Below are 144,179 nucleotides of genomic sequence, written 5' to 3' on the forward strand. Positions count from 1 at the left end.
CCTTGTATGTCTGTACTCTCCAACATTAGACACGGGAGGCCACTGAGACCCTGCATGGCATGAGTGTAGTCGTCCTGAAGTCTTCATCAACTCCATGTTCACATGACAGTCGCGGTACATTGGCCAAGTGAGTGGTAGTATAGCAGAAAGATATACTTCATCTTGATATGCTACGATTTTACTGCTGCAACATTTACGCCTCTCCTTCTCACACTAAATCTAAAACGATCTGGTGTCACAGATATATGTGGCTCAGCGATTAGCACTAAGAACTTGTAATCTGGAGGTCGCTGTTCAAATCCGCGTCTAGTCATCCACATTTCCTTCTTTACCTTTACCTAAATCGCTCCTCACGAATGCCTGGACTCTTCTTTCGAAAGAATTCTGCCGAGTTCCTTCCCTCGTCCCCGACACCTTCCGAGCCTGTACTCAGTGTCTGACTTTCACGTCGATTGGACTTTAAACGCGTATCTTTGTTGTTTCTGGCCAGTTTTCTCATAACAACCAACTTTCAGTAGCGGGTGAGGGAGTCGTTGCATAATATTTTCTTCTAAGCAGAATGCACAGTGGTTGAAAAAAAATTTAAATAACGCAGATACAACGCTTTACCGTGACTACAATAGTGCGGAGAAACAGATGTGATAAAACGTTTTCAGTCGTTTCAGAATGAATAAATACAGACCCTGTGTGGTTCTCAAGAATATCTTATACCGCTCTTCCTGGGTTGGTTCAAATGGCTCTGAGCACTATGGGACTTAACTTCTGAGGTCATCAGTCCCCTAGAACTTAGAACTACTTAAACCTAACTAACCTAAGGACATCATACACATCCATGCCCGAGGCAGTATTCGAACCTGCGACCGTAGCGGTCGCGCGGTTCCAGACTGTAGCGCCTAGAACAGCTCGGCCACTCCGGCCGGCTGCTCTTCCTGTAAAATAACCACAAGTCCAGGTGACAGTAATGAAGGTCGACGGCCCACTTCTCTCAAAAACAGATTAATGCTGCCTGTTTTGGGCAAGGGAAACACAATAATTCATCCTCGTGGTCAAGAATCAGTTATCTGCATCAACAGTGACCCTGTCGTCTTGGAACATAGGACCGGGGAACAACAATTGCACCTTCGAATGGTCATAAAAAATGGGGGGCTAGCAATAGATTCCGCTTACCTTCATTTTGGGCATGATTCACAGCCTTTACTATTGTCAGCGAGAATCGATTATAGCTGGTCGCTGATTATCTCTGGCACAGTGACTCCTAATGTAGGCCTTGAACAGCGTTGGTTGGAGAGTAAGAATGAAGCAGCTAGTGACAGCGTACTACAGGGCATCGTAGAGTGAGTTCCCGGCATACTGGGTCAGTCAGCTGTTAGCTCTGTTTATGACAAGACTTGGTGGAGCTGGTGAAGTCAGATTTACGACACAGAGCTTCTGCCAGCGTCCACTGACCTGGTCGACTTTGAAATTCCATACTGTGTGGGCCTGGGTACTGGGAGCTCCACTGGATATCAATATCAGGATTCTCAAATATATGCCGAGTCGTTCCTTTATGGTTACTATTTCTCAAACTACAATATACCCACCTCTATTGATAGTGCTTGGGAGCTTCCTGAAACATTCGTTCAGGAGTAATCACCTGAGTTAAGACTCTGTTGCTTCGGATTATTTATATTTCGGATCAGTCAAGTTTTTGGCTCTACATGTAACTGTGCCTGTTTTGAGGATTTCTGTGTGCCACTAAGAGCTTCACTGTATTATATTTGTGTTGGCTATAAGCAGTGTGAAAGACCAAATTCAGTAGGTAATATTAACGTTAGGATTTTCCGTTGATATGCCCATCGCTTTCTTCTGCCATTCTGGGAAATTATATAGGTAACAAGCCGTTGTAAAAATTTTGCATGTTAAATTGTGATTTTAAGTAATTTAAGGATACTGCACTTAATCTTTTGTTTATATTGTTTGCTTTATTTGAAATTCCTGTATTTAATTTATTCAAATTAATAAATGTCTCATCCCTCTGAATGATGAGTACGTTGGGGATATCTTTCTTCGTATAAGTATATATCTCTTACAGAATTTCGTTGGCATTCTCCGTACATGAGAAGCATATCGACTTGTTCTTCGAAGGAATACATCATTCACATTCACTTGATTCCACGATACTAGTCTTACCGTTCCTATTAGTGTTCTATTGCGAAACGGTCGAATGGTGTTTACATGTCAATGGCACGTTCGATGGATACGTCGTATTCGACGAATATTTACTATTTGGACGATATAAGAGAAAGAACTGTCAGAGCATGAGCTTCTTTTTAAAAAAAGTGTTTTAACTGTTTCACATTTATTGTGGCACTGTGTTTTGTGGCTTGTTGAGTTATAATAATTGGTTAATGCCGTTTATTTTCTCTAAGCAACTAATTAGCCTTACCCAGTCAGTAATAACTTGTGACTATTTTATTTATTTAATCATGTTGTTATGTGTTGGTTAAATAACGTAACTATTCAAGCGACAAATGACTCTGCTATTCTGGGTTCGCCCTTCCATCCTTTACTTTTCCTACTCCATCCTGTGTTTAAGGATTTCAGTATTAGACAGAGTTTGGTTGCTATCTGTTCATGCGAAAGGGGGAGGGAAATTAGAGTTGTCTACCGCTATAGCGTCATTCCTCTTTTGGAAGTCGAGAATTCCATTTTGAAATTTTTGTGCCCTATCAGGATGCCACTTATTGTCATGGAGGCCAGAGTCTGTCTGAGCATACCATACCTCAAGCGTGACCACCTTGAACATGAATTAAAGGTAACGCGCATTTCTGTGGAAGATAGCGTCCCATAACTGGCAGCAAGGTCCAGCACAGCAATGGGTAACCGTCTTCACATTTCCCCTGACGCCGTTGGAGCGGTAGGTGCCGCTATCTCTAATGTTTCCGTAACTTTGGAAGACGTATCATTGAATTTGGCTGTCGACCCACATACAGGGAGGTCCAATAAAATGTGTCCACTGTTTAAAAGTCCATAACTTGTAAATGAATTAACCGACTTGTCCCATTATTAGTGAAAGTGTAACTTAAAGCCCATCTTAAAGATATCACATTAGGTGTTCGAAATGGTCACCATTAACATCCACACACAAACGATGCCGCCAAACTGCAGCACGAAGTACTGACTGACGTGTTCAGTTGGATATTTGCACATGAATGTACGATGGATTCTCGAAGTTCATCCAATGTACGTGGCTTTTGTCGATTAATGACATCCTGTAGAGTTCCCCACAGGTAAAAGTCCAGAGGAGTTAGGTCTGGGGAACGTGGTGAATACTCCACAGCACCTCTACGGCCTATCCCTCTTCGTGGTAGGTTTTCGTCGAGATACGCCCTAGCTCGATTTTGGCAGTGGCGTGGGGCACCATCTTGTTGAAAGTAAACTCTTCAGTCTCCATACAAGTCTCGGATGGCAGGTAAAATGGATGTCTGAAGGTACACCTCACCGGTAACTGTGCCGTCAAAGAAGAATGGCCCAATCAAGCCCCAATAAGACAGCCCACACCACACATTTACTCCTGGCAAATTCACGGCTTTGTCTACATGGACTTTCGGATTTTCGGCGGACCAGTAGATGCAATTGTGGCGATTTACTATACCATTGAGTTTGAACTGTGCCTCATCAGACCACACGATCATCTATGCAAACTCTTCATCGTTGCACACCATGTTAGTAAACCATCCTCAGTACTCCATTCTGCGATCTGGGTCGTCCTCGTTCATTGTGTGTATCAATCGTGGGATGTAGCACTTCCACTTTCCTGTCTTCAAAATTCGCCGAACACTTGAGCGACTCACTCCAGTTTCACGGGCACACTGTCTCACAGACTTATGTGGTGAGCGAGTGAATTCTTGTAACACACAACGGGAGTTAGATGGAGTTGTTACTGTTACAGGTCGTCCATATCGTTGTTTGTGTACATCTATAACACAGCCTTCGGCTTCAAATTTGTCTCGATTGCGACGAATCGTTAAACGTGTCGGTGGCTCAGTTTGATACTCATTTCGCCATTTGCCGTTGAACCTCATTAATGTTTTCATACTTAAAACACCACTTCAAAACTAAATTCCTTTCATCGAATGTAAGCCTTGCGCCAGCCATGTTTAGTCGAGTAACTAGGTGCAACTAAGAACAAAACACTGACTACTTGGCGACTGTCATCTGACAAAACAAAACAACGCAATACAACGGCTGTGTGGCGATTGCTTGGACTACAAACTATTACATTACCAAAGATGAGACAACTCCGTTAACTAGTTTGCCAGTTATGGACTTCTAAACAGTGGATCATGTTTTTGACCCCCTCTGTATAAGCAATTGTGTAGAGATCAAGCCCATTTGGCTCACTGTAGTAACCGTCTTACTGGTTTAAATTGTCTTGACCTTAGTTACTAGCAAAGAGAGACTGTTAAGCCGTTGATCGATCAAGTGAAAATTACAAGTTAGTACTGGTTACTTGAGTTTGGATAGTGAAGTGGATAGTTTGGAACAGGATAGTTCGGCGAACAGACATTTACTGGATTTGAAACTGATTGGTGATCCAGAACTCGGTTGTTTGGGCTGTGCTGTCTTAGCTAAATTACCTAACCCGATCTTGTGTTTGTTTAGTGGTATTTCCGAGTTATCTGTTGATCACTTACGTCAAGATCGACAGGTGTCGTGGTTACTTGTCCAACTTGAATATCCTGGTGATGCCGTGCAAATATCGCATTTTGTGAAACTTTCCTTGATGTATCCTGCTATACTGTTGCACCGTTAAGTATATTGTTGTCTGAGGTAGTTAGAAAACAAGGCATCCTAAGTCAGATCAGGACTAGTGTGATAGACAGTTATCACCACTTATGCGTATGGGACACTACTGGCAGGTACAAGTGTCTGCTGAGGTCTTGAGTCAATATATTGAGCGTGTTCGCATTGCTTTCTCGCCTTTGAACATAAACGTTACCAAACAGAATTTTACAGCGAACATTTTAGAAGGCATGAAGCCGGGAGATCGGTCGCGTTTTGTATTTGATTGCAAACCTACAACTTTTTCTGAGTTAAATGAGTTTCTTCGTTCCCCATTTCATCAAATGATTAAAACACAATTGTAGGTTGACTAACATTCTTAGGGAAAAACTTCCAGTGTCATCTCGCCGATGAAAATGTTTAATACTTTTTTTTTTAGTAAACAAAGATATTTGTGTGACACAGGCTCTGAGATTTTGAGACGAGTAACAAGGTCGGGGTAAGGGTTTCAGACTGAACCTCCTATCAGAAGTGGTAATCATCAACAGTTGCCTTTTGATTAATTATCCAGTAAACGCTGTTTTCCGTGTGGTGCCAGTTGTCATTTCGTGCGCGAGTGGACGGTTAGACGTGGTCCTAGGCCTAACATGTGACGCAGCAGTGTACGAGGTAAAACTCTCCGCGTAAACTTCCCGTTCATTGCACGCTTATTCGTGTTCTTAATAAGTGTGCTCTTCGATATGTTTGTACTCGGCTTAATGGGGAATCTGTCTGTGCTCCTCCGGATTTTGGGAGTTTCTTTTCCTTACTCGACTATAGTTGGTATCTCGAATTTCGTAATTTGTGCAGGATGCCTCCTATACACCCCTCTTGCCAGAGAAGTAGTACGACCAATGGGCAAACGTTGCATATGATAGGTAAGGTGCGATGGAGTTCATCTATTTGTGATTTTTTTGGCCTGTTAGATGTGTCTGTGACCTTGTTGCTTTGATGTAATTTCATTCAACGAACAGGCTTGGTTCTCGACTTCGCTAGTTACATCTTTTTCTTTAGATTCCATCCATCTCAAAAATTAGCTGTCTGCCGTTGTCATTTTATAAATAAAATTAATTCTTTGAGGTCAGAGCCCTCCGAATTCAAAGTTATTCACTTCTGTCATAGCCAGTATAAACAGTTAACGGCTCTTCTAGAAGAGTTTTTCTATGTATTGACAAATACGTTGGGCGTAGCCGATATAATTTAATACACAAGTGTGTGTGAAATCTTATGTGACTCAACTGCTAAGGTCATCAGTCCCTAAGCTTACACACTACTTAACCTAAATTATCCTAGGGGCAAACACAAACACCCATGCACGAGGGAGGACTCAAACCTCCGCCGGGACCAGCCGCACAGTCCATGACTGCAGCGCCTTAGATCGCTCGGCTAATCCCTCGCGGAAATTTAATTTAATACACAGTCCGTCTGGCCAACGACATCTTAGTACAGCATACTCCGTATCGTCTCTCAACCCCAAGATGAGAATATTAAGACAAAAAATTAATGATGTGCTGCGGGATGGAGTTATAATACCAAAGACCATCAGCTTCCCCATATACTTCCCTACATTTCTCATTTCTAAAAGGCAGGGTAATCGATCATAAAGACCTTAATGACAAGGTTATGTTGCAGTTAGCTCCTCTTCCTGATCTCCATAACAGTTTCACATGTTCGACTGGTGGTTGTTATTTTAGCGTATTTCCAGGGATGGTATTAGTGTTGATCGAGAACGGATTTCCGACTTCAGAAAATTCCCAGCTCCAAAGAATAAAAGAGGGGTGGCCAGATTCGTTGGTGTGGCCAATTGCTTTCTGAATTTCGCCCCTAATTTCACACAACTTGGTGTAAAACAGGAGGAAACTTTGTTTGGAATGAGAGTCAGTAACCCATCTTTGAAACAACTAAGACAACGTTCAGTAATTCTCTTGAATTGGCTATCCTGGACTTTGGAAGGAGATTTATAGTGCAGATTGATGCTTCCAACTCCCTAGATGCCGCTGTACTTTTACAACAATATTGAGGTAAAAGGATCCCTTCAGCTCTTGTCTTGAGGAGATTAGCAGATCCTGAACCTAAGTACTCGGTGTATGAGTGTGAGGCATTGGCTGTCCTATCTGCTTTTGAGAAATTTATATTCTATCTCGAGCATATAGAATTTGACTTACAGACCAAGAACCAAGCCTTGAGTTGGTTTTCGTCACGTCCTCGGAAGACAAGCAGAATTGGAAGGTGGGTTCTTCGTATATCTCCCTACTGTTTCAGAGTCTATCATGGCAGAAGTTCCTATAATCACATTGCTGATGCACTTACCCTCATGTTTAGTGATGGCACTCAGAAACCAAATATGACGTCTGAACCGCAAATTTAATTTTTTTAAAGAATTTACTTTATTTACTAGCAATTTGTCAAGAACATTAACACATTTAATCACACTATGTGAGTATGGAAGTAGTTGCTAGTGGGTAACTGATGAAAACAAATCAAATTTCTTTCAACAAATGGAAATTTCATTCCTGTAATCCCTTTTTTTCAGAAACAGATTTAAAATTATAATCAGAAAGCACCCTCTAAATATCAAGTTACAATTTATTCAGAGGCAGAAATAACAAATTTTTGACAGTATGAGCTTTCAGGCTGAGAACCTGGCCGCTCCCTTTTGACACGGCCGTGGTCACGAACGCTAACAACAACCTCTGAAAGACTACACTGGTGCAAATCTGCAACATACAAGATTACTTTATACTAAAAATTTTAACAACTCACACAAGCACATAAACTATGCACCACGTAAGAGGGATGGATATGGTACAAAACACTAACATTAAAAGATTAACTTGCCACCGAAGGTGCAACTTGATTTTTAAAAAAAATCTTACGTTGGAAGGGTGGCGACTTTATATACTAAAATGACCATTTAAATAAAATCCCAAAAAAGCAGTCTTACATAAATATACAAGGTTGGCCAAACATGCTCTACATTACACATATACCGCCTCCCAAGATGAATGTCAATTCATCCAAAAGTTGCACGAAATTATTTCCGCATAGCGCTCCATAGTATAGGTTTTTTGGCTTTGGCACCACCATTTCCTGCTACAGGAATTTGCATCGCTCGTGAGTTGTTACGGAATAGCGGCTCGGCCTGAAATTCTCACTTGATAGAACTCTCTTCGTGTTTCTGCCGATGGTGTCACTGCTTAAAAAAAAAAAAAAAAAATAAAATCAAATGGCTCTGAGCACTATGGGACTCAACTTCTACCTCAACTTCTACGGTCATCAGTCCCCTAGAACTTAGAATTAATTAAACCTAACTAACCTAAGGGGTCACACACACAATCATACCCCAGGCAGGATTCGAACCTGCGACCGTTCCAGACTGTAGCGCCTAGAACCGCTCGGCCACAGTGGCCGGCTATCACTGCTACATGTCTGGTGCCTTTGAATGCCGCGCGCAACATGTGTGCAGCGTCTGCAAGTGTGACAATAAGTGACTTTTGTGTCAACTGTCCTGTTATTTTTTGTCATATTCCTCTTCAGTGACCGTCTGTCGCTACCACGCAACATACTTTCGTCCACTTTCCTTGTATGCTGTAAAATTCTTCGATACAGTGCCTCTTAAAACACCAAATAAATTGAATTTTGCAACTGAATAACAGGAGGCCTAAGGGCAAAGATAGGACACAGTGATGGAAGAACACGGTTTCTCTACCTTTCACCAAAAAAGTAACCGATCAAATCGGCAAAATTTTAAGAAACCATGACATTCGACCGATTTTCAGACCAATTCAGAAAACAGGGCAAGTATTTCGTTCCGTTAAGGATAGACGTCCCCCTCTGTCTGCAAATGGTGAATACAAGAGTCCTACATTGGAACTACAAAGAGAAGTGTGACTACACGGTTGAAGGGAGATAAAAGTCTTTGCCGACTAGGGAAAATAGAAAAATCAGCCGTGGCGGAAGATGCTCCTCAGTCAGGTGATTACGAAGTGAAATTTTCGGACACTGAAGTTTTATGTAGTATGATGAACTATTATCCACGGCTATATAGAGAAGCCATCGAAATATACAAACATGGAGACAATTTTAACAGAAATGAAGAAGACATGAAACTCAACGATATATGGACAGTGGCGCTACAGAATCGTTGAGAAGTTATTATCTTTGACGTACTATGATCGATAGTTATATTTTATCTTTGACAGGATTTATAACTCACGTGAAATCCAGACCATGCCCACTTTCCACGGTATTCAGGCCGCTCTTCGATGTGCGACTCGTCAGTCTGCAAACCTCAGCACAAGCAGCAGTGCCTCCGAAGATGTCCAACGCAGCCTTGGACGAAATGTCAGAGATGGAAGAGTTCCACGGACCACGGCCATACAACCCGGAAGACTTCTCAACAGATGACTCAAAACACTGTTTCGATCACGTGTTGATTGGGCAGGTGCCGTTCGTTATCAAATACCAAAATTGAACCTGCAGGCTGGGCTAACATCTCCATTTATGTACAAATATGCGTTTCTGGCGGTATTTCCGTATTTTTGTGAACCCCTGTAGGTAGCGTGGCTGTTGCGTAGACACGCCAATTTGACGATTGTTATATGCTGCTCTCAAGCTGTTGTAATTTTAATGGCTAGCACTGTACGTTGCGAGCCAGAGTTACTAGAGACTCATACCGCTTCCTGACACAGTGCCCGAGGTAATGTTCTGCAAGCAGATGAAATTCAGACAGTTTTAGAAAGGCACCCAAGCCAGAGTTATGGTGGCCAGGTAGGTAGTTTGGATAGACATCTGTCTGGTGGCCGTCCTCTGCAGTGCGGTCTTTTGGTGGGCTGTTCCTCAAAGGGCTGCACAGTAGTCGGAGCCCTGTTACAGGCACAATGAGATAGCAGACGTCGGGCAGAATACGGACCTCCTGCGGTTTATGGCTCACAAGAGCGGCAGACGTTTCCAGCTTACAGGACGGACAGTAGCTGGCCTCCGGCTATTCCGTGGCGTAATAACTTGCTGCTGCGTAAAACTTATTACCCCAAACAAGGGCAGCACACACACTGGCTACTCCTGTTCCTCTCCTCTCTTTCTCTCACTACATCGTCCTCTGTTCTTTGTGTTTATGCGCGTGTGTGGCTCCCTTCCAGTTTAACTGCTTTAGCTAACCGTATTAATGACTCGGCCTTTGCGGAATTTAGGGGGATTCACTCTGACTCTGTATCCACACATGCTACAAAACTGAGTACTGGTTTGCAGCAGAAAGTCTCTGAGACGTCCAGTGAAACACTCGCCCTTCTAAATATTTAATCCGTATATTTTTCGACACAGTCGCATTTTGAGGTCCTCCAGTGTTCCAAATGAGTAGATCGCAGAAGGGAAGGGCGGTCTTTGAAGTATGAAAATTTATACACGGTGTAACACAATTAACAATGAAATCTGACACGACTCAGCATACACGATAATAGAAGAAAAGGGGTGCGTTTACAGTAACACACATCCCCAAACAAGCTATTAGCCAGATACTTCTTAATCTGTGATTACGAGTCGCCACTTTAGTACCAAATATTTTTCCATTCAACTATAATTGCATAAAAAAACTCAAAACTTCACCAGTTAATTTCACCAGTTAATTGAACCCAGTTTCACCCGTAACCCACATTAACAGGAAGTCACATGTTATATTGTAGCGTATTATTGTAGTAGTAAAAAGAAGTGTTCCACGACTCAAACTCGCAGTTGGAGGCAATACAGCACTACACAGCTGGTCAATAATTTTTCAAAAAAAAAAAAAATCGTTCAAATGGCTCTGAGCACTATGAGACTTACCATCTATGGTCATCAGTCCCCTAGAACTTAGAACTACTTAAACTTAACTAACCTAAGGACATCACACACATCCATGCCCGAGGCAGGATTCGAACCTGCGACTGTAGCAGTCGCGCGGTTCCTGACTGAGCGCCTAGAACCACTAGACCACAATGGCCGGCTACTAATTTTTCCATACACCCTCGGATCATCCCACTATTTCACTTCTTCGATGGCAACACCGGAAGTGTTGTACACCACATTTTGATAACACGAGGCCGAAAAGTTCAAATGGTTCAAATGGCTCTGAGCACTATGGGACTTAACGTCTATGGTCATCAGTCACCTAGAACTTAGAACTACTTAAACCTGACTAACCTAAGGACAGCACACAACACCCGAGGCCGAGAAGTCAAAAAGACTGAAGTCTAGTGCTCTTTTGGACCAATGTACAGGTCCTGCTCGCGTTCTTCACCTTGAGAGTTGCGACATAGTCGCAGCAAAATTAACTGTGGTCCTTGAGAACTTCTTTTTATATTTATTCTAGCTAATGAACGCTATATTTGGTCAATGATGATTATCTTCAAGACTTGAGGTGGGACATAGGAATCTTGCCATGCAAAATGCGCACTACCACCTAGTATGATACTTGGGAATCAATTTATACTTGACTGAGACATTTACTTATCTACGTATAAACTGTATTTCAATCACATCGAGCCAACATACGTAAATATGAGACACTTATAAAATAACAAGCCAAGGAAATTTCGTAGTTCCATGTAAACATGTAGGTACCAAATCTACAGGGTGGACCATGTTAACCCATAATAGGAAATAACTAAAGATAGAGATGAAGTAAGGTAAAATGTTTCAGTTAAAAGTAGTAGGTGTTAAAGACGATCACCAACTATTACTAATTGACGTGAATGTGAACTTGATTTTCAAGGTGATTTGCAGCTTAAGTAAGAACCCCAATATTTCATTAAAGATTTGAAAAGAGCTGAAAATCTTACAAATAAAATGATGCATTATTGAAGGTCATGGGAAAGTTCAATGAAGGTCAAATAAGTCAATATGTTTTCAGTTCTAGTAGGGGTCAGCTCAGAGCAGAGGAGACATACAGCAAACTATGGTGTTAGATACAAATTGGAAGAAGCAGCCCGAGGAATGAGACGTGAAGGGACTCACTGAGCGACTTGTAAATCAATGATCTGCGTTTTATGAATGTTTGTTCTACCTTGATAATGTTAAAATAACATTTATACATTGTGCTGTATTTAGTTTTGCTAATAAACGAGTTAATGTAAACTAAAAGTAAAAATCTCTTCACTCTTTCCAAATCCGACTTTACAAATTAGGGTTTCCCTGACACAATACTCAACCTTCAAACGATCTTTGATAATTAAATTTAACATCGTGGGTTATCGGTAATTGTGTGTGACCTTTTTGCCCCTCCCAGCTTGTACCTAACGTTTTATTTATCGTTCCTCTATTCAGATTTAACCACGACGAGACCTAAAAACGTACTAATATTTGCTTATTTCACCTTCATTAAACCACGCTAAGGCTTTCAATAAAGCTAAATTTTCTACTTAATATTTGCAGCTCTTTTCAGATCTTAAATAAAATGTTAGAGTTTCCATTTAAAAGTATCAGTGTAACCTTCTAATCACCCTGAAAATCACGTTTAAACTCACGACCATTAGTAGCAGTACATGACCCTCAGTCTTACCTACAAGTTTTACCTACGACATTTTTCTATATCTCATCTCCGTCTAGTGCTGTTCCCCGCTGTGGAGTAAATTGGTCTATCCTGTATATTACTAAATGGTAAGAAACCGACATAGATTTCAGTTGCGAGATTTATATATAACGGTTCTAGTCAACGAAAATTTGAGGCATGCTGGAGTGGTCGAGCGGTTCTAGGCGCTACATTCTAGAATCGCGCGACCACTGCGGTCGCAGGTTCGAATCCAGGCTCGGGCATGGATGTGTGTGACGTTCTTAGGTTAGTTAGGTGTAAGCAGTTCTACGTTCTAGGGGACTGATGACCTCAGCAATTAAGTCCTTTAGTGCTCAGAGCGATTTGAACCATTTTTGAAAATTTGAGTTTCAGAACCTCATACGACCGTGGACAGAATTTAATAATTTAAAATTCTGCGATAATCTACACGCTAAGCGGTGGTGCAACTGAAGTAGTAAAGTCACAAGCTGCTTATATGTTTCGAGACGGCGTAACTCATGGGGCACTTCTTATCAATTCTACGTTCATCTAGTAGCTGAGAGTGGAAGCACTTGGTGACTTCCAGCTAACTTCACATATAATTTTAAACCTTTCCGAAACTTTTTCTCTTTGATACTTCGGACATAAAAGTGAAAGGAAAAAAAGTTCATCGATTTCTAAATTATCGCTGTTCATGCAGTGAAACTTAACCATCAGGAATAACGTTTGAATATCTACTTCTTCAGTACTAACTAGTAAAACATTTTGTAGATAGAATTCACGTATACCACTTAACGTTACTACAAAATTATACATGGTCCGGTCACAAGACCTGTGTCTCACGTTACCGTGTAATAACCACTTACAGACGGCAAGTAGCAGCAGTAGCAGTGGTGGGTAAATGAAGTGTGTAGAGAGGACGTGGACAATGGTGCTGTTGTTGCAATAATGAGGAAATGGAGCTATTTATCTGATGTCCAGAAGGACATGATCGTTAGGTTTCGGTACACGGGTGGTAGTATTTCAGAAATGACTCACTCCTTCTTCAGGCCATGCGTGGCCTAGCGGTACCATCCGACTACAGTGTCATCCTCAGTGGAGGATGCGGATAGAAGGAGAGTGGGGACCGCACACCGCTCTCCCGATCATTATGCTGGTATTATTGCCCGAAGCCGCTACTATTCGGTCGAGTACCTCCTCAATTGGCATTACGAGGCTGAGTGCACCACAAAAAATGGCAACAGCGCATGGAGGCCTGGATGGTCATCCATCCAAGTGCTGACCACGCCCGACAGCGCTTACCTTCGGTGATGTCATGGGAACCCCAGTGCGGCAAGGCAGTAGCCCATTTCAGAAATGACTAAATGACTACGTTTGTAAACTGTTCTGGTGCCGCTGTGGTTAAGGTTTTCCGTCGATCGCAAAATGGCGCTACACAAAACCGGTGCCAAGGCAACGGTGGTGCATCGTGAGCTGTAGATGGCAGGGGTTAAGGACGACTGCGGGGATGTGTAAGGGCGCTGAGCAACTGACCGCTCTGATGAACTAAGGAGCTACCAACAGTGCCTCTTCTACCTCTGTCCAGCCAACACTCTTGTCTATGGACCACCGCACCAGGCGCCTGATGCATGCCCCCATGGCGAATGCTCCTCATCGGCAACTAGCGTTGGAGTTCGCACCCCAGCAGTGCAACTGGACGTCCACCGAGCAGCGACAGGTGGCCTTTCACAGTGATCACATTTTATGTTCAATAACTCAGACGTATACTGCCCTGCAGCAATCGTCGGAAGAGTCTAGACAGGAGAAGACAGACGCACACGGGTGGTGATAACTAAGAAAAGCAGAATTTTGACAGAATGGCAACGAGTGCGACTTACGGTAACCAAGGAGCTTCTAAATCGGACGAAGCATGAGAATAAGAGCACCTCTATGAGGACTTTTAATCTTCGTTGATCCATTATGGATCGTGGGACGACCGCTGGCATGAACTTCTTGATGCAATGATTTACCAACAGCCGTATGTATTGTAGAAATTTATTTTATTTTATGAACTTCTATGTGCTACCAGTTTTGACATTACATTGATGTCATATTCAGGCCCCACTCGCCATAGTCGTATAATCGCTATACAAGGAAGGAGCCATATAATTGGATCCGTGAAACAAATCGTCCTGCAACAGCTGTTGGTGGCCAAGCGACAAAGACTATGAGGGCTGGTAGAGCCGCCTGGCGATTCAACGTATCAGCGATGGGTCGACATGGAGGGTGTTTGGGGCACAAACACCTTTCGGCAGAATATACAGCATATCATCACTGCGATTCGTCCACGAGGTTCTGCAAAAACAGCAAAAGCCAGGGCTCTTGTAGACATCTCTGCAGTCAATTGTTCTCAAATAGAAGACCATGTAGACCCACACCACGTCTCTCTCTTCGAGCAACAAACTGCGTTTTTCCAGTAACCAATACAGATGCGGTGCAGCAGTTAGAACAATTCAAAATAGATGTCGCTCAACAACTCTCCTGCTACAACATTTGCAAAGTCGGAGGCCCCGACCTGATTACTTCCGTGTCAATTGCCACCTGCAAACGGAAACAATCTAGGGCAGGCTTCCAATAGCGTGCTCTGTACTCCGAGGTACCAGCGGGTTGTATGACAGCCGACTTTTTGGTCATCCCTAAAACTGGGAAGAATCGACAATCATCGAACAGCTACCAGCCACGTGATAGCAAGCTGTTCGAATCGGTGTAATGATCATTTCCTCCAATTGCTATGAGACGACTGTTTTGAATTTCGTCGGCAACATGCGACGACCGACCACCTGCTACGGCTTGTGGAGGAGGCGTTTGACGCTCTTGGCAGGAGTAAGTACTTTGAAGCAGTACTCCTCGATGTTTAGAGTGTCTTAAAATCGTCGCTTTGCGAGGATCAGCTCTTCTAGGCCATCCACATGGAGATGCCTGTGCCAAACGTTTGCTTCATCATGTCTTACCTTAGTCCGCTCTGAAGGCGCATCCACAGAGCATCACATCCTCGCTCGCGTCTTAATTGTGTCCGTCTTCGGCCAACTCCTCTACATTTTGCAAACAGAGGATATTCCAGGTATCCCCACCCCGTCATTCGGACCATCACCACCACAAGTTCAGCTTGCCCCCACGCAGAAGCCACAGAGATTTACTCCAGCAGCATGAACGCCAGACATTCGTACGAACTCTTGACACATTGGGCAATGCTTTGGTGGCTGAGATTCTACGGGTCAAATATACAAACACTTATAATAACCAAAAAAACCATTCCTACTAGTCAGATGTAGGCTGCTGCAATTATATCCTTTTATCGACCCGCATTCTTCATCAAAAGTTGGAGTTCCCATGATAGAGATATTTGTCCACCCATCATCGAGTACACGGATATAATTTGGAGCAGCTCTGCGGAGACGCACATAAAGTGACACAAGCACTCGAGAACAGCATCGTCTTGTCGTTATCTCCACGAGATCAGAAGGTGTCTCCCTCTACAGGTCTTCTACCAAAAGATGGTGTAGTGTGTCATGTATTATGTTCGTAAGTTCCGTTATGTTATCTCCATTAATTATAAAGAAATAATATTGTGGTGATGGAAGTGATATCTGAAATTTGACATGTAAGTACATTGCTCTGAGTTCTGTAGGGCAAGTGCATTTAACTTCATCCTCGAGTATGAGTGTAGTCGAATCATGTCACAAAGTGCCCAGTACCGATGCTGAAACTTCAATAAAGTAGGTTTAACTTTAGTCCCTATGTCTTTCGGTCAATTTTGCATGTTATATTCGCAGTTGTAATAAAATAACAAGTGATCTTACGTCGCTTCAGCGTAGTTATTGTTGCGGCGAATCTGAAATGAGGTGATAACATTTCATTAGTTTTGGGCACCTTCAATTAAAACAGTCTATTTGCGTAATTATGAGCAGAGGTGAGTCTGCACGTGCGCTAGTGTGACTGACAGCGTGTAGGTTGAATGCGTAGCTGCCGGTTGCGCTAATAATTGCAACTAGAGTTAAATAATGATATCCTGAAGACGACAATGACCGTGGTGCAAGTTCGATTAATCGTGTCACCCTGAACACATCTCCATGACTTTAAAAGACATTGTTCGCATTACATTAAATAGTGAGGATTGGATTATCAAACTAAGCAGTGGAAACATACCTTAACAAAATTCCAAGTACATTCTTCACGAATTAGTATTAGTAATCCCTGCCATCTGCAGCAGGAACCGTTTTCTGGATCTTTCACAGGAGGACATAATTCAGTTATTCACAAATTAATACATTGGCAGAAGCAGCAATGAATGATTGTGGCTGATTAAGCAGGCAATGCACCTTTACAGATTCACTCAGTGTGTCATAAGGGTTTTTTCTCTATCCAATTTTTCATAGTTGAAGTAAAACGTTCCACTCTCACAGAGCGCATAGCCCTGTTCCATTCGATTAAGTGTTGTATCACAGCTGGTGCTACGTTCGCGCGTAGCGTAGCATAACATATTTGAAACTGTTTTGAAATTAACGGCACCTGAAAGAGAGTGAAACTGGTCGAGTCGTTCAATATCCTGATTCGTGAGGCGTTCTGATGTGACTGTTGCCATACGTCGGACTAGATGAAACGTGAAGTTTTGCAAACTCATTGTCAAGGTTCCGGTGGTTAACGTGTGACTACCACAAGGCATTGTGCATCTTCCAAGCAGATGATAACCCTTTTAGATCTGCACCTACAATGGCACAATACCCGGACTAGGGAAAACCGTACCATGTGTAGGCTGCCGTTATCACCACAACAGAAACAGCTGGCCAGAAGATCCTGCGCCGAAATATCGTACCAGCAAGATGCAGACATCCGTCACCTCTTGCGAAATATCGGCTGTGTTTGGAGAGGTACGAGGACTCCCGATGAATGACGTTGCATTGTGTTTACCAATGAGTCCCAGTTGTGCACTACCCAACATGACTGGCGTCGGCGAGTATGGCGAGCAGCTGAGAAAAGGTCTCATTGTTCCTGTCTTATGGAGAGTAACAGCGGCGTCGTGATGTTGGAAGCCATCAGGAATGATTTCAGGTCACAGCTAGTACACAGCTATGACGGCAATAGTGCGTCCGCACGTATTGCCTCTCGTACTACAGTACTGTGGCATAATTTTCAACAGCACAATGCTCGTCCACAGATGACGCGTGTCTCTATGAACTGTCTGCGTGATTCTGAGGTACTTTTGTGGCCAGCAAGACCTCAGATCTATCCCGACTGAACGTGTGTGAGATTCGTTAGGATATCAACACCCTCCCGGAACTAGTATTCATTATATCAAGGATCTGTCACAAGATTTCTGGGCCTGTTTGCCTCAGGAGACGATACATTGGATTCATGAGAGCATACGAAACCAAATCAGTATTCTACGCGCAGAGGATACAGCGTCACACTAGACAACGGGCTCTTACTGGTGTGGTCTTTGTAAATCTGACTCAAGACTTACTGAAATAACATCACATACTTTCTCAGTCGGCGACGATTCATTGCTTTTCCGCCTCCCATTCTGGTTCAAATGGTTCATATGGCTCTAAACACTATGGGACTTAACATTTGACGTCATCAGTCCCCTAGACTTAGAACTACCTAAACCTTACTAACCTAATGACATCACTCACACACATCTATGCCGAGGCAGGGTTCGAACCTGCGAGCGTAGCAGCAGTGCGATTCCGGACTGAAGCGCCCAGAACCGCTGGCCTCACGGGCCGGCTAACATTCTGGGTGACTTGATTTTTCTGTCAGTCGGTGTGCTCAGAAAGGAAAATCACTTCAGATGGCAAAAGTTCAGCCGATATAAGCAGCATAGCTTTAGATTAGAATTTTACAAAAAACTGCTACATGCATCAATGATCCTAAATATGGAGAGGAGAAAATGATTTACAAAGAACACTAACGGGCCTGTGGCCATTTATGGATGCGAAATGTGGACTATTGATGCATGCAAGAGCAGTCTGCAGAGATATAAAATATGGTGTTCAAGCATGATGGAAATGACATCATGGGCAGCAAACCTCACAAAGAGGCAGTGTTTGAAAGACAGGAGAGAAAAAATACATACGCTGTGGTGGCAGGTCATGGGGTAGCGATATGCACATATACAGACGGAGGTGGTGTCGCATTCGCAAGGCATAAGAGGGCAGTGAATTCGTGGAGCTGTCACTTTAATTCAGGGGATTCATGTGAAAAGGATTGGGTCGTGGACCCGGCGTTGGTTTGAATCCTCCCTCGGGCATCGTTGTGTTGTTGGTCCTTAGGATAATTCAGGTAATGTAGTGTGTAAGCTTACGAACTGATGACCTTATCAGTTAAGTCCCATAAGATATCACACAGATTTGCACATTTTTTTTATTGGTTCGTTATTATGGCTACACGACGGCAACCAGTTTTTTGAAACCCGTATGACAGTTGGAGCCACACGTATGGAGCGTCGCAGACGACATTCACTTAACAACCGACAGCAGTGGAGCATTGTTTCTGAAGACATCAGGGAATGAACCCAGTGGCGGACGACCTTCACCTAACAACCGACAGCAGTGGCGGACGGACTTCACTCAACAACCGACAGCAGCGGCGTTTGCGTAGTTACCAGTACTAAGAGACAAGCAACGTAGCATGAAATAATCGCTGACACCAACGTGGAATGTACGGTGAACATATCCGGTAGAACAATGCAGTGAAATTTGGCGTTAATGGGCTATGGCAGTAGGCGAACGAGGCGAGTCCCTTTGCAAACTGCACGACATCGCCGGCAGCATCTCTCCTGCGCGCGTGGCCAAATCGGTTAGACCCTAGAAGACTAGAAAACCGTGTTATGGTCGAATGACTCCCTATTTCAGTTGTTAAAGGCTGATGGTAGAGTTATACTGTGTCGCAGACTTCAGAGAGCCGTGGATACAGGTTGTACAGACGGCACTGTGCAAGATTGTGGGGGCTCTTTAATGCTGTGGGCTTGTGTTTCCTAGAAATGGAATTCATCCTCTGGTCAAAATGAAGCGGTCACTGACTAGAAATGCTTCAACTCGGCTATGTGGAGATCATTGTAGCCATTCATGGACTTCAGGTTCCAAAACAATGATGGATTTTTAATGGATGGCAATGCGCAATATCACAGGCCACAGTTGTTCTCGAGTGGTTTGAAGAATATTGTGGACAGTTCGAGCGAATGAATGGGCCACCCATATCGCCCGACATGAATCCTGTCGAAAATTTGTGGGACGTAATCCAGAGTTCAGTTCGTGCACAAAATCTTGCAGCGATAACACTTTCGCAATTATGGGTGGCTCTCCGCCAGTACCTTGCCTAGTCGGCGGTGCGGGTCTCCCGCATAATCCCCTACTCCTCCCGAGCATGTGACCTCATACTCATAGTACGAACACCACTCGGTATTTCTGCTGGGGCCCTCTAACGACCTGTTGAGTCATGCCACGTGTAGCTGCTGCAGTTTGTCATCTCTGTGTACAGCCAATAATACGGGAGGGAAGTTGTTAATTAATTGTCCATCCCTAATCACAAAATAGCTTGCTGACCAACTTTGATCAGAAGCTCTCTAAAAAGGAAACCCATTATCAAGCTGTGCAACGTGCCGATGGTGCAGGTATATGTTGAGGACAGTCGTTGGCGGTCACGCCTTGAGGCCATTGTAGGACCTCAGTTGTACTCCGCTTCACAAGAAATGAAGGGCTGCGCGCGAATCGACTGTAATTGGCTTGCTTCGAGTTCGACTTCTACCCAGAGCAATATTTCCAATATAAGTCTGGTGAGGTATTCCACCGGGCCATTGTAAAGCTCTTACGCCAAATCTAACAACCGACCTCATCTCTCTTAAGTAAGGCAAACAGCAGCTACAGAACTCACATTGATTCACAGCAAGTGTTTCAGCCTGGAACGTAGGAGACAGTACGTTAGAACTACCACGCTAATACATATGAAATTCGTTATTAAAGCAGACAGAAATCTTGATGAGTACCAAGTCTTGAGAGAATTGTACAGCACGCTTAATTTCAACAAATATGTTGTGGCAGAATTTAATGGCCTTAGACATCTTTGAATTAAAGGACGCTGAGAGTTTGAATGACTTACCCAGTATAGTGACCTGCTCGTTTACTTTCTTCGTTTTTTTTTCACCCTGGCATTAAGTCTCCGTACTGAATGCGTTTAAGATTTTTTAATTCCAGTACTTTGGAAACAATAGCTCAGAAGGTAAAGGTCAGGCCACCTGTGTTATGAGAAAAAGTCTCCCTTGCACTGCGCACTTGATTTCAATTGATGCTTTCAAATGTTCGTTGAGTACAGTTTGTTCCTTCCTTCTCACGGGAAGCATTGAGATGTCCTTGTAATTATAAATGCGCTGCCTAGATAAGCCACGGGAAGAGTATCAGTGAACTAACGGCCATTAGTTGCCTGGTCTGGATACTTGCCTCTGATTGCTCCAGCGCTTCTTAAGCAGTACGTCCAGTCGGTATGAGTCCACTGTTGACTACATGAGGCTTTCAAAGTTAAGCCCGTCTTATACGGAGCAAGGTTCGCCGCAAGTTTTCTAGATGGCGTGCATGCCTGCCGACTTGCGGGGAAAGGAGCCGGCTATCTTCCATGCCGAAGCTCTCCCACGGTGCGAGATCGATAGCTAGTTTTGTTGTGATCGGCCTCAAGTTGTATCGAACGAAGATGGCTGCTTCGGGTACAGATGTTCAGAGCAAACTGTCGTTATTAGCTGTTTTGGTGCTAAACGATGCAAAAAAGCATGCCAATGAGAGAAGAATAAAGAAAGAAAGAATGGACGAAAAACTGGATTAAGAGGAGAAACGCTGCAAAAGGTGTGCTCTCCATGCTCCACAAAGAGTTGAGGTTAGGTCCCACAAACCTACATTTGTTTGAAAAGTATCACCATTTCATTACTGTTTGACTTAATAAATATACCAACAATGACTGTTATATACGACTTTATTTTATAGGATAAAAGACTGTACATCCTTAGCAAATTTTATACGAATGGATGAATTGGTAATTGAAGAATGCTTTGTATGGCTTCGACTCTGATTCAGAAGAAAGCTACGTCGTAATCCATTACCATTCAAAATTATGTGGTTTCAAAAATCGTGTGAATATTCAATGTGATATTTCTAGGAAATAGTCTTAAATGTGTCCGATTTTTGCAAGTAGTAGATTTCTACATTGAACACAAAATTCTTAGCTTTGTACCTACGTCGTTCCTCCCAGCGCCACTGCTTTTCGATGATTTTACTTTGGCATAATCGACTTTCAACTGAGTACGTAAATTGTGCATTTTGCTATAGCACTCTTTGCTCGTCGTATATGGTCGAACAAGACACGGCACTTGCAACTCTTTCGAGTGCCTCTCCACGCAAGTGTTTATTATATTAGTTTGCGCTTTTCAAGGCGTACAGACACTGTTCTTCCCTATAAGTACATATCAATGCTTCAATCGCTTCCTTGGACCACTGCGGTGCCATTATTTATTAATTATAAGAACTTCCTATCGAACCTCACAACAGCAGAACAGCGAATACCAACAAAGGCTTCCCGCTCTAGCTTTCCGCGTCTGACGTCAAAAACGAAACGTCTCATGATTGGAAAATGCAGTTAGCACGCAGGGAACCTTACAAGAAAAATAGCACCGGACTTATCCTGGATATCTTAAAAGGTTCCCAGCAAAGTAGCCCGCTAGCAGACGACGGAGCCCGCAAGGTAGCCGTCACGCAAGCGAGCAAGGAAACTTACAGCGAATTTTGCTCCGTGTGAAACGGGCTTGAGGTGTACAAGGGATTTCTCAGTTTATACGACAATTAAAAGCTAACGTTTTCTAGCACTCTGTGATATTTATACACCTTCCATAAGTATTGCCCTGTACTTATTGAATAGTTTCTAAAGTCGTATCTGCCCAGATTTCAAGAGGAGAATCTTGTCCCTGAATGGTTACTAGTTTTACCATCTTTGCGATTATCATAAATTTGTGGTCACAGTTTCTATATGATTGCAGTGCTTCATTTAAAATCTCCAAGACGAACTCGGAATTTACAAATGGAAGTAGGAGATTAGCTCTAAAAACGCGTTCTAAATTATATTCTGAAAAGCGTGTGATGTTTATAAGTTAATTCTGAGAATTAAATTTCAGTTCATTTAGTTTTTTATGGTTACATTACACATGGAACTTGTAAACAATGTCCCTGAACGCAATGAACAATTTAAGGTGCTCTAGCTATAGATATTAAATCCTGTGGTATAATTCAACCCTTCAATACATACTATCTGATCTTTCTACCGCTAAACTGTCATGTTGCGGTCAGGATGTATGAACAGTAAGGCGTACCAACGACAGACAACTATTAGGCAAAGTTGCACCTCTTTTCGGCCGTTAAAATGGGAAAAAATAGTCTCATTTGTTTAAGAACACCACACATATAAATAATTCATGATTTAGTGTTCTAGAGAAAGAACCGTCATACTGATTTTAATTTGAATTAAGAAGAAGGAGGCTACATTGCGTGCCCTTTCTAATTTAATAAGACAGTGTGATAAATGTCACAGAACTTCTAAAATTGTGTAAAATGACCGACCTGCTTCTAGAGTCTTCGCCCCAATCAATAGCGACAGCATTTTTAATTCCATGTAGGACTGTGAGCTTCTCCAAATTTCTCCAGCAATCTGTCAGCATCTACACGCATCCATCCAATTCACTGTCTTACTGTTGATCTGGAAACCAGCTGAGTTGGTCCTCTAGTCATTGTTGAATTGTAGCGGCGGTGTGCACAGCAACTTGTAATATAAATTGAGTGTAGCATCCTGTAACATCAGTAAGTGTCGTTCCATAAAGTTCATGCTGCTAACCAAGGAAATATAGCGTTCCACAAAAATATTTGAGGAAGTAGTATCTCTATAAACAGTATTAATCCACGTTTTAATTACCAACAATGCTGTTCACATGTCTTAAAGGTAATGTAGCTCTTCTTCTATTTCCGATTTAATTTTTCAATATTTAGTAAAAAGACTGTAGTCTTTAAGGCTACTTTCACATTGATACCTGTTCTTTTTATCCTGTACAGTTCAATTAATCAAAATCGTGAGAAGGCAGACATGGTATGAAATCATATTTCAATCTCGAAGACACTCTGTGTATTATACGTAATTGTCTGAAAATAATGGTAGCTCACGATCGAAGCTATTAACAAACAAACTTTTGAGAACTGCCTCGAGACGCATTCAGACACTTCATGCTTAACTTCCTAGCCATTGTTCCTTTATTGTGAAGTGAGATTCTCTAGAAACATTCAGCTCGGTATTATCACTCCTGACCACACCTAGTGATTTGCATAATGGACTGTCGTGTTATCTTAATGGAATTGATCGACCAATAACAGGACTCCCAATTACCATAACCTGGTACGAAGACATCACAGAAACACTATTCGAAAAAGGCATCGTATACAATGTTCTATTCGTTTCTTACCTTGGGTGCTAAAGAAGATAAAACTCTTTACGAAACCTCTGTAAGTGTGGTTTATACTCTGTGGTGTACAGGTATGACTTTGTTAGAATTAGTCATATGTGATGACGTGAAATAAGTACTTCCATTTGTTTTGGTTTCAGTTCATTGCCCCTTGTTTAGTAATGTGGAAGTAGTTCTCTCATGACACGAGGCGATGAAATTTAATGTGCAGATGATTACTCATTTCGTATCAGAAAAATCGAATCTATTAGCTGTAATACATACTGAAAACATAACATCGAATTCTCTGCATTGAAATGTTGTATTTCTTACATTCAAACATGGTATAATTTCTCTTCAATTTCCACTCAATGGGAGTACTTATCCTGACACTGGTACTATTAGGCATAAAGGACATATTTCTCTATCAAGAGATCTGTCAGCTGTGTAGTCAGCATTTCCAACATAGTGAACATCACATTTGTTTTGGTCACTTTCAAAAGTATTCTTAATTATTCATTAAGATACCGGAGATAAGAACAAATTTCAGTCACATGTAGTTTACTATTGGATGTCAGTATAATCAGTCACATACTACCTATTACTTCACGCTAATCGTAGTAGTGAGGAGTCGCAGTGCTTATGACTCTGGGCTCACAATTTGTCAACAATTCCTCGAAATTATTAAAGGGAAATTCTGATATTTCTTTTCCGCCCTTGAAAGGCGCAGTACGAAGTTTTCCTGATACTTCTCGAGCTCATTAAGTGTAGCTCACCCCCGTCAAAATTTAATCATTTGTTTTGTTTCCATATTATTACTAATGGCATAGAGTTTTAGTTAAAATTCATAATGTAATAATACATTATTATTACAGTATTATGTCCTCTGCATAGTCCCGATAGTTCACTATCGCTTAGATTTTCGTGTATTTATAAATTAAATGCAACGCGATTACATCATATTAACTCTTGATTAATTGCGCTTGCGCATTATCATTCTTACAAAAAAAAAAATGCCGTTTCATTATTTGAATTTGAATTTTTGAAGGAAGACACACCGGTTGAGTATTTAATTGGGGAAGGGGGAGGGAGGGGGGAGGCGCCTGTTACAGTGCTTGATTAGTCATCCTTGGTGGTCTTGTGCTATTACACTTACTACAATTCGTCTGTCAGTGAAGAAATTAGGTATGGAATATTCGATTTAATAACTGGTTTACGGAAACAAGTAATATCAATGGAAGTCCCGTTTAAGGAGCTCTATTTTCTACTGAAGAAAAAGATGGTACTTTAAATATGTCTAGAATAACAGCATAGCCATAACCGTATTGTACTAAGGAAAAGGACAGTGCTTCGTTTGCCATGTCGGTAGAAAGATATGAATAGCTAAGAATGCTACTGGATACTAGATCATTCTTGCAGTTAGTTTCTTGCCAATTTTAAATCGTTATCTCAATTTTTTTCATAATTGTGCTTCTAATATGAAGCGTGTCTGCGTTATGTCGCTCACGATGTGCAACGATCCAGAAAACAAAATAAATTTCCTCTCGCTTGAGGTGCGTATTCGTGAGTGGCATTTCCAATCATGATACCGATTTCAAGGGATGCTCATAAACCCAAATTTAACCAACTAAAAATCTGTGGACTTTCCTGTGTCGGAGGCCTGTTCGTCCAACTACCGATGCAGCTGATTTTTGGGATAGGATGAAATCCGTCTGCAGTTCCATCGTACATTTTGTTATTCGATAGGGCAGAAGAGCCATGCATTAGAAATGTATAAGAGTTGAATTTGCGTTCTATTGTATATATCATATTATTCGGACAATTACAAATTTTATTATGAGATAAAAATCAGAAAATGTGAATTTTTTCCGTTCTAACTCCACTTAAATGGTTCTGCAATCGGTTTTGCAATTGGTTTGGATCGTCTGATGACTTGACAGCGTCAACTGCAAATAATATAAGAGGGCTGCTCAGATTGTCTCTTAAATATTTAATGAAAATTAGGAAGAACAGAGGAGTTGTAACTGTTCCTTTTGGAGCCCTGTGTACTACGTCTGTTTTTCTCGATGACTTCCCATCAGTTATTATGAACTGTGACCGTCGTGACGGAAAATAGAGGGTACAGTCGTATGACTATATTTCATAAGCAACCAATTTTTTGGGAAGTCGTTTGGCAGGAACGGTGTCAAGGCCCCTAGAAATCTAAAAATGTAGAATTCATCTGTCATACCCTGTACATAGAATCAATTACTTCGTGAGAATAAAGAGCTAGTTGATTTTCACAAGAACGATGTTTTCTGGAGCCATGTTGGTTCTTTGTCAATAAATCGTTATCCTCGTGGCAACCCACAATGTTCGAGCAGAGAATACGTTCCGAAATTCTACTGGAAACCGACGTTAGGGATGTTGGTCCGTTACTTATCGGATTACTCCTATTCCCTTCCTTCGGTATTTGTGTGGTATGTACAGCTTTCAGTCTTTAGGTACTGATTCTTCGACGAGCGAGCCGTGTTGTAGGAATCATAAGTATCGAGCTACGGTATCATCACACTCTTATGGGACGCTACCTGTATATAATCTGGACCGAAGGTCTTGCCTTAGTAAGTGATTTGAACTAATTCACTACACTGAGGCTATCTACTTCCCAGCTACCGATGTTGGTAGTTGTTCTTGGTTCGAATTCACAAATATTTAATTCATCTTCTTTCGTGAAGGGGTTTTGGAAAACTATTTTTCGTTACTCTGTGTTTAGTTATTCAGCTTCATCCGTAACATCACCATTGCTATTGCGCAGTGAAGGTACTGATCGCGTCTTTACGCTGGTGGACTTCGCATACTACCAAAATCTCTTTGGATTTTCTGTCAGATTTCGAGACAGTTTCATGGTGGAAACTGTTAGAAACATCTAACATTGATGTTCGTGTTAAGTTTCAAGTGTCTATAAAATGCTTCCAGTGCTGATGGTTTTACAGACTTTTAAATGTGGTATGCTTTCTTCGTTGCTTCTCCAACAGTGTTCTGACCTGTTTCGTGTTCCATCGCGGATCGCCAGTATCTCTTATTAGTTTATTTAGTAAATATCTCTTAATTGCTGTCGATACCGTTTCTTTGAGCTCTAACCATATATGTCCTTCACTTACATAGCCAAATTGGAAGGAGTAGACGGCTCAAGTGATTTTTTATCTGCTTTTTTAGACAGATGTATTTTTAGTTTATTTTTGTTGTTTAGTTTCCCCCCCCCCCCCCCATGAACCATGGACCTTGCCGTTGGTGGGGAGGCTTGCGTGCCTCAGCGATACAGATGGCCGTACCGTAGGTGCAACCACAACGGAGGGGTATCTGTTGAGAGGCCAGACAAACGTGTGGTTCCTGAAGAGGGGCAGCAGCCTTTTCAGTAGTTGCAGGGGCAACAGTCTGGATGATTGACTGATCTGGCCTTGCAACATTAACCAAAACGGCCTTGCTGTGCTGGTACTGCGAACGGCTGAAAGCAAGGGGAAACTACAGCCGTAATTTATCCCGAGGACATGCAGCTTTACTGTATGATTAAATGATGATGGCATCCTCTTGGGTAAAATATTCCGGAGGTAAAATAGTCCCCCATTCGGATCTCCGGGCGGGGACTACTCAGGAGGATGTCGTTATCAGGAGAAAGAAAACTGGCGTTCTACGGATCGGAGCGTGGAATGTCAGATCCCTTAATCGGGCAGGTAGGTTAGAAAATTTAAAAAGGGAAATGGATAGGTTAAAGTTAGATATAGTGGGAATTAGTGAAGTTCGGTGCAGGAGGAACAAGACTTCTGGTCCGGTGACTACAGGGTTATAAACACAAAATCAAATAGGGGTAATGCAGGAGTAGGTTTAATAATGAATAGGAAAATAGGAATGCGGGTAAGCTACTACAAACAGCATAGTGAACGCATTATTGTGGCCAAGATAGATACGTAGCCCACACCTACTACAATAGTACAAGTTTATATGCCAACTAGCTCTGCAGATGATGAAGAAATTGAAGAAATGTACGATGAAATAAAAGAAATTATTCAGATAGTGAAGGGAGACGAAAATTGAATAGTAATGGGTGATTGGAATTCGAGTGTAGGAAAAGGGAGAGAAGGAAACATAGTAGGTGAATATGGATTGGGGCTAAGAAATGAAAGAGGAAGACGCCTAGTAGAATTTTGCACAGAGCACAACTTAATCATAGCTAATACTTGGTTTAAGAATCGTGAAAGAAGGTTGTATACGTGGAAGAACCCTGGAGATACTAAAAGGTATCAGATAGATTATATAATGGTAAGACAGAGATTTAGGAACCAGGTTTTAAGTTGTAAGAAATTTCCAGGGGCAGATGTGGACTCTGACCACAATCTATTGGTTATGACCTGTAGATTAAAACTGAAGAAACTGCAAGAATGTGGGAAATTAAGGAGATGGGACCTGGATAAACTGAAAGAACTAGAGGTTGTACAGAGTTTCAGGGAGAGCATAAGGGAACAATTGACAGGAATAGGGGAAAAAAATACAGTAGAAGAAGAATGGGTAGCTCTGAGGGATGTAGTAGTGAAGGCAGCAGAGGATAAAGTAGGTACAAAGACGAGGGCTGCTAGAAATCCTTGGGTATCAGAAGAAATATTGAATTTAATTGATGAAAGGAGAAAATATAAAAATGCAGTAAATGAAGCAGGAAAAAAAGGAATACAAACGTCTCAAAAATGAGATCGACAGGAAGTGCAAAATGGCTAAACAGGGATGGCTAGAGGACAAATGTAAGGATGTAGAAGCTTATCTCACTAGGGGTAAGATAGATACTGCCTACCGGAATATTAAAGAGACCTTTGGAGAGAAGAGAACCACGTGTATGAATATCAAGAGCTCAGATGGCAACCCAGTTCTAAGCAAAGAAGGGAAGGCAGAAAGGTGGAAGGAGTATATAGAAGGTTTAAACAAGGGCGAAGTACTTGAGGACAATATTATGGAAATGGAAGAGGATGTAGATGAAGACGAAATGGGAGATACTATACTGCGTGAAGAGTTTGACAGAGCACTGAAAGACCTGAGTCGAAACAAGGCCCCCGGAGTAGACATCATTCCATTAGAACTACTGACGGCCTTGGGCCAACCAGTCCTGACAAAACTCTACCAGCTGGTGAGCAAGATGTATGAGACAGGCGAAATACCCTCAGACTTCAAGAAGAAAATAATAATTCCAATCCCAAAGAAGGCAGGTGCTGACAGATGTGAAAATGACCGAACTATCAGTTTAATAAGCCACGGCTGCAAAATACTAACGCGAATTCTTTACAGACGAATGGAAAAACTGGTAGATGCAGACCTCGGGGAGGATCAGTTTGGATTCCGTCGAAATGTTGGAACACGTGAGACAATACTGACCTTACGACTTATCTTAGAAGAAAGATTAAGAAAAGGCAAACCTACGTTTCTAGCATTTGTAGACTTAGAGAAAGCTTTTGACAATGTTGACTGGAATACTCTTTTTCAAATTCTAAAGGTGGCAGGGGTAAAATACAGGGAGCGAAAGGCTATTTATAGTTTGTACAGAAACCAGATGGCAGTCATAAGAGTCGAGGGGCATGAAAGGGAAGCAGTGGTTGGGAAAGGAGTGAGACAGGGTTGTAGCCTCTCCCCGATGTTATTCAATCTGTATACTGAGCAAGCAGTGAAGGAAACAAAAGAAAAATTTGGAGTAGGTATTAAAATTCATGGAGACGAAGTAAAAACTTTGAGGTTCGCCGATGACATTGTAATTCTGTCAGAGACGGCAAAGGACTTGGCAGAGCAGTTGAACGGAATGGACAGTGTCTTGAGAGGAGGATATAAGATGAACATTAACAAAAGCAAAACGAGAATAATGGAATGTAGTCAAATTAAATCGGGTGATGCTGAGGGAATTAGATTAGGAAATGAGACACTTAAAGTAGTAAAGGAGTTTTGCTATTTAGGAAGTAAAATAACTGATGATGGTCGAAGTAGAGAGGATATAAAATGTAGACTGGCAATGGCAAGGAAAGCGTTTCTGAAGAAGAGAAATTTGTTAACATCGAATATAGATTTATGTATCAGGAAGTCGTTTCTGAAAGTATTTGTTTGGAGTGTAGCCATGTATGGAAGTGAAACATGGACGATAACTAGTTTGGACAAGAAGAGAATAGAAGCTTTCGAAATGTGGTGCTACAGAAGAATACTGAAGATAAGATGGATAGAGCACATAACTAATGAGGAGGTATTGAATAGAATTGGGGAGAAGAGGAGTTTGTGGCACAACTTGACTAGAAGAAGGGATCGGTTGGTAGGACATGTTTTGAGGCATCAAGGGATCACAAATTTAGCATTGGAGGGCAGCGTGGAAAAAAATCGTAGAGGGAGACCGAGAGTTGAGTACACTAAGCAGATTCAGAAGGATGTAGGTTGCAGTAGGTACTGGGAGATGAAGCAGCTTGCACAGGATAGAGTAGCATGGAGAGCTGCATCAAACCAGTCTCAGGACTGAAGACAACAACAACAACAGTTTATTTTTGTTGGATTTTGATGTCACGATATTTAGTCTCACAACAACAACCTTGTGGCCACTAATCCCTGTATTTGGCATGGTGCTCCCTATTTGCTCAGGATTATTAGTTGCTAAGAGTTCAAGTATGTTTTCGCAACCATTTGCACCTATAATGCGCTCCTGAACTACTTGTTCAAAACAGTTTTCTGAGAAAGTAATCAGAACGATTTTTGAAGACGTTTTATGTGTACCACCAACTTTAAACATGTGTTTTCGCCAACATATCGAGGGTAGATTGAAGCCAACGCCAACTATGATTGTATGAGTCGGGTACATTTTAGAAACGAGACTAGTTTTCTTTGAACTGTTCAGCAACGGTATCATCTGCATCGGGAAGACGGTAAAAGAATAGAACTATTAATTTATTCTCGTTGTCAAGTATAGCGTCGGACCATATCCACAAGAAGCAACTTCTTCAATTTTACTGCAAGGTAAACTACTTCTGACAGCAACTGTATTTAATGTAACCTTTCTGAAAACTGTTTGATTCTTTTTAAATTTTTCGGATGAAGTTACAGCTATAGCCAGATTTCCGTAATTATAAGGGTTTGACCTTGAGTGATTTCTAGTGGCGCTATCAGCTCTGACTCTTTTCCAACACGGGCACGACAATTTACTACTACAATACCGATTGTTTCTAGGTAAACCTTCTTGTGTTTGTTCTGCACTCTTGTAGACTGACTTCCTCTCTGTAGTTTTCCGGTCCGCGCTAACCGTCAGTTTTGCAGACGATGCAACAGAATAAGGAATATGATCGTTTTGTTGTGGTGGGGGGAGGGCCAATATTCTAGCTCTTTGAACGCAGTAGACTCACCGATCAACATTAATGTGGTACTATGCTCCTTTTCCATCTGCGTCTTTTTTGGGGTGCATTAAGCCCTGACTTCATTTTAATGGACGACAATGTGCGACCCTACCAAGTGGGTAGGTGGAAGAGCTCTTGAAACGAGGTGATATTCAGCGAATGGTTTGGCTCGTTTGTCCCCCGACTTTAATTTCATCGAGCAAGCGTGTTATGCGTTACGGAGACGTGTCACAGGACGTCCATGCGCACAAACAACTATCAAGCTGTTGGTAAATGCTTTGGTTGAGGAATGGAACGCCATACAATAAGAATTATTACCAACTTTCGGCAACAACGGGGGCACGTTGTAAAGCAAGAATTTCCATCCGTTGTGATCACATATCCCGTTAAGAAGCATGTCCCGGTATTTATAATGATAAGAGCCCATCACAAACTTGGTGATTTCGGTGTAATTCTTGTCTCTGAATAAGTGTGATTTCTCTTCGTTTCATTGCGTATTTGTTTCAGTTACTTTGTGTACTATACTCTGACTGTTCTTTCTGTTGTATGGTCCAAGTTTCAAGCTGTTACTTAACACAGACTCATAACGCTATAGTTACTTCCTTCCTTAAGTTTTACACACCAGTGTATGCTTGAAAACAGCTATAATTAAAAGTGCACTGCTGTGAAAGCGATAATAAACACTTCGCAAAATCACTAACAGGAATATGACCTATACAGAAAACTATCCAATGAAATTGGAATTTGGAGCGTATTTTTGAAATGGCTAACGTCTACAGGGTGAACATTAATACAACCGACAGACCGCAGGAACGGATTCCTTACCGGAAATGGAGGAAAATATGTCCTACGAACCTGTGTCCGAGTATAGACGATGTACCTGCAAAGGTAACAAATGATCCCGGACACCACTACAGAGCTGCATCACATACACGTCACAACACATGTTCAAAGTGGCCTTCGTGGGATTGCAGATGACAGGGATAGTAGCAGTTGTCATGAAGGATACGGATACTCGGAGTTTCACTTACATAATGTTGGTGGCCACTTACCTGGGGCATGTCTTCTTCGGTCTTCCAAATCTGGTGTACGAACAGTCCGCAACCTCCCTGCACGTTCGTCTGTCTGAATGGCCACATGACTACACAAACGCCCAAAAAGGATTTAAAATATTGTGTGATGTGGTTGGCGTCTGTAAGGGTACTCGTTTTTGTATAGACGTGCTGCATTTTATCCGTTTCCATCTGCTTGCCCGACAAAAACCCCATCTCGACTCGTTCCCGACATGAATACCGGACCAATCTGCTGCTTACTGTAACTCTGTAACTACGTCAGTCACACAGCCTGTAACACACTAGTTAGGCACGGTACGTGGTCAGAGGAAATATCATTCGTCTGGGCCATCTGCTGTGGCAACGATGCATTTCCAGACAACGACCTTTTTTCCTCCATTTCTAATCAGAAGCCATCCCTGCAGTTCGTCGGTTTTACTAATCTTCACCCTCTACTCATGCTGGGACACGGTAAAAAACAAGCCATGCAATTATACTTGTTCAACGAAATCATATTGTGGATCTACGGGATGTTTTTCATCGTAGTGTAGATCTGACGACGGATTAGGTAAAAGCTGTGTGTCAATATTGGTATCGTACAGGTGCGGATACACTTGCAAGCAACAAGGCCGCGGGTGACGCAAAAGCCGTTCAGAGTAAAACCTCTCGCGGCGGGCCTCACCGAACGTTCTATTAGCCAAATTGGTATCGAGCGCCTAGATACCTGTAAGCGTGGAACAGTTTGATGAACACTCAGCTAGCGGGCCCTTTGTGTTCGCCATCTGGGTTTTTACGTGGAGCATGTAAGGAGAAAAATACTCGCGAGCGATACACAAGCCGCTTTGGTCGTTCATGTAGCCGTAGCTTAAGGAAAGGTGCAACGATCGTCATCCTGTTCCATCACGGCAGCAACATAAACATTTAATCGCAGACCACGCCTGATTTACTTTTCGTCCAGATTAACAACTAAGAGCCTATTTCTGGAAACTGGGCTCCTAGCTGGGACGTAAATTTCACACTTGTTCTCACACTTCACCGTTCAGTCGAAACCTGATTACGCAATGGGACATGTAACTGGAAGGTTGATTCTTACAACAATCTGTTAATTGGTAGGAACAGATCCTACTTTGGCACCTGCAGCGTCAATTTACAAATGAGCCATTGAGCAAAAGAACGTTGAGACATCAGAGTAAGGGACATCACAGCCTGCAATACTTTTTGGATTTGTCTGTACCTACAATCTCCAGGATTATGCGGATTATGTGCTTTCAGAAGTTGGATGGTACGCCTCTAGTTCATAGATTTCACAAGGTAACATGGAAAATCCTTTGGTTGCTGCTTTAGTCATTGTTTTTATAATTCTGACGTAGTGTTCTCTATAATTTCTATCTTGTATGATCGGAAGAATTCTAAAGCTCCGTTAAATTGTCTCTAATGCTGTATCCCATAAGTCTACCAAGTCAATATCATTTGTACTTCTATCATCGCTTATAGCGGCAATAGACCAGCCCCCCCCCCCCCTGCCCCCCAATCATGTATTTCAGAAGACCATGTTTAGTACACCAGTCAATTGACAATATTTGGCATTTTCTTCTGTTGATGGAACGGAACGATTTTCGTGCGGCACCATAAATATAAAAACGGAAATCAAATCAGCTCATGGAGAAACTTGAACAGAGGTAGATACAGCCTAAATATCTTTTAGCATATCATTCTGCGATTACTTTATACAAAGGTACAATAAAGATACTGCAGTGATGTTACGGGGCTGTTAGATATGTGACATTCTAGGAGGCTAGGAGGGACTCCATTGATGAATGCACACCGTGTAAATATTACGTCAAATGTCTGTTAGCATTCACCGCGAATGGGCTTCAGAACGTATGTTACTATCCACTAACATCTGAAGCAAGCATTCGTTGTTAATTCGCGTCACCTTAAGTTTTCGCTACCTGTACCATGTTCTGCAACGTCAGCTGTTGCAATTCAGCTGGTCTAACAACTAGTCCAGTTTTTATTAGAATTGCATTGGATATAGTTTTAATGTGGGCAGTAGAGAACTAGTTACTACAAAATTCAAGTTATGATAGTATGTTCTTCCCAGATGAGGTGTTTTCGTTACAGGTTAGATACCTTTAATGTTTTCTTGATAGGGTAACGGGGTACTATACAAGAGTACAAAAGTTAAGGAAGAAAGCAACATCCGCATCATGTTGCACTGCCAAATGACGTAGCTCGATGAATCTTGCAACATACATAGGGAGGACTACTACAGTGTTGTACAGAAGAAAACAGATAGAAATAAGCATTGAGACTAATATAAGCGACACTTTCGTTCAAAGACAATAACTGACGTTATAAACTCCACGTCTTTTCTTAAAAGGGTGTGTGATCACCACTCACGGTGGTGCATGCTCTGTCATGTGCTCTCATTCTCACTACGAGGTTGGCAACGATTTCTTGCAGTGGGGCTATCAGTTCCTTCACCACCTCGGATGACAATTGTTGTATGGTCGGTGGTGCACGTGGATGTTGTGCAATATGCATCAACTATGCATCACACACGTGATCGAAGACGGGAACGGACAGCACAGTCCTCTCAATCCAGGAGCTCCTCCACCTGTTCTGTTCGATGCGGTCACGTATTGTCGTCTATAAAATTGGAGTCAATGCCAAATACACCCTTGAAAAGATGCACATGGTGAAGGCAGACAGTTCCACATCAACGTTGACCCGAAAGTGTACCATAGTCGAACCTTTGAAGGTCCCTATGCCTTTGAAACAGTATGTCTTCCCACAGTGTAACACGTTATCCGCACAAACGAACGTATTTGAAGTTTCTGAATTCGTTACGTGTTCTCACCTTTCGCCATACGAGGTTACGTCGAGTATCACTACTGAGATTCGATCTGCTCCCATGCGAGAAGATCTCACGGCCTCTCTCCTCCACAAACCGGGTCCTATGTTCGTGTCGCCATTACAAAACCGTGCCGCTAATGTTCGAATATCGACGGAACACGTAGTACGACTGTCGGACAAAGAGATAACCCCCGTGTAGTCACCGTGACTCCGTGCAGCGTGATATTGTGTACGTCATAATCCTTTTAAATGTGGTTACGGAGTCACCTGCCAAAATCCCACATCACGTATTGTGCTTTTTCCATGCTAGAAACGTTTTCTCTTGTGCATTTTTATCAATAAATTCCGTTGTGTCGTTAACAAAACATTCTGCATCACGAAGGAATTATTCGAATTGGACGGAAATCAGTACATGTGATGCACGTGTAGAGGCAATCAAATTATCAGCATTTCGCAGAAATTTGATGATACATTCAGAAGGAAGAGTTTCAGAAAGAGCAAGTTCACAATGCGTTGGTCAAGATCCGCCCCTTATGCAAGCAGTTATTCGGCTTAGCACCGATCAAGAAAATGTTGGATGTCCTCCTGAGTGATCTCGTGTTAAATTCTATCTAACAAGGGGAGGCCGCCAATTGTGATATTCAGATTCAATTCATACTGCCCATAATAAAAGCTCATGGTCAGAGGTGTAATGTGGCAAAGCACGAAGATGCACTTCTCAGCCGTAGTCGAGAAAATCGACAGTTAAAAGAAACCGTTGCTCTGAAATACTCTCTACGATTAATAACCTTCTACAGCGTCGTGGCGCAGAGGTAAGCACTCGGGTTCGTAATCCTAAGGTCTGTTAACCACGAACAGTTAACGGAAGACGTAGAAACGATATTCCGAAGCGAATACGTATAGCGTAAGTCAAATGTTCGAATTAGAATAGAAACCCCCACGAACACTGAAACGTCCCCTTTGAATAATTATTACAAGACTGTGCTTAAACTGACACACAATATTTTTAGGGCAACGCAATCTGACTTTCAAAAATCCCTACAAAAGAATGCCCCTGACTAACATTACCCTTTAGGTTTCACAAATCACTTACCTCACAAAAATCTTCGTTACTCAAGCTACTGCAATACAGCGAGCACCACTACTGCCAGCTAAATAACAGATTCAAACTACTGAAGGCACTAACTACTGATAGGCACAGTTAGCAATTGGAAGATTTTAATACAGAACAAACAATGTATTTACCTTAATAGTCATAATATATATATCAGTTCGTGACACCAATTCTTACAAATTTCAAAACTCCGCCATCACTCTCCCCACATCCACCACTGCTGGCGGCTCACGTCCAACTGTGCAACGCTACGCGCTGTTAGCATCCAGCTGCCGCTGCTCAACACTAGAATGGCAGACAACAATGCAAACTAAACACAGACTGCACACGACATAGCTAGTGATTTTTATACAGAGCGCTACGTGGCGGCGGCGTTACCAATAAAAAAACCTAAAGAGCTTACTTACAACACAAATTTGCTGTGGCAGGTATGAAATACAAACCGCGTTACTCGCTCGTTACACTTGAAGGACAGATGTTGATTGGGCCGAAACGAGGCGCCGCATAACAGCGTAGTTGCCTGCTAACTTCGAATGAAGGTAGATGAGGTCCCTAGCGCAACTTACAACATCGTCGAAAATCAGTGCGGACGTTAGAGATTTGGTACACCCTGTTAAACAAACGGAAAAATGGAGGCGGTACAATTGGAGAGCGATCCGCCTTCGACAACATGCATAAGCAATTCATTACAAAAACTAATCATTAGAAAAATGTTGCATGGCGCGAGATTCGATCCGGCGACCTTCGGATTACGAACCGCAGCGCTTACCGCTGCGCCACGACGCTGTAGAATGTTCTGTAATCGTAGAGAGTATTTCACCGCAACGGTATCTTTTAACTGTAGATTTTCTCGACAACGGCTGAGAAGTGTATCTTGGTGCTTTGCCACAAATTACACCTCTGGCCATGATCTTTTAATATGCGCAGTATGAATCGAATCTGAATTTCACAATTGGCAGCCTCCCCTTCTAAGTGTCGTTAGATTATCAACTTCTCGAGATGGTATGAGGCCCCTGATGATAATACATCGTCAAGACAACCGACGAACCTGCTGGCCAAGGCAGGATTTGGCAAGCACGAAGACAAGCAGTAGAAACATTCGCCGTGTTCGCTGGCGGGCGTTATCCCACTGAAATGTAACCCCAGGATAGCTCTCCATGAAACGCAACAAAACGGGGCGCAGTAAATAATCGATGAATCACTGTTCTGTGTGGGTGCATGGATGTCAACGAAAGGAGTCTTTCCTTAAGAAGAAATGACACTCCACACTATCACATCTGGTCATCGCGCTATATGGTTGGCATCAGTCAGTCATCGCAACGCTGTCCGGGGCGTCTTGAGACACGTCTTCGGCCTGGAACGTCATTGACTACAGTACAATTGTATGCAGTGGTAAGCCCTGCTTCGAACTGATTTCCGATGACCACTACAGACGTGTCTGTAGATTAGGCGGGGAGTGATGGGATACCAACGTGAATGTCGCCTGCCATACTTACAGGAATGACGATTTGGTGTGCCGCTTGTTTTCATAGCGGGACCCCGTTGGTTGATCGAGGCATTCCTACAGTGCAACGGTACATTGAGGATACCCTAGGGGCCCATTTGTTGCTCTTCATGGCAAGCCATCCCAGACTCACAGTTCAGTAAATTAATACCGGGCCACACACTGCAAGAGTTTGTATTGCTTACCTTCGTGCGTAAAAAGGACTATCTTATCTAGCAAGATTGCCGGACGTCTCCCCAACTGAGAACGTTTAAAACATTATGGGCTGGGATCTCCAACCACTTCGGGATGTTGATATTCGAACGCACCAATCTGACAGAATGTCTGCGACGGACATACAATTAGTATATATTTTGTATCCCTCCTGGATAGGCGGCGCGTGCGTCTGCTCCTGTAAGCTGAAGGGTAGGCCGTATGTAGGAAGCGAATAGGAGTAGGATAAGGTGAAGTACTGCGGTACTGAGTATAAGTTAAACCACTTTTACTGGTGTATGAGCATGTACAAATCATAATATTACTTTGGCTGAGATGAGACGTAATTGCGAAGCCGTACAGGTATCAGCCCCCACAGCTACTAATAGTGTGACAAACTATCATTGAAGTAACAAAGTCTGTAATGGCTAGCCCCCTATTAAGTAGAAACAATGTTGCTAGGTTGTCTCCTAGGAGTCAAATGGTCAGAATCAGGTAGAGCTGCACAGCGCCGGATAGCCGGATAGAGGGCGCTGCCGTCGGTGTCGGTGTCGTAATGCCAATCTACGAACTTGCACCTACGCCGTGGCATCGTATCTGTCGACACCACAGTATCAGTCAATGCCAAGCTCAGATAGAGTGTGCATTGTGATCAATGTGGATCTCCGCCATACTAACTCAATGTGTGAAGCTTATTCTCTTGTATATTTAATCCAACAATTGTGAATTTTGTAATTATGTCTTTGTCTGTACATGTGCATCCCATCTTCCGATTTCCGTTCCATCTGTATAATTCATTTGAGGTGTGAAGTTTTGGTTTTATATATTACTTCTCTTTCATAGAGTGTATTTAATGGCTGTAGCATCAGATAGGAGTCTTAGACTCATACGGCCTGAAAAATAGACAAAAATAAATAACTAAATGGTGGTTTCTTCAAAGGGTTCTACGATATTGTTGCATCATACTAAGAGTGGCCAAATTGGAATTTCGCGATCACTCTAGCAGAATGTGAGTGGAATATCGTAATGCAGTAGCTACAAGCATATTTGTTCACAGGATATGGAAGGTGAAAATAAACAAAATGGATCGCCTTCGACGAGATGAATCACGTTGCAAAATCTTCTGGAAGTGCCTCGCTAGAAAACACTCTAGGCGGGTTATATCGTAGTGCGAAGGAAAAGTCAGACTTCATGTCTTCGCCTTTTTAAGAGCCCAATGTTTAATGTATGAGCAGAATAAATTGCTCTTAAGAAGGTCCTCAGGGCAGCGTGTTTCATTAAGACGCACTAACATGGCCGTGGTTCAGAAATCTCGTACGGTTCATTAATCACGAAGTTAGCGGCAGCTACCGCAGCGATAAGCTGCCGAGACAAGGCGGCCGGCGCCATGCCTCATCTGTTCGCCAACTTAAGTCGCCCCTCGATTGTCCATTAGCCTGGTCGGCTTACAAGTAAGGCGGCTAGCAGCTGCTGCAGATGATCTGCAAGTCGCTCGCCGTCCCGAGTACTCTCTCTGTCCCTGATCCCGTCCTCCGTCTTGCCGGAGCAGCTGCTGCCAGTAGCTGCTGAGGGCCTTACAGCTTTGGCTGTACGTTGCTCACTTAGCGCATTTGTATCATCAGTCAAGTGTAATTCTTTTGCAGCTGTACTGAGCGGCATGAAATAGTAATTTATTAACGAAAGTGAATGTATTCAGTATGCCATTATTCTGTATGTCTTTACAATGAAAGTGTCCAGAAGCGTCTCTTTACTTTTTGAAGATGACATCGGAAAGATGTGTTCCCATTCGGCGTTCACACTCTAACAGTCTGTTATGAAAACTATGGAATGCGCGATGTAGCATATCTTGGGAAATGGCAGTGATTTCGTTTTCAATGTTCTCCTTGAGTTCATGGATTATTGCAGGACGTGTACGGTATACCTTGCCTTTAAGATATCCCCACAGAAAGGAGTCGCACACACTGAGGTTTGGGGATCTCGCAGCCATTGCAATGTCACCGTTACGTGAAATAATGCGTCTTCCAAACAATTGACGAACTGCTGCCATCGATTGTCGAGCAGTGTGTGATGTGGCTCCGTCCTGCTGAAGCCACATGTTTTCGACGTTAAGATTAAGCTCGTTCAGTCTCGGTGTAAAGAATGTTTGAAGCATTTCAACATATCGAGCGGATGTTACTGTCACTGCACTACCATCCTCACGTTAAAAAAAATAAGGGCCGATAACACCATGACACGATACAGCACACCATATTGTGACCCTGGCGCTTTGTAGTGGTCGCTGGTGAAACTCACAAGGATTGTCCTGTGCTCAATAACGAAAATTCTGTTTGTTCATGAATCCGTTTAAGTGGAAATGGGCTTCGTCTGATATTCATAAGTTACCAAGGCAATTCGCGTCCTCGTTGATTTTAGCCAATATCTGGCTACTAAACTCCATACGTGACGCTGGGTCTCGTTCATGTAAGTGTTTGCACAATCTTAAAGGGATGGAAGTCTAATTCGTGCAGTATTCTTTGTAAGCTTCGTCGTTTAATCCCTAGCGAAGATGCATGCAGTCGAACGGAGCGGCGAGGACTTCTCTCGATTGCAACTCTAGCAGCTGCAATGTTCTCTGGGGTACGTACCTTTGGAATGCCACCTGGAGGTTTCTTTTTCAAGGCAGATCCTGTTTCTTCAAAATTACGCAACCACGTTGTAATCGCATTCGTAGATGGGACACGTCCATGACGTCCAAGCTGGTAATGCTGTCGAAATGTTCTCTGCGCGGCAGAAGCACTATCACCATTTTTGTAAAACGCTCTCACAGCTACTGCACGTTCCACACCAGTCCGATTCTCCATGATTACTAAATGGCAATGCGTTCACATCAATTGTGCAAAGTTTCGAACATCTACCGGTGCTACAGTGCTGCCAAATGTAACGTTCAAAATTTCCCGTTCTCCTGCGCCACCCTGTACTTGTCGTCCACTGCTGGGTAAAGGCTTCCTCCATGAACTTCAGTCATGAGATAGTTGCCCTCGCGCTCTTCAAATATGTCTTTAATACTATTTACTAAACTTCCGTACCTACTATTAGACCTCTTCGATTCTTCAGAAATTCGGCTAGAAACTTCTTTGATTCATTGACAATCCCGTGGCTTGAATTTCCTCATGCTAGGAAATGAAGAGGCGAGCCATTTTTCACTTTGGAAAATCTTTCTAAAGCCTAGATAACGTTACCAGATGTGCTATTGTGTATGAACTTGAATATGATTTTTATGATGTAACAATAATCTGTGAGCAAAACGTGCCCATGGCCATGTTCACAACGTGCTTCCTGATTTTAGATCTTTTACTCGTGACAAACCTTTATCTTATGTACTACATTTCACTGACATGGCAACTTGGCATGAGGTCCAACTCGGAATGAACACATTTTATAACAAAAAGATGACAGCGAACTCTGTCGAACCTGGTTGTTTGGAAACAAATTTCTATGTGACCTTGTCTTTAGAAAGTTTTTACCAATCCATTTGCATCAAAACCTGACCCATCCATCTCCCTTTCATCTGTCAGTATCATGCTCTCTCCAGTAAACGACAACCCTTCAGACGAGTCAGTCATTGACAAATTGTAAACATTCGTTTATTTTAGACAAGTAATATTCTATGAGACAGTCCTAACCGGTCCGTCTGTCTGTGATGGACCACGTTACGACTATCGCATGTAATGAACATTTGGTCTCCTAATACACCCATAACCAATAGCATTTGTGGATGACCGTTCAAAACTGAAACAGGTCATAAACGTGTCACAGCATCTGATTGGTTCCGAAATAAAAGGAAGCTCTTCATTATATCTTCAAATTCTAATTGCTCCTATTTCTGCCTCTTTGATTTCATGTCTCTTACACTAATGTCCAACATGCATTTTTCAGTGATCAGCTATCACTTTTCGAATAGTTTTCGAGCTGAATATCCAGGTTCCATTGCTATAACTCAAAATTCGTAACGTCGACAGACTATTAAATTTCGTTTCGGAACTATAGGAAGCTTCGTTGGGAACCTCAGTTGAGTTTACCGACAGCAATTCTTTCACTTCATGTAATGTCATTCCCTTTGTATCTATTACTAATTTTCTTCCTAGTTTTTATCGATTTTCTTTTATCTATGTATATAAAATCTATGTATATAAAATGAAATGTCTTAACTCATCATCGCCCAGCCAAAACCACTAAGGATTGAAACATGAAATTTGGAGAGGGTATTGATTCTAAACTACAGACGTCGTTTAAGAAGGGCTTTTTAGGGATTTCACAAGTAATGATTTGAATTTTGAAATTATGTCGCTACTATGACAATTTTGAAGCTAGAACTACGAAATTTAGTATTTGGTTTTAATCAGAAATAAAAAAATGCTTCACCAGTTTTGGAAATCAAACCACGAAAGAAAAGTATTGCATGAGAGTTTATTTTGAAAATAAGTAATTATTAATTTAGTAATAAAGCATTTTCATAGTTACATCTGTGAAGATAGGTACTTTTCTTCTCCGTTAGAAATAAAAAGATACATGTTTAAGAGATTTTGTAAATTTAGTCCCTAAGAGAATGAAACAGGGTTTGAAAATTTTTATGGAATTATTTCGCTATGAAAGATAATTCCAAGTCAATTTGTATTTGGCTTTTCGTTTGGAAATAAAAAGAATTACGTTTCCCATATTTCAAAAATTTAACCGCCAATGGGCTGAAATGTGGGATGAAAATTTTAATAGATATATTTCACAGTGACACTATCTTGGAAACTAAATCCTTGAAAATGTATATGTGACTATTCGGCTATAAATAAAGATATGTGTTTCATTATTTTTTTGGAAAATTATCTCCTAAAGTGGTGAAATACAGCATGAAAATGTTCATTAAAGTATTTCGTTGCATGTATTGATTTCTAAATAAGTTTATGTTAAGGCATGAAAGTCTGTACAAAAAAAGTCACCGTAAGGATTCAGAAGTAAAGATTCACAAAGACTCCGACTCCAGCTACCAGAACCGCTTTTTCGTCACTAGTACATTCGGTAATGACCATGCTCCTACAACCTTAATGACTGAGAACTTCAGAATATAACTCAGTTTGTAAAATTCATAAACATTCGATCAACAGAAACAAAAAAATCTCTGCAGGAAAAACAAAAATATCATGGCAGACCATCCTATCAACTCGAGAAAAGCTGTTGGCGCTAATGTAGTCCTACTCCAAATACAATAATCAGAGATTCCCTAACTCCACTCTTTACTATAAGCGTTAGAAATCTCTTCTGACAATATTTGTCTAATGTTTTGTCTTGTATGGAAGCTCAACGCAGACGGTAATCAATTCAGAAGAGAAAAAAGGAGTAGATTAGGAAAATAATGAAATTTGTACCACATGGTATTGGGGAGGAAAGAAATTTATGACACAATTTGAAAGAAGGAATCTGTTGGAATGAAGTGTACTTGTGCACCAAGGAATCGTTAATTTCGTAATTTAAGTGTGTGTGTATGTGTGTGTGTGTGTGTGTGTGTGTGTGTGTGTAAAAGTTGCAGAGGAAGACCAAAGCTTACCAATGGTAACAAGTTTCAAATGAAAGTATGCTGCAGCAGATATACATAAATCTCTCTGTAATAATGTAGTAGTTATACACTTTTTCTATTGTAACTTACCTCAATGCCTTTTTGCAAACTTCTATTTATTGTAATTTTTCTTGCACTAGAGACACACAAACAACGCTATCAGAAAAGTTAAGTTGATTCGGATGTGATTTTTCTCATAGAAATGATCCGAATATTTGATCTCTAGCTCGTGAGACTATACTTTTTCACTCTTATTTCCACTGTACTTTCATACTATCTAGATCCTACCTTAGAAAAGTTGTACAATTAACACATATATTCGTCCGCATTGTAACAAACAAATCAATGTTTTGCTTCTGAAGGCGTTATAATAGATTTTATAGAAAACTTTCCGGAAAGTGAATGATCCCACACAGGTAATTTATAATCAGTTCTAAGCTGTGTTCCACAATCGCTATGAATGACGTTATGTATAACCACAATACAGCTTGCGAAATTCTTATTGCTCCGCAACAGTTTTCATACTGCACACATTTAAATTTTAAAATGGGGGTTACTTCACGCCCATAACTACAAACCTTACTATCGAGTAAAAACCATTCTGACGCCCCTATGTAATGCGGCACTGACCATCAGATATCTGAGAGATGTACCCGACAATATTAAGGACAGCAGAGAGCATTGTGTTGTTAGTAGAGAGGCAGTCAGACTATAATGGATCGGTCAGGATAGATCCACTAGTTTCAATGCAGTCTAGTTATTGTATTTCACTTGAGGAAGGATTCCATCAGGGAGATTTCAACTCTTTCCCACAGCTAAACCAGGGACATAGAGGCTTCGTGCACAGACGGACAGTGCCCATCGGCCATTGTGGAGGGTGGTAAAACAATTAAATGAAATTAGCGAAAGAAATTAGAGTTAAAAAGCGTCAGCAGCAATCCAGCAATGGCTGTGCGTAGGGAGGCATAAAGGATAAAATATAACTATCGAATAGCTCGTCAAAAACCACACATTTCTGTAGGCAATGCTAAACGACGCTTGAGATGTATATAGCAACTCCAATGGACAGTGAAGCTAGTGATTTGGAGTGATGAATAACGTTATACCTTTTGACAATCCGATGCAAGAGTTACCTACAATTCCGTCTGATGGCAACAGTGAAGTACGACGGAAGTTGTGTTACGTTACGGAGGTGATTTTCGCGGTTACGTTGTAGTCCTCTTAACGCACGTAAGAAAACTTAAAGTGAAGAAGGGTATGGACTCTTCCGCGGAACGCTGAGCTGCACACGGTTCAGTGACGATGGTTGTACCAGCGTAATTATGTAACTCGACATAAAGCAAAACATGCGAATCTAATGTAGATACTCAACAACTCTCTTAAAATGGACTGACTTGCGCCAAGACCCGACCTGAGTCTAGTGGAACATCTTTGAAAAAAGTTGCTTTTAGTTTACAGTCTATTTCTTTGTATTTTGCCATCTATTTAACAATTTCGGTACACAGTACAACTGTACGCCAGAAGACAGTGTCACTTGAGAAGCGAATGTGTAGACTGCTTGCCAGTGGATAGTCTGAGGATACTGGTATTTGTCACGCCTCCATTGAAAGCGAGAATCACTACTGCATGCCAGGTTAGGGTTTATTATTGTTTATTTAGTTGCAACGTGATTTTTCAATATTTGTAACGTTGTACCAACGAGACCACATTGTTTATCGTCTACATCCGATGGACGGATATACAAATTTTCCCTTTTCAGAGTGTCTAGAGATTAATAAGAAAATCTTAATTGCATCATATAACTTCAGTTTAATAGAAACGGTCGAGCCAGTAGGATTGTTACAATTGTCTTTAACTTACAATTATTCTGAAATCAATAGTAACATTTACTTTCAGGTGGATAGTTTAGCAGTGATCTATAGTTTCCAGGTACACTAGGCAGATTTTTCGTCAGTGACGTGGAAAATAAATGTTTCCTAAAACATAATGACATAAAAGCCAAAACGTAGAAGAACTGCTAGTCAAGTTAAGTGGTAGCGAAAGAGATATCCAAAACTACGTTTTATCACTAAATGACGTGTATCTCAAAACTAAATTTACGTTAGGACCGGAAGAAAATAACCCAGTTAGTTTCCTAGACCTTACCATTACAAACAAGAAAGGTAAACACATTGTCTGGATTCACGGGAAGCCAGCCAGAACTGATATTGTTACCTCCCAGTACAGTATAAAACAATATTCTGTCACACAATGATACAATGACCTATTAAATTATCTACTGAACAGAGAAGTGTTGAAAAAGAACTAGCAGCCCTCGTACTAATAGCTGTCACGCGCTGCTACGGTACAAATGTAGGATGAGAAACCAAAAGACGATCGGTACAAGATATACTTAGGACTCAATGGTATCTAAAACTAAATTTATTACAAAAGCGTACCAAGGAACTGTTTCAGATAAGACTGTGGGTTTAGCAAATCTATCTTGAAATTTTTTACACATAATCACCTAACTTTTTTTGAAAGACTATGTTCTGATAAATGAATGAAATGTATTCTTAAAAATTATCGTTTATGTTTGTTAAAAACCGCGGTTAAATTTTATCAGGCCGATATCGTCAGAAATATCATACGTATTACAACGTATTACTCACGATGGATTAAGAAAAATCTTTGTTTAATGTTACTTGACAAACCAATTAAACACAATGCTTCATTATTTTTTCTGTGATGCCTGATGCTCCAGGATAGCTGCCTACGTGTAGGGGCAGGGTATTCTTAATAAAACTGTACCTCTGGCCAAAAATCAATACGAATGTATTAGAAGACACCGTTTTATATTTGAGATTTTTTAAAAATACTTTTAACATTAAATGACTATTAAAATATCATTTATCATTTTTATTATTAATGGCGTCGCTACAACAATGAGCCTATACAAAATGGCCAGGGCAACATTTAATTATTACGTAACTAAATCATGGGCAAGAAAGGTACTTGCTACTGACAAAAACACAATTTTGAATGACTATTTTTATATAATTTCAAAATAATACTACATTACTAGAGATAATTGTGTTAGTTACAGACCGTGAACAATAAGCGTCCGTCAGCTAGAGCATCAGAACCAAGAAGACAATGAAACAAAAATCGTTCATCTCTTTTGTAGCAAATGACAAAGTTACTGCACATTACTATTCCGAGAGCGCACATAGCGCTTCCATTGTTGTGTATCGATTATTTAATTATAGTCTTTTTTGTTCTCCAGAGGCTTTTCTACAAAAGCCCCCTGGAATGCCGTTTTCATAATTACATACAGTCTTGTAAATGGCTTTCCCCGAAGGCATTTTTCCATTTATAATGTCTACGTCCAAACAGGTAATGGTAGTCGCATTTGATTTAATCGTGGTATTCATAGATTTTAATTTTGCTTGCATCCAAACAGGTGACGACAGATTTATAAGATTTATTTTTATTATTATTATTGGTTGAATTCGTCTGCGTCCAAACAGGTGACGAGAGATTGATCATTGCATTAATAAGTTTGAAGTATGCCCGCGTCCAAACAGGTGACTACAGACACTTGTGATTTCTATAGCTGTGATAATACAGGTACTTTCTTGCAGCTCTTGCACATGGATGATTTTATTGTGAAGTTGCATGCAGTTTTTTTACCATCTTTCCTCGGAATAATTTGTTTTAAGCTCCCCCATTTGGATAAAAGCCACTAGGAAATCGAGAGAAAAATAGAGCAGACCTATAAGACTATTCTTATTCAACATTTAAAGACATAAATACAGGTATAAATGATTTCAGTTCAGTGAATCGTTAAGGTTTTCTTACAATATTTAGAATCTTCATTTTTAATCTTCGTCCGCGGCAGCTCGTGAAGAGTTCTACCCTCCTTTCAGCTCTGCCACCGCTCCACTTCAAAATTTCATAAAATGCAAGAACAAGAGCAGCATCAGTTCATTATAGGTAAATAGATGATTATTCCTACGGATGGGGAAAACACATGATTATTCGTCCTGTTTTATTGCTTCATCCAGCACCAGTTTAAATCGGCTTACGTATGAACTAATCGTTCACTTGTTTATACATACGAAGTCCACTGTATGACACTGTTCAAGTACAATTCGTCACACTTCTGATGCAGTTTATATATCCGTCTCGTAATGCTGTATCACACCGTTCAAATGCACAGTTTGTCATACGTTAACTTTAACTTCACACACTTCTTGTGCCCTAGAGTAGGCTGTTCACACAGTCACACGATTTCTGTCACACTCCACACTGTTTATAATGGCCGGCCGGTGTGGCCGAACGGTTCTAAGTGCTTCAGTCTGGAACCGCGCGGCCGCTACGGTCGCAGGTTCGAATCCTACCTCGGGTATGGATGTGTGTGATATTCTTAGTTAGGTTTAAATGACCAATTGATAAATTCTTTAGTCCATTTCAAAATTCTAGATATATAATTGCATTTGTCATTCGACATTTCTAACAAATTGTATTATGAGATTAAGTGCATAAAACTTCTACTACACACTACGAAAAAAAGTTTCATCTTGACTACCAATAAAGCGAAAATTCATTAATGAAAAGAAATACTTATGAAGCTTAAACTATCTATTGCATACACACATATTATTTATAAATTTTTTTCAAGTCCTTATACGGGTATAAACCCACTGGTTTCTTATTCTCAGGATCAGTTGGAAATTAACTACACCCATGCTGTATCCTTTCAGTGACACACGGTCCACTACACATTAATTGTGACTTCTTATTTCTTATATTTACAAGAGAGGCCTTCGGGTAGTTCCTTAGCAGTACCATCTCTCCTACTTCAAACTCTTGTATTTTTCTTAACTGTTTATCGTACTTCAGTTCCCTATTTTCAGCAAATTTTATTTAAGACAGCTCAAAGCCATGCTGATCTTCTCTTCTCTAGTCGGATGTCGACAGTTTAACTTTGGCAATGAAGTCACCCACTCATCATTTTAATCCTCAGACATCATCCATTCTGCTGGCGTCTATAGGGTGGCAGACTGTGGTAAATACACTCCTGGAAATGGAAAAAAAAACACATTGACACCGGTGTGTCAGACCCACCATACTTGCTCCGGACACTGCGAGAGGGCTGTACAAGCAATGATCACACGTACGGCGCAGCGGACACACCAGGAACCGCGGTGTTGGCCGTCGAATGGCGCTAGCTGCGCAGCATTTGTGCACCGCCGCCGTCAGTGTCAGCCAGTTTGCCGTGGCATACGGAGCTCCATCGCAGTCTTTAACACTGGTAGCATGCCGCGACAGCGTGGACGTGAACCGTATGTGCAGTTGACGGACTTTGAGCGAGGGCGTATAGTGGGCATGCTGGAGGCCGGGTGGACGTACCGCCGAATTGCTCAACATGTGGGGCTTGAGGTCTCCACAGTACATCGATGTTGTCGCCAGTGGTCGGCGGAAGGTGCACATGCCCGTCGACCTGGGACCAGACCTCAGCGACGCACGGATGCACGCCAAGACCATAGGATCCTACGCAGTGCCGTAGGGGACCGCACCGCCACTTCCCAGCAAATTAGGGACACTGTTGCTCCTGGTGTATCAGCGAGGACCATTCGCTACCGTCTCCATGAAGCTGGGCTACGGTCCCGCACAACGTTAGGCCGTCTTCCGCTCACGCCCCAACATCGTGCAGCCCGCCTCCAGTGGTGTCGCGACAGGCGTGAATGGAGGGACGAATGGAGACGTGTCGTCTTCAGCGATGAAAGTCGCTTTTGCCTTGGTGCCAATAATGGTCGTATGCGTGTTCGGCGCCGTGCTGGTGAGCGCCACAATGAGGACTGCATACGACCGAGGCACACAGGGCCAACACCCGGCATCATGGTGTGGGGAGCGATCTCCTACACTGGCCGTACACCTCTGGTGATCGTCGAGGGGACACTGAATAGTACACGGTACATCCAAACCGTCATCGAACCCATCGTTCTACCATTCCTAGACTGGCAAGGGAACTTGCTGTTCCAACAGGACAATGCACGTCCGCATGTATCCCGTGCCACCCAACGTGCTCTAGAAGCTGTAAGTCAATTACCCTGGCCAGCAAGGTCTCTGGATCTGTCCCGCATTGAGCATGTTTGGGACTGGATGAAGCGTCGTCTCACGCGGTCTGCACGTCCAGCACGAACGCTGGTCCAACTGAGGCACCAGGTGGAAATGGCAAGGCAAGCCGTTCCACAGGACTACATCCAGCATCTCTACGATCGTCTCCATGGGAGAATAGCAGCCTGCATTGCTGCGAAAGGAGGATATACACTGTACTAGTGCCGACATTGTGCATGCTCTGTTGCCTGTGTCTATGTGCCTGTGGTTCTGTCAGTGTGATCATGTGATGTATCTGACCCCAGGAATGTGTCAATAAAGTTTCCCCTTCCTGGGACAATGAATTCACGGTGTTCTTATTTCAATTTCCAGGAGTGTAGTTAAATATGTTCTCAGATACGTTTACACATTCAATCTATTTTGTATGCTTATTCGGCGCGTATCTCCGCATGAATCTGTTAAACCGTTTGAATATGGGTTCCACTTGACTTGCTATGGTTTCTCAGAAAATTTTTCCCTGTGGAACCTGGACAAGGATTCAGCCATGATGTTACCCTTCCCGTTAATATATACTATTTGGAAGCGATACTCCTGCAACGCTAAAGCCCACCTTGCTAAGCGTGTCTGTATTCTGGGTTGGGAGTTTTTGAGAGAAACAAATGCCTATATGGACCTCTCTCAAGGTATTTTCAGTTACGAGAATGGGGTAGTAAGAGTGAAACTGGAATTGCTGCGCACAAAAGCTGTACTTTGCAAATACTGTCAGAAAGTTAAAGTCAAATGGAACCTGAAAAAAATATTGCATATGCAACAATGTTCTTGAGGGCAAGATTATATCTGTAATAGTGTAGAAAATTTTTGTATCTTAGAGTCCTGTCAAGCAATAAAGATAAAGTAACAAGAATCTTGACGATTGCTGGTCACAGTATACCTTTACCTTTTTACCATAAACGTAAAAATGAAATCTCTTGAAAGGCCAAACCCGAGGTAAGACTTCAAGTTCCGTCACTGTCAATGAGTATGATCGTTCACATTGTGTTGAGACATGACTCGTCAAGCTAATCACATTAATCTGTTGTTCGCCGTCTGTTACATCCACTTGAAACAGAGAAGCTCCTAGTCCTGTAAAAGACGAATCAGCAGCAATGCAAATATCTTTCACCATGTCGGGGTGGTACAGAATACCAGAGTTGAATAACGCTTGCTTGATTCGATTTAACTGTCTCTCGCAGGCGGAATTCCACTGCTAAACTACATTTTTCTTGAGCAGATTAGTTATTATATCGCCGTGAAGTGATTTATCGCCTAGTTAACGCCGTAAACGCTTGTAATTGCTTTGAATATCTAGGCTATGGAAAACTACCTCTCTTCGAATTTGCTCAATATTTTATTTATTTTTACAAACTGCGTTTAGTTATAACTTTTGTTAGTGAATAAACGTTCGAGAGACGGCAGGACAAAGGCCCTTCATTTTGCATCTGCAATGCGGGTTGCCTATGATCCAGTCATCTGCTTCGCTTCAAGGGGCATGCTCTGAATATCTAGGCTATGGAAAATTACCTCTCTTCGAATTTGCTCAGTATTTTATTTATTTTTCCAAATTGCATTTAGTTATAACTTTTGTTAGTGAATAAACGCTCGAGAGACGGCAGGACAAAGGCCCTTCATCTTGCATCTGCAGTGCGGGTTGCCTATGATCCAGTCATCTGCTTCGCTTCAAGGGGCATGGGTTGAGCAAACCTGACAACCTTCCACACTGCGTTCCCAGAGTTCATCAACAAATCTATAATACAGTAAAGCTTTTCAATATTCCGGTAGAAACAAAAGTCCAATGGTTTCAAGATCGAGGACCTAACACTAGCTAGCCCGACAGATACAACCTATGTCGAAAATTTGTGTTACATATTCCTGAACAGCTGTCATAAGTGTACGGCCAATGATAGCGTCGGTTTTGGCTTTACGGGATTTGTGCTTTCGTCATACTTGGGAAAACATTCGTTTTAGGAGTTATGTTTATTACGACTATTTTCTTGTCATATTAATGTGTAATGCATTCACATAACTGATTCGCGTCGATGGGCCATGAATCCACTACCATTAGTGCGGGTGCATAATTGCAATCGACCTCCAGTGGGAATTTCCAAGCAGCAAGCATGAAGCATAAGAATGAGAACTGCGGATGGATGGCACTCGGTGGGAATGTGAGTAAATCGAGAGAGGTACCGAAATAGTCCGCACAAATGCGAAAAGTACTGTCTCTGGATGATGCAGTGGTCAGTCAACGCAACTGCCTTGTACGCTGGAGATCCTTGGTTCGAGTTCCGGTCATGCACACATTTTCACTCACTGACGTTGATTCTGGATAAAATCTTGATGCAGCTGACGTCTATAATCCCTTCCTTCCATTTACTTTTATTTCTCCATCCTCTATCTTCAATTAACATTAGATTCTTTGCTTGTTTCAGTGTCCTCTACTAGCAACTTTTGTTTGTATTCTAAATTCAGTCAACATCCACTGGACACCTACTGTGCACTTTCACACACTGATATCATCATGTAAGTTCTTTACATAATAGCAGCACCAGAGGATCTAAATAATAAGGGATATAGAGCCTCAAATACTTGACATCGATAGTTTCCTACGTTACGTTATGAAACTCAATTTGTTCAACAAGTATGTTAACGACTAATAGGTAGTTTCATCTCATCCTTCATTTATTGACTCGCCTAGTGTATGTGACACTGCTAGCGATATAAAGTGTATCACATTGTGCAAGGTGTAGCATTCTCAATGTCTAATGGCCAGAAATCTTCGTATTCTACTTCAAGAAGATAAATGAAAATTTTCCCAAACGGAGCTCACTCTGAAGTGTAGGTTCTAGTCGCTGATCCACTTTCCAATGACGCCTCCAACCCGCAAACTGCTTATGCCTTTCAACATCCTCAAGATAATTGTAATGAGTACACGTTGAAATAAGGACCTCACGGTGAAGTTTATTTTGGAGAAAATACTATAATGCCACTCCTTCGCCTAGTACTATTTGGAATAATACTATTATTGTCTAGAATCTGGACAGTTTAAATGATTACAACTCCCTACATAAGAGAATATTACTTATCGTCTGTATCACACGATGGCTAACAATCGAGAGAGCGGAATCTCTTCTTTCATCCCAAGAGGCATGGCACAATGGAATGGGTGTAGATCTCGAAACCACATACCCCGCAAGCAGAGGATGTGAATTGTTTTCTTTGGCGCTCAATGTGCACGTACGGGACAAAATATAACAAGATATACTACATTGGCATAGTAAATTAAACAGCAAAACGAAAGTGTGGACTGGTGAAAATCGTGTAGCGTCCACTGAGATTAGGCATCACGATCGCTACACAATGAATGCATGGGCAGGCATTGTCAGTGACAGAGAGTAGGCCACACACTTAGGAGCTCTATATCTCTCAGTTCTGCACTATGAGTTAGCCCTGCAGAAGGGCGACGACTGTAGAATATCAACGGAAGGGCATCGGCTCATTTTCCGCGATTCATGTGACATATTACACCACAACGTTTGCTGCGCGACATGTTGGTAGCATGGCCTCACCGTTCACTAAATATGAATCCATTAGATTTCTGTCTACGGGACATTCAAAGCCAAATGTACAGACTCAAGAGAGCGGCTGACCAATGCGCGAGATGCAGTCCGAATGGAGCCAGCTGTTTTAAGAGTCATGTAACGTAAAGAAGGGCTGAACACTGTATCAGGTTAACCAGATACAATACTACTGCATGTGGTGTCTACACCTACGTAACAGATGGGAATGAGTGTTTCGCCCATGTCTCAAAACAAATTGGTTTTCGACATTTTGGTTATGGAAACCTTCCTTATAGTTTTGACCTGTACTACCTCCCGCAGGAATATGACACCTTTTCAAATAACCAATGTAATATTCCAAACAGGGAGCGACTGGAATTTAAATGTGAAATGAAGACTAAAATACTATTACGTATTGTATATTTGTTCATGTTTATCACTGTTGGTCCCAGAATATTTAGAAGTAAAGCTTTTATGTTTTATCCGTATATCTAAGGCTATATCAGTTCCATTGTATTGCCACACAAACTACATGTATCGAAATTCTTGGTCATAAAAATGATTTAATTTTGTAGTGTAATAAATCTTAACAAACATCACCTCTATAGGGATTGACAAAGTAGTAGGCATTATACATGAACAGTTCCGGATTTTAATTTCTCCAGAGTAAGAAGAACATATCTAATTGTATGCCAAACCAGTAGGTGTTAAACTACAATCCTTAGAGCATTTGAAAATTGCTACAGTGATTATGTGCCAAGCGTTGAAATTACGGAGGAAGGTATTTTTCTCAGATAAAAGATACAGCGAAACCATTTACTCCGTTCTTCTGAAGTTTGATTTACTTACTCCATTCTGAACTGTAATGCTGTTCATGATTACAGAGGATGGGAGCTGGGATAGAAATGTAGCATTAACGACGACAGAAAGAGTACCTGTGGAAGTTGAAAAGCAGACCAGGCTTCTGCATATTTCCACGGACTTTCTTGAGGCCAAGGGATACGAATACAGGAGTTTTGTTGAGATAGGAGGTGGTCCAACGTTAGCGCTTGCAACTTCCATTGCTACAGCCGGTTAATGCCGGACAAGAACTAGCAAACGCAACTATACTGGGGCTCGTTAACAACAATGCGCAATGAAATGCCAGTCGATATCAGTTCACTGCTATCTAATCTCTAGAGTAGCGGTACACGACGTTAGACTTGAATATGGCTCAGCTGATTAAACTATAACGAAATTTTAAGGTTCAACTGTTGAGTATATATTTTTTTTTTTTCAGTAACAAATTATTCACCCAGTCTGGGCCCGACTATGAGTTTATGTCCACAAGCACATAAAGTTCCAAAATATTTCTAAATCCCGAACTGATGGACATCGAAATATTAATAAGTACCGAATAACTCTCTGGCCCAAGTGGGTGTTCGGCCACACTGAACTTTACCAAAACCAAACTCACCAACCAAAAATGAAGAGAGGGTCTCTATCCAGTTCTGCCTCCTTCTTAAGAACTTGGTCGTTTGACCGACTGCCTTGTCCTGTTCAGCAACTTACAACTTGTCCACCACTCCGGAGATTACGAAAATTATAGTGATACATCTAAAATAGATATACACCATCAATAGCCTGGATATCAATCTTTTGGAGGTGGACATGTGCGCGACGTGCAGGAAGAAATCAGAGATTCTAGAAGAGACCGACAGGTATATGGTGACATGGCGACTCAAGTGCTGTTGCCAGATTCACAAGGACTCTCGGTTTAGGATCGATGGAACGTACAGTGAGATCGAGGTGGTCTCACGAATTTTCGATTGAGTTTAAATCTGGGGATTCTGGTGTCCAAGGGAGTACGTGGTCTTCGAACTACGTACGAATGCTGCTAGCTGTGTGACGCGTTGCGTTGTCCAGCCAATACATCCCACCATGTCGAGGAAAAGCAAATTGCGTGGAAGGGTGCATAATGTCGCTAAGGATAGATTCACACTTGCGCTGATCCACGTGCCTTCCAGACGTGCCTTCCACGGACTGCCAAGAAACATGAATACTACCATAACTCTCCATCCACCGGTGAAGACCCTTCCGAAGAATGTTGGAAGATGGATAATTTTAGACGCTTCACGTCATCCACGCCAACCGACATTCACCTGGAACGGTCACCTCTCGCCACGCAGTGGCTTGCAAATTCCGGCCTTCATGGTAGATCAAGAGCAGTCAGCAGTTGCTGCTACGGGGGCTGTACGCAGTGAACGGTCGTTGAGGGGCCACTGTTGGTAGCTTCTTGGTTATCTGGGTGATCACTGCTCAATGGTTCCCCATCTGTTCTCCTGTCCACATTTCTGCACGCGTTGTTCACCCCTTTCATCTATGGCCCAGGATGCACCAGAGTTGCCTCAGCGTCAGTTAGGGCAGCGCCATTTTTCCATATACGGTGTACTTTACCCATGGAGGCAAACTTAACCATTTCGGATGTGTTCCACTCTTGACGAGAAATCCAGTGACCGTACCCTTTTGGGAATCAGGAATATCTTTCAGCTTCCCCAATACGACAAATACTGCATTGCTCTCCACATCACCCAAGATGCGTTATGTATCCTCCACTGCTACTGATTCCACCTGCCTTCTGTGAGTGGCTATTGCACGTTGTCGCTGAACGTAAGCGCTGATCACATTAATGTGAATGACCATGTATAACACATATTCTTGGCTAATAACCACTCTCGTATCACGTTTTACAATTTCAGACACGAGAATAGGTACTGCAGAAAATCTGGTCAACTTCACAACATTCTTCACGTTGGCACTGCTTCCTATGTTATTGAGATGACAACCATACACGTTGCAAAAATCTCTCTGGATAATTATATGAATTGACAGGATAAAGGAATCGTTACTTTCTTGGCGTTCTAACATGCATTAATCAATGAATAAATTATGTTTGCCTGTTTGTTCAATTTTAACACAAATACGATCATTCTCCAGCTAATATCAATATTTAAATAACAGTGCATCACATGCAAACGTTGTATGTCTGAGTCATTTGTTATTTATTGTATAAACAATTTGCAGCGTAAATGTTAACATTAATGTTATACTCATAGTAATAATTTTCATGAGATACCACCCTTGACGAGAGAGCCAATGACCGTAGCCTTTTGGGGTTCACGAATAGAGTTTGGTTTCAGCCATATGACAGATACTGCATTGCCATCCACATCACCCAAGATGTGTTTATTTTGTAGATTAGGATTCTACAGAAATATATAACTTTTGTATGTAGCACTTTTGTCGTGGCGTGACGAATGACGTTGTAATCGACAGCTAACAGTTGAGTTCCAAATCGGCATTATCTCGATAAAAAATTACCAGATCCAACACACAGAACCAGACGTGAGTATCAAACGACACACTATACGAAAAATTCATATATAGCCACAATCAGGCACTAAAATAAATCCAATGGCGACAACTAATAAGTTGTCCCGGCCAGGGAAGCGAAACTGGATTTCACGCTTTACACGAGCGGTCGTCTTAACCACTTAAGTTTCCGTTCAATCGAACGTATTGCACACTACACGTGCATCCACCATTGCCCATTATCTTCCTTGCTCGCTGCTTCACTTGATTCCCACAAGGGTTCAGACAGAGTATTCATTCGCTTTTAAGACGTGTATATATTATTTGTATGTGTTGCGTCTGTTCTTTTGGACATGTCCGAAAGAACAGGTGTCACATATATACGAGGGCTATCCACAAAGTACATTACGTTTTGGAATTAAAAGTAAATAAAGTATTGGAAATTTTTATTATATTCAGATGAAAGCCACACTTCAATACTACTTTTCTACATAGTTGCCATTTAAATTAAGGCATTTATCGTAGCGATGGACGAGATTGGAAATTCCTTCTTCGTAAAATTCGGCCGCCTCCGTCTTCAACCACGTGGTTACCTCTTCTTGAAGCTGTGCGTCGTCATCAAAACGCTGCATAGCCAACCACTTCTTCATTGCTGGGAATAAGTGGAAGTCGCTCGGTTCCAGGTCGCGAATGCACGGCGGAGGAAACAACTCCCACTTAAAAGATTCGAGAACTTCACGAGTGGCATTTGCCGTGTAGGCCCGGGCGTTGTCGTGAATCAGCAAGATCTTTGAGTCCAACTTTCCCCTGCGCTTGTTTTGTATTGCTCTTCTGAGGTTGTGCAGAGTTTGGTAATACCTTTGAGAGTTTATTGTAGTGCCTCTTTGCAGGAAATCCACAAAAATCACACCTTTTCTGTCCCAAAAGACAGTCGCCATCACATTCCTTGCTTACATTGTCTGCATGCATTTCTTGGGACCGAGCGAGGTGGCGCAGTGGTTACCACACTGGACTCGCATTCGGGAGGACGACGGTTCAATCCCACGTCCGGCCATCCAGATTTAGGTTTTCCGTGATTTCCCTAAATCGCTCCAGGCAAATGTCGGGATGGTTCCTCTGAAAGGGCACGGCCGACTTCCTTCCCTAATCCGATGAGACCGATGACCTCGCTGTTTGGTCTCTTCCCCCAAAACCAACCATCCATTTCTTGGGTTTTGAGGGGGAATTTGTGTGCCCCCACCACATTGACTGCAATTTTGTCTCGCAATCCACATGCTTAACCCCTGTTTCGTCACCAGTAACGATGGAATCGAGTAATGAGTCGCCATCATTCTCGTAAGCGTCCAAAAATGTTAACGCTGCAGCTATTAGCTGATTTTTGCGAATCTCTGTCAAGATTTTTGTTATTAATCTTGCACAAAACTTGTGGTAACCAAGCTTTTCGGTAATGATTTCGTGCAACAAACTTTGTGAAATTTGTGGAAAACTCATAGAGAGTTCCGGTATTGTGAAATTACGGTTTTCACGGACCGCGGCATCGACTTTTTCGACAAGTTCGGCAGTCACTATGCTGGGTCTTCCACTTCGCTCTTCGTCGTGAACGTTAGTTCGGCATTTTTAAATTTATGACCCATTGACGCACTCCACGTTCAGTGATTCTGTTGTCCCCATACATTTCACAAAGCTGCCGATAGATTTCTATCGGTGTACAGTTTTTGCAGTCAGAAACCTTATTACAGCACGCACTTCACACTTCTTGGCATTTTCAATTAACACTGACATTTCAAACTGTCACAGGAACTCAACGGAGTACAACACGAACCTCTCACTGGCACGGCAAGATGCAGACTGAGCGGCGGAATGCCATGACACCAAGATGGCCGCGCTAGCCCCGCCCCTAAAGGACACAAACGAAAACGTAATGTACTTTGTGGATAGCCCTCGTAAATAACACATACGCGCCTATGGCCTAGGAGTTCGAACCCGGGACCGAGAACGTCTTGATCAGTGAAGACGTTCTTGCTCCCTGGCTCGAACATACCACCGTTCAAATTTTGAGTAAACGTTATCAACAATGGAGGCGGAAGGCTTCAGCCATAAGAAGTCAACCTAATTCTGCTAACGGCATTTTCAAAGAAGATTTGGGAGCGGACAGAGGTTGAGGACACTGTAGCCCTTGGGATGGGAAATTGTATATAAAGGCGAAAGAATCAGCAATGATCAACGACTTGAAGGCGTAGAAGGCAAAGAAAACGTCGTATCTCAGAGGTCTGAAGGTGGTGCATGAACTAGAATGTCTAAAAAAGGAAGTGCTGAGACTCAATCTAGATAATATGAAGTCACCGAAGTGAATTAGAAAGAAAACAAAGATTTCTGGTCAGATGAGTATAGGATAATATCAACAGTAGCAGAAAATCGTGTACCGAGGGTAAGATTATGAACACGAAGGGGGGGCAGCGAGAGAGTTACTGTGAACATTTCACGAATACGGACAGCAAACCAACACCAACAAGGATAGTTCAGGCATACACGCCGAGTTTGTATGCCACAGATGAAGAGATAGAGGGAAGATATGAGGGTCTTCAACGGGTAATTCACTACGCGAAGGGAGACGAAAGTCTATTAGTGATGGGGGATTGGAATGCGGTTGTAGGAGGAGGAGATGAAGAAAATATTACGCGAAAATATGGGCCTCCTACGACGAATGAGAGAAGAGAAAGACAAATTTTCTGCTATATATTTCAGCTAGTAATAGCTATGCTTCTGTTCAAGAATCACGCAAGGAGGTATATATGAAAAAGGGCCTGGTGATACGAGAAGATTTGAGTTAGATTACTTCATGGTCAGATACCGATTCCGAAATCAGGTGCTAGATTGTAAGGCGTACCCATGGACAGACATGTAGACAGATCTCAGTTTAGTAGTGACGAAGAATAGGCTGAAGTTTGAGACTAGTCAGGGAGAATAAATGTGCAAAGAAGTGAAACACAGGGATACTAAGAAATGAAGAAATGCGCTTGAGGATCTCTCAGGTTGCAGACATGGCCATAAGGTTCAGCTTATTAGGAAGTTCAGTTGAAGAGAAATTGACATATCTAAAAATGCCAATTACAGAAGTTGGACGAAAAAACGTAGGTGTAGAGAATGTAAATACACGGAACTACGAGTAACAAAAGAAATACTTCTCTTAATTGACCAAAGAAAGAAGCACAAAAATGTTCCGAGAAATTAGGAATACAGAAATACAATTGACTTAGGAATTAAATAAACAGCAAACTAAGGCCAAACCGCTGCATGAAAAATGTGAAGAATTCGGGAAAGGAAGGAGTGTCTGAAGGAAAAGTCAAAACAACATTCGGTTAAATTAAATGGAAGAGTGGTAGCAACAAGAGCGCAATCGAAATTCCACATATAATCGCAGAGGAGAGAACGGAAAGCTGGAAATAGCACATTGAAGGCCTTTATGAGGGCGATCACTGGTGTGATGACGTGACGCAAGAAGTAACAGGGGTCGATATAGGAGAGGTAGGCAATCCAGTATTTGAATCAGAAATTAAAACAGCTCTGATAGTCTTAAGATCAAATACTGTGGTAGGGATGTATAACATTCCACAAATATTTGTGAAATCATTGGGGGAAGGCTCAACAAAACTATTATTCACGTTAGTGTGTAGGATGTATGTGTCTGGCGATATACCATCAGACTTCAACCACACATTTACGGAGATTAGAAGAGCAGACAAGTGCGAGATTTGTTACACGATCAGATTAAAAGCTCGTTCATCCAAGTTACTCAAAAGAATAGTATACTAAAGAATGGAAGAGAAAACTGAGGTTGTGTTAGATGATGACCAGTTTGGCTTTAGAAAAGAGGAAGGCACCAGGGAGGCATTTCTGATGTTGCGATTGATAATACAAGCAAAACTGAAGAAAAATCAAGATAGGTTCATAGGATTTTTCCGCCAGGAAAAAGCGTTCGATAATGTAAAATGCTTCATTATGTCCGAAATTCCGAGAAAAATATGGGTAAGCTATTAGGAAAGACGGCTAATATGCGATACGTACAGAAACGAAGCGGGAACAATGTGACTGGAAGACCACGAAAAGTGCTCGGACTAGAAAGTGTGTAAGACGGGGATGTAGTCTTCGGTCCTTACTATTCTATCTATGCAGCGAAGAAGCAACGACGTAAATAAAAAAATTTAAAGTCGGGGCGAAATGATATAAATGATAACGTTCCCTGATGACATTGCTGTTCTCAGTGGAAGGATTTGTCGAAGGGAATGAACTGTCTAATTAGTACAGAATATGGGCTGAAAATAAATCAAAGGAAGACGAAAGTAATGAGAAGTAGCAGAAATGGAAACAGCAAGATACTTAACATCAGGATTGTGAGCACGAAGTAGATGAAGTTACGGAATTCTGCTGCCTACGCAGTAAAATAACCCATGATGAACGGAGCAGAGAGGACATAGAAAGCAGACTGGCACAGGATAAAAGGAATTTTCCTGCCAAGAGAAGTCTGCTTACATCAAGGAAAGGCTTTAAATTGAGGAAGAAATTTCTAAGGATGTACATTTGGAGCATAACATTCTAATAGTGAAACAAGTTCTGTTTGAAAAACGGAACAGAATCGAAGTATTTAATATATGGTGTTACAGAACGATGTGAAATTTTGGTGAACTGGTAAAGTAAGCAATGAGAAATCGGAGAGGAAAGGAATGTATGGAAAATACTGACAAGATGGTACAGGATGGTAGGCTATGTGTCATGACTATAGGAAGTGGCTTCCATCGTACTAGAGAGAACTGAAGAGTGATTTGAACATATCCAGCAAAAAATTGATGACATAGGTAGCGAGTGAAATGAAGAGGTTGGCACTGGAGAAAATTTGGTGACGGGCCGTATCAAACCAATCAGAAGACTTACGACTTCATAAAAAAAAGCGTTGAGGGCGAAATGATACCTTCAGTGCGTGAATGCACACAGCGTCCAACCTCTTGCGGGAAGCAGGTGAAACACGGGCGATCAGGGTAATGGAAGGAAGACGCAACATATGTAATGTGTGTCAAGATGAGATTTTTGCTTAGACGGAAAGCGTGTTTGGATATCAGAAGTAATTCCAGCACGGTAGCTCAGTGATCGGTCAGAGATCTGTTATCTTGCTATTTTTTTTAAAAAAAAGGAACCGAGTGAAGGATTCGGCGATGAATTAGAAAGGGTGCCATGTCTCGTCCACCAAGATCAAATGCCACGAACAATAGTGAACACATTTGAGAAGAAGAAAGAAAAGAAATGTGTAAGGAAACCGCTCTCTTAAAGCACTATATCCGGTTTCGTGTCCGGATCCGGTACAAATTTTAGCTTGTCTCCATTGCCTTTATTACAATGCCCTATTGCCGCTGAGGTCTGAGTTTCTCTTACGTTATGCATATATATGACTGCTGAATGAAAAATGGTGTCTGTGCTATCAGGGATATTCGAAATAACAGGCATCAAACTTCGACCTGAAGGCATTACTAGTTACGATACAGGCTATTATGCTAGAACAGAAAACTGAAATGATTTACGCTTGTGAAGCAGGCCCACCATGAAAAACTAACAGTCGAAGAACAGTTGCTCGAGGCAATACTGAAACAGCGATATTAGCTACAGCGAATCATAGCACCCACATTAGCACTCCACAATTAAGTAGTGAATCAGGAATTAGACTACTGTTTCCCGAGCTCTGAGGCGTAGAAAAAATGGTCTGGCTGATATTTCCTTCCATCGGAAACTTCATGGCAATGATTTCCAGAACGGAGTGACACTTTGTCAGTGACAGCTTCAACAGATACTGAGATACCCTAACTTCTTTGCTCGGTCATTGTTCACTGACAAATCGACTTTCAAGAACTACTTGGTTACGCCAAGCTTAACATCATTGTCCGCGGAAAGGGAATGTTCCATGAGACATAATTGGTGACAATCTCATTGGTCCATCACTTAAGCACCTTCAATGGTGACAAACATCGACCATTCTTGAAGGACAGTTGCCCTGTACAACTTGCAGACCTTTCCCGGGACTTGAGAGAGCCAATGTGGATTTAACAAGACGTTGGTCCGAAACATTATTCTGTCGCAACACTGGAAGTATTAGATCGCGAGTACAATCGTCGTTAGATCGAAAGAGGTGGTCCAATTTCTTTATCTGCAAGGTTGACAGATCTTACTTCCCCTGACTTTTGATTCTGGAGCTACTAGAAGAGCGAAGTTTATAACGAAATACCAACAACGCAAATTATGTAGGGGATCACCAGTGCATATTATCAGTTTATATAGAAAACCCTTCTCAGTTGTGTCGAATCATTCCGTCGAAATGAATGGCGACATTTTCGAGCACTTAATTCTTTTTTTCTTTACTGTTATATCATCCACCGTGCCCCTTATGCGCGGGGAATTTGCTGCCAGTGGTACAATATCCCGTTCTTCACCCTACATCACTTACAAAAATTGATAAAATAATATAACATATTTATAGATGAAAAGGTTTAAAATACAAGTTTGAGATAACGTATATGTAGAGCTTTTTCTTCGGTGGGAGTTTAAAAAGGAAATAAAAAATCCAACATTTCAAACGTTAAAATGAAAATTAAAAGCCGACGTTCGTTAAAATAAAGTACCGCACTTTTACTAAAGAGCTGAAGGACTTGCGCTGGATGAAGAAGCTAATGCACCGCGTTCGGGGATTTGGACGGACTTGTAGAGATTTGGTGGGGTGGACAGCACTTACTGTGAAACAGTTTTAACAAACAAGCAGCCTTGGTAAGAGACGAAAGGACACCCCTAAAACGAGCACTCTGTTGGTTAGTGGTAAGAAGGTAAAACTGAAACTTTTCTCACAGGTACTAGACAAGTCAGTCTTTTGCTTTTCTCTTTTTTAACCAATGAATTGTTCTCGAAATGAAACCCTTTCGGAACTCAATTGTTACTTGTCGAATGCGGCGCCATCTATCGTGAAATAACAAAAATTACAAACATTTTCCAGTGGAATCCAGTAAAAATAGGAAGTTCCTAAGATTTAAAAGTTGTCCCCTGCCTCAACAGCTAAGAATGCATTAGGGTGGCAGGTCAACATTGTCATCGGCAGAAAGGATTTTTAAAAATATTGAACACGGATTATTCCGGTTCTTTTAACCCGAAGCGTAGTTTTTTAGGTGTTTTTTGACACAAAATAAAGAAAAAACCAGGCTGTATAATGCTTAGAGAACCTGCTGCTCATAATACCACGAGTACCACAATTTATTTGCAGTTGGTCTGAGGGTGATCGTGCGGTCAGTGTAAGGGGCCATTCACAAAGATGTACTACACATAATCGGCACTAGCGCTAGTGTTAGTGAGAAATGACGACCGCTAAGAATTATCGACAGTATGAGTGGTGTTCACTTTATACTTGTGCTATTTCACTAGTGAAAAAGCAGGAAGCAACGAACGGTGGGATTTGTAGAACGAGCGGTCGAGTCTTTAATGTGTACTGCTGTGTAATCTCTAGCTAGCTGCTGTTTAATCTCTGCGAATTCTCTTTGCCCAGAAAAGTTTTACATGCGCATATAGTTTTGTTGTAAAGAAAGCAGCATTACATATAACATATGCCAGTAAACACACATTCCACTAGCAGCAAAAAAAGCACATAAATATAGTACGTCACTGGCTGAAAGAAGCGTATGGGAAGCTTATCTTCAGTACTACTTCATACTTGTCGCAAGTGAAAAAGAAAGAATAGTCTGTCAGTTGAAATGACCCAACGATATTTCTTTTTTCCTTTGCAAATAAAGGTGGAATTAATACTGTTATCACGAACAAGAGACTCTGATGCTATTTGGACTTGCGTCGTAACACCGACTTACTATCTTCATGAATAAGAAAAGAGACTCTCTCTCGTTTTAATATCACTGGTTTCTTGGCCTCACTTGTGACTGATTCATATCTTTACTTCTGGATTGTAATTGAACGGACATATAGTCCACGTAAGCTATGTAAAATAATAATTTACGATGAAAACAGTGAAGTGTGCTGTGGTACATCACTTTAATAATATGTTTCAATAGCGCTTCTCAAGGAAGAAGTGCTGAGTTTTTGCTGAACGAAATTAGTCGGCTTGGTCGTGATCGGCTTAGCCGTCATTGTGTTCATCTTAATGACACAATAAGTACTTTATTTTAACAAAGTCGAACAGAATCTGCCATACTCATAATTTTATGAGGATAGAATTCTTTTTGCCAAGCCTGTTAAATCAAAAGGAAATAGTTCGTGTTCAGTCTACTGATAACCAGCTTGGGAGAAAGTTACTTTATTCTAAGGCAACGTGAAGGCAGTTTAAAGGTAATCCTCTCTCTCACCAATCGCGAATCGTTAATTAATCAGCCCGACAGTGGACATTACTTGTTCAGAACGATTTTTAGTAAATTTAGCCCAGCTGAGACCGTATATGATGGGCGTCACACACTGGAGCCGTACTGTTAACGAAACATTCGCCTTTCAAATGTGCTGCCACAGTCCCAAACGTGGATGTTGGCAATTATGCTTTAGAGTTTTCGCGGATGTTCAGCGCAGGACTTGTAAATGAGTCCTTAGTTTGGCACATAAGGGAAGGACGTACAGTCGAGTAGATTCTCGTCTGTCACACGCAGTTCCAGTCGGCGGTAACAGGCAGCAATTTGTAGCAAATCTCCGCTAACGCGAGACAGCCGCTGCTGCCGGCCGCTCAGTGCTTTTACGACACTCATTCTATTAAGCTGATTCGATGCTACGGCTAACGCAGTTACAGAATACTTCCTCACAAAGCCGACGTTAACAGCAGTAAACTGTCGGTGGCTTTCAATTAAGCCTCCAATTTATTAGTATGAGCGTCGCGATATTTCGGGGTCACTAGTGCTGAGATGGGCTTCCACGAATGCTGCTCTCAACAAAATTACGCACTGTTCATAACTGCCTACCCTCATTCGATTTAAAAGCGGTATTTTCGGGCTTAATACGAGTAAGAACCTTAACAAGATTGCAGATTTCGAGGCAGAGTGTGTTAAATAAATCCATCCAATACAGAAGGCAGGATACGTTCACCAAATCTCTGTGGATGGGGGTAGCTTTTCAGTTGGTTATCCAATCTCACAGATTGCAACCTTTCGTTCCCATTGTCCGTGACAGCTGAAAATGAATAACACTCTGTTCCTGTCTGATTTCACAGAGACGAGTTCGTGAATATGTTAAAAAATTAGAGAAATAACGTTTCTGAATACAAGTAAAGCATGAAACGGGAAGAGTAAGCCACGGGGTCAAAAGTAAAAAGGATATATTCTATTTATTGACTCCTTCTGCAGTTTACCATTAACAAAGTGAAATGTAAACGCAGCCACCAGACAATACAAGACGGAAGTCAGCGATCAGTCGCACCTCAATCTCAAATTCATTGCAGATCAACATTTTCAGCTACAGAATAGCTAACATCAATACTAAAAACATAAAAAATACAAAGGATTCAGATACTGGATGGCGCAAAACGAGACAAGTATTACAGTTGTACAGAACTGGAGACTGATTAGTAAAGGCATCCAACCTGACGAAACATAAGGCATGTAACAGACGTTGCATCGGGGAAAGAAAGATACGGTTATTTAACATTTAAAGAGTATTTTAACGTTTGACACGAATAGTTTTTTTAGTAGGAAAAGGAATGAGAGAATAACCCTTACAAAATATTATACATTGAAGAGAATCGAGCACGTTAACCATAATTGATCAAACTGAAACCTGTGAATCTGATTATTAATTATGTGATGTTAGAAGGTGACCAGCTTAATCTAAGCCATACTTCACTAAATCTGAAATATACAAAGGGTGTGATTTAAACAAATGACAACAAGTGAACTGAATACAAGGCTCTCTTAGGTATTGGCTTTAACTGACAAATAATGGTATTTTACACTGAGGTGAGAAGTCGTGGGTATGAAATGCATGTATACATGTGGTGGTAGCATCGATGACACAGGGTACTAAAGAAAAGAGCTTTGACCAAACTGCCATTTGTATTCAGGTGTTTAATGTCAAAAGACTTCCGACTTAATTATGGCCACAAGATTAGATTAAAACTCTTAACTCGGAATGGTTGTTAGACCTAGACGATGGGATATTACATTTCGTACGATCCACAGTGTCAAGAGTGTGCCGGGAATACCAAATTTCAAGCAATATCTATCATCACGGACAATGCAGTGGTCGACGGTCTTCGTTTAACGAGCGAGAGCAGCAACTTTCGGGTAAAGTTGTCAGTACCAACAGACAAGCAACAGTGAGTGAAATAACAGCAGAAAGTGTGATGCGTACGACGAATACACCTGTTAGGACGTGCGACGAAATTTGGTATTAATGGGCTATGGCAGCGGACGACCGACGTGAGTGCCTTTGCTAACAACGTGGCACCGCCTACAGCACCTACCACATTGGTTAGACGCTAGATGATTGGAAGACCGTGTCCCGGTCAGATGAGTCCAGATTTCAGTTGGTAAGAGATAATGACTGGGTTTGAGCTTAGTGCAGACCCCTGAAACCATGGATCCATGTTGTGCACAAGGCACTTTGCAAGCTCGTGGCTCCATGATGACTTGGGTTGGTTTAAATAGAATGGACTTGATCCTTTGATTCAGCCGAACCGATAATTGACTACAAATCGTTATGTTAGCATACTGGGAGACCATTTTCTGTCATTCACAGACTTCATGTTCCTAAACAACTATGGAATTTTTATGGATGGCAGTGCATCCTGTCGGAACATGCTGGAGAATTCGAGCTAATAATCTCGTCACTCCCATGGCTCGACAGGAATTCCATCGAACATTTATGGGGCATAATCAAGAGGTTAGTTCATTTACAGAATCCTACACCGGCAACACTTTCGCAGTTATAGACGGCTATACAGGGTGTTTCTGTAAAAGCGTCCAAAAATGTAACAAGACATAGAGAACGCGTCACTGAACAATTTGAGATAGGGAATCTGTGGTCGGAGAACCCAGCTTAAGGAGATATGGAAGTACACTAGTCTACCGCTTTGTCTAGCATTACTGTTGTCTAGCTTATCTAAAACTAACAGGCGTATAAGTTTACACGTACTGTGCAGTTTATCTGCACGTACGTTCTTTATTTCGTACAAGGGAACTAGGACGAAGGGCCTGATTACCAGGAAGTCACGATGTAGGTTTCGTTTACTTCCCTTGAACATAAGGTAGCTCTATTGCATCGTATTTGCATCGTCCCATGACAGAACGTGCTCTGAATCAACGACAGACCATTTTGTTACTCAAGCTATTCAGAGACGTGCAGTACAATACTATGGAGCAGCACCGGTACAGTATTTCCTGCTCGCTAGATAGGAAGGGGAGGTCCTATTCACTGCCTGGGAGGCCACCTGACCTGAATCCACTTGTTTATATCCTATGGGGACATCTAATGTGTATGAGACCACAGTGGATACGGAGATGTAATCAGTTGGCAGAATTGCAGCTGCCTGTGATGCGATTCGAAACACACCACGGATATCAGTCAGGGTCCGTCAGATTCCTGTTCGCGGATGTCACGCTTGCATTGAGGTTGATAGGCGTCAGTTTCATCACACTTTGTAGGATATATTACAAATCGTTCGTTCATTGTGTCAATAATGGTATTCGCAGTTATCTGTAACTAATGTAAATAAAAAGGAAGACAGTAATGTGATCTTATTCCTGTTATCTCCTTAACGAGGCTTCTACGACGTCAGGTTCTCCACATCAAATTTTTTAGTGGAGCGAAGTTTACATACTGTTAAATTTTTTAACGCTCTTACGGAAACACCATGTAGAAGCAGCAGTATTGCTGCACGAAGCTTCCAGCGACTAGTTGATTCCATGATACGTCGAGCTGGTCCATTACGCCTGATAGAAGAGGTCGGGCGCGATATTGGGAGGTATCGTATGACTTGTCAGCTCAGTATAAATGTAAGTACTGACAAGAGACTAACACAAAGGTTAACTTCGTTTAAAGTTTTAGCACACGAGCAATACCGAGCAATACCAAGGAATATTCATAATGAGGGCAGCATTATTGGCAAAAAAAGTTATTAAATGTAGCTGAAGTGTAAGAACAACAATTTTTAAAGAGTTGCTCGAGCGTACGGTGCAGAAGCTGTAAACAGCTGAATCAATTCACCTGCAATAAAATGAGCTACCGACTTCACTACCGCCAAAAACATTTAAAGGTTACAAATTTCATTCTTGTTGATTTCCACTCACAATATGATTTTTAAAGAGATACTGTTTTGTAAGTAAAGTCCTGATATGGTAATAGTAAATACGACATTCACTGGGAAAGTGAATCCTAGCTCTGAGACTTTAATTTGTGGGTTATGTTTACCTAAAAAGTTTAACATATAATCGAATCTGATAGAAAAATTCGTTAAAGAAAATGATACTCTTCTCCCGAAATTTTGAAATATAAAGTAAGTAACTAAACTGAAATATTTTCAAAGTTGGGCATGAAGACCACCGCCCGTCCCCCTTGGGGGAATTAAAAATATTTGCTATTAGTAAACAAATACAGAAACCAGATTTCCGTAAATACATCAATTTTAAATTTAATTCGGTTTACCCTTTCAGAATCTACCTTAATATAAATGGGGGCTGTTGTGGCAAACCAGAATGTAGGTACATAATATGGGGACTACAACCACACAACAGTTTCACTCAAAGCGAAATAGTGGTACACGAGAGAACTCGAATGATCCTTCACAACAGAGCATCGCTCAAAGAACAATAGTTTTCCTGAACGATGAGCGACAAAATGTCTTCAGCATCTCTCTTTATACTCTGTTTATTGGCTATACAGTAAATACTGGCATATGAACATCCACATCTGAAGACGTGGACTGTGGCGACGAGGACAGAGGGAAGCAGTAGTTTTCAAATATGGTAGATACACTTTGCACGGCTCTCCAAGGCTGGACGGACCAGAACTTCGTCCTCAGTAATCAGCTCTGTTACTACGTAGCACAGCAGCCAATATCGACGTTAGGAGGTTGCATATGCTCAACTCCGCGTGTGACTAACTGTCTCTCTTGCGAGAGGCCGGTGAACCCGTTGCTCGCTACACTATTCTTTCCATTCAACAATGCTCCAGTTCCTCCTCAGATACAATGAGGGTGAGAAATTCATCACTGAATGTCCGCATTGATATTTTTTAGTCATAACTCTGAATGTTTCGATTATTGCTTCTTCCATGTACAGTTTGAACTGTAGCGAAGAAAGCCTGATTCCCTATATACAGGGTGTCCCATTTACCTTTACCATCCTAAATAACTGTTTGTCCAGATGAAAATTACAAAATGTTTCAAGCAAACGTTCTTCAGCATGCAGGGGGACACCAATCAACAGCTTGATTGCCTTCGTTGTAGCTTTGTTTTCTTTTTACAAAGATATGAACTTTTGTAAATTGCACTCTGTAATTTTTATTCAGCAATTCATCTCAACACCTATTCAAAAATGTATCTGTGTACCCTGCACTGAAAAACAACGTTATTAATTGCATAACAATACATTGACGTTGTCTCTCCTAGCGCTTAGTCCAGGTAATGGAACACATCCACGTGCTGACGTTGACAGAGGACAAATGAAAACATCAGTAGAATACATATCCGTCCTTCCGTCACCATCGTCATTAAAGTGTTGTGTGATTAGAATGTACACCAACGAAGAGAAGGTAGAAATGTTACTCAACTATGGGGAATAAGTTAACACAACATGTATACTTATGTAGGGGTACATTTAATACAAGAGTTTAGTCCTTTTAAATACTGTTGTGTAGAGTAGGCATACAGTAAAGGCCATCCTTACTACAAATAGCATCGACAAAACGTTTCTTTCATTGTTGTTGTTGCTGAATGTAGGCGAAATGCTACGCAGGCAGAGGAACTGTGCTGAGAGCTATATGCTGACGAGACCCACTTTACCTACTGATGTTTCCTCGTCTTGTTGCGACGCTTCAGGAAAAGAGAAGTTTCAACGCATGACAACGCAATCGTCGTAGTACTCGCACAAACGAAGCTGCCAAAGTTACTGTTCTCGCCTCCGTTGGAATGAATCCACATGTCATAACACGACAACTTGAACACGAGACTGGCATTCCTAAAACCAGTATACATCGTATTCTTACAATTCACCGGTTCCATCCCTACCATGTACACATACATCAAAAATTGCTTGGGAATGATTTCCAGGATCGTGTACAGGACTGTCACTGGACGCAGCAGGAAATCCTCGCCAACCCGAACATCTTCTTCAATGTTCTACTTACCGACGAATGTCATGAACATGCATTATTGGTCCAGCGACAACCCTCGGTGGCCTAGGTGGAACATCAGCGGCGACAACCCACGGTGGCTTAGACAGGTGGAACATCAGCGTCCGCGGAGAGTTAACGTCTCGTGTGGGATGCTTGGTACTACAACTATTGGCCCTTATTTGATCAATGGTAGTCTAAACTCCAAAGCGTATGTCAACTTCCTCAGACGAATTCTTCCTCCTCTTCTGGATAAAGTGCCACTAAGAACCAGAATGCTTACATTGTATCAACACGATGGATGTCCATTACATAATGCCTTCGGTGCACGTGATGTTCTGCACCGAAGGTATCCTGCCAGATGGACTGGCCGAGGAGGAACAGCTACTTGGCCTGATTGGTCTCCTGATTTAAATTCTCCTGACTTTTTCTTTGTGAATGCATTAAAGACGTTGTCGATCGCGATGTTCCAACAACTCCAGACGACATGCAGGAACGTATCGTGCTTGCTTGTAATTCTCTTCAGCAGGCGACTCCGGAAGCAGTAAATAATTCTTTCATTCAACGAGTGCACCAGTGTATCGGTGTCCAAGATAACCACTTTGAGCACCTTTGAATGCTCTACTCCTGGGCAGTGGTACAGGAGAGTCAAAGTCAATTTTGTATTATGGTTTCACTTGGTTTTCATTTGTTTCCTGATACCTCCAGCAACTGGAACAGTTCGTGATCCCAGGCTCAAAGTCAAAGTTGTGTTATGTGATTAATAACGTTGTGTTTCAGTGAATGGTACACTGCGATTTTTTTTTTGTCATCAGTCTACTGACTGGTTTGATGCGTCCCGCCACGAATTCCTTTCCTGTGCTAACCTCTTCATCTCAGAGTAGCACTTGCAACCTACGTCCTCAATTATTTGCTTGACGTATTCCAATCTCTGTCTTCCTCTACATTTTTTGCTCTCTACAGCTCCCTCTAGTACCACGGAAGTCATTCCCTCATGTCTTAGCCGATGTCCTATCATCCTGTCCCTTCTCCTCATCAGTGTTTTCCACATATTCCCTTCCTCTCCGATTCTGCGTAGAACCTCCTCATTCCTTACCTTATCAGACCCCCTAATTTTCAACATTCGTCTATAGCACCACATCTCAAATGCTTCGATTCTCTTCTGTTCCGGTTTTCTCACAGTCCATGTTTCACTACCATACAATGCTCTACTCCAGACGTACATCCTCAGAAATTTCTTCCTCAAATTAAGCAGAATTCCTTAACATCATTGACTTCGTGACCATCAATCCTGATGTTAAGTTTCTCGCTGTTCTCATTTCTACTACTTCTCATTCCCTTCGTCTTCCTCCGATTTACTCTCAAACCATACTGTGTACTCATTAGACTGTTCATTCCGTTCAGCAGATCATTTAATTCTTCTTCACTTTCACTCAGGTTAGCAATGTCATCAGCGAATCATATCATTGATATCCTTTCACCTTGTATTTTAATTTCACTCCTGAACCTTTCTTTTATTTCCATCATTGCTTCCTCGATGTACAGATTGAAGAGTAGGGGCGAAAGGCTACAGCCTTGTCTTACTCCCTTCTCAATAGGAGCACTTCGTTCTTGATCGTCCACTCTTGTTATTCCCTCTTGGTTGTTGTACATATTGTATATGACCCGTCTCTCCCTATAGCTTACCCCTACTTTTTTCAGAATCTTGAACAACTTGCACCATTTTATACTGTCGAACGCTTTTTCCAGGTCGACAAATCCTATGAACGTGTCTTGATTTTTCTTTAGCCTTGCTTCCATTATTAGCCGTAACGTCAGAATTGCCTCTCTCGTGCCTTAACTTTTCCTAAAGCCAAACTGGTCGTCACCTAGCGCATTCTCAATTTTCTTTTCCATTCTTCTGTATATTATTCTTGTAAACAGCTTCGATGCATGAGCTGTCAAGCTGATTGTGCGATAATTCTCGCACTTGTCAGCTCTTGCCGTCTTCGGAACTGTGTGGATGATGCTTTTCAGAAAGTCAGATGATATGTCGCCAGACTCAAATATTCTACACACCAACGTGAATAGTCGTTTTGTTGCCACTTCCCCTAATGATTTTAGAAATTATGATGTGATATTATCTATCCCTTCTGCCTTATTTGACCGTAAGTCATCCAAAGCTCTTTTAAATTCTGATTCTAATACTGGATCCCCTATCTCTTCTAAATCGACTCCTGTTTCTTCTTCTGTTACATCGGACAAATCTTCACCCTCATAGAGGCTTTCAATGTATTCTTTCCACCTATCTGCTCTCTCCTCTGCATTTAACAGTGGAATTCCCGTTGCACTCTTAATGTTACCATCGTTGCTTTTAATGTCACCAAAGGGTTGTTTTGACTTTCCTGTATGCTGAATCTGTCCTTCCGACAATTATATCTTTTTCGATGCCTTCACATTTTTCCTGGAACCATTTAGTCTTAGCTTCCTTGGACTTCCTATTTATTTCATTTCTCAGCGACTTGTATTTCTGTATTCCTGATTTTCCCGGAACATGTTTGTACTTCCTCCTTTCATCAATCAACTGAAGTATTTCTTCTGTTACCCATGGTTTCTTCGCAGCTACCTTCTTTGTACCTATGTTTTCCTTCCCAACTTCTGTGATGGCCCTTTTTAGAGACGTTCATTCCTCTTCAACTGTGTTGCCTACTGCGCTATTCCTCATTGCTGTATCTATAGAGTTAGAGAACTTCAAACGTATCTCGTGATACATTTCTGAAATGGTGTTGGAGAGAGGAAGTGAATTACCTAATAAGAAATACAGGGTACCATTTGCAAAAGTAATAATGCTGTTTGCATCTTTGTAAAAAACAAACCGACAACGAGGCAATCAATCTGATTGATGTCCCTCTGACGGCTAAAGAACGTTTGCATGAAACATTTTGTAATGTGCATCTGGACAAACTTATATATATTATTTTCGATTGTTCCCTTTTAAGAGAGCGATTGAACTTGAGTGGCCATGATTTCCTCTTTCTTCATTATTCCCGAATTCTCTTCATACGTTCACTGTGTTCTCTCTTGCATTCTTCCGACCATCTTTTTCCCGTTCTGTTCTCCGTGTATTCTTGTTTAAGTGGGTGTTTCTTTATGATGTCTCTGAACTGTTCTCAGGTATTTATGTTGTCTTACGGGATTCCCATAATAAGGTGACGGATGAGAATGCTGTGTTCAAAGACAAGTTTAATACTGTAGCCTAACTCCTTAACTACCTAGTGCATAGGTGCTTACCTAACAGTTACCATCCGGCAGCCACACAACACAATGCACGCACTATTCCATCCGTCTACTCAATATTCTGGCGGTTACACCGGTTATTAATGTACCAGCATCTCGCACTTGCAATGACATATCTCACACTTTCATTAAACTACGACCTTGCAATGTTAATCACTTAAACATGTTACCTAAACAAATGGTTCCGACATTTCTTTATTATACATTAATTATTTTTTGCTCTTCCGATTTTCTTTCCGTCAGTGTATAACATCAAATCACGTTTCAGACAGTATCCTCCAATATACTTACAAAGTTTGTAGCAAAACTGTAAGGAAACACTTTGAACGGCTGTAGAAGATGCCTCGATGATTCAAATCATTTCCCGAAATGTCGTACAAAGACGAAGTAGATTGTCCTAGCCCTGTCTTACGGTTGAGCCACACTTTGACACTGCTGCTGCCACTGTCGGAAGCGGTCTGTGCAGTAGTGTTGATTCTACGTAGACATCACTGCATTTGAATATTCTCCGATATCAATAAGGCGTATGATACGACTTCGCGACACTGTTTTCTCACTCAACTGCATTACTGGGACTTTCGTGGCCACCTACCCATCTTCATTCGGTCTTCCCTGTCTCAGCACTGTTTTAGAACCTGGGCTGGTTACTCGCTGTCAGGTCGTTTCGAGCCAGGAGAGTGGTGCCCCTCACGGCAGTGTTTTAAGTTGTTAGTGTTTTGTGGGAAGAGACCAAACTACTAGGTCATCGGTGTCGTCGCATCAGGTAAGGACGGGGAAGGAAGTCGGCAGTGCCCTTTCAAAGGAATCATCCCGGCATTTGCCTGGAGCGATTTAGGGAAATCACGGAAAACCTAAATTATGATGGACGGACGTGGGATTGAACCGTCGTCCTCCCGAATGCGAGTGTGCTTTAAGTGTTACCCTCTTTGCCATAGCCATCAACAGTATGACGTCTACGGTAAGAAGCCCAGTACAGTGCTCCTTACTCGTGGGCTTCTTTGCTGTTTGACGTTCCTCCCCTGGTGTTGCATCAGCGAGCTGTCAGTTGCAACTTACTGTACGGATTTAAGGGCGATAACCTCGGGGTTGAGCGCCCGTGAGCACCTTCACACACGCACACACACATACACGCACACACACACACACACACACACACACACACACACACACACACACACACACATTAGTGTTTTGACGTTATTTGACGATTCTGATCTCACCTAACATCCCAAAAGCTTCTCTAACCACTGCGAAATGTTCCGCTTGTGATTGTGATGAGTCAGCGGATATTCACGCTTACAGCACACAGTCCCACTGGAAGGCGTTGTTCCCTAAAATTTTTTACGGATCTGTAGCGTCAACATATGTTTCCGGAAGCAGGTACCCATCACCAGTTTGTTCTTCGAGAGGAAATGTATCAACTGGCAACGTCGGAGAAAATTTAAGTTCCGCCTGAGAGAGTGCTCAGGTCAAGGCACCTATTTGCTAAAAGGAGATCTTAGTTCGGGACACGGTCACAGTTTTTCATTAGTTACAGTATATTCAAAAATATTATTGGTTTTGACAGTTTATCAGCAACAGGGGATCGTCCAAATGCGATGGATGTTCATAAAAATGTATGGTATTCAATTTTAAATTACTCATAAATTGAAAGATGAATTTTGATGTTGCCACACTTTTCTTGAAAGAGCTTCGTGTGAAAGATGTTGTAAAATTAAATATTACAACACCGAGAAATGACGCCGTATCTTGCTGGGATGTAGCGATAGGGGATACACACAAAAGTTGACCTCATAGACGAACCAAAATAAGGAGAGTGGCACTGAAAAATAAACTTGAGAAAGTGTTACAGAGAGATGGATGCCCTTGTGGGAAGGTGAACGGTAAATTAGAAAAACTGTTCCTCAGTAGCGTTGGGATGATCCTTACCTTTTGTCGAAATTTATTTTTACTAGAAGCGTTAACCTACCACTTCGTGGGACTTCAGAGGGTTAGACAAGATAATAAAAATATATGTTGTTCCCGTCCTTTTTACAAGCGCTGGAATACTATTTTTGCGGTCAGTCAGAAAGCGATGGAGGACATACAGACCATAATTTCCAGTCTGCAAGTCCACATTCTTGTTGTACTGTAAGATTGTTTCTACTCTATTTACGCAACAGGATCAGGAACTGTGATTATAAATAAAAGATTTGAGTTCTAACAGATCAATGTAGTCAATAAATTTTTCGCACGCGCAACATAGTAATATTCCTGATAATAATAACAATAACGATGACTCTCCCATAAACAGCAATATGGGCAGTAGTAAGTTCCAATTAAACTGTTTTAAGCCTGACAAATAATAATCAAGAGTCATTGCTCGCCAAAAGGTAGAAAATACACTGAAGCGCCAAAGAAATTTCTATAGGCATGTGAATTCAAATACAAGTATATTAAACAGGCTGATTGTGGACGTACAGTCTGCAACGCCTATGTAAGTCAGCAAGTGTCTGGCGCAGTTGTTAGATCGGTTAGTGGTATTGCTATGGCAGGTTATCAAGAGTTGAATTTGAACGTGGTGTTATAGTCGGCACGCTAGCGATGGGCCATAGCACGTCCAAGGTAGTGATGAAATGGGGATATTCCTGTACGAACATTTCACGAGTGTACCGTGAATATGAGGAATCCGGTAAAACTGACATTGCTGCGGCCAGAAAAAGATCCTGCAAGAATGGTACCAACGACGACTGAAGAGAACCGTTCAACGTGACAGTAGTGCAACCCTTCGGCAAATTGCAGCACATTTCAGTGCTGGGCCATCAACAAATAGCGTGCGAACCATTCAACGAAACGTCTTCGATACGTGATTTCGGTGCCGAAGGCCCATTCTTGTAACCTTTATGACTGCACGACACAGATCTTTACGCCTCGCCTGAGCCCATCCACACCGACATTTGACTGTTTGAAATGGTAGGACGCGTCTCTTTTCAAATTGTATCGAGCGGATGGACATGTACAGATCTGGAGACAACCTCATCAATGGACCGTGCTTGTCGGCAGTGGAATTTTCAAGCTGATGAATGCTCTGTAACGGTGTGGGGCGTGTGCAGTTGGAGAGATATGAGACCCCTGATACGTTTAGAGACGACGTACGTAAGCATCGTTTCTCATCACATACGTTCATTCATTTCCGTTTTGCATTCCGATGGACTTGGGAAATTCCCGCAAGACAACGCGAAACTGCACATGTCCAGCATTGCTAAGATGTGGCTCGAGAAACAGTTTAAACACCTCCACTGGCCACCAAACTAACGAGTCACTAACGTTATTGAGCGTATCTCGGATGCCTTGCGACGTGATGTTGAAGAGAGATTTCAACCTGTTCATACTCTTACGGATTAATGGATGTTCCTGCAAGATTAATAGTGTCAATTCCCTTCAGCAGTACTTCAGACATTACTGAAGCTCTCGCCACGTCGTGTGGTGGCAGTTCTCCGTGCTGGTGCGGGCCCCATACGATATTAGGCAGTAGTACCAGTTTCTTTGTCTCTCAGCGTAATATCAGCACCTGCTGGCCCGCAGGGGTGGCCGAATGGTTCTAGGGGCTACAGTCTGGAGCCGCACGACCTCTACGGTCGCAGATTCGAATTCTGCCTCGGACATGGATATGTGTGATGTCCTTAGGTTAGTTAGCTTTTAAGTAGTGCTAAGTTCTAGGGAACTTATGACCTGAGATGTTAAGTCCCATAGTGCTCAGAGCCATTTGAACTATTTTGAACCACTTGCTGTTAACACGACGGGCGAAACACAAACAGTTACTTTCTCGAAATCTAAACAATCCAAGACGGACTGCAGTCCTAGCGGGCTCACGTTCTATTTGTACCAAAAAGATCGTTTAGCTGTAGCGTGGCCGTTACGTCATCTGAGGCAATGCGTAAGCATGAGTTTCATTGAGGCAGACCATTTGATGGCTCGGTGCGAAGTGAAGCGTCACTGTAAACGCAGAAGAGGCAGGCGCAAAAGTTGAACCAGCTTCCTTAGGTCGGGCTGCAGCAGGCTGAAAATGGTTCAAATGGCTCTGAGCACTATGGGACTTAACATCTGACGTTATCAGTCGCCTAGACTTAGAACTACTTAAACCTAACTAACCTAAGGACACCACACATCCATGTCCGAGGCAGGATTCGAACCTGCGACTGTAGCAGTCGCGTGGTACCGGACTGAAGCGTCTAGAACCACACGGCCACCGCGGCTGTTTGCAGCCGGCTAAGCAAAGGGTGCTGGTCCTGCAGCACTTGATTGGGTCGGGATTTGCGATCCGACAGATTTAGGGTCCTAAGAGGTGGTTTGGATTTTTCCTGAGTCTGCTGGGAAGCGACTCACTCCCGCAGCTGGTCTAACCTCCGTGTTGTTGGGCGGGGGTGTGGTTGGTGGCCCGAGTCCCTGATGAGCCTCGTCTGGGTTTCACCGGCCTTCTCTTAGACCTTGAGTGCTGTCGACTGGAAGCGGTCTCTCTGCAACATGATGCCTGTGTCTTCATGTAGTTGATGCACGGGGAAAGGGTGGGCAAAAGGCGAGTTTAAGTGATCTGTTTTTGACGCTTTGCTGGGTGGATGTATTGGAGTCAGTGACATTGCCCCACACTACGGCTGTGTACTCCAGCACTGGGTGTATCAGTGTGAGATACAGTGTAAAGCCGTGGTGAGGAGGTAGGTTCGACTCCAGGTTCATCAGAGGGTATAGGATGCAGAAGAGCCCTCTCCCTAATCCAAACAAGGTAAGGGCCCCATTACAGGCACTGGTCTAGCTTGACGCTGTGGTAAACTTCAGTCCTGGTCCATGGAATGGGGCCTCCTACGACGGAGAGTGGTGCAGGGTCTGGTGGTTTCCCCTCTTAGGGAAAATGACTGCCTGGCTCGTAGTGGACGAAGCCCTCACAGCCGAGCTGCAGATGGCGTCCCTCGTTGTGAGCATTCATGTCATGTGTGAACAGGACAGTGTTGTCAACATAGAGAGCTAACTCCCCCCTGTCATCCCAAGAAGCAACACTCATATAAAGGGAGTATAGCAGGTAGCCTTGAATGGACACCTGAGGCACCCTACCTGGGATATACGAGACTGTGGGCATCCCTTAGTCGGCTTGCAGGTGGAACGAGCTGCCAGAGAGGTATGACATCAGGGGAATGATGTGTGATGTTGGGACTCTGTGTACAAAGAGTATCTGCATGAGTGTGTCACGTCACATGGAGTCAAAGGCTTGCGAGACATTCAGGAATACTGCCCATAGTATTCCCTCGTTTTCCAGGGCCCTCGTCGTGGGCTGCAGTCGACATAAAGGCTGCTGAGTGATGGCATGGCCATCCTGGAGAGAAAACCTTCCGGGAGATATTCCTGATCGACAAGCTGAAAAAGGCACTTCACGTATATATCTTCTCGAACACATTCAAGAGGGCTGGAAACAGACTAATGGGCGGATAACTTGATGGCAATCGTAGGTCCATGTTGAGTTTCAGGATGGCCACCACTTCTGCATGCTTCTCCTGAAACCAGGATCTCATAAAACATATCCGCCAGAGCTTGATTGACTACTGGCAGTAGGTGCAGCATGAGAAAGCCAGTGAAGCCATCACTGCCACTGGACAATTGGGCATTCAGTGTCTGAGATTGTGAAACGACCCTCTAAGTAGAGATCTGGGAAATGACGTCATCCTCCTCCCTGGCAGCGAGGAAGGTGGGGACATGTTCCTACCATAGTGACGTTGTCTTGGAAGGTGTCAGCCAATACACTGGCTTTGTTGTTAGGCTCGCTGATGAGTTCCTGGCCGACAGGTAGACGTGGGGTGCATTGTCTGCTCCACACGAAGCTGTGCACGACAAACAACGCATTGCTGTCATCAGGGTTGAGGATGGCAACCAAGTTAGTCCAATCCCTATTCCGGTGGGCCTCCACAGCTGCCTTGATCTCGCGTCGCAGTTGGTTTAATCGGTGTTTCGTGGCGTGCTGAAAAAAGAGTTCTCACTCACAGAACAGGCGACCTTTTGCAGAAATATCTGCGAAGATGGTAGGCGTCAGGCGACAGGAGAAGTCCAGTGGTCGTTGTGGTTGGCCAGGTGCAGCGTTGTCAGCAGCTCAGAGCAGTGCATCAGTGAAGAATTCGAAGGCCACTTCGAGGCATTCCTCTGTTCGGTTAGGTGCATTTTGGAGGTGGGTCAGCACCTCAGCTTGGTATCATTTGACGACAACATTCCTGTGGGAAGGATGGCCAGCTGGGACCGCCCCACCGACCTCATCCGTGTCAGAGGGTACGAGGATGTGACCGGACGACAAGGCCGTTCTCATCACAGCAGATACAAAACGGTCGATCCCCTTGAGGATGGCGACGTCGAGGACATGAGTCTGCCAATAACCTGAGAAGATCGTTGGGTCGAAAGGCACCACGATTTTGGCCCCATTCAGCGGTGCAAAACGCAGTAGGCCATATCCGCTGCCATTGGTAAAGCGAGAGTTCCACTGCGTGGACTTCACATTGAATTCCCCGCCAATGAAAAGCCTCCCTTTCACCGCAAGCAGAGCGGATGTCAGCACAGCTTCTGGAGTGGCCGGTAGGCCGCAACAAAGGTCATCTTGCCAGCAAAGGTACACCTGTAACTTCAATCGTGGCCAGCTGCGGTAGGTGACAAACAGAGGTCTTGACGTAGACAGCGGTGCCACTGCTGGCGGTCTATCCATCCTTGCCATAGCAACTAAAGTTCACCGTCCTGGTGGTGATTCCAGGCTTCAGGCGCGTCTCACAGACGAGAAAAGTATCTCTTACCTTGACAGAGTGAAATTGCCTGAAATCTCCTTATTGTGGGAAGACACTATTGGTATTGAAAACTCAGATCTTCGGCAGTAAATACGATCGTTATACATCTACGGCGACCTGGAGGGCAGCGGAGACCAGCGCTGGAAGTTGGGACATGACTGCATTAACGGTTTGCAGTAGAGCACGAAGCTAGTTTGGAGGAACCCCATTGGTCGGGGCAGCCGCAGAGTGGAGTCCAGAGCAGTAGATTTGACCTGGGTGGTCACTGAAGGGTACGCAGGCTGTGCCAGCACAGCTGTGGCAGTGTGCTGGGTGTTCCACAGACTCTCAGGCCGTATTTACGAGGAGCGCAGCGGATGCCCGAAGGGAACTTGTGCCGTCATCTCCATTATGCCGAGGTAGCAGCATCTAAATGACCGCTTTTTTAAAACGGAACCGACAGTAGAACGTGACCTCAGAATTACTGGAAACATTTAATAGCTTTATTATTTAATGGGTTTCATCAGGTGTTGTAATTAAAAATATCTATTATTAATATAAGTGATACTTGATCTATTAGAAATCACAACGTTTTTGTTCCAAATTTAGTTTTATGAATTACTCGAAAAGTGTTCGAGGTAGTTTCATAGGGTCACATACTTGATGTTTTTATGTCAAACTGAAGCTTCATACCAATTTTCATGTTTCTGAGTATATTATTTAGCGTCTTCAATTTTTCGTAAAAATACCGATTTTGATCATATTATTGCTCCAGTCAAGCTGCGACTTGTAACAGTTGTATTTGACACACATTTTCACATACTGATCAGTTTTCGGCTTTCTAGATTCATTATTTAGCACCACTTGTTTTCTACGTAAAACCATGTATTCATCTGATCACACTTATTTTTAAAAAATTATATACTGAAGAATATTTTGACCAAAGTTTAGACAAGCTACTTTCAACTTTAACTTCATTCTCAGATTACGGCGCAATACTCTGTGTGCTACGCACAGGTGCCTTATACTGACGTTAGTAGCAGTGAACTGGGGTAAGTGCATGTAAACTGCCTCAAGTGATACAGCGCTTGTTTCCTTAGATGACCCCATATTCATTTTGTGGATAAATTTATTTTTAACAAAATTAAATATTACAGGCCATGAATCTATCTATAGCCGACCTCTTTTAAATAAAACTGATTTTAGCAAAATTCCTTCATACCACAATCACGAAATTAAAAAATATTCACAGAAAAACGTGACACATTGGATTTTTACAAATCATGTACATAAGTTATACATAAACATGAAATAAAATTGTCGTTTATTACAAAATTGCTTTTTTATATAAATTTTTGAGTCTTTGCATGAAACAGAAGCATACAAAAGTTTTCTGTTTTCAGTACTTACTTTTTTAATGACAGTCGTTGGCAGCAATGTGAGCACCCGTATAGGCCCCTTCTACGAAACATTATAGGGAGAAGTTATCAAGTTATTCTGTGTTGTGTTCCAATATACATAAGAAAAATGTGTTTGTTCACTGTAAATCGTGTTCTTTTCGCTTCCTTCACCACTACAGCTTGTAGGCTGCCTTTCATGTACCCTCTGTGTGTTTGAAAATACATTACATATCCTAAGCTTCTGTTCTCTGCTTACTTCTAATTGAGGACAAAACACATTTTATAGTCTATTTTCCTTCAGTAATTAAAATAAACAACTGAGAAGTTATCAATAAGAATTTTTCTTCTCCTTTTTTGTTATTTTAGTATCTAGAAAATTGTTATTAACTGTTCTTTTAAATGATTGTTGGCAATTCGTTACTTCATAAAATCGTGATATCCTATTTCATTATTGAATCACAGACCTGGCAGTTATCTTTTATGTATATAAACCATAGCTATTATATTCATTTAAGTCACATGCTGAGCTAGTTTGCGATTTAATTGATTACCTTAGATGTTGCTTTACTTAGAAAATCGAGGAACCTTTGTATGTTGAAACATCATGTGGCTCAATTATTGTACTGATTAGCATATTAAAGAAGTCATTTTTGACAGCGGTTTCATTGCTTTGTTACACACATAATTGGAAAGTTGCTTTATTATAACATAATAATACCTTATAATTTTCTATTCTTAACACATTCGTTTATATCGAGGAACCTTTGTATGTTGAAACATCATGTGGCTCAATTATTGTACAGATTAGCATGTTAAAGAAGTCATTTTTTGACAGCGATTTCATTGCTTTGTTACACACATAATTGGAAAGTTGCTTTTATTATAACATAATAATACCTTACAATTTTCTATTCTTAACACATTCGTTTATATCAAGGAACCTTTGTATGTTGAAACATCATGTGGCTCAATTATTGTATGGATTGGCATATTAAAGAAGTCATTTTTTGACAGCGGTTTCATTGCTTTGTTACACACATAATTGGAAAGTTGCTTTTATTATAACATAATAATACCTTATAGTTTTCAATTCTTAACAAATTCGTTTATTCGTATTCCATTATCAGTATTTTCCTATTAATTGACCATCTTCCTTAAGTAAGATTACGCTTATTTCAAACCATTTTTATCAGACATATGGGAATTCCTCAATATTCCACCTTTTGACCTTGAATGTCAGCCTACTGACCACAACACTCAAATTTCTCTCTGTTTTCACTTATTCATCTATTTCAACATTTCTTTCCCATTTTGCCTCTGTCAGTCTACTGACCTCATTATTCACCTATGACATTCGTGTGATCCTCACACCTCTTCCACACATCTCCTTTAATTTCAAAACGCTTTTGCATGCCTCTAGTGTCATTAATACTCTCTCGTACCTTCAGACAACCTTACTCTCAACTGAAAATTAATAATTTATGCAGACTCTATTGTTTCACATTTTAGGAATTTCCAGCTTCGATAGCTTATTATTGCCTTTCATTCTCGGTATTACGTAGTTACTAATAGTACTGTGGATCGTATTTATTATTTATTTACTCTAGACGTTGTTATATTATTGGTGCTGAAAAACTTACCCGTGGTTGTTTTACTATTTAAAATTTTGTACTGCAAACTACCTCTGATATCCTCTTTTAAGTCACCATTCGGATATAGTCCTTTTCAGGAATCATTCACTAGGAAGAAATTAGAAAGTAATAGCAAATATACAGTATGCAGACATATATTCCTTAGTTATTACGATTGCACAGAAGAAGACAATGAAACTTGAAAGAGAAATAACGTTTCCTGCAGCTGAGACCGCACAGTACTCCAAACTGTGTATCCGCCAAAGAGTGGCAGACACCCTACAGAAACTAGTTACTATTCCGTTTCAATTTCTTTATATCTACCATGTTTCTTAGACCTACCTCTTTTTTACTCTTAGGGTATTCCTAACGGTATTCCTTTGCACGAGGTTAACTTATTATCCTGAATGGTCCTTGATAAACGTGCATAAACTCATTTGTTTCCGCTGAAATTTTCTTAGATTTTTCTGTAGTTTTTATTAACACTGGTTCACCAATGCTAAAACAAGTGGGGGAAGCTTCTGCGTCATGCCTTCTTTTTCTAAGCAAGGGTATTTTACCCGAAATTTGACTTGCTGGTTGTAGCTTTGTCTCTATCTCTTCTAGAATATAGTTCTCTTCTGCATCACCATCATACATCTTATTACAAAATTCACTACATTCCTGCAAATATCCGTTGTTTTACTCTAAGAGGCAGTTCCCGTTCTATATTATTATTATCTCTCTTTTTATCAGAAATTTGATCTATTGTTATGTTACCTATACCAACTTGTATCAAAGACTCGTGTTGTACGTGTCTAGAAACTATCCCAGTAGCACCTATTATTTTAAACCACTTCTTTTCATGTCAGGTAGTTCATTCTCATTAGGAATAGCATCAAAGACTACTTGGAACAAAGCGCACACTTGCTTCAGTGCCATTATCAAGCAGGCAACGCTGTGTTACTTCTGAGATGTCAGTTTTTATAATACGGTGAGTTATACCAGCTTGAACAGATTCTTCATAAAAGTCTTCTAATAAATCCATCGCAATCTGATTCCAGCTAAAGTAATTTTGTACAGTTGCAAGTATATTCACACTTAATTGAATGGAGTCATAAATCTTTACGTTCTTAGCTGCCTTTTCCAACCTGTCCAATTTTAAATCAAAGCACTTGACGATTTCCTCTACTTTAGTTTGCTGCACATCAGCTAAGATATTCTCTGCATCTGAGCAACTGAGTCCCTGTAAAACACTGCTATCTATAACACTGCTGTTGACTTTTACAGTTTGTGGCAAGTCAATACGGCTAATAGGTTCCTTGACCTCATTATAACTCTTCCCCTCTCGATTCATCATCTCCTTCTATTGAAAAGCTTGCAACACTTCCTCTACTTCCTCTACCGAATCATTAACTTTCAGATTGCCGTCATCGTCGAAGATGTAAGCCTTTACCTCATATTCGTCCACATAAAAATCAAGCAAATTACCTTGTTTCTCTCTATTATCTGTAGTGTTTACTTTCTCCTCCTTTACCCATTTTCGATAGTGCCCAAAATGCTGCCAACTATATACTGGTACTGTTTGTCCCTATGTCATGATTTATGTTATCTTTTTGCGTGTTCTAACTGACGTTGGTTTGTGTTTTTGTTTGTGGTTTGGAAATTTGTGGCAAGCTCCTTTGGGACCAAATTGCAGAGGTCGTCGGTCCCTAGCTTAAACACTACTTAATCTAACATAAACTAACTTACGCTAAGGGCAAGACACAGTCCCATGCCTGAGGGAGTACTCTTAACTTCCGACGGGAGGAGCCGCCCGAACCGTGGCAATGCGCCTGAGACCGCGCTGATACACCGCGTGGCTGTTTTTGTTACTAGATGTGTGACTGTTAGGGCATTGTGAACGCCAATTTTCTCATGGATAGGACTTAATTTCCCTCACACGGCCTGTTGTGTTCCTATGATACAGAATCAGATAGGGTAGTATTCTGCTTTATCTTCTCTCAACGGCAAAATATTTACATTTCTGCTTTCGTCATAAAGATTTTTACGAAAGCGTGTCTATCCCTCTTCCTCTCCTACGGCTTTGACTACGATAATTACATCTTGTATTCCGAACTTCCATACTTCTAACATTCAAGTTCCCACTGTCATTATTTCTGTTGTTTACGTGACTGTTAGCAGACCTGTTATTTATAGCACCTGATCCTCAACGCAGCCACTCTTTCCACTCGCTCTAAATATTCAGAGAACCTATCCACATTATCCCTAGGTGGGGAAGTGATTCTCTTCTGCGAATAGCAAACAGTTTGTCTTCAAGTGCCAAGATAATCATTCCCCGTTTCATGTTTCCTGTCAGATGCGACAGCCATGAAACCCAATTTCTAGAGAACTCTTTCACTGTCTCACATCCTAGAGTATGCTTTTTACCACTCCAAAACTGTCTCAAGACATCTTTTTGTTTGGCATGTGACAGTAGTCACTAAAAATGCAGATTTAAATTCAGAAAGAGTTTTATATCTAATTGTTACGTCAGCTAACCACCGCAAAGCGGTTCCTGACAGATGACTTCATATGAATGAAATTTTCTCTCGTTGTGACCACGTGTTAGGCAAAACATCCTCAAAATTAATTCAGAACTCTAGTGGTGGAATTTATTTGTTTGGATTAAAACGTAAAAATTGACGACATGCGATGAAAGCGGCTCAACTGAAGCAAAATGCAGTATAGTAACAATTAGGGACTACTATATATTCTGTGTTAAAAATGTCAATACTTAGTTGCTCTACTTGTAGTTCTACTGCTTCCACTATGTCAGAACAACTTTTGTCAACGTCTTCACAAAATTTCTCACAGTCAGATTTTACTTTCTTAATATCTTTTCGACGTCCGTTTACTTTACAAGTTACTTCTACAAATCCCCTAGACCGAAGTCTGGATTCATTGGCTATTCTTTCTGACAACCTCCCCTCCCTTCTATATGTTCATGTGCATCTTTGAAATCTTGGTAAACTCTGCTAATTTAATTTTTGAAAGTGCTATTCAATTTATTTAGCTGTTGCCAAACTTTGACTTGCAGATCTTGGTGGTTAGGTTCAATTTTATAATTAAAAATATTCAATTTTGAGTTCATTTCTTCCTCCAATGCTTAATTCTATCCTTCAGTTGTTTACTAATATCTTCCAGTTCTTTATTAGTAGACTCAATCTTGCTGTTCCGTTCTTTATTACTATTCTTTACCAGTATCCCTCAGCTCTCTTATGATGCGATTCAAGTTTAGGGAACAGTAATTACATCCAGTTTGATGCCTCTACATTGTCACTTGGATTTTCCATCTCTTTCAAAGAAGATTCTTGCGTTCCCTAACTTCGACCAATTTCAGACGTATTGAATTTAGTTTCATTATCTGACAACTCTATTAAATCTACCTTTTCCTTTTGACCTCAACTTCAATTACCTCATCGTCATGTAACTTTGCAGTAACACTGAAATTAAATTCAATTTCTACGTCTGACAGTTCACATTCCGATTTTGGATTCACTACATTGCCGGAACCATCTTCATTAACTCCATTACATAGGTCTGACGGTTTATCGTCACATCGATCCGTAGTGCAGGCAGCAGCAGCTGTGGCGGTGAGTATGGTGGCGAGTATGGGCTACTGCAGTAGCTTCATGCGAGGCTGGACAATGGAGTACAGCAGGGGGGCCAGAACGGAGGCACCCCACCACGGGTAGACTGGACTGTGGACGTAACCTGATCGGCCCGCACGTGGAACAAGCGGCCAAACAGGTATGACTTCAGAAGGACCGCGAAAAGATTGTACATGAGGCTGCTATGCTACATGGAGTCAAAGACCTGGGAAACATCTAGGAATACCACCGCAAGGTATTCCCTCGGGCTGCCCCAGACGTAACATCTGGTGGCATGGCCACCTCGAAAACCATCCGGGAGGAGATGTACCTGATCGACATGCCGAAGAAGTCACTTCACGTGTATCCTCTCAAACAATTTCTAGAGGGCTGGCAGCATACTAATTGGCCGGTAACTTGATGGCTGTCGTGGGGCCTTATTGAGTTTTGTAATGGCCAACAATTCCGCATGCTCCCACATGCACGTGCAAGTTTAGGCCATCGAAACTATGACTTCACTGAAGATATCCTACAGAGGTTAATGTTCCACTGGCGGTAAGTGTAACAGGAATTAAGGAATTAAGCGACCTCTTCAGCAGAGATCGGAACGATTACATCCTCCTCCCTTGCAGTCAGGAAGGTGGGGAATTGTTCCTCAACGAGGCGCATGTGAGGATCGTCAGCATCGTCTTCTGCTGTAGTGAAGTTGGTTTGGAAGGTGTCAGACAATGCATTGGCTTTGGCTTTGGGATTCCTGATGGTTCAAATGGTTCAAACGGCTCTGAGCACTATCGGACTTAACATCTGACGTCATTAGTCCCCTTGAACTTCGAACTACTTAAACCTAACTAACGTAAGGACATCAGACACATCCATGCCCGAGGCAGGATTCGAACCTGCGACCGTAGCGGTCTCGCGTTTCCAGACTAAAGCGCTTAGAACAGCTCGGCTGCATCGGCCGGCGTTTCTGATGGGTTCCTGGTCGACGAGTAGAGGCGGGGTGGGTGGCCTGCGCCGCAGGAAGCCGTGCTCGACACGTCACGCACTGCCGTCATGAGGGTCGAGTGTGGCGACCAACTCAGCCCACTCTTTGTTCCGGCGAGCCCACAGAGTTTCCTTAATCTCGCATCGCAGTTGGTTTAATGGGCGTTTCGCGGCCGTGTCACGCCGTCCTATAACTGATTGTGTCACTGCCTCCCAGGCCGTTTTTATATATGGGCGCAGTGGACGTCCGAAAGGAACATCTGCCGTCATCTGCTGCATGCTGCAGCAGCATCAATTAGGCCAATTTATCGGACGCATGTTATTTTATAACACTGTTGTGTATAAATTTGCAATCTTCGTAATTTTTATATGGACGGAGCAAATTTACAAAAAACGATTTAACCTGACAGAATTTAAAATTTCTCCGTTACAATTTTTATACGGTAACCAACGGTAGAAGATGACCTCTGACTACCTTTTTAAGAGACCTTTAATTGACTGTTATATATATTAAGACCTTAAAACTGGTTATAGCTTTATTATTTAATGAGTTACGTCACGTGCTGTAATTGGAACTTTCTATCATTAATATAATTGGTACTTGATCTATCAGAAATCAGGACGTATTTGTTCCATATTTAGTTTTCATTGAATTACTCGAAAGCTTTTAGAGGTGGCCTAATGGGGTCGCACAGTTAGTTCTTTTATGTCAAACTTAAGCTTCACACCATTTTCATACTTCTGAGTTTACCATTTAGGGCCTTCAGGTTTTCGTATAGACGCCGATTTTGATCAAATTAATGATCCCTTCAAGTTGCGACTTGTAACAGTTTATTTTCACACATTTTCACATTCTGAACAGTTTTTGCCTTTCTAGCTTTATTATTTAGTGCCACATATTTTTATTTAAAAGGATGTATGAAAGGATACATATTCATCGGATCACTCTGATTCTTAAGAATTTAAACGTTAATAAAGTGAAGCATGTGATGACAAATTCTAGAGAAGCTATTTTTATTTTTAACTTCATTCTTTTATTATGGCACAATACTCTGTGTGCTATGCACAGGTGCGTTATGATGTCGCGGTGCTAGTACCAATGAACTGGGGTAAGTCCCGGCACACCCGCTCGCCGCTGTATCTCTCAAATGATACAGCGCTTGTTTGGATAGAAAAAGAGTGAACAGAAAACAAGAAAGTCGAATTGTATTCATCTATGGGGAGAATTACCTCTGTTTTCTACAACGTCAAAGAAACTTTTCTGAGTGATTACTAATGTACAGGAAAAATGATCTGACGAATACAATGAACGTTTTCCATTATCATTGGCGAAGGACTTACGTGGACGGTGAACTAGAAAATGATATAGGATGTCACTAGAAATGGCATTGACATTACTAATGTGACAGTGGAGAGATCCAATCCGACATGTCGAAAACCACCTTGACACTTTTTATGCAGGAAGAATACAACGAAAGAAAGTGATCGTCATTGTATTACCTACTAAGAAACATTTTTTCAAATATTTTTTAATTCTGTCTGTTTGTCGCACGAAGAACCACTAATGACAGCTTTTACAAGGTTGCGTAGTGCCTCGTAGCGCTCTTTTCCGGAGAACACAAACGAATCTGAAGCGCCACCTCATATGAAGTAAGACGTATTAGTATTTTAAATAAAACGCAGGGAAGTAAAGCCGAAACGTGGAAGGAGTATATAGTGAGTCTATAGAAGGGAGATGAAAGCAGTATTATTGAAATGGAAGTAGACGTGGATAAAGATATGATAGGAGATACGATACTGCGAAAAGAATCTGATAAAACTCTCAAATATCTAAGTGGAAACAAAGCACCAAGGATAGATGAAATTCAGTCAGAACTACTAATAGACTTTGGAGAGCCAGCCATGACAAAACTCTTCCATCTGGTGTATATGATGCATGAGGAAGACAAAATACCCTCTGACTTCAAGAAGAAAGTACTAATTCCAAAGAAGGCTGTTGCTGACAGGTGTGAAAATTACAGATATATCAGTTTAATAAGTCATGATTGCAAAATACTAACACGGGAAGTGTTGGAAGCTGATTTCGGGGAAGATAAGTTTGGATTCAGGAGAAATGCAGGAATACACGAGACAATAACGGCTCTACGACTTATCTTAGAAGATGCGTTAAGCAAAGACAAACATAAGTTTATAGCATTTGTAGTTAGAGAAACCTCTTGACAGTGTTGACTGGAATAACCTCTTTGAAATTCTGAAGTTATCCGGGATAAAACACAGGGAGAGAAAGACAATTTACAACTTGTTACGAACCCTGACGGCAATAATAAGAGTCGAGGTTTATAAAGGGGAAGCAGTCGTTGAGAGGATGAGAAGAGAGTGAGACAAGTTTCTGGACTACCCTGATGCTATTTAGTATGTGCATCGAACAAGCAGTAAAAGAACCCCCCCCCCCCCCCCCCAAAAAAAAAGAATAGGTTGGAATAGGAATTAAAGTTAAGGAAGAAGAAATAAAAGCTGTATGGTTTGTCGGTGACACTGTAATACTATTAAAGAAAGCAAAGGGCTTGGAAGAGCAGTTGAACTAAATGCGCTTCTGAAGAAGAGAAAAATTCTAACATCGAATATAGATATAAACATCAGAAAGTCTTTTCTGATTGTATTTGTATGGTATCCAGCCATTTATGGAAGTGAAACATGGCGACATAATGTTTTAGACAAAAAGAGAATGAGAGCATTCTTAATCGGGCGCTACAGAAGAGTGTTGAAGATTGAATGGGTTGATCACGTGACTAATGAGGTGGTACTGAATACAATGGGGGAGCCAAGAAAATTGTGGTACAACTTGGCCAAGAAGAGGGATTGGTTAATAGGACACATTCTGAAACATCAACGAATCACGAATTTAGTATTGGAGGGAAGTGTGGGGTGTAAAAATGGTAGAGGGTGACCAAGGGATGAATACAGTAGGCAGATTCAGGAGGACGTAAGATGCAGTAGTTATTTGGATATGAAGAGGCTAGCACAGTATAGAGTAGCATGGAGAGATGCATCTAACCAGTCTAACCAGTCTTCGGACTGAAGATCACAACAACAACAGCAACAACAAAAAGAGGCAGTTCGCGCCGAGCGCTAAACTGCTGTATATGTAATTCTTACAGAGGTGACTAGAAGAGGAAAAGTAAATAATGGCATTGTTGGATGTTACGTTACAGACTACTTTCATCAGCTTCAATTTATTGAAATGAAGTAGTTCTTTCACATGCACCATTTTATAATGATTACCCTTGCACAGTTCTTATAAAAACTTTTCGAATATGCATATTTAAGTAAAAATGAAATAGTTCCTTGTTTATTCCTTATAGTCGTCACGGTAAAGTCAAGTATCATTTGAATGAAGATAATAAAGATTTTTGTTGCATGAGGCACATCCGACGAAACAAAAATCAATTCTTTCATGTACGACACAGTGATTACTAGTTTAATTTAGACAGAATTGCGATGGAGTAAAAAAATTTCTCAGCCTTTTCTCTGCTTATTGTGCTGCATGACAAGCGTACTTAAGGTAATTAGTAAAATGTGCCGAAACAAACATGCACATTTGACTGAAATTTAACAATACTGGTCGCCTGAAAAATCTCAAATAATAAAGAGTTATCTGATATTATATTTTCGGATAGTTCACCTGAAAATAGATAATCGAAAAAAAGTCTTTATCGAGAATCATACTGGTTATTCCGTGTGGAATCTGAAAAGCAGTAATCTCATCACATCCAGGCCAAGAGTCCAATAAAAGCAATTAAATAACTTCAGTAACTGGGTAAAAACAGTTTTGAACACATCACGACCAGAATTTATGGAGTAAAACCTAGTTGGCACATTGCTTAACATCAAGCGTTAAACACGATGAATATTAATTCAGTTTTCTCTCCATTGTTAACATTTGTGCTTCCACAAAACTAACTGGAAATTATTATGGGTATTAAATGACTTGCATATTTGAGTGAACAGTATATGTAGACGCTTGTTTCAGAGAAACTATCTACGAAAATTGAAATTTGCTTTACAAATTACTATCGCGCTGAATCGTGTTGTCTGGTTAGTGATGCGCAGGTTACCTTGCCCTGATGCTCATGTGCAGTCTGCTACAATTCCGGTACGGGTGTTAATTTATCCATTTGCCTGGTGAGCTACGAAACTGGCAACTTTCAAAATTTTCTTAAAAATAGTTCCAGAGTGTCGCAGCAGCTAAAGTTATGACAGGGTCTTTCATATCGGCTATTCTTCCTGCATAAAAAATCTGAGCGCATGTTTCGACTTGTTAAACTGGACCATTTTTATAAGAGGGGTTTAAAAGGACCATTCCCTCAACATGGGTTTGAAATATAGTTCCCACGTCTGTTTACAATAATTCTAGCTGAAAATCGTTTTTGGGTCAAAGGTGTGAATCCATATAGATCATCACAGCTTAGTAATGCAGTAGAGTATGTCCTGCCTAGAGAGACGCTACAAGAGTTAATCTATAAAAAGTGCACAAATGAGAAAAAAACTTAATGAACACCTGTTTAATAACAAGCTTGTCCACTCTAGGTGCTCCGTCCGGAGACGCGGGACTGCTACGATCGCAGGTTCGAATCCTGCCTCGGGCATGGATGTGTGTGATGTCCTTAGTTTAGTTAGGTTTAAGTAGTTCTAAGGTCTAGGGGACTGATGACCATAGATGTTAAGTCCCATAGTGCTCAGAGCCATTTGAACCATCACACAACACCCAGTCATCACGAGGCAGAGAAAATCTCTGACTCCGCCGGAAATTGAACTCGGGAACCCGGGCGTGGGAAGCCAGAACGCTACCGCACGACTCTTTGTAGGCGCTCCATCTATTTTATTGAAATGTGTTACTTATGAATATATCCAGACAATAGTTTGCATGTGTGTTGCTCAGTTGGAATGCTGAATCTGCTGTCTTAAGTGGGCTTGACCTTCCACCTCCTAAAATACTCACCTCAAAAGGTAGCTCCTCCGCCAGTTGTGCTGCTAGCGACATATAGGTCGTTGAGCGAGTAGACAGACATCGCCGGCGTTGCAGAACAGTTTGTTAGTGCAAAACGTATAGGTGAGAAAATTCTTGTGTTAAGATTCCTGCATGTTTCCATTGGATCTGAACTTCTGTAACATATTTTGGGGAGGGACTGCAGGTCTGTGAATCGGTAAGTTATCAGACGGATGACGTGGACTCAGGAATGGGCGACAGAAACGATTTTCAAAAGCCTCCCATTCTGCTCTGGCTAGTACAAAGATACACCTGCCACCGGTCCAGTAGGGCCTGCTGCTCACCGCGGGAGGTGGCGATAGCTAGCAAGAGTGCAGGCACGTAAGGGGACAGACTGCACGCACTCTTTAGCTGCCTCACTGTACCAAGCGCTTTGGCTGTGTGGTTGCCATCCTGCAGGTGGTGAGCTAAGTGAAACGGCTGATTACAAATCCTACTACTCTGCGACTACGTCTCCTGGCGCATGTAATGGATGGTGTCCTCCCAAAATTTTTTTTATATGAAGACGTATTTGATTCCTTCCTACAATCCTGAAAGTATATTGTGGGAAAAAATCTGCAGAAGGGATTACTGTTTTCTGGTCTGTGTTTCAAAGCTAGCCACTTGTTTTGGGATGTGAGCTACAATATGGGTATACGAGTACACTTCTGATATGTAGCGAGTGTCAATTGCCCCAGCCAGAATGAGTGTAACTGCATTCATACACATCTGTAGCATAATTGGTCAGTTGTACTCAGCTATAATTATTAGCCACAGTGATTGTATGGTCATAACGTCTCAACTCACTTAATTGGTTCTGAGCACTATGGGACTTAACATCTATGGTCATCAGTCCCCTAGAATATAGAACTACTTAAACCTAACTAATACAGCAGCGATTCTGTATGTCGAAGATTCGTCAAGTCCATGGCAAGTTTACGGAGGATGTACGCGTCAAATGTCTTCGCACAGGTCACGAAATTACCTTAAAGTGAAAGCAGGTGGCTTATGATTGTGGAGCTGATAAACGATCTAAGCTGTAAAAGTTTCAGGTCAGGGGAATTACATGCCAAGATATCAACGTGAGTTCAATATCAAGCGCCTCAAATCACCATAACCTGTTTGAGTATTCCATTGTCGTTGGAGAGACGTCAAGCAAGAGAGATGCAGGTAGTCGGCACAAATGTTCACGTAATCCAGAGCTGTCATGGTGTCTTCGATTTCGACTACAGGTGCCACAGAAGACCACGTGAATGTCTCCCACAGCCACAATACTACCACAATCGACCAACGTCCATTGCACGGTGCAAGTTTCTAGCAGCCATTCGCCTGGATAAAGCGTGTGCGGACACGACCTTCGATCTGGTGAAAAGGAAACGACGTTCTTCCAGCCTGGCACGATTACAATGATCCGCGGCCCAATCCAGTTATCCTATGCCACTTGTAATCGTAACTGGTGATTCTATTGGGTCAACTTTGAAATGGAGGGCTTGTCCGTTATGGAGCCCTATTTTCAAAATTGTACGTGGATGGTGTGTTCCGAGACACGAGCAATGTACTCGATCGTCAGATGTTATAGAAATCGGTGCTTGCCATTCCATAGATAGCGGGCAAGCCTCCGTCCTCCACAATCAGTTACGAGGCGTTGGTTTTCAATACCTCGTGGCTTCATCTTCCTTCGGCCACTTTCCCTACGTGCTTACGACAGCTTTGCCGGACCACGAGGATGTACCCGTTATCAAAGTATCGAACATCAATGTGTTTCCCTATTTAAGGCCCGTATCGTCTCTAGAATTATTACCCATTCATCTCTGTTCGTCATATATACTTTCTCGCAACGATATGCCTTTCGGTCATCAATGCATATCTAAATTTCCGTTCACGCGCTAGATCTAGATCACGGAAATCTACTGGTTTCATTGCTTTCTGGTCATTCGTCGTTAACCGGCTGGAGTGGCCGTGCGGTTCTCGGCGCTACAGTCTGGAGCCGAGCGACCGCTATGGTCGCGGGTTCGAATCCTGCCAGGTGCATGGATGTGTGTGATGTCCTTAGGTTAGTTAGGTTTAATTAGTTCTAAGTTGTAGGCGACTGATGACCTCAGAAGTTACGTCGCATAGCGCTTAGAGCCATTTGAACCATCCGTCGTTGTTTCATCATCCTTCCTGGTTAGGTCTGGAGTAAATCACATCAGATGTATGAGGCAAACCCCTGGGATCGAACCATTCTAATTTGCGGGGAAAATTCTATCGATAAGTATAGGGGTAGGCGATGAGGTAATTTGTGGTGTCGGGTAAAACTCATTATTTCTGCTGGCCCTTCGAGATCAAAATGAACCTACTGGGTAAGCCACATTGTGTATAGGTAAGGTTGTGGATGTGTTGCCCAGTCTTTTGTTTCAGCATAAAGGACGTACATTAAATGTAACACACAGGCTGTTAATGGGATTAGAACGTGATACCAACACAAAACTGCACAGCTTCTCTTCTCCTTGCACAGTGAGAGAACTCAACGAGAAACCGAAAAACGGAAAAGGAACTGGTGTTGATAATTTGTGTGTGTGGAACACGTAAATGAATTCGGACCGAATGTCAAAAATTGGGTTCTTATTTAACCATTGCCGAGAAACCTTTAAAATCCCAATGGAGGGAGTACAAGGTAAGAGCACTCATTAAACCAGAAAAAAAGAGCCTGACTCACCAAGCAACTAGCCTCCCATATCCCTTCTGTGCAACCGCGTGAAACTGTATCAAAGGCTGATTCCTAATCAAGTCGATACTATCATTGATTTAAGGTCAAACCCGCAGCAAGCTGGCATCAAGGTCAGATACGTCATGTACTGGCCAGATCCTGGCCCCAGCAGAGGATATGCTGTAGTAAAAACTATAAAAACCATGCTGCAGAACCGACAATTCTACGTCACTGTAGAAGTGAAAAAAGTCGCTGCAGAAAGTCGAAAAACGGCGTTGCGTAGGGAAGTGCTCTAGCTCCCATCCTGTTGAAAACATACACAAATGATCAGCTAATACTCAAAGGTACGACACATTTTCTCCATGCTGACGATTTGAGTGCCACAGCGCAAGAAAGAATCTTTGAGGAAGTACAGGTAAAGAAGGAGAAAACTCCAGAAACTAAGTGTACATATTACGATGACAACTCTCTCAAAACAACTCCCATTAAAACGAAAGTTTGCGCTTTTCACCCGCACACACGTTTAGCAAATAGAAAGCTGTACATTAAAGGGGGACCTTTATGAAAAACACACACTATTTCAAAAATGCACCAAATCCACAGTATTGGAGATATGTCTAAGAACTTTTGTACCACGGTCTACATGAAAGTAGCACATTTACATATAAAACGATTTGATTATATATATTCAACATTTTTTGAATGAAATTTGAAGTTTTATTTTCTAAAAATAATGTATGTTCCCATTTCTCAGCAAGTATTCAATAGATATCTACAAAAATTTCTCTGTTTCTTCTCTTTATATGTTGTAAGCTTCTCTCATGAAGTTTTTGGAGTAGGTAAAATAGGAGAATTTTCATAATTTTTAATTATAATTCAACAAGTACAATTTTAAATTCATGCAAAATTCCAAGTACTTTGGCCCATATCTCAGCTTGCATTCAGAATTTCAAAATTTTCCCTTGAGACGACGTTTACTAGGTTTACAGAAATATGTGTTCAAAATTTCACAATTGTAGCATTCATAGAATCTGAAGATAAGGTACATAAACTTTAAAAAACAGTCTTTTCAGGAAATTCAATTTAATGTTCAACCTAACTGGAAGTCTTTCACGTCAAGGCTTCTCTTCTGCTTTCTTGTTGTCTGTCTTCTTTCCTTCACCAGGTCTTCAACTGACTTTTCAGCTGCAGAGACACGCTGATAATCTATTTTTCTCTGGGTGCCTTGAGTAAAATTTCCTATCTTGAAGCCCATTCCATCTAATACCATCAGCCTTCCGGCGTTCCCGTCATTAAATACAAGAACTGCATCGTAAGTTGCAATTCTGACAACTGTAGCAGATGCAAATGTATTTTTAGGGCATCTTCTCCATATGAGTGAATTTAGAGACTCATTTGGCTTTTGAGTTTTGCCATGAACATAATTTTTGAAATGTGCAGGATCAGCCAAAGATGATCTATAATACGAAAGAGTACGTATCACGGCCTTCTAGATGCATCCCGCACACGTATGTTTCAAAGTAATACACAAAATCGTTGTTCACTGAGCTGGTATTGAAGTGCTGCTTCACAACGTGGGCGTGGTAGGGAGGCTACACTTATAATTAATTTTCTTGCACTTCGGATGCGATTTCAACATTGAAACTTATTGAGACGACGTTTACTAGGTTTACAGAAATATGTGTTCAAAATTTCACAATTGTAGCATTCATAGAATCTGAAGATAAGGTACATAAACTTTAAAAAACAGTCTTTTCAGGAAATTCAATTTAAAGTTCAACCTAACTGGAAGTCTTTCACGTCAAGGCTTCTCTTCTGCTTTCTTGTTGTCTGTCTTCTTTCCTTCACCAGGTCTTCAACTGACTTTTCAGCTGCAGAGACACGCTGTTAATCTATTTTTCTCTGGGTGCCTTGAGTAAAATTTCCTATCTTGAAGCCCATTCCATCTAATACCATCAGCATTCCGGCGTTCCCGTCATTAAATACAAGAACTGCATCGTAAGTTGCAATTCTGACAACTGTAGCAGATGCAAATGTATTTTTAAGGGCATCTTCTCCATATGAGTGAATTTAGAGACTCATTTGGCTTTTGAGTTTTGCCATGAACATAATTTTTGAAATGTGCAGGATCAGCCAAAGATGATCTATAATACGAAAGAGTACGTATCACGGCCTTCTAGATGCATCCCGCACACGTATGTTTCAAAGTAATACACAAAATCGTTGTTCACTGAGCTGGTATTGAAGTGCTGCTTCACAACGTGGGCGTGGTAGGGAGGCTACACTTATAATTAATTTTCTTGCACTTCGGATGCGATTTCAACTTTGAAACTTATTGACCATGAGCTGTACTAACATAAAAAATAAGTCGACAGTTGACATTTTGGGTCAATTCCATTCACGTTCGCCCTTAATTGGAATGGGTCTGCTTTGGGCACAAAGACCAGAGGACCATACTTGGGAGTGACGTTGGACAGGTACTTCACATATGAACGTCACTGTGAATAACACCGATATGATGTAGCTGAAAGGATAAATATCCTTAGAAAGCTAACTGGTAGTAACTGGGGTGCCAAACCTAATGTGCTTAGAAGCACTGCCTCAGCACCGTGCTTTAGCTGAGTATGCGTGCCCTGTCTGCTCTGGATCGTAACATGCGAGGAACATCAGTGTAAATCTTAACCAAACCTGTAGTCTAGTCACGGGATGCATGAAGCCTGGTCCACTGAAAAAGCTTTACCAAGTTTCAGAGCCGGCCGCGGTGGTCTAGCTGTTCTAGGCGCTCAGCCCGGAAACGCACGACTGCTACGGTCGCAGGTTGGAATCCAGCCTCGGGCATGGATGCGTGTGATGTCCTTAGGTTAGTTAGGTTTAAGTAGTTCTAAGTTCTAGGGGACTGATGACCACAGATGTTAAGTCCCATAGTGCACAGAGCCATTTTTGAAGGTTCAGATTTCAGCACTCCGAAACCTCGTAACGTAGCTGATGACCATAACGAACAGTTTAAAAGGACTTTTCTCAGTATACGTTAACCTTTACGGAGTAGAAAGGCTAAAATCAGTATATCGGATCCTAATTTACACCTTGAATGAACCTCCTGTCGACTACTCTGTTTCAGAACTTCCTCCATGTGGTGTTTAATTAAACTACGAGTCATGGAATGTGCTAAGCCGTATCAGAATTGGTGCAGACTCTGAAAAAATCAATCTGATGAACTGGAACCTATTAGAACCTGATGACAAGAAGTGCGACTGTTGAAAAATACAAAACATGGAACATTTCTAAAGTGCCGAAATTGTCGTGCTTGTTGCTGTCTAGATGACCTCTGGCTAAGCAGGCCTGAAGCTTTTGACTTACCCCGGTATTGGGCCGAAAGTTTGACAGCTCCGGACACGAAACAGTTGTAAGTAGGCTGTTTAGGTTTTTTACATTGGTACCTAGTGATGGGGAGCTCGTGAATGAGTCGGTCAAATGAACGCTTCACTCCAGTGAAGTGTGAACTAACCACTCAATTTCAAAGAACTGGTACTTCCAACTCTTCACAGATAGCACACTCCACACTTTTTTCTAGTTCCCTCACTCTCTTCCCCTCTCCCACAACATCGGCGCTACGTCACTCATTCTCCCTTCACTTCAGTCCTCCCTCTACTGCCTGTCGATGAATCGCGCGGTGTTTGTGGGGAACGATAGGATTACGAGGGGTTGTGGTGGTGAGTGGCGAGGGGAATGCAGCCTCAGCTGCTTCCTGCAGTTCTGACATCATTACCAGTTATTTGTGCAGTTAAACTTCGCGTATACGGGTAGCCTACCGTTAGCAGCGCTTGGAGACAAATGAATATTAAAGATACAAACGAAGAGGCTGGCTGTGTGAGCACGCACAGCTAACATGAGAATAAAAGGTTTGTTAATAACACTGAAAGAGGAATTTTACCTGAAATCGTACCAATGACTACAGGTGACAGTTTACGTTTTGAATCTGGAGGGTTATTATTCTCAACAAAAATAAAATCTACAGGAAAACTCCTGAATAATTACTTAACAAAGGTATATAGACATTGTGACAGTGGTAAACATACTCTTTATATTTTGGATTAAATTTTAAAACTATCATAAAATTGGACTTCATTTGGTTGGCAGCCCTAGTTTTCAGTCCATGAATACAACAAATAATGTTTCATTTGGCAGATAAAGACTTTTTTGGGCGCTTCATGAGAAAATGTCGAGCAAGATTAAATGTAATACCTTCCTTATATGTGACAGGCATCTCTGTTTATCTTTCCTTTGTCCCCTTCGACCATTCTCTAATTAATTTAATTCAGACGCTGTAAGAGCGTAATACGTTGTGTGCACGTTACTGCATAGGTCGGCCATCTGTTCGTAATATGACACTCCTGGAAATTGAAATAAGAACACCGTGAATTCATTGTCCCAGGAAGGGGAAACTTTATTGACACATTCCTGGGGTCAGATACATCACATGATCACACTGACAGAACCACAGGCACATAGACACAGGCAACAGAGCATGCACAATGTCGGCACTAGTACAGTGTATATCCACCTTTCGCAGCAATGCAGGCTGCTATTCTCCCATGGAGACGATCGTAGAGATGCAGGATGTAGTCCTGTGGAACGGCTTGCCATGCCATTTCCACCTGGCGCCTCAGTTGGACCAACGTTCGTGCTAGACGTGCAGACCGCGTGAGACGACGCTTCATGCATTCCCAAACATGCTCAATGGGGGACAGATCCGGAGATCTTGCTGGCCAGGGTAGTTGACTTACACCTTCTAGAGCACGTTGGGTGGCACGGGATACATGCGGACGTGCATTGTCCTGTTGGAACAGCAAGTTCCCTTGCCGGTCTAGGAATGGTAGAACGATAGGTTCGATGACGGTTTGGATGTACCGTGCACTATTCAGTGTCCCCTCGACGATCACCAGAGGTGTACGGCCAGTGTAGGAGATCGCTCCCCACACCATGATGCCGGGTGTTGGCCCTGTGTGCCTCGGTCGTATGCAGTCCTGATTGTGGCGCTCACCTGCACGGCGCCAAACACGCATATGACCATCATTGGCACCAAGGCAGAAGCGACTCTCATCGCTGAAGACGACACGTCTCCATTCGTCCCTCCATTCACGCCTGTCGCGACACCACTGGAGGCAGGCTGCACGATGTTGGGGCGTGAGCGGAAGACGGCCTAACGGTGTGCGGGACCGTAGCCCAGCTTCATGGAGACGGTTGCGAATGCTGCTCGCCGATGCCCCAGGAGCAACAGTGTCCCTAATTTGCTGGGAAGTGGCGGTGCGGTCCCCTACGGCACTGCGTAGGATCCTACGGTCTTGGCGTGCATCCGTGCGTCGGTGCGGTCCGGTCCCAGGTCGACGGGCACGTGCACCTTCCGCCGACCTCTGGCGACAACATCGATGTACTGTGGAGACCTCACGCCCCACATGTTGAGCAATTCGGCGGTACGTCCACCCGGCCTCCCGCATGCCCACAATACGCCCTCGCTCAAAGTCCGTCAACTGCACATACGGTTCACGTCCACGCTGTCGCGGCATGCTACCAGTGTTAAAGACTGCGATGGAGCTCCGTATGCCACGGCAAACTGGCTGACACTGACGGCGGCGGTGCACAAATGCTGCGCAGCTAGCGCCATTCGACGGCCAACACCGCGGTTCCTAGTGTGTCCGCTGTGCCGTGCGTGTGATCATTGCTTGTACAGCCCTCTCGCAGTGTCTGGAGCAAGTATGGTGGGTCTGACACACCGGTGTCAATGTGTTCTTTTTTCCACTTCCAGGAGTGTATATAGTATTACGAAGCTTTATTGTACGAGCGAGGCGAAGGAAGCGTAGCCGCGGCTGAGCGGCGAACTGGGCAACTTCGACAGGCTTCCGTACTTCATGAATGAACTACTTCATTTGAACGCTTCACGGCAAAGAGTGAAATGAATGAAGTATTTCGCGGGAACGAACGCGTTCGACCTGTCTCTATTGGTAACTCCGCCGCCACGTAGCGCTCTGTGTGAAAATCACTGGCTGTGCCGTGTGCAGTCTGTGGCTCGTTTGCATTATTGTCTGCCATTGTAGTGTTGGGCAGCGGCAGATTGATGTTAGCGGCGCGTAGCGTTGCGCTGTTGGAGGTGAGCCGCCAGCAGTGGTGGATGTGGGGAGAGAGATGGCGGAGTTTTGAAATTTGTAAGAATGGGTGTCATGAATATATATATATATTAAGGTAAATACATTGTTTGTTCTGTATTAAAATCTGTCATTCGCTAACTATGCCTATCGGTAGTTAGTGCCTTCCATAGTTTGAATCTTTTATTTAGCTGGCAGTAGTGGCGCTCGCTGCATTGCAGTAGTTCGAGTAACAAATGTTTGTCAGGGCCATTCTTTTGTAGGGATTTTTGAAAGTCAGATTGCGTTGCGCTAAACATATTGTGTGTCAGTTTAAGCACATTCGTGTATAATTGTTCAAAGAGGACGTTTCACAGCGTCGTGAAGAGGGACAACAACATCTGCCTGTGGAAACACGAACTTTTCAAGGAAACCTTCATGACATTTGTCTCATCTGATTTGATTTAGCCACGGGAAACCTAATTCGGCATATCCGCACGGGGATCTGAAATCCAATCATCAGTGTTGAGCCATTGCACCTCATAGGTACAAGCTGGGAGAGTTATAGCTACAGCGTAAGTAGTGTAATACAAGTTCTATGCTTTAATTAAGAACTGGTAACTATGTAGTTAACATTATCCAAAGGAAGGCTGCAGGTGTTCCATTTTATTGTAAACATGAATGAGATATTTTTATAGACTGGCTTCAACAGTAGATAAATCAGGCAACCCATATACTTGGTTCACATTCACTGTCCGAAAGCCTTGACGGCAGCGCCCTTCGTGATTTGTCTTCACACTGGACGGCTGTTGCCTTATTGCTGGAATGCAGCTAAAAGTTTTTCTCTTCAGAGGTTACTTTCTCCGGATTATTTCTACAACTGTGGATGGGCCTGGCTAAAGCTGACTACATATTGGCTGCCAATTGTATTAGACTACGAGCTCATTAAATAACTGGATGATCCCAGGACAGTGACAAGAAATATGTGAATTTATCTTTCCAAGAAAACTATAATCCAAGATAGGGACACAGTCAGTTTGTAAATCTTCTTTCTGTTATGCACTTGCCATACCTCCAGAATTGCTGGTACCACAGCAAATGTAAACTATATTATCCCGTTGTAGGTATTTAGGTAGCTAGATAACCGCATATCAGCTGTGTGTATATTTTGAAGAAAATTTGTGGTGGTAAGTTTCTTGATTTACCTCGTAAATTTAAAGAGAACAGAAACAAGTATGTTGTCCGAAAATTTCGGGTACGTGTTTCATGATTTCCATCTTCCCAAACCATCCTGTTTCAGAGAAACTGCGAAACACTGTAGCAAATACTGAATGCTGTAATTGTTGTCGGCGTGAATTGGTCTCCGATACAACATTGCAGCCCGCCACCCGTTACCATTAGCCTTTCCGTAAGTAGAGACCATTTCGGCAAGCTCCCGATTCCAACAGCGGTGTATCACATTCACTATAAGGTAAGTCAGCAAACAGCCTAGAACCGCCCGACCGCTGCGGTCGCAGGTTCGAATCCTGCCTCGGGCATGTATGTGTGTGATGTCCTTAGGTTACTTAGGTTCAAGTAGTTCTAAGTTCTAGGGGACTGATGACCTCATAAGTTAAGTCCCATAGTGCTCAGAGCAATTTGAACAAATTTTTTGAGTCAGCAAGAGAAGTGAATCGGGCACAACATTACCAATGACTGTGGCCGGAGAGGACGCTAAAGAATGACGTATGAAGAACAGTACCACCCTCTAGGAGGAAACCATGCATACTGTAGCTGTGGCTGCATGGTACCGCAGTCTCTGTACCAAAGCACGATTGAATAAATTGTCTCTAGCAGGGAAACCATGCACTTGCTGACATAAGATCGTTAGACCTTTTTTTCCGTATCGTCTCATCGATTATTCCCCAGAGTTTATACACAGTGGACAAAATCATCCTGTATAGCACCACGCCTGAAACACAGGTTCTGTGCTCCTAACGTAGTCTCAGAAGTTTATGTCCCAGATTAAGGCAGACTTTTGGATACTACCAGATTTTCGTTGGTCACGAATGTCATATTTCACTTTGCTGATCTACTTTTCATGTATTCTTTGCTTCATTCGTGTTATTTTCTTCCAAGGGAGCAAAATTTTGTACCTTCGCTTAGTTCGTGCTCAGCAGTTTGGACGCTTAGTTCGTCGTCAGTATCTTTTCTGCTCCACATTACTCATTACATTCGTCACTATGGGATCTGTTTTCCTACATAGTCCGTTTCGTATTCGCCCTGAAGTTTTCAATATTGTTGGCCTTACGAAACGGAAGAGACCAACAGTGAAGGACCAATTCGTATTAGCAAACGGCTCAGAGTTCTTCATAGGAAACTGCTCTGTATACACTCATACGAAGGAAAGTATCCCCGGAGAAGATGGAAGCACTCTACTGGAATGTGTGGTGTGTATCAGGTAGTCGTGCACTCAGGGAAATGAGTATCGGAACGCCCACTCTTGTTGCAGTTCACGAAACTCGCGTCTCCGGAGAAGGTGTACAAAAGGGTGAGGAATAAAGGAGATACGCCTCAAGAAAGGCCCGAGTCCCTGCTTCTCCATATACACTTCGCTACCCCAGCCAGCCAGAGTTAGGTTTCCCCGCTCCATTTTTGGATTTCATAAATCTATGACCATTTTTATTCTGCGATTATGTCACCCGTTATTAAATAGTTCCTGTGCTATCGGATTCCGTCTTCAAAACCGTCGACGGCAGATATCAGAATATGTGGCCTCTCAGACATAAGTGTGATATTGTTTTAGTGCTAACCAAAAATTCAAATCATTGACGCTAGAACGAAAATTTGTAGTAACTGTGTCAATACTGTTAGGTACAGTGCCCTGGGTTTGTGTTCGTGAATGCTGTAGTCGCAACGGAACAAAGTAGCGCAGGATTGGATTCGGGTACAGCTGAGTTCGAGTTATCATTTGATAACTCACATTTAATTTTTCCGCACTTGTTTAAATTTATCTACCGTGGATGCTGTGATAATTCGTCAGCTAAGCTATGACATACATGTTTCCCTTTTCCTCATTCTATGCGAACGTTCTGTTTTAAGTCACCTCCATATCGATATGGTGTTAAATTCTGCTCTCTTTCTTGCCATTTTACGTTTAGAGCTGTGTTTCTGTTATTTATAGTGAGTACATTAATAAGCATTACATGTAACGAATTTCCGGAGACGGCAGCAACTCTTCGTGACATGAACTATACACAACGAGAGCGTTCTCTCTCTCTCTCTCTCTCTCTCTCTCTCTCTCTCTCTCAAAGCTCACGGGTTCGCGTGTGTGTGTGTGTGTGTGTGTGTGTGTGTGTGTGTGTGTGTGTGTGTGTACGCGCGCGCGCCGTGCATGTGTCTTTTATCATACCATCACTGCCTTCTTCGCCAAGATTAACATAGGAGGTGACAAAAATAAGCGGATACCTCCTTTTAACGTGTCTGATTTCTGTTTGCCCGGCGTTGTACAGCAATTGCACGTGGCATGGACTCAACAAGTCGTTGCAACCTTAATTTCATCCGGCTTATAAATTGTTCAAATAACTCACGGGGCTGCAGACGGTTGACTTCGTCGAAAACCCTGAAGTCGCTTGGAAGTCGGCTGCAGAAATGTTGAGCAGTTACGGAAGTGTTACCGGTGGTGGATGTTGTGCACGAAATTACGTCCCGATTATATCTCACAAATGTTCGGTGAGATTCATGTCTGTCGATCCGGTGAACGAAATCATTCGCTCGAATTCTCCAGCATGTTCCGACATGATGCATTGTCATCCATAAAAATTCCATCTTTGTTTGGAAACATGAAGTCCATGAAAGACTACAAACGGTCTCCAAGTAACCGAAGATAAGCATTTCCAGTCAATGAGCAGTTCAATTGGATCAGAGGAAACATCACCATCTTACACAGTGCCCTGTTGCCAAGTTAGGTCCATGGCTTCGTCGAATCTGCGCCACATTCGAATCCTAACGTCATCTATTACCAACTGAAATCAAGACCCCACTGACTAGTCCTCAGTTTTCCAGTCGTCTAGGGACAACCGATATGTCCACCAGCCCGGGAGAGGCACTGCAGACTTTATCGTACTGTTAGCAAAGGCACTCGTGTCGGTCGTCTGCTGCCAAAACTGATTAACGCCAAAAAAATATGTAATCTATTGTATTTCCAATATATTATTCAAACACTGACAATTTCTAAACAGAATTTTAATTCTTCCACCATATCTATACTCAATAAGTACGTTTCTTACCAGACCATAAATAAGAATTTTATTCTCAATGTATGCATACACATATCTGACAAAAACCCTCTACTACGCAAGTGACGAACAACTACGAGCAATGAAAGGGCAAATTATTACTAGAAGGACCACGGCAGGTTGCGGCACCTCAGTCGCGCGCCTTCTCTCCACCGCACGTTGCGTCCGAGCAGTTGCGACTCCTCTCAATAACTACCCGCGATAAAAATATCTCTGACACAGTTTTTATCTGCACACAGCGGGGTCATACACTTCGAAATTTCAGCCGCTGCTCTCGGTCGTTAATTGAAGGCCGTCGGCCACTGTGTTGCCCACAGAAAGAGGCAATGCTTGAATTTTGTTATCTCTGCACATTCTTGACACCATGCATCTCGGAATGTTTAATTCACCAACGGTGGCCAACGGAGAATGTCTAGTGTGTCTGGTTCAAACTACCATTCTGTGTTCAGAGTCTGTTAATTCCTGGCGTGCAGCCAAAATGACGTCAGAAATATTTTCACGGGAATCACCTGAGTAGAGTCCGCCCCTGGCAGCTGAGCAGTCAGCGCGACGGAATGTCATACCTAACGGCCAGGGTCGATTTCCGGCTGAGTTGGAGATCTTCTCCGTCCAGGTACTGGGTGTTGTGTTGTCCTTATCATCATCATTTCATCCCCATCCGCACGCAAGTCACCGACATGGCATCTACTCGAAATACTTGCACCAGGCGAACGGTCTACCCGCCACCCGCCGCTAGCCCTAGACTTTCTGCATTTCCATTTACCTGAGAAGAAATAACAGCTCCGTCAATGCGTTGCCCATTTATACTACACATTTCGTGCACGATACTACTTTCATCTTTGTACTCTTATGTCGCTGTCTCATGACTTTTGTCACCGCAGTGTAGAACGATATCACGCAACAGTATGAGATGTTTTTCCTCTAGTGTAACGGAGGTCGTTTTGTCACAGATTTAGTAGTGAAATCACTGTGTAGTTTTCAATGGTTGAACCGTATGTGAAACGTATCCAGACCTGCAAGCAATGTACATAATAACTGCGATCGAATTGCTGGCTCGTGTTAGGACAAATGGTAACTCAACGACGCCGAAATTTCTCACGGATATGAGCGTCACCACTTACTAATTATGAGAGGAAAACTACGAGAATGTGTGTAAGAAGTGAGCATTTGGAACAGGATAGACACCAAGTGAGGCATATTCGCTCCATTCCAGTGTTTAATTACGATGTCTAACAGTTGGTTGTCGATGATTGTAGCCATACATAGTCAGATGCCTCACGTCTCTTAGTCTAGCCAAAGCTGTGTGAATTCGTTTGCACCACATGCATTGAAGACGTTTGTAAGCTAGTTGTGATTCTAATTGGAGCATTCTTAGGCCGACCGCTGTGACTGAGCGGTTAAGGCGCTTCAGTCCGGGACCAAGCGGCTGCTACGGTCGCAGGTTCGAATCCTGTCTCTGGCATGGATATGTGTGATGTCCTTAGGTTAGTTAGATTTACGTAGTTCAATGTCTACAGGACTGATGACCTGAGATGTTAAGTCCCACTGTGCTTAGAGCCATTTGAAACATTTTTTGTTGCATGCTTTCTAATGCTTTGGGGATCTTTTAATATCACTAGATTAGGTCCTTTGGTTTCGTAGATAAATACAAAGAAGCTGAATACTTACACTTGACTGCTGTAAGACAAAGTTTAGCTGTTGATTCATCACAACCAACATGCTGGCTAAACATACGAACTTAGTGGCGTACTGTCGGGTACGGAACCAAGTTGTGGATTCTGTTTCATGCACAATACTCGACTGCCGATTCAAATACTGTGAAGTGCGTTAGTTAGCTTACTCCCTCGCGGCACTCCAGTCCGGTTAGTTACGAGGACTAGTGGATCGATCGTCGAAACCTTGCGCATAAAACGAAATGCAAACACGGCTTTAAACCCGATAGTACCCCATTAATTAAGCAGGACGGACTTGTATACTTTAAATGGATTCTCTTGCGCACACAGGTCACGTGAGATCATATATCCCATTGTGAAGCGGCTGACGGAGAGAGCTCAGCTTCAGAAGATGCCACAGAACAACGTTCAGTCTCATCACAAATCATCAACACAGCTGCATGGGGCGTGTCTCGCTACTGCCTCAGTCATCGAGTAAAGGTCTGCGATCCTCCTCACCTAGATCTCACTCGCGATGTAACCAAATGATCCAATCAGTGAGAAGATGGACAGATCCATTGACTGATTGTTGCGCCTACAAAATGCCAGCCGAATTTTCCGTCACTCAGTAGGCCATATCACAGGACTGCTTCCGGACTACAATTATATAACTGAGTGGTTTTAAAGTGAGGGGTCAACTCAAGTTGTGTTGTAGTGAAAAAGGTTTTAATAAATTTTATTCTTCTTTTAGCTCAGCATTGTGAAACTCGACAATAATTTAAATTCCAAACTGCCCAATGGCTATGTGAGTAATTTTTAAGATTTTTCTGAATGGGGTTTGCATCAGGACTTGCGTGCGCCACAATCACCATATCAGTTTCAACAACAAAACGAGGGTCAACATTCGTCACTGAAGTATAAATGATTTCTGTTGCAAGTCGATCTCATTCACTGTGAGACCATCAACAGCGCTAGTAGTGAAGCCCTGTGGACTCGTAAATACAAGCAATAAAATAGCAATATCTGCATGTATCAATGAAGAGCACTTGGCTGAGCGATGGTACAATTACACCTGGGCTATCTGCTTACAGGGGCCTACGCAGCAGTTATTACTACCAACATTGGACGCAAAGCGCCCTCTTTGAACATTAAAAAAGGCGCTGTAATGTTCAGTCCTTCCAACAATCGTATCCTTTTCGATTTCTTCACATTTTTCATTCAGCCATTTCATCGTGATTGTATTAATGTATTCCTGCATTCCTCTGAACGTTTTTGTACTTCCTTCTTTCATCGATCAACGGAATGATTTTTTCTGTTACTCTTGGTTTCTTCGCTGCTACGTTGTTTCTACCTATGTATTTCGTTCCAGGTTCTGTGATTTGTCTTTTTAGAAGCGTCCATTGCTATTCGACTTAAGTGCCTACTAAGCTATTCCTTATGACAGGATCTATAGCCTAGAATTACTTACAGTGCAATTTTACATTCCTTATTACTTCCGTATCTCACATATTTTTGCATTGACCCTACCTAACTAGTCTACTAAATTTCACCCTACTCTTCATCGCTACTAAGTTGTGATCAGAGTCTATATTTGACTTTCAATACAATATAAGATTTTACAATCTGTGCCTGGCCTTGATGTAATCTAATTGCAACCTTTCCGTATCTCCCCGCCTTATCCAAATATATATATTCCTCTTGTGATTACTAAACAGAGTATTTGGTATTATAAGAGGAAATTTATTGTAGTACCTCTAGTTGTGGTTTTTCTATCAATTCTGACCTGAACAACCCTATCACTGAACATTTGCCGGCCGCTGTGGCCGAGTGGTTCTAGGCGTTTCAGTCTGGAACAGGGCTGCTGCTGCGGCCGCAAGTTCGAATGCTGCCTCAGGCATGGATGTGTGTGATGTTCTTAGGTTAGTTAGGTTTAAGTAGTTCTAAGTTGTAGGGGTGTCCATAGTGCTCAGAGCCATTTGAAACATTTGAACTGAACTGTTCACAGTAACTCACTCTCTGACTTGCCTTCATAACGAATCCTATTTCTGTTGTACCATTTCCCGAGGCCGTTGGTATTACCCTATACTCATCTGACCATAAATCCTTCTCTTCTCGCCATTTCATTTCATTTCAATGACCCCGACAGAATCTAGACTGAGCCTTAGGATTTACCTTATGAGATTTTCTGGCTTCCCTCTTACTTTCAATATATGCCATTCCACGCCCTCACTCGCAGAACGCTATCCTTTCGTTGGCTATTCAATGTTTTTCTCAAGGTCACCGCCCCCTTCGCAGCGCCTTCCTGGAGATACGAATGGATGGCTTTTCCGAAATATTTTGCCAGTGGAGCGACTTTTCCCAAATATGTTGCAATTGGAGAGATCATGTTGACACTTTTAAGTTACAGACCACATGTCCTGTGGATTTACATTATCAGTCTTCAATGCCATTGCCTTCAATAAGAAATGTGAGTACTCTTACTGTCAGAGAAGGGGGTGCATCCAAAAGGGTGTGATGGATCCACTGCTAACTGGGTAACTACGTTTCACACCGACAGCTATGGCAAGGATTACTTTCCCAGGTTCGGCCGTGCTCTCGGGGAGCGCGTGGTACCATGTCGCCGTGCCATTCGGTTGATATAAGGAGGTCCCATACAACGGTGGGACCAGTTACAAGAGCATCCCCTGAACATTCACTATTCCCAGCCGACAAGCTTGTTTATAGTCGTACTGCGCGCCATTGCGCGTTGTAGGCGACAATGGATACAGGAAGGCAAGCAGGCATCAAATGTAGAATCTGGGCGTTCGACAACCACCAAATGGAGGAAGTGCAGACGCATATCCGGCAGGAGCGAAGAGATGCGACATCTAGGATTAGGGACAATTCATCGGGCTGTCCTGCCTTCTCTGCAACATCCAGTAAGTGCTAGTACCACTGGCAGGTGACTGCATGGCGCAGGGCTCGCGACACGCCGAACGTAGCGACACCTGCCATTCACGCCTACCCGTAGAACGGCGCCCGACTCGCCTGGTGTCGGCAGCGAGGGGCATGAAACCCTGCAGACTGGCAGCGCACGAATCTCGTTTCTGCCTTAGAAGCGACATCCATACGTCCGTGTCTGGAGGCTCAGTGATGAGCGCCACGATGAGCGGTTTGTAGGGTGGGTGATGGTGTGGGGAGCAATATCCTAGATCACCTGTTGACCCTTAGTGTTCCTGTCGAACTTCACAGCAGCTGTACGATACATGTATGAGGACCTCCGCTGTTCGTGAACGCCCACGCCCTGTGTTAACAATACAAATTACCCCTGATAACGCTGCTATTTCTTGAGCGAGTGTTTCGGCTCTGGATATTCGCAGGTGTCAGCAGCATGGGATGAAGTGTCACAAGACCGCATCCGAGACCTGTACAACTAAATGTCGTGACGTCTGGACGCTCGGAGTTTGGCACCAAATTAATATGTCCTTTTTTTGGCGGTGTTGCACAATACACATTGGTCCTTCATAATTGGAAGCGTAATTATTTCCCATGCTTGCTACCATTTACCTGCCTGCCCCCAAAGATCGCAATTCGCCTTGTCTTTCTATGGCGATAAGTGTATAAAACTTTATTAACAAATGCGCCAGACATACATCAATGTGAAATGTATACTGTCTGAATTAGAATTTCTGAATTAGCATAAATGTAACAGATGTGAGAATGTTCTGCCAAAATAATGTAAAAGCAAACGCTTAATAGTGAAAAGTAGTCACCCAGCATCGTGATGCAAAACATATGGTCATCTAGGTGTCCCAATAATAAACCAGCATCGTGTCGCCTACACTTTAAAATTTGATAAGCGTAAATTATAATGTCGTAGAGCCCAAGTTCAAACGCAAATCAGTTCTGAATATCAGATAATATGTGAAGGAAACTTCCAATGCAAACTGTAAGGAACTGTCGCACAGTTGAAGTCGTTAACTGAATTAAAACGTGGTATGGGTAGGAAACGTGCATCATTATAATCTAAAATATTGCAGAAAAAATACAAAACTACATTTTGCAGAATTTCATAAACGCACTTGTATGCAAAAAAATTAAGGCAGAACACATAAATATCAACTTTCATAACCCTCAACATCTTATTCAAAATAGCAAGAGAAAATTGCATTATTCATGCAGACGTACCCCGAGATTATGGTCCTGGACTTTTTATTATCATATTCGTCTCACATCTGAATTGGCAAGGTAAGAATAACAATATTAAAATTATGACACTCTGAAATGTTTTAAGATCTAAGTAAGCCAATAATGTGCACACATGACAAAATAACGCAGCGAAAAGTACTTAATTCACTTGCGAACAGTACTGCTATAAGAACATGTGAGTTAAAACATTAACGTACGAAGCATTATTAGCCTAATATGAAAAATATCATCAAGTTTTAGAGATGATTTATGAAATGCTTGAGAGACATCCGTCTACAATATACGTCCTGTGTTATTACTACGGGTTTCGGTAAATACAGACGTGGTGTGTCACACGTGCAAGAACAATATTGTAAAACGAAAATCCTGACATTAAAAATACAACAAAACACCTGAAGACGAAATCGGTTGGTAGAGGATGATGTTGCTACAACGCGGTGCCAAACACAGCCGTTGTACAGGTAAAGGTGTAGACCTGCAACAAACAGTTTATTCCAACAACAAAAAACTGGTCCAATTTTGGAGTAGCTAAGCTCAAGTGAAGAATGAAATAAAACCTTCCACCCTTTGCCACGAGTGCCAACCTAGGGACAATATCTGACTGATCGGCCCACTGACATACATTACTGCCACGGAAACAATACAAGATGCGCCACCTGTTGGGAGCAGACAGTAAGATGTAACCATTTTAATTACTATAATAGAACGATAGAACGATGGCCTCATCCTCAATGAGGAGTTACAACTACTAAGAATTTTTTTTTACAACGATTCCAGTCCTCTGCTCGTGGAAGTTTGATTCCTTTATTTTTACCGTATTTTCCTGCCTCTGATTCCGAAACATCAATTTCTTCGATTTTCATAGGTATGTGCTACTAAAGTTACCTTCATGTAATTATTTTCTGGTTTGTACAGCTGTTTGTAAATAATATTTTCTGTATTATTCTGTCCTTTACGTAATAGTAATTTCTATAAAGCTTAATAGATGGCTTATATTTACACTTAATCTGCTTGACTACTGTGTATTTTCAATAATGTATTAAGCTCTCTTCCTTTATATTCGTTTTTTAATTAACTGCCGTTTTTTCTCAACTTTTTTTTGTTATTAGTGAGAAATGAACACGTGCTACTGCCCGCACCCGACTGGCGGCGCAACTTGTATTGTTTTCGTGAAATTATTGTAAGGCACTGTTCCTATCAGTCCAACGTTGTTCCTAGCTAGGCACACCTGGCAAGGAATGGAACGTTTAATCTCATTTATTACTGCAGCATAGCTGCTCTAAAATCAGACCATTGGTTTTTCGCAGTTTAATTTTACGTTAGTAACATTTGTACCTCATGAGAGATGCCACCTTGGTTAATGTATTTATTTGTCATTCTAAATTTTAAAGTCCTACTTTACAGGGTTTATCAAGAAGGAGCGTTAGTAGGTGTCGAAACCTAGGTCAGTGTGTCTAACAGTAACTTGCAATCGGTTGGTAGTATATTCCTATGATGTGTTGAAATCTTATGGGACTTAACTGCTAAGGTCATCAGTTCTAAGCTTACCCGCTACTTAACCTAAATTATCCTAAGGACAAACACACACACATGTGCCCGAGGGAGGACTCGAACCTCCGCCGGGACCAGCTGCAAAGGCCGTGACTGCAGTGGCCAAGACCGCTCGGCTAATCCCGCGCGGCGAACCATATTTTGAAAAGATGTTTAGTCTGTTTTTTAATACTCTGCCACGGTTTTCATCTTACGTGAATTTGGGAAAGGACAGAGTGAACTCTGTGTTCGCAACACCGAGGCAAGTGTACTGCCTGACACCTGCAGTGACTGGGGCCACGGGCCTGAAGGTGAGATGCGCCTCGACTCGGCACACAGAAGTCGACGGCAGGCAAACACGGGGACCTCCACTTTACCCGATTGCGAAACTCTGAAAGGGCCGTTAAAGGGGGTCCGCCGTAGCGCTGCTCCGGCAGGTGGGCTCTCTCTGGCGCCACGATTTCTGGTCACTTCTTCCATCTCTCTCTTATAGTGACTCAAGTACCTAGTGTGGAGAAGTGTGTTTCAAGTATTTCGTCAACGGACATATATCGTAAACTGCGATGGCTCCAGAAAACATTTGCAATACTGTCCTCCTCAATTTATTTTGAAAGTCAGTCTCCACCCATAGTCTTCTAAAACGAGCCATTAGAGAGCGTAATGCCTATGGTGAAAGTACTATATCAGTGTATAGTATCCTTTTTTTACACAAGACTACAAAAGTCCCTTGGGCCTAAGTCTTGCAAAAGATTTGATGGTGTTACTACTGGTTAACTTGGGCTCAAAGTAAATTATTCTTCTCCAAAACATACAACAATCAGTGTACGTAACAAGGTGGACATCAAATTGCAGACAGGCTTTTTAATAAGCAGAAAAACTGCACCAAAACTGAAACGAAACTATAGTTACTAACAGTCTGCATTAACAGTAGTCCCATGAGACAGATACGGAGTCTAGGTTAATTGTAATATTTATTAAGTACTTTACTGTGAGACACTAATTAACAACAACATTACTCCCTTACATTAACAGTTACAAAAACACTGTGTACCGTTCTGAACGAAGCAATAATTAAGGTAACTAAGGAAATTAATCTGCAGCCCTATTTTCATATCATTGACGTTTCATAATCACAAGTACACTTACATGATACACATAACTAAGCACACGCTTACCACGCTTTGTGAGCAATGGAATGCTAAAATCATTTGTCTTGAATGTTTGTTAATAAGGTTGTTAGAATAAAGTTACTTTTAGGTTCCTGGTTGACATTAACTGATAATCTGAATACATTATAAGTAATGCAGTAGGCTAAAACGTGACCTTGCATAACCAAACTGAATCGTTAAATATTTTTTGAACGTAACATAAATTTCTGACAGTCCTTGTTAAAAGAATAAGGCATTAGTTTCATTATAATTATGACGTTAAGGCTTCTTTTATTATTTGGGCCAGGAACCTATAACAGGTAGCATGACCTGGTTCAATAACAGCCTGCTTTCTCAAGTAACTATACTGAAAAAAATGCACATCATATAAAGGCCCATGTGATTTACAATACTGAACAAAAGAATACATTGCCTTGACACGATGATGCGAACTACGACACAGGCGTCGTCGAATTTTTGTATAGCTTTAGCTTCAGCACTTTCAGGGCTCACGTATTACAATTCTAACTAACATCTGCCACCATGGAGCATTGTTTAAGTATTCCACGTCTTTTACCGCCAGAGCCAACGTCCATCCAAGTCAATATCTCATTGTAGTTGTATCGACTTTAGCCTCGTATGCGACTCAATATGAGTTCACTATGATGGCAACCTACTGACTGCTGTTTTGTCCTCATTTAGCCCGCTCTCCTCGTTCATTTTCCACTGCCAATGTTTTGCCTTCCTAATGCAGAAGGACGTCGCTCCATCTTTTCATATCGTATGACAATGTTTTAGAAACTGAGCATGGGGACAGTACCCATATGCTATTTTCACAGATTACATTACATGTACAGAAATGGTTCATATTTTGTACAATAGAAGTTATTTTAATTTCAAATTATGATATACAGCAAATTTATCACTCTTCCCCATTGGCAGAGTGTACAAAATATCTTTCTAAATTTTGTAATGTACATATTACTACTCTTACTTTTATAGTATCGTAATTTGTTTTTACTAACTTAGAACACTCATCTTCATTCTAACAGGACACTTCTGTCTTTTTGGTTCCATTTACTTCTCTCAAATAATAATTTTAAAAACTTGCCTTTACAACATTTTCCTTAAATCTCTCAAATTTTCATGTAAACAAGAGAAACAATATAACTACCTTTTATGTAACACATGTCATAAGCGAGCAGTTAGATCAAAAAGTTATATTACACTAATCTCCCTGTAAACACAATACCCATTTTTGATAAAATAGAGGGGAAATACAGAGGAGGCGGCTCGAAAGATTTGAACTGTGTGTGGAGCGAGTGCTTTTGAAAAAAATACGGCAGAAAACGATATTCTTGTATCAACAAAGATCATTTTGGTATGAATGATTATCCACATTAAGGAAGTCTCGACTAGTGTTATATGTGTTGGATTGCCATTTAATCATCATGTGACATTTTCATACAACAGGCAAGGTTCAGAAGCAGGGTGTAGGAGTACTGCATGTTCTAATTCGAAACAGCTAAAGTCGACGGAGTTACTATTATTGCAGTTTTGATTGACTCTCGTCAGGTCGCTAATTGAGCGTAACCTATGCAATACTGTTACTGGTGACGAGTTATGACGCCTTTATCGTTAACTTCCTAAGAAGAAATGAGAGCCTGGGACCTATCAAAAGACGTAAACTCGAGCAAAGAGTAGTGTGAACATAATATTTCGCATCGGGCTACTCCAAAAGTGTGTTTTGCAGTACGAATTCTGCCCCAAGGCTTTCGGCACCGTTCCTCACAAGCGTCTTCTAACCAAACTGCGTGCCTACGGAGTATCGCCTCAGTTGTGTGACTGGATTCGTGATTTCCTGTCAGAAAGGTCACAGTTCGTAGTAATAGACGGAAAGTCATCGAGTAAAGCAAAAGTAATATGCGGCGCTCCCCAAGGAAGTGTTATAGGCCCTATATTGTTCCTGATCTATATTAACGACATAGGAGACAATCTGAGTAGCCGTCTTAGATCGTTTGCAGATGACGCTGTGATTTACCGTCTTGTAAAGTCATCAAATGATCAAAACGAGTTACAAAATGATTTAGATAATATATCTGTATGGTGTGAAAAGTGGTATTTGATCCTGAATAAGGAAAAGTGTGAAGTTATTCACATGAGTACTAAACGAAATCAGATAAATTTCGATTATGCGATAAGTCACACAAATCTGAAGGCTGTAAATTCAACTAAATACTTTTGGAGTACAATTACAAATAACCTAAACGGGAACGATCACATAGATAGTATCGTGGGTAGAGCAAATCAAAGACTGCGATTAATTGGCAGAACACTTAGAAGGAACAACAGTTCTACTAAAGAGACTGCTTACACCACACTTGTCCTCCCTATTCTGGAGTATCGCTGTGCGGTGTGGGATCCGAATCAGTTGGGACTGATGGATGACATCTAAAAAGTACAAAGAAGGGCAGCTCGTTTTGTATTATCGCGCAATAGGGAAGATAGTGTCACAGACATGATACGTGAATTGGAGTGGCAATCATTAAAACAAAGGCGTTTTTCGTTGCAACGGGATCTTATCATGAAATTTTAATCACCAGTTTTCACCTCCAACTGCAAAAACATTCTGTTGGCGCCCACCTACATAGGGAGAAATGATCGCCACGATAAAATAAATCAGGAAAAATTTAAGTGCTCGTTTTTCCCGCGTGCCGATCGAGAGTGGGACGGTAGAGAGACAGCTTGAAGGTGGTTCATTGAACCCTCTGCCTGGCACATTATTGTGAATAGCAGAGTAATCACGTACATGTAGATATGTAGCTGTAGATGTCCATCACAGCTGGAATTTGCTGCCTACAATTGAGACACCTTTCAGTCACAGTGTAAGAAAGTCGACCGACATAACTGCGTCACTTGTGGTACTGTATGATACCGCACTCTCTTGATTTGAGAAACAAAACTATCCAGGGGAATTATCTCCTAGGCACTTGTATTGATATGGAAGTCATCTCTCAGGTACCTGTTCCTCTGATCGAATACTCGTAAAATTTTACCTTATCCGCTCTTGAGCGATCAACCGTCAAAGAAATTCATTTCTATACGAAAATGCACCTTAAACTACACTGCTTTAATGAAATCGTTAGAAGCAGTAGGTTTCTACAGCCGTAGAGTTTGTAAACTAATTTAGCTTTGTCAGATTGTTTTAGATATAGTAAGAGAATATACTTACTGTTGCTTTGTCCAATAAACTAATGGAAAACGCAATTAAAATATTCACTGTACTAATAGAAGTTTATTACAGAAACATCACGACAGCATGCTATTTTAATAAAGCGTTAAGTGTCTGTAAGACGATTTTGCCTAATTTAACACGAATTAGTAGGATATTACCGACTTTAGACTTCGAGAAGGTCTGTATTTATTACATGTCCTGTATCACACTCAAGTATTATGAAAATGTGGCAGTTTATAGATAACATTATTTATCCACAACAACAAAAAACATGTCAGCAGAAAACAAAGGTGGCATTGAGAAATTTGCAGTACCATAAGGTTTTTTCTCAGACACTAAGGAGTGCTAATGGTACCAAGACGAATTTTGCTCGAGCGTTGTCTTAAGATTCCCTTTTTGAGTTTCTATCTGCCTGCTTGTAGCTCTGCCACAAAAGAATTAAAAATCGGGATTTCAGCCAGTCTCGAAAGGTGGACGAAAGCAGCTTGTTGCTGGTAGGCAAGCGTGTTATATTTTTCTTTTAAAAAAATCTCATTTTGACCGTTTTTTTGTTCGTTGTATCTGCTCGGGGCGGATGTCGGAAGACATCCGTTTCAGTTCGTCGTTGATCCATTAACTCAGTTTTTTTATCAGTAAACACTTCCGGGCCAAATTGCCGTGGTCGATCTGTAGAACTTCTTCTCCCTGACGTTTCTTTCTCAACTACGGAGAACATCTTCCGAGGTGAGTCGACGACTGGCTGCTAGGAGCTGGGGCCGCCGCTTATATGGAGATCGTAGAGGGCGCCACCGCACGTCACGTGGCGTCAATGTGTAGCTATCTCTGGCTATCGCCTGTTCACTCGATTGCAGGCAGTCGATTGTCACGTGATTGATGCAACGTCGACCGCCATATTTTGTCCAATTTTAATCCTTCTTCTTTACGATTAAAATTGTAATGATATTTGTGGATTTCAATTGCCTCTCTATACATACGTGTATAATAATGCGACGTCCTCGCTAGCACGCTTGTCTCACCGAATAAGCGGCGGCCCCAGCTCCTAGCAGCCAGTCGTCGACTCACCTCGGAAGATGTTCTCCGTAGTTGAAATCGAAACGTCAGTGAGAAGAAGTTCTACAGATCGACCACGGCAATTTAGCCCGGAAGTGTTTACTGATGAAGACGCAGGCCGTGAAAGCCTAGATGGGATGTTTCAGTTTTTTTTATTACAGAGGGCAGCTAACCGTCTGATCGAACGAGCTACCAAGACAGCAAAATCTTTTGAAGTGTCGAGACGCGAACCACTATCCTCTTATTCAACCTGTTGTGGATCAGTGGCGCTACTCAGAACGCTAAACCAACACCACTTTGCAGCTACCGACGAGGTGATGCCCCTGTGTGTTGTTTATTTGCCCATTAGACGCTATGACAGTTTAATCGTAACATAAGAAATGAGAATTCCCGTGTGGAATGACTTTCGTGGACTCAAAAGCATTAACTGATATGCTCATATCCCAACTGTAGAGAAAATCACTCACATTATTCAACTGAAACGACACGATAACATCAAGTGAATATAGCAGGATAGTTCTGTGCCATCAAGGAAGTAACTCGTCGGTCACAGAGTGCCAAACATATTCTACATTATGGCCAGATTTTAGTTGTACTAACAGGAAGGATACCAGCTGATGTGTTCTATGAGTGGCTTCAGAAGTGGCTATAGATTCGTCTCAATGTTGTGGGTGGCAGGGGCCAGAGTATCCTTATTGTGAGTCTTATTCACCTTTCTGTAATTAGGTTTAGGGGATAAAATGTTGTTACTTGTAATACATCAATGCACAAAGTGCAAACGAAACTTCATAAATTAATAACTCCGACAATTACGTGTTATTTTTCTGCGTATTCACCAGGCGCGATTCACAACTTGGGAGCTTCTCCAGTGGTTTAGTTGGCAACGTATCTTTGCTATACAATATTCGTATTGAGATCACTGTCATTGTCATACCCACCAGAAGACAGGCATGACCTGGCTCCTTGTTGTCAGCTTTTCTGACTGATGTTCAGCCGTTGCTCGAAACGTGAAGACTTAAGGCGAATTCGAATATTCTCCATGGCGAAAATCTGATGTTTCTATTGTTCCAGCTGTAACATTCAAAAAACAGTTTCAATAGAAAAAAGCGCTTGTGGACCAGTAATTAATAATGCAGTCATAATTAGTGGAATCTGACAAACTCCACCTGTCACCTGATAATTGTGAAAAGCTACTCTTTGTATCTTCACAGCACCGCAGTTTGAACTCAAGAGTTTCGTAGGATTCATATAATTCATTTCGTTGTGGTATTTTTCAATTACAGTGGAGGAGGAGCAAAACCATTTGACTTGAAATATACTTTTCCAGTGGGATTTCAGTCTTTGGCTACAGATGCAGTAGCACATCCAGTGTGCTATCAAGAATGTGAGCATCCAATCTTTGCTGTAATATAGGCTAGGACGGAAGGAAGCAGATTTTCCACAAAGTAAAAGACGAGAGACACAGTAATTAACGTATGAACTAACCATCTCGCAAACGTAAGTTTCCTAAATCGCTGTCACTTATTAAACATCAATTTTTCAGAAAACATTCACTGAAAAACGTAATAAATTCCAGTCTAATGTTTAAATTTCAATGTCTGTTTCTAAAGAGATAAATATTCGCTGACTGGATACCTAACACATCCACGAGTAGTCTAGTGTATTGGTCTTTCAATGATGCACGTATGCTGGAATATATGATAGGCTGCTAAATTGCTTTGTCTTGAACCAGCACTCGAAATGTACCACAAAGCCTACTGTTGATACACGTAAAACAGCACTAGACAAATGCTTTCGCCTAATTTGCAGCCTCGTTTCAGCTTATTTCTTTGACTAGTGACTTAATTTCACGCACCCAGTTACATTTACATAAATGGACTTTTTTAAAATTTCCAATCGAAAGTCTTTGAATGGTTTAATGAGGCCCGTCACGAATTCCTCTCTTGTGCCAACCTTCCCATCTCTCAGGAACAGCTGCAGCTTACATCCTCAGATATTTGCCGGATGTATTACAGTCTCTGCCTTCCTCAACAGTTTTTGCCCTATGCAGGGTACAAGCATAAAATTACAATAATATTTGAAGAGCTAGTTTGATCAATAAATTATTTCTCTGTCTTCACCGAACGGCAGTGCAAAAAAAGGACTATTTCTAGTTTATTGTGTCTCATTGAAAACTTTAATACAGTTATAAACATATAGATTCTGTTGAGTTATATGTACGTAAAAATGATTATCAGAGGAAAAGTGTATAGAAAATGGCTCTAAGCCCAAAGAACATAACATCTGAGTTCATCAGTACCCTATACTTACAAGTATTTAAACCTAACTAACCTAAGGATATCACACACATCCATACCCGAGGCAGGATTCGACCATGCGACCGTAGCAGAAGCGCGGTTCCGCACTGAAGTGCCTAGAACCCCTCCGTCACATCGGCTGCCGAAAATGTACAAGCATACTAAATATAGTGAGTTACATATAAGTAATAACGATTATCTGACCGAAACTGTAGCACGGAATGTCGATTGTAAGATTACTGTTGCTATGAATGGAATTGCATCAGTCAATTTTAGTTTTCTGTAAAATATTTTGATGTATAATGAAATAAATGGACGTTATCTTACAGAACAAATAAACATTGCAACATTACTAAAGGAAGAGGAGGTAAAAGATGACCTTCCATTTGAACCTAACAGTCACGTAATTACGACTTTAGCACAAGAGTTAAGTAGTTTAGCACAAATTTTGACTGCAAAAAAAATTCTATGCTTGAAGATATAACAAGAATATATTTGGATTAGTTACTATTATTCTGAGATAACTGGTTAGATCACAACAGTCCTTGCTGTTACCCTACTTTGCATGAGGTCTGCTGCGAAGTGTCTACTCCCGATGTAAACATTCACTACTGTGTGGCATATAATAGCTGCCACCAGAGAGGTATGACTGCTTCCTCTCCTGAAAATTTGAATTCTGCATCGGCTAAAAATAGCCAAGCTCTAGAGGATCAGCTTTACTGCGACACACAAGAAGCTAGCAGCATGATGGCTTTGACGTAAATGAACAAATGAATTTAAAAAATTCTATTAGCTGCCACGGTTTCTCTCTGCATCGTGATGGAAAACTTTTCGAAACGACATCGTGAGTGTGATGAGCTGGGCTGACATATGGACACAATTTAATGCTCAGAGCTGTATTCCTAAATAATTATGTACACTAAAGCGCCAGAGAAACTGTTAAAGGCATGCCTACTCAAAAACGGAGATATGTAAACAGGCAAAATACGGTGCTGCGATCGGCAACGCCTATATAAGACAACAAGTGTGGTGGATTTGTTAGACCGGTTACTGCTGTTACAATGGCAGATTATCAAGATTTAAGTGGTTTTGAACGTGGTGTTGCACTCGGCGCACCAGCGATGGGACACAACATCTCCGAGGAAGCTATGAAGTGGGGATTTTGTCGTACGACATTTTCACGAGCGAACCGTGACTATCAGAAATCCGGTAAAACATCAGATCTCCGACATCGCTGCGACCGGAAAAAGATCCTGCAAGAACGAGATGAATGACGACTGAGGAGCAGAGCAATATTTCCGCAAATTGCAATGCTGGGCCGTCAACAAGGGTCAGCATGCGAACCATCCAATGAAACATCATTGATATGTGCTTTCACAGCCGAAGACCCACTCTTGTACCCTTGGCGACTGTACGACACAAAGCTTTACGTCTCTCCTAATCCTGTCAACATCAATATTAGACTGTTGATCACTGGAAACATGTTGCCTCGTCGGACGAGTCTCGTTTCAACTTGTATCGAGATAATGGACGTGTACGTGTATGGAGACAACCTCATGAATCCATGGACCCTACATGCAGCGGGGAACTTTTCAAGCTTGTGGATGCTCTGTAATGGTAAGATGCAAGTGAAACTGGAGTGGTATGTAACCCCTAATACGTCTAGATAAGACTCTAACAGGTGATGCGTCTAATCACCAACATCCATTATTGTCCATTGTGCATTTCGACTTGAGCAATTCCAACAGGACAATGCGTTACCCCACACATCGAGAAATGATAGAGTGGCTTCAGAAATACGCTTCTGAGTTTAGACACTTCTGTTGGCCACCAGTTCCCAGACATGAAAGTTATTGAGCATATCTGAAAAGATTTGCAATGTACTGTTCAGGAGAGATCTTCACCCTACTGATTTAAGGACACGCCTGCAGGATTCATCGTGTCAGCTCCCACTAGCACTACTTCAGACATTGCTATTCCACGGGACGTCCTGTTTCGGCACTTCTGCGTGCTCGCGGGGCCCTACACGATACTAGGCAATTATATCAGTTTCTTTGGCTCGCCATGTATAAAGGTAGAGTGACATCATATTATTTTATCTTTACCTCTAGAGTAATGTGTGTTTAAATACCTCTGCGATATAGCACCTGTCCCTCTCCACACTCTCAAGCACCAGAGTCCAATAACAGTCACTTCTGTAACAGAGTCCATACCAGCACTGTAGTTCAGCGTCCTCTGTGTCTCAGATGAAATGTCGCCGTTTGTCCCCTTCGCACATAGGCTCTATTTCTTTACCAAATATTACATTCTTAGAGTGCTTATTATGTTTAATCCTCTTCCTGATGTGTTCTAAACTTCGCTCACGTGTCGTCTTCGAGAGTGACCTTTTGTTTCTCCTTCACCCATGAGACTCTATATTGCTACTTTTCCTTGATACCCTCTCTATCCTGCTTAATATCAGAAGCCATGTCTCTTCTTTTATCATTGCAGCACAACCGCTGTGATAATTTTCTGGCCATTTCTTGAATCCGAATCCAGTCCTCTCTGCACTGTTAAACTGCTTCCACTGTCTGTGATCTTTAATTCCCGTCTCTGTCTAACACCTTCCGACTATTACCACAAAAAACTTCTCCGCCCCAAAAAATTATTGCTGTTTTCCATTAATTAAACAACGTGTTCCTTGCGCCCGTCTTTGCACTTCAACGTAACAACTTCAACTGTTCGTTTCCAGTTGTTACTTCCCTATTGTTGTTGTTGTTGTGCTCTTCAGTCCAGAGACTGGTTTGATGCAGCTCTCCATGCTACTCTATCCTGTGCAAGCTTCTTCATCTCCCAGTACCTACTGCAATCTACATCCTTCTGAATCTGCTTAGTGTACTCATCTCTTGGTCTCCTTCTACGATTTTTGCCCTCCACACTGCCCTCCAATGGTAAATTGGTGATCCCTTGATACGTGAGAACATGTCCTACCAACCGATCCCTTCTTCTGGTCAAGTTGTGCCACAAACGTCTCTTCTCCACAACCCTATTCAACACTTCTTCATTAGATATTTGATCTACCCATCTAATCTTCAGTATTCTTCTGTAGCACCACATTTCGAAAGCTTCTATTCTCTTCTTGTCCAAACTATTTATCGTCCACGTTTCACTTCCATACATGGCTACACTCCATACAAATACTTTCAGAAATGACTTGCTGACACTTAAACCTATACTCGATGTTAACAAATTTCTCTTCTTCAGAAACGCTTTCCTTGCCATTGCCAGTCTACATTTTATATCCTCTCTACATCGACCATCATCAGTTATTTTGCTCCCCAAATAGCAAAACTCCTTTACTACTTTAAGTGTCTCATTTCCTAATCTAATTCCCTCAGCATCACCCGACTTAATTCGACTACATTCCATTATCCTCGTTTTGCTTTTGTTGATGTTCATGTTATATCCTTCTTTCAAGACACTGTCCATTCCATTCAACTGCTCTTCCAAGTCCTTTGCTGTCTCTGACAGAATTACAATGTCATCGGCGAATCTCAAAGTTTTTATTTCTTCTCCATCGATTTTAATACCTACGAATTTTTCTTTTGTTTCCTTTACCGCTTGCTCAATATACAAATTGAATAACATCGGGGAGAGGCTACAACCCTGTCTCACTCCCTTCCCATCCACCGCTTCCCTTTCATGTCCCTCGACTCTTATAACTGCCACCTGGTTTCTGCACATATTGTAAATAGCTTTTCGCTCCCTGTATTTTGCCCCTGCCACCTTTAGAATTTGAAAGAGAGTATTCCAGTCAACATTGTCAAAAGCTTTCTCTAAGTCTACAAATGCTAGGAACGTAGGTTTCCCTTTCCTTAATCTTTCCTCTAAGATAAGTCGTAAGGTCAGTATTGCCTCACGTGATCCAATATTTCTGCGGAATCTAAACTGATGTTCCCCGAGGTCGGCTTCTACTAGTTTTTCCATTCGTCTGTAAAGAATTCGTGTTAGTATTTTGCAGCTGTGACTTATTAAACAGATAGTTCAGTAATTTTCACATCTGTCAAAACCTGCTTTCTTTGGGATTGCAATTATTATATTCTTCTGGAAGTCTGAGGGTATTTCGCCTGTCTCATACATCTTGCTCACCAGATGGTAAAGTTTTATCAGGACTGGCTCTCTCAAGGCTGTCAGTAGTTCTAATGGAATGTTGTCTACTCCCGAGGCCTTGTTTCGACTTAGGTCTTTCATTGCTCTGTCAAACTCTTCACTCAGTATCCTATCTCCCATTTCATCTTCATCTATATCCTCTTCCATTTTCATAATACTGTCCTGAAGTACATCGCCCTTGTATATACCCTCTATATACTCCTTCCACCTTTCTGCTCTCCCTTCTTTGCTTAGAACTGGGTTTCTGAACTCTTGATGTTCATACAAGTCGTTCTCTTACCTCCAAAGGTCTCTTTAATTCTCCTGTAGGCAGTATCTACCTTAACCCTAGTGAGATAAGCCTCTACATCCGTACATTTGTGCTCTAGCCATCCCTACTTAGCCATTTTGCACTTCCTGTCGATCTCATTTTTGAGACGTCTGTATTCCTTTTTGTCTACTTCATTTACTGCATTTTTATATTTTCTCCTTTCATCAATTAAATTCATTATTTCTTCTGTTACCCAAGGATTTCTACTAGCCCTCGTCTTTTTACCTACTTGATCCTCTGCTGCCTTCACTACTTCATCCCTCAGAGCTACCCATTCTTCTTCTACAGTATTTATTTCCCCCATTCCTGTCAATTGCTCTCTTATGCTCTCCCGGAAACTCTGTACAACCACTGGTTCTTTCAGTTTGTCCAGGTCCCATCTCCTTAAATTGCCACCTTTATTAAACTTCTATCGCGGTAAGGCACAGGTCATATAAAACATCCAACACAAATCTTATGTTCAGTTCCCCATTTGGTATTGCTAGGCCCCCATCACCTACCTCCCATGTGTTAGCCTCCCAAATATGCGTGGCACTAGTGAAATGAAGTACCCTGCGAGCAGCATAACTAGTAAAGTGAATGATGCCCGTATTCAAGAGGAGGGGACAGCCAGATTCGTCCTAACTCCACGTTACAGACGGCCTTGAAAATCAGATCGCCAGTTTGTTCTGAAGCAAGCGTGACGATTACGCTTCTCACATTTCATTCTTGATGTGTGAAAGTAAGGTAAAATGTTCCACAGCTAAATTAGCTCCACATTCGGATCTCCGGGTGGCATCTTCTGTAGTGTCTAAAAATCCTGAGTCACAAATATGCACATATAACGATCGTTTGCTAATGGGAGAGGCGGCGGATGGACAGAAATAGAAGAGGAATTTGAAAAAAAACAACTTTGACATTGTTGGCTTTTGTGAAGTACTTCGTAAAGGTGAAAACAGTCTTTGACTGAATGCGGGAGATCTTCTTCTATTACTATGGTGAACCACATGGAAAACTAAACGGAGTTGGAATTTTAGTAAACAAAACCGTAGTAGAAAAGATAGCAGTATTAGAAGGATCTTCGAGCAGACTAGCACATTTGGTGACCAGAATATCAGAAAGGTATAAAATTCAAATACTTGAAACATATGCACCTACTTCTAGTCACTCAGATGAAGAGATAGAATTCTTCTATGAGTGACTAAAAGAAACCTGTGAAAATAGGACAGATTGCTTTTATAAATTTATAACTGGTTACTTTAACGCCAAAGTTGAACCTACAAGGAATGTGTTTCAGTTGTTGGCAAACATGTGATAGTTCAAGGAAATAACAAATATGAGAGGTTGGTTGAGTTAGCAGAATATATGAAAACATCTACTGTTAATACGTTTTTCACGAGGTATTCTAGTCTTAAATTTGAACTGAAAAATGAAATACACTTCTTTCTTACTAAAATGCCTCAAAATGATAAAGATATCTCTGTGCTGAACAGGTTCGGTACTAACAGGGATCAGCGATTAATATGAATATCTGAACTGAATATAAAAGATAACAGGTCGAAACTAATGAAAGATAGAAGAAAAACACTTACTTTCTAAATCGCGAAGAACAAAAAGACAAATTCCAAGATAGAAAAGTAAATTAAAACAATGAGAAGCACATTCAGTAACATCAATATGAACCATAACAGCTGGAGAAGTTGATGGCTTGAGCAAATCTCAACCCAACTAAAGAAGCTAAGGAATAAAATGATATATTCGATGGACAAGAGAGGAAATAAAAGTAGAAACAGAGAAAGGTAAGATATACAGCACTTTGCAAGTCTCGGGGAAAGAGCATGACAGATCACCTGAAGAAGCATGAAGAAGGTACGCCAGCCGTGAAAATAAATCTAGTTTAAAGACGGTCAAGCGGGTACTTATGATTAGAAAGATTCAACTAGGAGCGTTACGCACAGACCTCAAGGGCTAATTGCAGATAAGAAAGAAATACTGGAATACTATGAATTTTTATTGTTACAGTAAAGACAATCCTTGACGAACTGGATTCTTCTGTTTGCCAAATCCCAAAATACACCCGTCGGAGACCAAACATGTTACAGACAAGATGGAAAAAAGCAACTGTTCTAGGTAGCGATGAGCTCTCGATCGATATTGTTAAGCTGGTGGATGGCGAATCTACCAGACATGTAGCTAAAATATTTTCAACTTGTTTGCACAGTGGAAAATTACCAGGATATTGGAATAACCCGAAAATAATCCTAATGTATAAGAATGGTTATTGTAATCCCGCCTTATCAACCTTCTGTCTGTACTGTACAACGTCGATACCAGAATTTTGACTTCCGGATTGAGCACTACCCTTGCCCTGGCCCAGTCCGTAGATTAAGGTGGGCTCCACATGGAGTTTAGTACAACTGACAGTATCTTTACTCTACGCAAAAGAATTAGTAGAACAAATGAGTACCATCTACCTCTTTGTCTTGTCAGAATAGATTTTTATAAGGCATTCGATTCGATCAGTCACCCAGCTGTGTTTCAGGCTCTAACAGACCAAGGAATAGAAAACACCTGTATTGAAGTCTTACCCAACATACACTCCTGGAAATTGAATTAAGAACACCGTGAATTCATTGTCCCAGGAAGGGGAAACTTTATTGACACATTCCTGGGGTCAGATACATCACATGATCACACTGACAGAACCACAGGCACATAGACACAGGCAACAGAGCATGCACAATGTCGGCACTAGTACAGTGTATATCCACCTTTCGCAGCAATGCAGGCTGCTATTCTCCCATGGAGACGATCGTAGAGATGCTGGATGTAGTCCTGTGGAACGGCTTGCCATGCCATTTCCACCTGGCGCCTCAGTTGGACCAGCGTTCGTGCTGGACGTGCAGACCGCGTGAGACGACGCTTCATCCAGTCCCAAATATGCTCAATGGGGGACAGATCCGGAGATCTTGCTGGCCAGGGTAGTTGACTTACACCTTCTAGAGCACGTTGGGTGGCACGGGATACATGCGGACGTGCATTGTCCTGTTGGAACAGCAAGTTCCCTTGCCGGTCTAGGAATGGTAGAACGATGGGTTCGATGACGGTTTGGATGTACCGTGCACTATTCAGTGTCCCCTCGACGATCACCAGAGGTGTACGGCCAGTGTAGGAGATCGCTCCCCACACCATGATGCCGGGTGTTGGCCCTTGTGCCTCGGTCGTATGCAGTCCTGATTGTGGCGCTCACCTGCACGGCGCCAAACACGCATACGACCATCATTGGCACCAAGGCAGAAGCGACTCTCATCGCTGAAGACGACACGTCTCCATTCGTCCCTCCATTCACGCCTGTCGCGACACCACTGGAGGCGGGCTGCACGATGTTGGGTTGTGAGCGGAAGACGGCCTAACGGTGTGCGGGACCGTAGCCCAGCTTCATGGAGACGGTTGCGAATGGTCCTCGCCGATACCCCAGGAGCAACAGTGTCCCTAATTTGCTGGAAAGTGGCGGTGCGGTCCCCTACGGCACTGCGTAGGGTCCTACGGTCTAGGCGTGCATCCGTGCGTCGCTGCGGTCCGGTCCCAGGTCGACGGGTACGTGCACCTTCCGCCGACCACTGGCGACAACATCGATGTACTGTGGAGACCTCACGCCCCACGTGTTGAGCAATTCGGCGGTACGTCCACCCGGCCTCCCGCATGCCCACTATACGCCCTCGCTCAAAGTCTGTCAACTGCACATACGGTTCACGTCCACGCTGTCGCGGCATGCTACCGGTGATAAAGACTGCGATGGAGCTCCGTATACCACGGCAAACTGGCTGACACTGACGGTGGCGGTGCACAAATGCTGCGCAGCTAGCGCCATTCGACGGCCAACACCGCGGTTCCTGGTGTGTCCGCTGTGCCGTGCGTGTGATCATTGCTTGTACAGCCCTCTCGCAGTGTCCGGAGCAAGTATGGTGGGTCTGACACACCGATGTCAAAGTGTTCTTTTTTCCATTTCCAGGAGTGTATAAGAAACCTCCAGAGCGTTTGTGAATCTAGAGGAAGAAGCCAAACAACTTCTCATCTGTCTAGGGCAATTGCTAAATGTGATAGAAGACATAAAACAAGTAATTTTACGAAGTATTAAATTAAGCTCGCAAGCCTAAGGGAGGTACTCTTCATTTTTGAAGTCCAAATGGTCTCAGAGGTGAGGAGACAATTTTTCAACTGAGTATACTGCCAGTAATAATTTATGGCTGAGTGACATAAACATTAAATGAGTTTAGTGTCAGAAAACTGATAGTTGCCGAAAAAGGATTGGGAAGATCAATACTGTATGTAAATGCATAAAACTTCAACCAATCACTTTTTATAATAGTTATTAATTATTCCATGAACCGGTTTTCGAATCTTTTCGGGTTCATCTTCAGAGGGTTTTCTGGACGTTACACCACTATTTATAGCATAATGCTGGGTGCTGCCTCCGTGGCCAGAAGATGGAACACTCTTTCCTGCATCACCATAACTATTGTTTATCTGCGAAATGGATGCAAAATTTAGTTTCTTACATACTGCTTCTTTCTGTTAATCTCCATCTGTCTGCTTCGATGGAAGAAATAGTGATTTAACATCCAGAAAATCGTCTGAAGATGAACCCGAAAAGATTCGAGAACCGGTTGGTGGAATAATAAATAACCATTTAAAAAGCGACTGGTAGGAGTTTCATGCATTAGCATTCAATTGACAGTCGTGGGTTTTAAAATATAGGTAATGTATAAGCTTAATAAATACACTGAAGAGGCAAATAAACTGGTACACCTGCTTAATGACGTGTCCTCGAGCACACACAATTGCCGCAATACGACGTGGCATAGACTCGACTAATGGCTGAGGTAGTGCTGGAGGGAATTTACACCATGAACCTTGCAGGGCTGTCCATAAATCCGTAAGAGCACGAAGTGGTGGGGATCTCTTCTGAGTATCAGGTTGCAAGGCATTCCAGATATGCTCAGTAATGTTCATGTTTAGGGAGACCGGTGACCAGCGAAAGTGTTTAAACTCAGAAAAGTGCTCCTGGAGCCACTCTGCAACAATGGCAGAAATGGAAGAAACTGCTGTGATCCTGTGCTTCATGCCGAATCGAAGACGCCAGATCACCAAGTGAGCGAATGGCTGATAATGGAGGTGCAGTGGGGATGGGGGGCCTGGAGCAGACTCTGCTGTACCATATGTGCATGGGGGGGGCGGTGTCACAGCTCTCACTGAGCCAACCTCAGTTGGGACTGAGCTGGCAGGCCCGCTCTCACAGTGTGGATGGCGGCCTGTGTCGAGGTTTCAAGCCTCAAGGCGAAGGCTACATGGGAGACGCAGGCTTCTGCCAAATCATGTGCACTTTACTAACAGATTCAGTGTGCTATCTGATGCTGGGGGGGGGGGGGGGGGGAGGTGGCTATCATGTGTGTGGAGTGCAGCCAGCTGCAGATTGTTGCACATGTCGGCACTAATGATGCCTGTCGTCGGGGTTCTGAGGAAATCCTTGGGTGCTTCAGATGGCTGGCTAAATTGGCGATGACGGCCTCCATCTCTCGAGGAGTGGAAGCCAAGCTAACGATCTGCAGCATCGTATAAAGGGTGGACCGGGGTCCTCTGGTTTGGAGTCCATTGGAGAATCTAAACCAGGGGCTACGTCGTCTCTGTGACGAAAATAGTTGAAGATTCCTCGACGTACGCTATTGGGTGGAACGTTGTAGGACGCCCCTCGATAGATAAGTTGTGTACTACACACAGGAAGCTGCTGAATGGGTAGCACAGTACTTGTGGCGAGCACTCATCATCATAATCATCATTTAAGACTGATTATGCCTTTCAGCGTTCAGTCTGAAGCATAGTCTCCTTTATAAAATTCCTCCATGATCCCCTGACACTGAGGTCTCTTCTGATGTTAAGCCTATTACTTCAAAATCATTCTTAACCTAATCCATGTACCATCTCCTTGGTCTGCCCCGACGCCTCCTACCCTCTACTGCTGAACCCATGAGTCTCTTGGGTAACCTTCCTTCTCCCATGCGTGTAACATGACCCCACCATCTAAGCCTGTTCGCCCTGACTGCTATATCTATAGAGTTCATTCCCAGTTTTTCTTTGATTTCCTCATTGTGGACACCCTCCTGCCATTGTTCCCATCTACTAGTACCTGCAATCATCCTAGCTACTTTCATATCCGTAACCTCAATCTTGTTGATAAGGTAACCTGAATCCACCCAGCTTTCGCTCCCACACAACAAAGTTGGTCGAAAGATTGAACGGTGCAGAGATAACTTAGTCTTGGTACTGACTTCCTCCTTGCAGAAGAGAGTAGATCGTAGCTGAGCACTCACTGCATTAGCTTTGCTACACTTCGCTTCCAGTTCTTTCACTATGTTGCCATCCTGTGAGGATATGCATCCTAAGTACTTGAAACTGTCCACCTGTTCTAACTTTGTTCCTCCTATTTGGCACTCAATCCGTTTATATTTGTTTCCCACTGACATTACTTTCGTTTCGGAGATGCTAATCTTCATACCATAGTCGTTACATTTCTGATCTAGCTCTGAAATATTACTCTGCAAACTTTCAATGTAATCTGCCATCACAACTAAGTCATCCACATATGCAAAACTGCTTATTTTGTGTTCACACATCTTAATCTCACCCAGCCAGTCTATTGTTTTCAACATATGATCCATATATAATATGAACAACAGTGGAGACAGGTTGCAGCCTTGTCTTACCCCTGAAATTACTCTGAACCATGAACTCAATTTACCGTCAACTTTAACGGCTGCCTGACTATCCATGTAAAGACCTTTAATTACTTGCAAAAGTTTGCCTCCTGGTCCATAATCTCGTAGAACTGACAATAACTTCCTCCTAGGAACCAGGTCATATGCCTTTTCGAGATCTATAAAGCATAGATACAATTCCCTGTTCCATTCATAACACTTCTCCGTTATTTGCTTTAAGCTAAAGATCTGGTCCTGACAACCTCTAAGAGGCCTAAACCCCCCCTGATTTTCATCCAATTGGTCCTCAACTAATACTCGCACTTTCCTTTCAACGATACCTGAGAAAATTTTACCCACAAAGCTGATTAAAGAGACACGTCTGTAGTTGTTACAATCTTTTCTGTTACCATGCTTAAAGATTGGTGTGATTACTGCTTTTGTCCAGTCTGATGGAACATGTCCCGACTCCCACGCCATTTCAACTATCCTGTGTAGCCATTTAAGACCTGACATTCCACTGTATTTGATGAGTTCCAGCTTAATTTCATCCACCCCAGCTGCTTTATTGCACTGCCTTCTATTGACGATTTTCATCACTTCCTCAAATGTGATCCTATTTCCATCCTCATTCCTATCCCATTGTACATCGAAATCTGAAACATTACTGATCGTATTTTCACCTACACTGAGCAACTCTTCAGAATATTCCCTCCATCTTCCCAAGGAATCCACAGGATTCACCAGCAGTTTTCCTGACCTGTCCAAAATACTTGTCATTTCCTTCTTACCTCCCTTTCGAAGATTGCTAATTACACTCCAGAATGGTTTTCCAGCACCTTGACACAAAGTCTCCAACTTGTTTCCAAAGTCTTCCCAAGATTTCTTCTTGGATGCTGCATTATCTGTTTGGCTTTGTTTCTTTCTTCAACATGACTTTCTCTGTCTACTTGAGTTCTAGTATGTAGCCATTTTTGATACGCCTTCTTTTTCCTTTTACAGGCTGCCTTGACTGTGTCATTCCACCATGCTGTTTGCTTCATCCTACCTTTACACATTACTGTTCCAAGACATTCTTTAGCCACTTCTAGTACTGTGTCCCTGTACCTTGTTCATTCCTTTTCCAGTGACTGTAACTGACTACATTCAACTAACTGTCACCTTTCTGAGATCATTGTGATGTACTTGTGCCTGATTTCCTTATCCTGAAGTTTCACCACTCTTATCCTCCTACAAATGAACCTGACCTCCTGCACTTTCGGCCTCACAATACCAATTTCGCTCCCGATTAAATAATAATCAGTGTCATGAAAAAATCCTCTCAATACACGTGTGTCCCTCACAGCCTTCCTGAATTCCTGATCTGTTATTATATATTCAATGACAGATCTGGTTCCCCTGCCTTCCCAAGTATACCAGTGAATGTTCTTATGTTTAAAAAAGGAGTTTGTGATTACTAAGCGCATACTGGCACAGAAATCCAAGAGTTGTTTCCCGTTCCTGTTGGCCTCCATATCCTCTCCAAATTTAACCATAACCTTTTCATACCCTTCTGTCCGATTTCCAATCCTGGTATTAAAATCACCCATGAGCAGAACACTGTCCTTGTCCTTTACTCTAACAACTACATCACTAAGTGCATCTTAAAAACTATCCATCTTATCTTGATCTATCCCTTCACAATGCGAATATACTGACACAATCCTAATTTTCTTGCTAGACACTGGCAAATCCATCCACATCAATCGTTCGTTTACATACATTATTGCAACTACGCTGGGTTCCATTTCTTTCCTGATGTAAAGCCCTACACCCCATTGTGCTATTCCTGTTAGCCTAAAAAATTACCAGTTCATGCCACTGATGTGGGAGTGCAAACAATAAAAATTGTTAGTTCGGCTGAACAGGCCATTTCAAGGGATCTAAATATGCTAAACCTCATGCTCGTAAATTGTCGAAGTTTCTGTAGCAAGATCCCCGAGTTAGTCTCCGAAATAAACAGTAGCAATGCAAATATTTTGTTAAGTACCGAAATCTGGTTGAAAGCAGGCATAAATAGCAGTGAAATTTTGAACTCGGATTGAACAATGTTTAGGAAGGATAGGACTGATGCTACGGGAGGTGGTGTGTTCATTGTAGTTAAAAGCTTTTTAAACGCAGTTGAGATCAATACTGGGTCGGACTGTGATATAGTATGGATAAAGCTGACAATCAGACAAGGTTTGACCATTGTATTAGGATGTTTTTATAGACCACTAGCATCCGTAACAAACGTCTCAGAACGTTTAAGGGAAGTCTTGAGTACATAGAAAATGTTGTTGTTGTTGTCTTCAGTCCTGAGACTGGTTTGATGCAGCTCTCCATGCTACTCTATCCTGTGCAAGCTGCTTCATCTCCCAGTACCTACTGCAACCTACATCCTTCTGAATCTGCTTAGTGTACTCATCTCTCGGTCTCCCTCTACGATTTTTACCCTCCACGCTGCCCTCCAATGCTAAATTTGTGATCCCTTGATGCCTCAAAACATGTCCTACCAACCGATCCCTTCTTCTAGTCAAGTTGTGCCACAAACTTCTCTTCTCCCCAATCCTATTCAATACCTCCTCATTAGTTACGTGATCTATCCACCTTATCTTCAGTATTCTTCTGTAGCACCACATTTCGAAAGCTTCTATTCTCTTCTTGTCCAAACTAGTTATCGTCCATGTTTCACTTCCATACATGGCTACACTCCAAACAAATACTTTCAGAAACGACTTCCTGATACATAAATCTATATTCGATGTTAACAAATTTCTCTTCTTCAGAAACGCTTTCCTTGCCATTGCCAGTCTACATTTTATATCCTCTCTACTTCGACCATCATCAGTTATTTTACTTCCTAAATAGCAAAACTCCTTTACTACTTTAAGTGTCTCATTTCCTAATCTAATTCCCTTAGCATCACCCGATTTAATTTGACTACATTCCATTATCCTCGTTTTGCTTTTGTTAATGTTCATCTTATATCCTCCTTTCAAGACACTGTCCATTCCGTTCAACTGCTCTTCCAAGTCCTTTGCCGTCTCTGACAGAATTACAATGTCATCGGCGAACCTCAAAGTTTTTACTTCGTCTCCATGAATTTTAATACCTACTCCGAATTTTTCTTTTGTTTCCTTTACTGCTTGCTCAATATACAGATTGAATAACATCGGGGAGAGGCTACAACCCTGTCTCACTCCTTTCCCAACCACTGCTTCCCTTTCATGCCCCTCGACTCTTATTACTGCCATCTGGTTTCTGTACAAATTATAAATAGCCTTTCGCTCCCTGTATTTTACCCCTGCCACCTTTAGAATTTGAAAAAGAGTATTCCAGTCAACATTGTCAAAAGCTTTCTCTAAGTCTACAAATGCTAGAAACGTAGGTTTGCCTTTTCTTAATCTTTCTTCTAAGATAAGTCGTAAGGTCAGTATTGCCTCACGTGTTACAACATTTCGACGGAATCCAAACTGATCCTCCCCGAGGTCTGCATCTACCAGTTTTTCCATTCGTCTGTAAAGAATTCGCGTTAGTATTTTGCAGCCGTGGCTTATTAAACTGATAGTTCGGTAATTTTCACATCTGTCAGCACCTGCTTTCTTTGGGATTGGAATTATTATATTCTTCTTGAAGTCTGAGGGTATTTCGCCTGTCTCATACATCTTGCTCACCAGCTGGTAGAGTTTTGTCATGACTGGCTCTCCCAAGGCCGTCAGTAGTTCTAATGGAATGTTGTCTACTCCGGGGGCCTTGTTTCGACTCAGGTCTTTCAGTGCTCTGTCAAACTCTTCACGCAGTATCGTATCTCCCATTTCGTCTTCATCTACATCCTCTTCTATTTCCATAATATTGTCCTCAAGTACATCGCCCTTGTATAAGCCTTCTATATACTCCTTCCACCTTTCTGCCTTCCCTTCTTTGCTTAGAACTGGGCTGCCATCTGAGCTCTTGATATTCATACACGTGGTTCTCTTCTCTCCAAAGGTCTCTTTAATTTTCCTGTAGGCAGTATCTATCTTACCCCTAGTGAGATAAGCTTCTACATCCTTACATTTGTCCTCTAGCCATCCCTGTTTAGCCATTTTGCACTTCCTGTCGATCTCATTTTTGAGACGTTTGTATTCCTTTTTGCCTGCTTCATTTACTGCATTTTTATATTTTCTCCTTTCATCAATTAAATTCAATATTTCTTCTGTTACCCAAGGATTTCTAGCAGCCCTCGTCTTTGTACCTACTTTATCCTCTGCTGCCTTCACTACTACATCCCTCAGAGCTACCCATTCTTCTTCTACTGTATTTCTTTCCCCTATTCCTGTCAATTGTTCCCTTATGCTCTCTCTGAAACTCTGTACAACCTCTGGTTCTTTCAGTTTATCCAGGTCCCATCTCCTTAATTTCTCACATTTTTGCAGTTTCTTCAGTTTTAATCTACAGGTCATAACCAATAGATTGTGGTCAGAGTCCACATCTGCCCCTGGAAATGTCTTACAACTTAAAACCTGGTTCCTAAATCTCTGTCTTACCATTATATAATCTATCTGATACCTTTTAGTATCTCCAGGATTCTTCCACGTATACAACCTTCTTTCATGATTCTTAAACCAAGTGTTAGCTATCATTAAGTTGTGCTCTGTGCAAAATTCTACTAGGCGGCTTCCTCTTTCATTTCTTAGCCCCAATCCATATTCACCTACTATGTTTCCTTCTCTCCCTTTTCCTACACTCGAATTCCAGTCACCCATTACTATTAAATTTTCGCCTCCCTTCACTATCTGAATAATTTCTTTTATTTCATCGTACATTTCTTCAATTTCTTCATCATCTGCAGAGCTAGTTGGCATATAAACTTGTACTACTGTAGTAAGTGTGGGCTTCGTATCTATCTTGGCCACAATAATGCGTTCACTATGCTGTTTGTAGTAGCTTACCCGCATTCCTATTTTCCTATTCATTATTAAACCTACTCCTGCATTACCCCTATTTGATTTTGTGTTTATAACCCTGTAGTCACCTGACCAGAAGTCTTGTTCCTCCTGCCACCGAACCTCACTAATTCCCACTATATCTAACTTTAACCTATCCATTTCCCTTTTTAAATTTTCTAACCTACCTGCCCGATTAAGGGATCTGACATTCCACGCTCCGATCCGTAGAATGCCAGTTTTCTTTCTCCTGATAACGACATCCTCCTGAGTAGTCCCCGCCCGGAGATCCGAATGGGGGACTATTTTACCTCCGGAATATTTTACCCAAGAGGATGCCATCATCATTTAATCATACAGTAAAGCTGCATGTCCTCGGGAAAAATTGCGGCTGTAGTTTCCCCTTGCTTTCAGCCGTTCGCAGTACCAGCACAGCAAGGCCGTTTTGGTTAATGTTGCAAGGCCAGATCAGTCAATCATCCAGACTGTTGCCCCTGCAACTACTGAAAAGGCTGCTGCCCCTCTTCAGGAACCACACGTTTGTCTGGCCTCTCAACAGATACCCCTCCGTTGTGGTTGCACCTACGGTACGGCCATCTGTATCGCTGAGGCACGCAAGCCTCCCCACCAACGGCAAGGTCCATGGTTCATGGGGGGAGGTCATAGAAAATAAATATCCAAATTATCCGTTACTTATTGGTGGAGAATTTAGTGTAGCAGAAGCAAAGAAGCAGAAGTAAAGACTCGTGTGGAGTCATTCTAGGAGCGCTCTCAACATTAAGCCTTGAGCAATCGGTTAGAAAACCAACTCGAGAGGGGAACATGTTAGATATCTTGGCGACAAACAGACCTGATCTTTTTGAGGAAGTTAACCTAGAAGAAGATATTAGCGACCATAATGTCGTTGTGGCTTCTATGTCAGTGGAAGTTGCAAAAAACACCTAAGAAACAGCTTAGAGTTTTCTTGTTTGGGAAAGCAAATAAAAATGTCATTAATGAATATCTTCATAGTCAGCTCCAAGAATTAACCGCGGGACACAAAGATACTGAGCAGCTTTGGTCGGAATTTAAGGATATTGCCCACCACGTAATAGAGAAGTATGTGCCTAGTAAAAATATAGGAGAGGGAAAGGATCCATCTTGATACTACAAACATATTAGGAAGGTGATGAGAAAGCAGAGAATTTTGCAGAGTCGTTTTAAACGTAGTCACTAGCCCGTTGACAAACAGAAATTATGTGAAATAAAAGCAGATGTCAAAAGGTCAATGAGAGATTCTTTTAACGAATTTGAAAGCAATATTTTACCTGCAGATTCTAAAAATTTTGATCGTACGGAAAATGTATGAACGCAACAAATAATTCTATACCTTCTCTTGCTGACAGTACAGGTAATGTAACGGATGGCCGGCTGGTGTGACCGAGCCGTTCTAGGCGCTTCAGTCTGGAATCGAGCGAATCCTGCCTTGGCCATGGATGTGTGTGATGTCCTTAGGTTAGTTAGGTTTAAGTAGTTCTAAGTTCTAGGGGACTGATGATCTCAGATGTTAAGTCCCATAGTGCTCAGAGCCATTTGAACCATTTTTTTGTAACGGATGATGATAAACACATGCTAAACCTAGCTTTCAAAAACTCGTTAACTCTAGAAGACTGAAGTACCATTCCCCCTTTGAATTATCGAACAAACGCAAGGATGGCTGACATAGTGTTTAGTGTATCTGGGATCGTAGAACAGTTAAGATCCTTAGACGCCAGGAAGGCATCCGGCCCAGAGGGTATCCCCGTAAGATTATATGTTGCCTATGCTACAAATATAGTACCACTGTTATTCATCATCTATCAGAGATCATTGGAAAAGCGGAAAGTTCCACGGGACTGGAAGAAAGCCCAGGTCATAGCAATCTATGAAAAGGGTAGCAAATCGGATGCAAATAATTACCGGCCAATTTCACTGAAATCGATTTGTTGTAGAATCAAGGAATATATTTTGTGTTCAGATATAATGACCTTTCTAGGCTCTGAGAAGCTCATCTGCAGAAACCAGCACGGTTTTACGAAAGAGCCGTCATGCGGGACACAGCTGGCCCTCTTTGTGCATGATATACAACAGGCTCTAGATACCGACTCCCAGGTTGATGCCATATTTCTCGACTTTCTAAAGGCGTTCGACTCAGTTCCGCACTGCCGCTTTCTCCAAAAAGTGCGCGCTTACGATCTATCCGATGACATATGCGGTTGGGTAGAAAGTTTTCTAACAGACAGAGATCATTATGTCGTCTTGAATGGGATGACTTCAACAGAAACAAGCGTAACTGCAGGTGTGCACCAGGGCAGCGTAATAGGTCCACTGCTTTTTACGATTTACATATACGATGTGGTTGATGGTATTCACAGTGGCACTAGACTGTTTGCTGATGATCCCGTAGTACAGGAAAGTACTATCACACGAAAGTTGTGAACGAATCAATGAGGATTTGCAGAAAATAAATGTGTGGTGTAATGACTGACAGCTATCTCTCAATATTAGTAAGTGTAACCTACTGCGTACAACAATACGAAAATCCCCATTAATGTACGAGTACAGAGTAAATGCCCAGTCTTTGGATGTGGTAACATCCGTCATGTATCTGGGTGTGGCAAATCAAAATGATCTAAAATGGAATGATCGGATTACACAAGTAACGGGCAAGGCAAACTCTAGATTGCGGTTTTGTTGCTAGAATCCTGAAGCGATGCAGTCCTTGAACAATGGATATTTCTTACAATACATTAGTTCGTCCAGTCTTAGAGTACTGTTCGTCAGTGTGGGACCCAAACAAGTAGGGTCTGATTCAAGAGACTGAGAAGGTCCAAAGAAAAACGACAAGATTTGTGACTGGTACGTTTAGCCATCGCGAGAGCGTTACAAATCTCATAGATAGATTGAAGTGGGACACACTTGCAGGTAGACGCCGCGCCAAATGCAAGGGGCTGCTCACTAAATTCCGAAATCCGATCCTCGCCGAGGATGTAGAGCATATACACTCCTGGAAATGGAAAAAAGAACACATTGACACCGGTGTGTCAGACCCACCATACTTGCTCCAAACACTGCGAGAGGGCTGTACAAGCAATGATCACACGCACGGCACAGCGGACACACCAGGAACCGCGGTGTTGGCCGTCGAATGGCGCTAGCTGCGCAGCATTTGTGCACCGCCGCTGTCAGTGTCAGCCAGTTTTCCGTGGCATACGGAGCTCCATCGCAGTCTTTAACACTGGTAGCATGCCGCGACAGCGTGGACGTGAACCGTATGTGCAGTTGACAGACTTTGAGCGAGGGCGTATAGTGGGCATGCGGGAGGCCGGGTGGACGTATCGCCGAATTGCTCAACACGTGGGGCGTGAGGTCTCCACAGTACATTGATGTTGTCGCCAGTGGTCGGCGGAAGGTGCACGTGCCCGTCGACGTGGGACCGGACCGCAGCGACGCACGGATGCACGCCAAGACCGTAGGATCCTACGCAGTGCCGTAGGGGACCGCACCGCCACTTCCCAGCAAATTAGGGACACTGTTGCTCCTGGGGTATCGGCGAGGACCATTCGCAACCGTCTCCATGAACCTGGGCTACGGTCCCGCACACCGTTAGGCCGTCTTCCACTCACGCCCCAACATCGTGCAGCCCTCCTCCAGTGGTGTCGCGACGGGCGTGAATGGAGGGACGAATGGAGACGTGTCGTCTTCAGCGATGAGAGTCTCTTCTGCCTTGGTGCCAATGATGATCGTATGCGTGTTTGGCGCCGTGCAGGTGAGCGCCACAATCAGGACTGCATACGACCGAGGCACAAGGGCCAACACCCGGCATCATGGTGTGGGGAGCGATCTCCTACAGTGGCCGTACACCTCTGGTGATCGTCGATGGGACACTGAATAGTGCACGGTACATCCAAACCGTCATCGAACCCATCGTTCTACCATTCCTAGACCGGCAAGGGAGCCTGCTGTTCCAACAGGACAATGCACGTCCGCATGTATCCCGTGCCACACAACGTGCTCTAGAAGTTGTAAGTCAACTACCCTGGCCAGCAAGATCTCTGGATCTGTCCCCCATTGAGCATATTTGGGACTGGATGAAGCGTCGTCTCACGCGGTCTGTACGTCCAAAACGAACGCTGGTCCAACTGAGGCGCCAGGTGGAAATGGCATGGCAAGCCGTTCCACAGGACTACATCCAGCATCTCTACGATGGTGTCCATGGGAGAATAGCAGCCTGCATTGCTGCGAAAGGTGGATATACACTGTACTAGTGCCGACATTGTGCATGCTCTGTTGCCTGTGTCTATGTGCCTGTGATTCTGTCAGTGTGATCATGTGATGTATCTGACCCCAGGAATGTGTTAATAAAGTTTCCCCTTCCTGGGACAATGAATTCACGGTGTTCTTATTTCAGTTTCCAGGAGTGTATTATTACCATCAACTTTCAAATCTTGCAATGATCATCATTGAAAAATAAAGGAAATTAGAGCTCGTACTGAGGCGTTCAGACAATCGTTGATCTCTCGCGCGATCAGTGAGTTGTACGGAGGGGGGGGGGGGGGGCGATATGACTTTGGCACAAATTGTGCCCTTCGCCACAACCCGCTTGGTGGCTAGCGGAGTATATATGTAGATGAAGATGTAGATGGCCTTCGCTGCCATACCTCCCTCAGGTATGGGTGTGTGTGTTGTCCTTAGTGTAAATTAGTTTAAGTTAGATTAAATAGTGCGTAAGCTTAGGGACCGATGACCTCAGCAGTTTGGTTCCATTAGATGTTGGAGCTGATCCATATATAAGTACATACAAAAAGTCCACCGTACATATGTCATCTGTTACTACAATACAGGTTGGATATAATTAAGCTTTTGCTTTTATAGAGGGCTCCCATGTAAAACGACTGACTGTTGGACAACGAGACTTGTAGAAACATATGTAAGGAGTTAAAAAGAAATAACAAATAAACCACTGAAAGAAATTTGTTTCAATTTACACTTGAGTGGGTAACATGTAAAACGACTGACCGTTGGACAATGAGACTTGTAGAAACATATGTAAGGAGTTAAAAAGAAATAACAAATAAACCACTGAAAGAAATTTGTTTCAATTTACACTTGAGTGGGTAACATGTAAAACGACTGACCGTTGGACAATGAGACTTGTAGAAACATATGTAAGGAGTTAAAGAGAAATAACAAATAAACCACTGAAAGAAATTTGTTTCAATTTACACTTGAGTGCGTAACATGTATACAGTCCAGTTTACAAACGTTGCTCAATGTTACAAATGTTGCTCGATGGGCGACGGTCTGCCTTCACGACTACATGGATTTATACTAGGGATACCTTTTCACAATGGTTCGCAGCTCTTTTCGAAAGGTAGACCATGCTGTCTCGATAAATGTCGTGCACTTCTTGAAGATAACACGTTTCTTCCAGCATTCTCAGCCATAGCAATAGTAACTTCAAAAATTGTCGACGTCATTGGGCGTCGGAATCTCTTGGGAGAAATTCCCAGACAACCTTGCTAATTCAAACTCCCGAACTAAGTTATTCAACACCAGTACAGGAAATGCATTTAGTGCGTCGACACTCTCCAACACCAGCAGTACTATTGCTGTTGTTTCGGCGACAATAGTGTGGTGTCACCGCCAGACATATACGATGTTCAAATAAGAACCTTTTAGCAACAAATACATAAATCTGCCTTATAGGTGCAGCTATACCGAAGTTTTTCTCCGCTGTTAATCAACTAGATGCTAGCCTTTAAATCGGCCGTTAGTGTACGTCGGATCCGCGTGTCGCCACTATCAGTGATTGCAGACCGAGCGCCGCCACACGGCAGGTATAGTGTAGAGAGACTCCCTAGCCCTCGCCCCAGTTGTACAGCCGACTTTGCTAGGGATGGTTCACTGTGTACATACGCTCTCATTTGCGGAGGTAACAGTTTAGCATGGCCTTCAGCTACGTCATTTGCTACGACCTAGCAGAGTGCCATATTCAGTTACTATAAGAAATATATTCAAGAATGTAGTCTGAATAGATAATATTGTGAATCATGTACCGTCAAGAGCGGTGTTCATCATTAATGGATTAAAGATAAGTATCAAACTGATTATGCCCGCTTTCTGAATTCTCATTCCTTGTCATGTTCCAGACCTCACGTCAGTATAGTTATTCCCTCCTCACGCCTGCCTGCTTCAGCTAAAACGCGTGCATTTCAGCCTCCACTCGTAACACGATGTTGGCTCTTCTGCTACC

This window comes from Schistocerca gregaria, chromosome 6 (genome assembly GCF_023897955.1).
Source record: "Schistocerca gregaria isolate iqSchGreg1 chromosome 6, iqSchGreg1.2, whole genome shotgun sequence".
Classification (NCBI taxonomy): Eukaryota; Metazoa; Arthropoda; class Insecta; order Orthoptera; family Acrididae; genus Schistocerca; species Schistocerca gregaria.